This window comes from Stegodyphus dumicola, chromosome X1 (genome assembly GCF_044657685.1).
Source record: "Stegodyphus dumicola isolate Sdum_Otavi_A_Nest chromosome X1, ASM4465768v1".
In the NCBI taxonomy this organism is placed as follows: Eukaryota; Metazoa; Arthropoda; class Arachnida; order Araneae; family Eresidae; genus Stegodyphus; species Stegodyphus dumicola.
Window position 1 is genome coordinate 209378250 of NC_140780.1, and position 144179 is coordinate 209522428.

Below are 144179 nucleotides of genomic sequence, written 5' to 3' on the forward strand. Positions count from 1 at the left end.
TTTCGTTTTAATCTATGATCAAACAATTTATGTGAGTGTTCAAAAAGAGTTCCTTAGGATGTGGAACATTTGATTTTCTCGTGCCCTACATTTGATGGCCCTAGATTATGCTTACAGAACGATTTGAAAATGTTCGGAGTGACTTGGCCAGTGAACTTATCTGTTTTCGTTAAGTCCAGACTGCTGTTCTCTGCTTTTGTTCGCTTTATTTATGCATGTAATTTTTAATGTTTATTTATACATGTAACCTTTAATATTTTAGTTAACTTACTTCTGTAAGCCCCGTGTTGTACGTATGTGGTGCACGAGGAGTCTGTATGTTCTCAAAGGGAAAAAAAATGTGATACAGTCTTATTTCGATGTTTTTAGTTCACTGATCTCTTGTAGTTTTCAAAACTACCTCTTGAATTGCATTATAATTAAACTAGTATATTGAAACATTCCTCTGCCTTATTAATTAAACGGGAATGCGAGTATTAATAAAATGAATATATTCACTAAACAAATAAGAAAATCAATTATGCCGAAAAGATAGAATTTCAAGGAGAGAAATCGATTTTTACCTATACGACTTCACAACTAAAAGAAATTGAAATTTAAACGTAAAAAATCTTGCTCACCTATTGGCCTCTGAAATATAATGAGCTTTATCTGCTTAAATGAGAAAAAGAGAAGAAGTAAAGATATCGCAATTAAATTTTTAAAAGGCAAAAAATAACATTGTCTTTTTTTAATATTATAAGAAATTCAGAATTTAACATTCTAAATCAAAACATTATTTACAAGAATGTGTGTGATAAGCCAGTTGATGTTCTTTCTTCTCATGCAACAAATTCATCATTTTTTTCTTCATCTTGCAGATATTAAATCTAATAAAAATAAATGAAAGGTACACAATTTCAACATTTTCCTTTTCAAGGGTCTTCAGATTAAGAAAATCTTTGTTTTTGTAATTAATTTGAAACATATATTCAAAAGCAATTCGAGGTCTTCATTTATAGGGCTTCCTAAAATGATTTAAGCAAGCGAAGGTTTTATAATTTTAAAGAAAAAGGAAAAAAAAATGAAATAAAGCTTATATATATATATATATATATATATACTGCAATAACTATCTCAGTCTTGATTACGTTGAAAATTTCTTTTTTAATTCAAGCTAAGAAATGTTTTCGAAATTTATTCCGGGATCTTCCAATGTACTTTTTCCTCCTCAACTTTAATACAATTCTTTCCTTCAGTTAAAATTGCATACATTTAAATCAAATATGATGTTCACTGTGATATTCAAACTTTCTTTCCTACTTATACATTAATATTTCCGACCAGAAAGGGGCCGTAAATTACCATAAATTATAATTTATTTACTTGAAGCAAATTATGATAAACCAACCAGAAGCGAATTCAAGAGGGGTGGAAGTGAATTTAGGACAATAAATCCTGTATAATGAGCTCTGAAGCTTTAGAAGCGTTTTATTCTCTCTTTTCACGATTGACTTCATGCATTATCTGGATAACGATCTAATTTACAGGAGAAATTTTTGCTGCCAGAAACCGATTATCATGCCACAAGATTAACTACTAAACGCGTCGCTTTCATGTCTCGTGTCGTTTAATGATAAGGACGCATTTTTTATTGTTAAAATTATTACTCTAGTCTTGCCTCGATCTTAATTCTTGGCAATAAATTTTTAGTGGAATAAGTGACATGGTTTCTATTGTTTGCTTCCAATTTCGGGAAATACAGAAGCCTTGGAAAAAATCTATTCTATTCTACGAAATCAGGTTTGTTTACTTCAAAACACTCAAAGTATAAAGATATTGTCAACATAAGCCTTGGTGATTTACTTGGAAAGAATCGTATACAAAGTAAAGAAATTACTTTGTAAAATATCTCAAGATATTAAAATAAACATTAATATCTTTGTACCCATTGCTGAAACTGCATCATGTTATTTTATTCCCTAATTCATTTTATGAAGTTATATTCATCTTAAACTGTTAAAAATGGAATAACGTATGGTCCATAAATATTAATAAAATGTATCTATATTTCTGAGTAACGTATTCTGATGAGTAACTCATTTTCAGTAACACACTGTCATAATTATTTCCTTTAAATAAATGAGTTTAAAAAGTGCATTAATATTCAAAACTATAAATTACTCTAATGCTTTATAGGGAAGTTTTTGTTAATTAAACAGTTATTTAAATTTTCATCTTTTACTATAACTTCTCCTTTCCATATTCGTCACTAGAATTCAAATGGGTATTTAAACTGCGGTTTTTGGATTTTAAGACAGAACGTATTTCTGGCATCGTGTGCACGCTACATGTTAGTTTTCTGTCTGCTCTGATAGTTGCAATTTTTCGGCTTTGCGTTTTCGCTCTGCCGACATTTTAATTCTGTCACTCTGGTAGAGCAGTGGCAGAGTTTCTAGTATAGTAGCTAATATTGTATCTTTTGACTACTGATCCACGTTTACCTCAAAATTGACTGTTCTGTTTAGTTGCATAGCCACGAGTTGTGGTTATATGATAGCACAAGAGAGTGCCTTTGTATTCTAAATTACGGGCAAATAAAGATGTTATTTTTAACCTTCTAACGAGTTTATCGTTGTAATATAACTCGCTTCATGTCTGTTAATGTTATTAGACTAAATCCCAATACGAGAACAAGTGTAATCCTCTTAAGTTCCCTTAATACATTAGTTCAAATTTGAACTAATAGCAAACCTAGAAGAGCAAAACCTAGAAGAGCCTAGATAAACCTAGAAGAGCAAATAAGTTCTAATTTTAATGAAGTTATATATATATATATATATATATATATATATATATATATAAGAAGTTTTCTGTTTAGTATCAAGCGTGAATGTACATGAATAATGTATATGTGTATGTTTGCGAGTGTGATTATTTCGACATTTGGACGCCATCCTGTATTATCCTCCAAACTGCGTCTGGCGATGAAATCTCTATAACTGGGAAGTTAAACGTAAACATCACGTTCCGAAGTGCCACCTACCATCACACGGCATATGTGGCGTATAATGCAGATCCATGCATACTTCGGATTGGACGTTTTAAGGAAATACGATTTTTCCTTAGACTTCAAAAACAACAAACTGCTTTCAGCATCTGAGGACATGAATATCCATCCTCAAAAAGGATTCTCACCTGGAAACGCCGACATCTGATGTGAAAGACCCTACTCTGAAACAGCCGAAATCATACCAGGGTCGAAGACAAACACCAGACAACCGGCTGTTTTCCTTTCCAGATGCTCTTCGGTCGAGACCTTCGTTTGCCTTGTGACCGCCTGTTTGGTCGCCCTAGGAATGCCTTAGGAATACGTCCAAAAATGCCCAGGCTCGGTTTGAGATGATGCACTGTTCTACACGAAAGCGAGTCAACTTAGCGACGGAGAAGGTGAAGACCAGATACTACACAAGAGCTACTGGACATAGATTCAAAGAAGGAGACAAGGTGTGACTGTGGATCACGATTCGACGAAAAGGACTCAGTCCTAAATTGCAATCACCTTGGGATGGCCCTTATACAGTCCTAAATTGACTAAACGACGTCTTGGTTCAGATCCGTAAGTTATCGAACTCTAAACCTAAAGTCGTTCATTATGACAGGTTAGCTCATTATTATGGCCATAGTACGTAGTGTAAATAACTGTAAATAGTGTAAAACAATGGTCCTTTTTGGTTTCTAAATGTGTATTTGATTTGATTTGTATTTAGTGTTTGATAGCATTTAAATTGTTTAAGTTAGTTATTGCATTTATTGTTTATGTTGTTTGTTATTGTAATGTAATGATTATTATTGCATTTATGCCTTAGTTGTAAGCTTCGATTCGTGTCTAGGGATTGTACTGCCTGGTACGTGCAGTCCTTGGGAAAGGAGCAGTATTACGGATTTCGTATTTAAATTGCTAATGTTAGTAGAATTACAAATTAAATTGTTTTTTTCTCCGTGCAGTGCAGCGCATGATGAATATTAACAGAAAGCTAAGCCGGAAAATTAAAAATACAAGAACACGTGCATATAACATTTTATAAATAAATATCTCTTTTTTATTTCGAGAAATTGTTAGAAAAATCTCTTGCTTGATTTAAAAAAGCTTATAAAAAGGAGAAAAACCTCTAAATTCAGTTAGTTGTTTTTTGAGTTTTGTTTAGGAAACTGCTGTGGTTGACTGTAGCAAATTCGCGGATTAGCTTTCTCTAGCTGTTTTGAATTTTGTTGAACGTTTAAGTAGTTAAAAGATAACTACTGTGAGATATTGTACTATTGTACGAATATCTGAGGAAATTAAACTACTTTATTTATTTATTTGTGATAATAATAAATCTTATTCATTTTTCATCGGACTTGTGCATTCATAACGAACCCGTACGCACGCAACAATATTTTTTCTTTCCCTGTAACGAGAATCTCACCATTGTTGTCTCTATTATTCCTTAGGCTTCAAATCACTCCTAAATAATTAGGGAATGTGAACGTACAGCTGAACCAGCGAAATCGTAATCTAAACGCCAGTGTTTGCTTAGCTGTGATTGGTAGGGTTCCTATGTTAGGCTGGCAATAATTTTAACATTTGGGGAAAAAAGTATTGAGTGATCTTTCCAAGTTGTTTTCGAGGCTTTGTCTTCGTTGGTTGGTTGGTAAGGAGGACGGGGACGCCTGATGTCTAACAGAGATAAACAGGCATGTGTCCCGCGCTCTCCACTAACCAGGAACCACTCCCTGGGGCCTCAAGAGGCCGCCTCGGGAGCTTTTTAGGATGTTAACAAGAGCAATTACATGGCCATACAACTGCAGATTGCATTCGTTTTACCGTTTTGACATTTGTTGTTGTAATTTGCTATGGTAATTTTGCACATTCACAATAAAATTCAAATAAAAATACAGATTAAATATACAGATGCAAAAATACAGTTACAAAATAATAGGATTAAAATACAGGCTCATAGGGGAAAAAAAATAAAAAATAAAATAAAATAAATAAATAAATAAAAATAAAAAATTAAGTATTATGTATATACAGAAGAGGAAATGTTAAATATATTTGATTGTACATTATTTGAAAGGTGTCTGTAATAGGGACTTATGTAAGTTTTAGGAGTAGACTTATGTGTCTGAGAATGTGGAAATGCATGCTGACTTAGTTAGTGTATCATGCCTTGAGAGTTTTGGTTAATGAGGAGAGCACAAATCTTGGCCCATTCTCTTGAGCTTGTTAACAACTTTGCAAATTGTATTTACTGCGGGTTTGTGCTTTATAAGGAAGCGGTGATAAGCTTCACTATTGTTGATGGGAAGATGGAGGTGATTTCCTGCTGTCAGATGGCATTCAAAAACATAGTGGTCTGGGGAGCCTTCCGCTCCGCAGGCGCATATGTCCGTGGTTGTTATGCCATGTCTATTGAAGTAGGTCGGGAATGGGCCGTGTCCCGTAATACAAGCCGTAAGAGGAGCTATTGCAATGTTGCGTTCAGTGCTGACTTTCGGGAGGTAGCTGTATGTACGTCTTCCAGTTGTGCAGTGCGTCCAGTCTTCCTGCCAAAGATTTAGGCCTTGACCCCGTAATAGCCCTTTGAGGTAGGAAGGAGGGGCTGGGATTGTGATTTTTTCAGCTTCTGGATCAGTGGCTGCTTGCTTGGCCAGGCTATCAGCTGCTTCATTCCCCTCATTTTCTGCATGTGCCTTGATCCATGTTAAGGAGAGATGTTTCTGCGGGTTACGATGTAAAAGTTGTTGTAATTTGATGATCAAGGGCGAGGTGTGGTTGTGATTATCTAGTGCTAGAAGCGTTGACATACTGTCAGTGAAAATTTTCGCCCCTTCTATATTATTATTGAAAATGTAATCTACCGCGGTTATGACTGCCTACACCTCCGCCTGGAACTTACTGTTGTTTAAGTCAAGGCGTCCTTTCCATACATGGATGATTCTTCCTGTGTCATAGTGTGCAAAGGCGCAGCCTACTCCGTCTTCCTGCTTAGAGCCGTTGGTGTATATTTGCGTATCCCTTGAAACTCGCGTCATTGACAGTGGCTGTATCCGTGAAGACGAAGACAACCACCATATGGACGAAAGTATTCTAAAATTTAGGTAAACGCGTTCTTTGAAAGCACGCGAAAGAACGTGGCGCTAAAACACTGCGGTGAAAAATTACACGAAGAAATAAGGTAAATATATATAAGAGAGAGATAGTCCTCATAGTAGAGGAAATGGTTGACATTACAGGTTTAACAAAACTTCGTCTGTAAACTTTGAATACAGATAACTTTGAATTTAGATAAAGTACGGAATCTAACTTCAGTTAGAAACTAATAGAATATTGTGTATTTTTACATATGAATGTCATCATAACATGTTTAAAACATTAATTTTATTCTGAAATAATAAACAAGAAATTTTATAGTTGATAATAAACTCTTTGATTTTACTCGATCCTGATGATTAACTTTTTTTTACTTCAGTATTTGTCAAGATATGTGACAACATAAAATGCATTTAAAATGTTATTTCTCACAATTAAAATTTGAGCTATTTTTCCCCTCCTTTCCGCATGCATGTAATTGGCATGTAATTTCGTGATGTAATTGGAAGCATAATCGACGCGTATTTGGGAGGTCCAGTTTTCGAGTCTCGGGGAAGGCACTGCACATTTTTACATATCCTGCTTCCAAAAAAAAAAAAAAAAAAAAAAAAAAAAAAACGAAATAGATAAATAATGACTCTGCACTGGCGCCCCAACTAAAAACCTGTTAGCTAATAATTTGCATCACCAGAATTTGGCGATTGGGTCCCCTCATCGACAGTCGCACGTTAAAAGAGGGTTCCTGCTTCCTTCCAGCATGGCTTCGTGGTGTTACGGTAGTACACTCGACACGTATTCGAGAGATCCAGGTTCGAGTCTCGACAAGGGCAATGCGAATTTTTCACATCATCTGCTTCACAATAATCTAATATCAATACAAAAGTACTTCGTCAAATGAGAGATGCGTGTTCCTATTTTTCACATTTGGCAAATCAGTTGTCCAAGTATTAAAATGTTATGTTCAAATACATTTCATTATGTAAATTTAAAGCTAAGGTTATAATTGCAAGTATTGAAACAGATTTTGAGCATATTTATTGCTTCTGAATGCCATATTTAAAACAGTTACAGTTTTCAATAGCATTTTTACTTGCATCTGAAGAGAGTTATTTTTATTGTGCAATTATTACATGGTATATGTGATGCGCAGTAAAACAAATATCGCAAAGTATCAAATAACATGGCACTGCTTAGATGAAGTAAGCATAATAATTTCCATAGTTTTATGTTGTAGTTTAAATTACATTCGATCATCGCTCAGCTTCAGATTAGTGTACAAATGAAACGTTATTTGTAATTTTTTTCTTTCCCCCCCCCCCTTTTTTTTTTTTTTTTTTTTTTGATGATTTTATTTTCCGCAAAGAAAAATCTCACGTAAATGGCATCAACTTACTGCAGTTCCAAAGGGAAAACCAACAAACAGTGTTTGAAAATACATATATAGATTTATTGAATAGTTAATCTCTTTGGGCATAAATACTGTGCCTTTTCATTAAAACGGGAGTGTCAAATGTATATCACAATGAATGAGGTAAAAAGTAAAAGAAAGGGAGATAAGAAAATGAAAAATAGCAACCTAATAAAGACGCAAAATAGAACGTTCTGACCGAATAAGCATTTAATGACCCTAGAAAACAAACGCGAGAAACAGCTGACTTTGCTGGTGGAAACTTTTCAGCTCCTTCAATAGGATAGCTGCCTGTTAGACAGCCATCCCGCCTCATTTTAATGAGAGATAGAGGCGGAGTGCACAGAAAATGATTCGCTTTATCGATCTTTTTGTGTTCTCAAAAGATCTAAACCTTGCACGTCGGTGTTGTCATGGCGATATTGCAGCCAAGAAAAGGATAACATGTTATTCCAAGTTTCGGAAGTATGAAGTATCACTACAGTAAACTGACCAAGAAAGAATAATTAGTTGTATTGCAGACATTTACTGAAAACTATTTTCTCTGGGCTTTAAATAAAATAGAATGGGCAAAACAAAGGACATATTTTTCTCTAAATGCATCGCATGTAAGAGGCAAGTCTTTAAATAATAATTAAATTCTGTTCCAATATTAAATATGTATTTCATTCAATAATACTATACAGCGACTTGTTTCATAATTTAACCAAGAAATTTCGCATTATCCATAGTCATTATCATCAGCAACAGTGCTAATAATAGAAATAAATCATTGAGGAATTTTAACCTATATTTTTTTTTTTTTTTTGTTGCTGAAATATACCATACATGTCCGATACCTCAAGAATAAGCACAAAAGAAAATTAAAAATTGGCCTCAGTTAATATAAATAGTATATTTATGCCACCGTAATGGAGCGTATTCATTCCATATTTGAAAAACTATGGTTTAAAGAAATGTACGAAATCTTTAAACTCCTAACAAAACGCTGGATTAGTTTTGAAAGTCCTTTATTCAGGAAATGAAATAGGTGCAAATTAAGTAAATAAATGATAAACAACAAGAGCAACCCCCCGAAAAAAAAAAGTAATGATCTGCTGTTGAAAGATCTGGAGGGTACAAATAGTGCAGCTGAGACTCGTATTGTGCATTGCCTCGGGAGGAGCAGAAAAGCCGAGGAGTAAGAAAAGCGAAATATGAGGTAATCGGTACTCATATTAGGTAAACACAGTGCAGCCGAGACTTAACATAAAATTGTTGATCTATTTGTTTGCTTGACCCGCATAACCTTGAGGCCACAGAGCACTCTCTTTATTGATTTACACAATTTAACTGATGAACTAGCACGAGTGATTCTTATCATCATACTGTAGTTTATCTACAAAAGTGTAAGCATATCTCTGGCAGTAATCAAAATTTATATCTACAGGAGTGCATGGTACAATAGTTACCACATTCATGGAGTACACGGCTGGTAGTGAAAAGTTATTTAAAATTAAAGAATACATTTTTTATGATTTGGATCTATAATACTACTTCTCCTTTCCGTCAGCCCTCATGTGATGAAAATTCAAGGCAATTTAAGGCGAGGGCTTTGAAGATTTTTATACATGTAACTTTCGGCAACCTTTACTTTCTCTCAAGGTACTCTGTCAGTTAGTATTCCGGCATTCGCCTTTTCGCTAGCCAAAGTTAGAGAAGTTTTAAGCCAATGCTAAGATAGGCCAATTTGTGTAGTTCCAAGCTGCTTAATCCATTTTACATTGTACTTTCACTTTTTTGTTAAATATCCTTGAGTGGCGGGTATTGACTGTAAGAAAAATTAAACTAAAAGGCGGTGTTGTGAATCAAAGAGTTCAATCAGCCCAGAATGAAGAAAAGTCTCTCAGATTAAATTTAATGCAGTCTTGTTTAAAAATGTACAGTTCCCACATATCCAAGTGGTTTGAACGGAATCATATGTGTGAAGGTTCTAGAAACAAGGGCGCAGAATAAGTTTTTGCTGAAAATGTTTTTGAGAACTTTTGAAAATACACATTGTTTGAGGTTAGAGAGACAAGGGAGTTAACAGCTAAAGAAAATAATGTGAATCCGTATGACGTGAGACATTAAGTATTCGAATTAAAAGCGAATAGTGTTAAGGTAGTATATCCTGTAGTTCGAAATTTGCAGGCAGCGCGAGTTTACGAATGGACTTTTTGAAAGCAGTTGGTAGGCAACATGAGTAAGGTAAGTGAAAAAACGTAAAACCATCAGCTTTGAAAGTTAAACAATTGCCTCGGGTGGAGCAGAAATAATTGTAAAAATTCGCAAGATATTTTCAGAATTATTTGATGGGACTAGAGTGTTAAATCATGTGGTGAGTAACAATAATGAAACGGCAGAGCAAAAACCTACCATCACAATAAAGTCAAAGAATATATTATTGAAAATTATATTTCGGAAATGTTTAAGAATGATATAGTCTCTAAGCTAGTCCTGTAGTTTTATGAAGAAAACTTCCTCCCACGATCATAAGGTCCAGGCGATCCTCTGTTAGCTACAGGAAATCAAATAGTACGTCAAAATATCCAGTTTATATTAATTTTGAATTGAATAAATTGAAGAAATAACTGGAAAATTTTATTCACAAGTTAATGACCACGCTAAATGTCACGTCTGGGTATTTGCATAAATGTGTAAAACCTGAGAACATGCCGATAACCTGCCGGCATTTCTTACTAAATCAGGGGTATAGCAGAATAAAAAATTTTAGAGATTATTAAAAATTACCTGTCAATATACGTTGCGAAAAAATTAGCATCACTTTTGGGTTTATGTACCTATTATAGATCATTCATTTAATATTTTGCTCACATAGCAGAATCCTTATTTAACTTAAAAGTAAAAAAAGATGGTTTAAATGCGAATAACATGATATTTAACAAATCAAGATAACCCACAAAACGTTAAAAAACGCAATCCCTTTGGATGCAATTTAAAATCTTAAACCTTTCAGAACTTTTTTAGTTGTTAAAATAATTAACTAATTAAAATTAAAATTAAATAAAACGTAAAGAGATAAATTAAAATTTAATAAGAATTTTTAATATAATTTTATGGCTAAAATTAAGATTTTAGAGATGAAATTTCTACTAAAATTGTTGTTTAGTTACATAAAAAGAAGTGCCGGAACTGTTTTATTTATGGCTCCGGTGCACTCCCGCTGGAATTATAACTTATCCCCATACTAAGAAGTACAGAACCCGGGCTCCGGCGCAGTTTAAATATTATAACATATTATAACAACACACATGATTTGGTGCAATAAAACTCCTTTTTATATGCTAAAAACAAGGCACACATGTAAGGAGTAAGAAATTGATAAGGTTATAAAGTAATTCTCGGGTTCCTCCTTTTGAAGCTTTCTTTTGAATAAACAAGTCATGTGAGGTAGACAGCTGTTATTTATTAGAAACAAAATATTCATCGATTATTTCTACATAATGACATCATAAGATAGTTTTTTTTTGGGGGGAGGGAGGGAGGAGGGAACACATACTATCTTCCCGTGCACCACAGATGTACAACACGATCATAAGATGTTTAAAAATAAAATCTTAGTTTTGGAGTGCAAGTTGGAGTTCTAGTTTTAGAGTGCTAAGTTTTATGAGACTTAACGTTTCTCGTATTAACCTAGTTGCTCCGTCCGTCCGCTCCATCAAACTGTTTCAGCGTAAATATGACAGTTGTAACTCAGAGGTTGACTTCTATGTGCTTTGTTTCCCTATCAAATATTATCATAAATATTATAAATATCTATTAATAATAAAGATTAGGTATTCCCATGATGCTGCTTGTGAGCGAAGTCCAGGGGAAAGTTTCCCATATTAAACTGGGGAGGCAATCTAAAATGGAACAGTCTCAATTTTGCCGTACTTTACGTGTGAAGTAGTTAAAAAAAATAAAAAAAACAAAGGTGTATTTATGCCGAAATTGGAGCTTTGTTCTGTCTAAGAATTAAAATTTAAATTAAATTAATGGTTGACTTATCTGGGAAAATTTATATGCACTTAAGAGAAAATCGAATTATTAGGCAGTAGAAGGAATCTGTAAAATCATCACATGATGGTAGGATTATTTTCTTCAGCTAGTTAGGTGTCGACTAACTGTCTGAACCACTCAGACTTCCATCTGAAGAGCGTACTCATAGCTTTAATTAGGAATTTGTCATTTAAAACAGTATTAGTTGTAAATTAAAAAAATAATTATTTTTTTAATTTATTAATTGCGCATTAGGTCCTTTATATATGTATGTAAAGAAGCTTTTTCTTTCATCACACTCAAAAAAAGCTTTCAATAAAAAATTCTTTATTTAGAAGAAAAAATTCTGAAATTTTTGCTTTTAATTCTTTTATTTAGAAACTTTTAATTAATAAATAATTTGCGATAATTAGTAGCCGTGTAAATATTTTTATACCAAAAACATTCTTCATAAAGATGGATATTTCATCATTTGAAATTGTCTTCCCTGGACGTCGTTGTCGTTAACCCTTCCTGAAATTCAAGGAACAACAAATCCACATCGGTCTGCAAATTGTTCATTGAAGTAAAAAAGTTATATTATCTTAAAGCATTGTTTATAGATTTTAAAGCATTTAATTCTGCACTCTCTTTCCCCTGATACGTAGTTAAAGCAACACCACAGTGAAAGGAATAAAAAAGCTGTTTCTTCGCGTCTTTGAAAAGCAATTGCATGCTATGGTTGATGTGTCGCGAGTCTTATTCAGCACGAAAGAAGCGGGCTTTTACTTTCGCTCGACAAGGCCCCAAAGGCCCTAGTTGTATGTTGAAGTACTTGACGTTGATAGATGACTTGGAGTGTCGAGTAATTACCAAAACTCGTCCATTCGTAGTACTTGCCTTTCCCGAAAACTGGATAAAAGGCCGTACAGATTACAAAGCTTGATAAAACGGAAAATTTCCGACCAGAGAAAACCCGTTCCTGCATTGGTGGGAAAATGTTGGAATAAATTTAAAGTCGTTATTCGTGCACTATTTTGCACCATCATTTATAACATAGTGATAGTTCTTTTCTAATCTCTTCGTGATGATTTTTTTCTTTCCTTCTTAGTTTTCCCCTTATAAGAACTATTTTGAAAGCTTCACTGAACTAACGAGAACGGAGGCTTTCTTTATAGTTATACGTTTTTCTTTTTTTAAGAAGCGTGTGAGGAGAAATCACGCGATAGCTACATTTAAAAAAAAATGAATGTGATAATTGATAAATAAAACGAATTTAAGAGCTAAAAAGAAAGTAGTGAATAAAAAAGTTTTTAAATGTGATATTATTAAGCTGAAACTTTTACTACGTACAGCAGTGACTACATTAAAAAGAAAACACTGGTTGACGTAGATGCAGTCTATTCCAATCAACGCTGTTTTCTTACATTCTGTTTTACTCCACGTGTCATTCTTTCCCATTAGATATAGTAATATTTACACACTTTAAATTATGTTGTTATATATATATATATTTCGCTGAAGATATATATATATAATTTTTCGCTGTATATATATATATCTTCAGCGAAAAATTTAATCTAGATTCGCTATCTAGGTACGGCTATTGATATGAAATTGCTAGAAAATTGCATCAAAATTTGAAATCTACGTATTAACTAAAGTTCCTTTCCTTTCAAAATTATTTATGATTAAATTTTTAACAATACTGAAGTTACGAGAATAATTCAATATTAAAAGTGCAAATTAAGCAGCAAAAACAAATTGAGTATTAAATAAATTAAACATCCATATATGCATTCAGAGAGAAAAAGGTTTCAACAATGATTTGGTTTGGTTTGGTAGATTATTTGAAAGCACATTTGAGCTATCTACCTAAGGTGAGGGATGTCTTCGTGGAGAACGTTCTAAGGAAAACTTGTTCGTAGACCCATTCGTAGACACATGGGGAAAAACACGAAAACGTCTGTGCAGAGAGTCCGTCTGCCTAGAGGTCAGAACCCAGATCAGAACTACCAGTGTTCAGGATTTTACCGCTCTTTTCAATAATAGAAATAAACCGTGATTCGTTCATAAAGTAATTAAACGGATACTTTTTATGTGACATACCAGTGCACAGTTCTTGCTCAATGAATGCTTATTTGGTGTATTCGAGCAGAATATCCTTTGATCTCTATTTTCCTATGCAAACTATTATCATTTATTGGTGAATATAAGCTTAGTGATCCTTTCAAACTTACCGTGCGTCACGCTGTTGTTATGTATTATACACTGCAGCCGAATTTATCGAATGCATAAAAACTGTCAATATTTTTAATTCTTAGAATCATTACAAGTAACTCTTCGGTTTAGAAATGAAGAATATTTTACAGAATAATTGTTTGTCTAAGCTATACGCAATTTTTCCGAATAATAAATTAAAATGAAATACGTTAAACGTTTAAGGTATACAATTCAAATGCAAAATAGTTAATTTATTATACATTTATTTCTCCATGCGGATGCAAGCGTTTAAATTTTTAATGGATTTCTGATACTAAGTAAAATACTTTCTTCTTAATAATAATGACAGCTAATATATGTGCATTAATAATTTAGTAATGGAAACGGAATATTTTAAAAATTGATATTCAGCAGTAGTTTAACTGATCGCTTATTGTATAATGGAAAAAGTTCAAATACGTTGTGCTTTCGATGTAAATTTAAATTTGATGAATTTTTGACTTATTCATGTACAATATTCTGATGTTTTTGCAAAATTCAAATTTTAAACGAGCACTATTTGGGGCTGAAATACTGAAAAAAATTCTGAATTCACGTTCCTTTGCTGTATCTTGCGCAATCCAAGTTTAAACTGTTATAGACAAACTTGTATTTTTAAGACGTTTGTAATTTACTTATTTCTAAAGAATGTTGCACATCTACTAATTTTGATTATCGAATTTCTTTTACTTACTAATATAAATTTCACATTTTTAAAATTTGAAGTCCGGTAAATTTGAGCTCGGAAATCGCAATACATTTTAAACACTTGTAAACGAAAGAAAGGACATTTTATTCCGGCTAATATCTTAACTGAAAACAGATTTTGCGAACACAATTGTGTTTTCAATTTAGGATAGAAAATAAAATTGATTTGTGATTTCATGAGAATAAAAGATTTGTGGTTTATCTCTATTAATCCTTGTGTAATAAAGTATATATTGAATGTTAGCGAAACATTCAATTGTTTGAGAGCAATAATATCTGTCATAAGTTTTTCATACGAAAACGTTTCGCGAAAGGAATGTTACGTTTGATATTTTAACTTTTATTATGTAGTCAAGCATCTTCCAATTGATATAATACTTAAAATTGTATTTCAAGACCATCCACAATTTAGCTAAAAAGAATAGAATAAAGTCTATTTAGTTAGATATTGAACTTCTAGGAAAGTAGTATTATAAGTAATATTTATCTCACCTATGATTAAATATCCATTTCCTAAGAGCACTTGAAGCTTAAAACTATTATGCTTATTCTTCTTAATATCCATTGGGTAAATTATTCTAAAGAGCATTAAAGTCCTATTAAAAGGACAGCATCATGTTGTTGTAAAGCACAATAAAACTTATTGGAACATAAAGCAAAGAAGCTGCAAAATATTATTATCTTTTAATAATGAAAGGCACTGTGCCTAATTTCTTCTTTCAATAACACATTTTTTTAATAACAACGATACTTTTTTTTCGTTTTTTGAATAAGATATAAACCAAGCATAAACATTGTACTTGTATGCGGCTAAAGGAAATTAATTGCGAAAAAATGCGCGTATGAAAAAGTTTTTTTTTTCTCACTCTCTCCACATTTTTTAACTTAATGGAATATCCTCATCCAAACTCTTAGGTAATTAATGAATTACTCTAGAGTTCCGATGCTTTAACGCGTTCATCTGAAAATAGTCGCTGTTATACAAGGGTTTTCTTTCTGACGTTGTTTCTTTTCATAAATTTGGATTTACTATATTCAACTGACGATATGCTAAAATTGAAACAGTAGCCTGCATTTATTTTTTAAAAGCATGAATTTCGTGTTATAATAAAAATTTGACTTTGCGTAATACAAATATCAGATTTTAAGTAGTCTTTTAACATATAGCATTTCCAAAATGACGCGTCATTCTTTGAAACCCATTACTTTCCAAAAACTGCATTTGTTTGAATAATTTGCTAAGTGTTAAAAGAAATAATATTCCCGGTAAGAAAAGCAGATGGGACTTACATGATAAAAGCCGCCATTATTAATCATTTGCTGCATAGAATGGAAGCTTGAAATCTAAACAACATAAAAAATGCCTTTTTATCTTAGATTTCAACTGTGTATTCATAGCAGTTCAATGGCTGCGAAAACAGATTTCTTGCTTACTAATTCTTAATCATCAAGGTCACTGCCGATGCGTAAAAAAGGTGACGGCTTATAGGATCTTTTATTTCTTCTTTTGAGAATTACGAGTATAATCTCTGCAAACTGCTTGTCTTTATGACAAGAGCTCTGTTGTAACATAATTTTGATGAAGTTACGAATAAATATATTGTTAATAAGCACTTTTAAGCAAATAAATATTAAGTTATCATGGTATATTTTGTACATACTTATAAGATAATTTTATCTCATTATTAATTCTGCAATCATGTGCTTTGTATAAAAAATAAGACATTTTTCAGCCGCTGTTTGTTTATGTTGTCATATATGTGAATATAATATAAGAATATAGATTTTCTTTCAGCTATGAGGGCCATGATTGGCATCCAAATTAACTGATTTCTTTAAAATTTTTACATTTTCTTTTTTACATTATACATTTTAATTTCGCTTCATGTTAAATATATGAACAATTTTGTTTTACAAGTTAAATAGTTTTTTCGATGAAAAGTTTCACATAATGCATTTATTTTGCATATTATGTTTTAAAAATAGTGTTTACTCAGGAACTGAATTCTGTAGGTAAATTCAAATTACATTTAATGTTATTTCAAATTATTAGTAACGCAATTATATTTAATAAAATTCATTAATATGCTATAAATATTCAAGATAAAATATTTTAGTAATAAAAAATGTTTTAACCATATTTGATGCACTAGCACTCTTGATTTTGATTGCTGTTCGCCTCTAATTTGTTCACGTTAACCCTGATTCAGGTAAAAACTATAAGCTGGACTTGAAAGAGCAATTGGTAGATATATGCATGACTACCAAAAGTCCAAGTTACTTGCAACACTCCGGTAGAAAGCAACAAAAATACGAGTAAAATTGATTTTATAACATAATGTGCATTTTTCTTTGGACCGTTTGGCAGACTGCATCTGCGATGGCTTTGCTGGAGATTTGTAATAATCTTCCAAGTGTATTTCCGATCTAATTACTTTTTCAGACGATTATTCGTGATGAATTAAAAAAAAAAAACAATGAGAAGTTGTACTTACCTGTAAAATTATTGATCATTATGTTACTGATAGTGTTAAGAAGAGGCATGTACTTGCAGAACTAGCCCAGTAAGCCAACTAGACAGCAAGAGTTACAGAAATCAATTGGATTGATAATATTCAGCATCAGCATAAATAAAATAGTTAAAATACCTATCAAACGAAGGAAAAAAGTACCAAAATAATGTTTTCACAGCTTTGTCTTGCCATTACAAATGAGTCTTTGGTATAAATAAATTACATAAACAAACTTTTTTTTTAATCGACTTACTTCAAGTGGCTGTCGAAAACCGATTTGCTATCTATGTAGCTTTCAAGTTAAAAATAAAGTCATATTAATCGTTACACATTAAAATTTAGGCCATATACTTTTCGGTTTCGTGGTCGAATGATTCATTAGTAGTTGTGAGCTTTAACCGCTGAGTACTGTCAATTCATGGATTGGGTATTCCCAGGCTAAACGGACTGGCTAGATTCGATTTTCTGTACGTGGTTTTCAGCGAATTCTGTACGTGTAACATAAGTGCAAACCGGATTTTCTTAGAAGGTCATCCATGATGATACATTTGTGCTTTTATTTGTCTTTTTTCCATTCAAAATTCTTACGCTCAAATATTTGTCTTAAATACTCCCAGTTACGAAATACTGTTATATTAACAAGTACATTGATTTAACTCTGAATGTAGATAATACAATATGTAATATGATTTTTAAACATATGTAGAAATGCCTGAGATTTATTAGCTATAGTGTTCTTGCAGTTTTACGCACCATTTAATATTTAAAATATTCTTAGATATGCACTGCACATTATTGTGGAAAAACTTAAGCTACATTTTGATAGGGTAATTATTAAATTTAAGAAGAATTTACTTCTATTCCTACCTCCTACAATAACTGTATTATATTTTTAATATTACTGTTCATAATCCGAAATCATTTCCTTTTCTGTTTTGGTAACGCTACGTTTGTGTTACCTTATTAATCGGACTACTGAAAATCAGTGTAAAATAATTAAAAAAAAAAAAAGAAATCTGAATTTTGAAAGCATTCAATATTTCTTTAGAATTAAGCTATGCAATGTTTATTATGTATTCTCTTTGGCATTTTATGCCGAAGAGATGCTCAATTTCAGTTGTCAGCCTCAACAGAGAAAGCACAAGTATGTGATCCAATTTTAATTAATCACCATAGTTCCGCCCTTAATATGTCGCTTGTACCGAGTATATGCCGATCTAGCACATATGTTGCTGGCAGGTTATAAGAGACGAAAGTACATTTGCAATGTTCCTATTTCTCTGCTTTGCGCAGTCATTGCTTGTAAATAGAGGAATGCGGTAGAGGTAAGGGGAAATTTATGTAGATTTATCTATTTGTATGCATCGCATCTGTCTGCCAAATGCAGATATGGTTCGCAAACTTGGCGATAAACGGACTTAGCTGCATATTCCTACTGATGAGCAGTTTACCTTGATGACAACCGCATAGTCTTTTATTCAATCTCTATTCCCCCACTCAGAATTTTTGGCTTATTATTTTTTTTGAGAAATTTTATATTTATTATCAAAACTGGAGGGAAGTGTATTACAACAATTCGTTTTATTAATAATAGTTGTTTAGAAGCTTATGAAATATGCATATCTATTAGTGATTCTTTCAACGTTTCTTCGTTCATCTAATGACTTTATGATTTCATGATTCTTTTATATTTAAATAAAATTAGTTGAGTTTTAACAGGTAATTTTATTAATTTATAAATAGAAACTAAAAGCAAACATTATTGTAAAAAACAACACCTTTTAAATAATAAATTAATAACAGCCCTTTAATTCCCGTCTTCATTCTAAAAAATAGGTAATTTTTGGAAGCAGAAGAGATGAAAAATTAGCAACGCCTTTGCCGGGAATCGAACCACGGACCTCTGAAATACCGACTCAGTGTGCTGACTACTACGCCATGAAGGCACGCTAGGAAGGCAGGCGAAATACCTTACATTACTAGTCATCATAAATGGAATTTTTTATTTTAAGAAAAAAATGGATATTTAAATCTTGTAAAATTTCAGTAGAAATTTTGAAAAAAAAAAAGGGGGGGAATATTGTACTGGGATTTAATGCAGTTATGAAGAAAAGAAAAATAAATTACTAATATTATTCAGATTAACATATATGGTGTGTTAATTAGCCAGTTATTATGATTTAAGTTTTTATTATGTCTTCTCCTTTCCATGTGCTTTACCAGAATGCAAATTAAGTTGGTGTGTATTTAATCTTGGGGTTCTGAATCTTTCGATTAGAGCTTCTGTAAACCGCCTCTTGCAGTTAGTATTCACGACAGCTCTGCTTAAAAGTTATGAGCCTTAGAATCTAGCTAGCCGATGTTTTAAATATGCGCCAGTAAAATATCGAAGCCAGCTTAAGTTAGTATATTTTACGTGTAATTTTAGAATAAGTTTCTACGTTGGAATTTGTTATATTAAATATCCAAAAATATTTGAAGTTTCTTCCGTTGCGCAAGTTATGTCTGTTCTGTTGCATTAAGTTTAAATAAAAAAGTTACTTTAATATCCTTTTGCATTTTGTGAACTAAGATGTAGTGCTTTTCTAATAGTTTATGCAGGAGTTTAGCTTCCAGTTACAGCAGAAATCCGACAAACATATAATAATCTGGTGAATGGTCTATACTTTAATAGACATATTTCTCATACTTCTAAAAGCAATATAAAGTAATATTTTTAGTTTCTGGGATCTAACACTTTTTCTTATTACTTTCGTGTGCTTTCTCATAAAACTACTTTTCTCAAAAAAGCCACCGGTGTGAACTATAATGTTAACCAATAAAAATAATTGCGTACATTAAAGTTTATTTCTCAATCTTAAACAAAATCAGTAATTTAACTTAAAGCAATGCGGTTCTAGTATTTCGATTTTTTTTATAAATGCACTGATTTTTTAATTGCTCCAGCTGATTTCGTTTCAATGTTTGTATCTGAAATGCATTCAGTGCTATTACATAGTTTCATGATCGATAGAGAAATCGTTTCACTGTCTGTTTAAGATATATATACCGACTGCATTCAAATGGGTTTATCAGAGTCTGATCAAGCAAAACGCGGAAATACTAGTCACAGTGTCATCAGTACTTTGTAGTGGTGTTCTCTAAATAAATCTACGTCTTATGAAGAGCAGTTCCAAGCTGCACAAGTGCTAAATTTCCTTATGGTGCAACTTGCCACCCTTTTAATACAAACGATTAAAGAAACACACTGTCACAGAGGTTCATCTGACGATGTCATACTTACACTATACTAATTACATAAACTCATCCGCGAACGAAACTGAGATTCCTTATTGTTCGTTTGGTGATATTCTGATCTCACTTCTCCAAATAAGTTAATACTATCTTGTTTAAAATATGGTATGGAATACCAACAGTAGCTTCCCTTGCAAGACGAAATAGACGTCAGCTTTTATCCTTGTAAGAAAAAAAACAGATATTCATCTTTATTTAGCTACAGTATGTTTCGTATTAAGCCGTGACAGTGTGTTTCTTTAATCGTTTGTACTAAAAGGGTGGCAAGTTGCACCATAAAGAAATTTAACACTTGTGCAGTTCCAAGCTGCAAAATCTGAGTCCTTAATTAGATTCTAATATTATGTTGAAGAAAATGCAGGTAATTTCTAAATTATTTTGTTTTATACAAATTATGAAGCTTCGTTATTATAACCTTTCAAAGCCAAAGTCAATCAAAAATGAAATTTACTGTGTTGTTTAATAAATTAATTTTTATTGGCTGGAACTCAGTCTAAAAATTTGCACAAGACATCAAGTTTCTTCAGTGCAACAACTGTATCTCTTTCCTCCTTTTTTTACCTATTTTTAAATTAATCTTTCAATGAAGAATGAAAACCGCTAGTTTGGAGCGGAAAAGAATATTATTTCATTCAACCTGATAACTGACTATTACGCATACCGTATTCATCTAAAGCAACGTTTTCCTGTACGAATTAAAATAAAGAAAATTAAGCAATGAGAACTAAATTCTAAACAGTGAAAACCCACTTAATTTTCTTTCAGAGCATCCGTAAATAGTTAGTCTTCAGTTTTAATCAGAACGAAAGACATGAAAACAAATAAGCCATGCACGAATAATTGAGAAAATCCATCTCGTGTAAGCACTGCGTCTGCCGATTTGAGAGAAGGTTAATGGAATGATAAACCTCAAAAAAATTTCTTTCACTGCATATAAATAGATACATATGTCGACAGTATAAACAAAGGAGAATAAGGTCTGTTTCTTTAAGAAAAGGACACTTTGCTAGGCAGATTAACCCTGATTATTTCATCCACATGGAAGTTTGAAAAAAATGTGTTCCTTATTTGCTGCAGATCATGTTTGCAGAATAAAGAATAAGAATTCAAATAATGTTTTATTAAAAAACATTATGTTCTGTAAATATTTTCTGCTCTAAAGAGAACATTTTGGAAGCGGCGCATTTACAATAAATTTTAAATGAATGTATTTACTTCGGATTATTATATCTATATAGAATAAAATGTTAATTTTAAGAAATTTTCAGATGTTTAAAAAACATCTTCGTGTTTATGGAGTTTTCATAAAATTGTCTCATAGTAATGACTATAATTTTTTCCTTTCATTGCATACGTTTATAAAAGAAAGTAAAGATATTTTTAAGTTGTTCGGAAGAAAATACAGAATTTCTGAATTTTGTTACATGATTCTGATTATAACCGATTCTAAGAATTCTCAGCTTGGTATCCATTGGCGTTAATATTCCCATAGTCTCGTGAATTCTGTATTTTATATCTAAAATATTTTCAAGTTTCATATTTTCTTTATTTCCGTAATTACTTTCACATTGATTTGAATTTTAATGGAATTTTTTAGGTATATTATTTACAGTTTCTTTTAAAATTATTTTTACATTTAATTTAATCTTTCATGTACCGACATTGTTATCATTACTATTTGTTTTCATTGCAATTACTACTCAGATAATCAGAGTACTTAATATACTCGTGTGCAAAATTCAGAAAATTTGCAAAGGATGTCTATTTTTACAAAAAGTATTGAACCAAAGACACTAATCATGCTGCGAAGAATTATGCAGTTATTCAAACTCGAATACGTAAGTATACACGTGCGTGTCTGCGAAACTGTAATCGTTGAGGTAATATAAGCCCCCGAGCGGTTACCGACGACTTGTGTACTCTTACTCCTTCTGGACATTCGCAATGTCTCTCTCAAGAGCTTGGTGAATAACCACGAATGTATGGATGACAGAATGAGATGGAGGACAGTGGACTGGAGGAAGGAGATTCACAACAGCAGGCGGCTATGGAGCTCAATGTAACGCCCAGTGTCGTCTGAAGATTGTGGAAACATTTTCAGGACATTAAATCCATATCGGAAAGGACACTGTGCTGGATAAGACGGACCGAGGTCCACAACCACGAATGAGGATTAATATTTGGGACTTTCCAGAGTAGCGACACTGAAGTACTACAACTTCACAGCTCTCACTTAAGCTGTATGCTGTCACAGGAACCTGAGTTTCATGGTCTGCAGCTGCGCCGAAGAGTTCATTAGATAGAGCTGTATGCCAGAAGACCGTCTGTTTTCGTCCCGTTTACACGTCCGAAGCACACAAGACAGCGTGCTTGGCGGACAACATGCGCCTTGGACCAGACTTCTTTGAAACGCAATGATTTATAGATGAGTCTAGATTGCGCGTAGACTCTAATTCTCGGGGTACCTGTGTCTGGAGAAAGCCTGAAACACGATACCATCCTCCCTCATCTAGAAAAAAATATCAGTGCAGTGGTAAAGGTGTAATGGTTTGGGGAATGGTTTTGATTATGCTGGACGGTCTCATATCCCTGCATATGTTTGATAAAGGCTTTCTGTCTGTTATGGTGTACTGAGAAGAGGTCTTAGAGTCCTGTGTTCGATGGCGCAATTGGTTTGGTTTAATGGACGACAACCCCATCCACATAGGGCTCAGCTGATCTAAGATTACCTGCAAAATGAATATTCCCAACATGTGTTTTCCAGCTATATTTCCTGACCTTATTCCTACATAGAATGCTTGAGTCGCTCTTGGAAAGGCACTTTCATTTGACCATACCCCTTCGAAAACCATCCCGAAGTTTAAAACTGTCCTGCTGCAGGAGAGGGATCGACTGCCACAGGGGCTCTTCAGCTGCCTTCTGTTCAGTATGCCTTCAAGCTGTGTGACCTGTCTGGCTGTGAAAGTTGTCTGTATCCCATATTAAACACAGTTTCAATTCTAGAATATATTACAACATGGATTTTGGACATCTCTACACTGTGAGCTTTACTGATAAGCGTGCGCTCATAAAAGGACTTTTGAATGCTACTTCGTTTTCTCTGTTATAAATGTATGCTCATACCATTGAAATTTACCCATTTGTTTAGCAGAAATTCGACAGAATATGCAGATCTCTTAAATTTGCACACAAGTATATTACTCATACAAATATTTGTATATTTATTAACTTTACCACTATTTAGGTGTAACAATATTTCAAATGACAAATTGCTATACCGACAATTCAAACATCATTTCCATCTAGTGTCTAAAAGTTACTCTTTCTTACATGCACCATAATCCCAAAGACAGAAGAATGGATGTTAAACTTTTCGCTTTCGATACTGGCTTTTTTGGGTAATCTCTTTGTATTCTGCGTGAAGAAACAACTTGGTTATCGTAGATATTATTTTTTTACCTAAAACATTTGCAATTATTACATACTACCACCTTTTTTCCATTGAAACTGAGTAAGAGATAACTACCATAAAGAGAAAGAGAGGTCAACAAACTTTCGATTCGAGAACTTACTTAAAAAACGAAAAGAAACCACCACCACCAGAAACAACAAGAAAACTAAAAAAAAAAAAAAAAAAAAAAAAAAAAAAAAAAAAAAAAAAAAACTAAATTAAAACTTAGTGACGTAACAGCCCTAATGGGCCAAGGCCTGCAGTGCCCGAAAATTTGCTTTCTTGATTTCTTGACCGTCGGCCCCGGGGTGCGTAAGCATATGCCCTGAACAACTGGTCAGCTTGTCGCAGGACCCCCAGTGTTTAGTCCCCAAGCGAACTTCGTACTCATCAATAAAACAAGCAAAAACAGAAACCCAAACAAATAACATTTAGAAAGATGAAAAATTGAATCGGATCAAATACTGGACTTTAGATAGGTGGTGAAAGCAGGTTAGAATTTGCTTTTGACTAATGTGCAGTGATTTTTAAGAGTATGAAGTATCTCAACAATATCTAATTACCAATCTGAAGAAATGTTTGAGATGACTGTGAAAAGAAAAAATCTGAATCTGTGGTTAGCAAATCAACAAATCTAAAGAACAGATGATTTATTTGTGTCCTTTTATAGAATATAAAATTCTGCGAATTTATAGTTCTTATCATTTGTCCAATTTAAATCAATCGATGTTTCCAAGGAATGCGATATATTCATGAAACATTCGTATCAGGGATAGAGTCTTTAGAAGTAGAATTGGACATTTTACTGACAGGAGGATAAATGAATCGAAAACTGAACTTTTGTAAAATACGCGAAAAATAAAAAAGTAACAATTAAATTATTATTATTGAATTCAGGAGAAGAATGTATTTCTTGTTAGATGTTGAATAATTTTTAACTGCTATGTCAATAACCTGAAATGAAAATGTATGGCGATTGCAACTGAACTCAAATAGCTCAATAGAACGGATAACTCTGGGAAGTAATTTTAAGCGCACAAGAAACAAAAGGGTAAAAATAGGTAACTTTTATTTAGTAGAAAATATGCTGTGGTATCAAAACTAGAACTTCTTCAAGTTCTTTAAATGTTAAGAAAAGAAAACATTAGCTTATTTGAATATGACAAGGCTCTCGAAAGCTAACTGTCTAAGGATGGAATGATTCCATAGAGAACATTCTGAGGGAAACTGAGCTTGTATTCACGTTACGCACGGCGAAAACTACAAAAACAAATTTGCTGCCAACGCGTTTGCTTCGTTTTGAACCTAGGTTTATGTATCAGCAGCCCAAACCCGTCATAACGAATCGGGGTTTGGTGGGGAGAAAGGAAAAAGAATTTGAGGCTTCTAGTTCAGAAATGAACTGTATGGCAGGAGCTGTAGAACTGACAGGACTTGAGGTAAATCATCCTAATTTCCATTAAAAAGGCCGAATATATTATAGCCGTAACAATTCCAAAAGACAAAATAAAAGTTTAAAAATTGTTCATTCAAAACAGAGCATATAAATGCTCACAAAACTAGGGGACTTGCTCTATGAGGTACTCGCCTAACCTTTACTAGCAGCTTAAGAGGTCCCAACGGCGACATAATTTAATCGATAAAAGTGTTTCTGCTAAAACAGAATCCACGTAAATTAAAACTGTTTTTCTTATACTCAGTTTTACTTAGCTTGTAAAACTTTGTTTCCCTTCTTTACTGTATTTTTTGTTTACCTGGATTCTTTCCTTTTATATATCTGAAAATCGACAGAAAGTTGTGAAATAATTGTAAATATCTAATAAAAATAAGCTCTATAAATATATAATTAATGTGCTTTTCATTTTGTATTACATCAGATTTCCTGTCGATAGTAATACTTATGTTTACCACCTGTCGATAGATAAGATGCGCTATGTTATGTCATGTTATATACTAGCATTTGCAGCACTTATGAGAATTATGTATTAATATATATTAACGGAATTGCGATCCTCATAGTACATTTTAGGAAGTCTCATTTACTCATATATTATACGGGCGCGCATGTCCAAAGCTAAGCGTGAACGACGTTTTACATGTGTAGTGAAAACCATGCTTGAGGGGGAATATATATGACAAGCTATTTATTTCTGATAGCTAACGCGAGATAATAATCACCTTGAGAGCCTGTGAGAAATAATAAATCAAAGTAATGGTTATGTTAGGTTAGGTTATTCAAACATGAAAAAACACACAAGGACTATTTGCCTAAGTGGAGGACTTTCTAAGGAAAACTGGCTCATATTCACATTACACATGGGCAAAAACACTAAAACCAATTCGAATTTCTACTATTCAGCGCTCTTAACCACTCAACCACTTGTAGAGCTCAAATCAATGGTAGCAAGAGTTTAGCAGAAAAGTTATGCATAGGAGTTAGGCATAAGTAAAGGGGAACAAGGATTTAGCAATAACAATACCGTAGAGAGTTCATTGCCAAATTCCTGAGAAAAATCGTCCTTTTCGTATGGAATAGGATTTCGTCATTTTTCGTCAAACGTCTATGAGCTGCAAATAGCTTTTCCATGCTGCCTCATACCGACTGATTACAATTTAGGTCTGGAGAGGAAGCAGATTTAGTAGACTGAACCATTATCTTAATACTCCACGAGATTCTCTACTGACCTGCCTCCATAAGGTATGGCACGATCATACAAAAAAGAAATGCTTGACGACTGTTACAGCAAAATAAGCGAAAGTTGCTCGATATAAAATTCTTTACATTAGAGATCATCCCCAAGTAGCACAACAACGTCGTAACGACGTTGCAAACTCATCGCGGATGTCGTTGCAAAAACGTTATATTATGCCGTCTTTAAGACGCCCAGATATCCGCGAACATCCACTGTTTTGCAACCGTTGCAAAGACGTCTTTATTACGTCTTTGCAGATGAGGGTTTTTTCGCATAGACGTCGTTATTGCGTCTTTCGCAGGTGATATTTTGGTTGTGAAAGCATCGTATCAGGACGTCTTAAAGACGCCTAAATGTTCGCCAAATTCCACCTTTTTGCAACAGTTGTGAAAATGTCGTTATTATGTCCTTGCGTTACGTATTGATTTATGCAGAAAAATAAGCTTAATAATTAATACATTGTTCTTCTTTTTTGAAATTTTGTATTCCTTGTATTTATCTAAAGTTTAAATATTTTATGATTTTTTTCTCTTTCGAATAAATATGCATAATTAATAATAGACTTAATTATTTTCAGTACTTTAAAAATATTTTTTAAATAACTTAAATTCCAAGTCACGATTATTTAAGATATCCTAATTTTTTCCATAATCCCCTAGTATATGGGTGAGAATAATTATAAAAGTGGTTATTATAAATATATAACATTAATAGTAGGTGTTAAGTAAATAAAACTCAATCAGACATAAATAAAAGTAAAGATATATATATGTGGGTGAAAAAAGAGCGTTTCTGATTATAACAGCATTATCACATTTAATTCTGTTGAATCTCAGAGACATTGAAAATTGCCCCCGTCATGACAAATTAGGAAGCGGTTCTTAAGGTAGGATAAGCAGTATTTTACCTGAATTCAAGTATAAATTTATTCGCGTTTTATAGTAAAAAATATAACCATTAACTTGTATATCTCCAAGATATCCAAATGAGACACTGTATAAAGTAGTTAATAAATGTGATCAAAAGCATTTCATACAAAAATATATCTAAATTTAAAAACCAAAAAGAAACTTCCCATATTCATAGCTAAAATAAAATAAGAACCTAACAAGCAACATACATGACAGCACTATTTAAAGAAAAACATGAACTAGTAGTGATTGAAAGTATAAATAAGCAGAAGGAAGATACTTTTAGCTTCTACATTTTAGAATAGTGGTAGATAACAATGATTACTTCATGCACATTATATAATCAATAACTTTTCCTTTTGTTACTGCACAGAAATAATTAAAATAATATAGTATATAGTAAGCTAAGTTCGTTAAAGTAAGCTCTTCGTTAAATTGTACAAGATGAAATTTTTTGTTTCTATTTATTATGAATTTCTTTGTTATCATAGCACATAATAAATAATTCAAGAAAATAGAATATACTTAAATTTAATAAGAAATAAAACCTAATTTCCAACATTAATTTGTTGATGTAATCGAATAAACATACATAACAATATTTAAAAGAACGCGAATTACACAGTGTTTGGAAGAATAGATACCATATAAAAAGTAATAAAACTGCAATTTGCAATCAATAAAAAATATTTAGTGTTCTTTAATATTACACAATTAAATATTACATAATTATAAATTACAATATTTCATAGTAATGCTAATGTTTTCTTAACACTATTTTTTTCCATCATACATTTCATGCACTTTAAAGTCATTAATCTTTTCTGCATACTATACAAAAGACAACATAATATAGAATGTGCATTATTATTAATTTTAATGTATTCCTTGTATTTTTCTACTATGTTATTAAATATATCTAATTCATCTTCAGCAGTCATATTAAATACCAGTCCGATATTTTTTTTTTCTATTTTGAAACTCATGAACATATCATAACAGCTTGAATTGTTGTTGCTTCAGCATGGATTGCATTTTCAGCAAAATAAGAAAATGCCGTAACGTTGTATGTTGTTTTTGGTTTTTTTATGAATTAATTCTGAGCAGCAACACAATAATCGATTAATATAAATGATATACGATATAGCACTTACGACGTTATAACCTAATCACTACTTTGTGTATCCCAATATTGCACCGCTGGGGGTCACTGAAGATTGGAAAAAAAACCACCATATAATTTTAATCACTGGTAACACATAAAACAACAGTGCAGAACACTATTTCACTGTATATGGGCGATTTTAGCTAGCTGCGTCCGATATTTTCTTTAAACGATGCCTCGAAAATTCAAAATTTTGGTGTGGTCTTGTAAAGCAGATATTCACAAACAAAATAAGCAGAAATTCGGCATTACTGCGAAGATTTCTCCTCAATTAAAAATAAACTGCCATCACTATATTCGTGTGCATCGTTCTCTTTCTGTATTTAAGTTCTCCAGTATTTAATTCCGACGGTGAATTGCAAAACCATGAAGAAAACATTCCTGAAAATAAGATGGAGTCTGAACTTATTGCGACGTTAACTGACATGTTCGAATTTGGCAGCTAGCCAAAGCGCGCAAGCCTCGACCTCACATGTTCGGTTATATAATCATCCAGTAAATTATATGCATGGAAGGTTGAACAGCGTTCCAGTGTAACTTTTCAATGAGTTATACGATTACATTAAACCTTTCGACGGTTCTTCTGATAATTTAATAGAATAATTTTTAAGGGGTATCAGAAAACCTTATACCGACAATTTTAAATTGGCCATTTTCGATGTATCTTTTCTCAAAATGTGCTGTAGAGAGAAGCTTGAAATTTTTTCTGTAATTAAAGTATACCTATCTGATTATACTGAAATGAGCTTTTGAAACATTTTGAGTATTAGAGTAAATTACAGAAATTTGTTGGGCATGTATTTTTTTAGGCATAGTAAAATTTAGCACTTTTCTCACACAAAAAAATTAATTTCTTTTTCTAAGTTTATTACAAAAAGCTCATTTCAGTAAATATATGAGGAACCTAATAAATAAGCTATAAAATGTTTAGATACCTGTGAGCAGTAGTTCCTGAGAAAAGGTACATCGAGTATAAAAAAATCACATTTGGAGAAAAACGCGTTTTTATGTAAAAATCCTCATTGATCAAAGCAGTAGATGACAAATTAAAACTAGATTTTTTTACAGTTCTAATTTTCATAGAGATTAAATAATGGTATTTTTAGAAAAATAAAAGTGTAGAGAATTTGAAAATGAAAAAATCCGAAATCACAATTTTTTGAAGATTTTGGGGTTCCAACACCCCTTAAATGGCTTAAAAGAATTATTTCAACTGAATAGAATTACGAGCAATGTTCACAAGATTATATTCACAAAAAACATATGTAATGTCAACATCGGGCTAGCTAAAACATTTGTAATGTCAACATCGCCAAATTCCGAGTGTACCGTATACTAGGATTAAACCAAGCATTTTTAAATGCATGGAGATGGACAAAAACGTAACAAACAGTTCATCAGAACTTTTATAGGTAATGAATTTCATATATTTGTTCACAGTTTCTCTAATTTTGATGTCAACATTTATTAGTAATTTATCAAAGCCATTAATTTTGCCGTTTTCTATTAAAAGTGTTAATATTTCTTTCTCCTTTTCCATTAATTTTCCGTCCGATATGTTGGACAGCCGTTAAATATGCATGGATATGCAACATCTTTTAACATTGGACGTTTTCCCGGAATTCTTAAAATCGCTCCATTTATAATAGTGAATACATGTTCACGCACCATTATATCTTCGCGAAATTTGTACTTTTTGCTCTGTATGCGGTAAAAATGTTTCATATTATGCCAGCATATTAATACAAATAAATTCGTCCTTACTTCAGAAAATAATAAAGTCATATTTCAGCAGTAAAAGCTAACATGTGATTTGCACTGATTTCGGAGATATGATTTTTTAAAATATATAAATTGTATAACTTAATAACTTACTTTATAGATTTGTTTCATTTTAAAATATTTTGCCATAATATTTATAAAAAGATATTTTAAGTATTAATTATTTTAACAATAATTTAGCACATATTTTTAGTACTAATTAAATATAATAATTCAAGTATTTATATTCAATTTATATTTCATTAGATGAATCTACCCTAAATTAATATATTTAGATGAAATAAAGTAATGAAACATTGCAAAATAAATCTTATGCGGACTTCAGATTCTTGAAAGGGCAGACTTAATCTTTTTTTTTAATTCTAAATTCTGATGAACTATGAAAAAGATGCTAAAACGACCACGTCTAAAAGCGGTCATATCATGACGTTTCAGCAACTTCGGCAAGTTGCCAAGACGCAACGGCAAATATTTTGCGTCTTTGCAACGTTGTAAGGACGTCGTAAAAGTTACCACGATCACTTTGCAACCTCTCGGACCAGTTTGCAACGTCGTTACGACGTTGCCGTGCTACTTGGGTCCATCATGATGCGATTTTCCAGCACCTGCAGCTCAATATGTCCCTCATTCATGATAATGCCTCACGAGATCGTTCAAACACCATATTTTTTGTATACTTTTCTGCTGATTCGGTTTCCACTTTGATGCCAGATGAAATGACGTCTGGAATCTGACTACAGACTGAATCTGCTACCATTATAAAACAAAACATTGTTCGATTGCTGCATCAAAGATTTGGGTAGATCTCACACCACTGCGAAATCCTTCCCTGTTTTCGTCTGGATAATTTCATACATACTATCGATTTTCCGGCATATAATCTTATGTAATTTAGATGTCGAGCTACAGTTTAGTGTGATATCATCATTTCCGTGCAAGCATAGACAAAATGCATGGTCATGTAAATTCGATTACCTTGGCAGTTACCGCTAAATCGGAGTAGTCGCAAAAAATGCATCTAATCCAGATGCACTTTTTGTGACTTCCAGTATTCATTCCAGTATTTCATTTATTTAAAATGCTACTCAAAGCTTAGAGCAACATTTTGCGTGAATTCCAACTCCTGTAATCATCCCACTTCTAAAATCAGCGAGATATAAGACATTAAGAAAATTTCACATTTTAAATTTATCGCATTAGAACATTGACAAGCACAATTTCCATTAATGATCACATCCTTTTCCCCTTTCGAATATCTACATGACACATAATTACAAGAATCATTGTAAATTTTCATTTTCAACCTCTTTTTTACTGCTCATGTTTTAACTATGCGAAGTGCAATAAACTGAATTTATACGGATTCTACGGCTATAACCTTGCATAATAACGCTCATGCTTAAATTTTGAACACATGCCTATAAACGCTTGCGCTCAAGAATGGAGTCAACTATCGTCAAACCTGCAAATATATTCGACTTTTTAATATGGTATGGTTCACTTATTATAATGTAATTTTTCAGCAAATAACAATGGTCCTATTCCCATCGCTATTTCTGCACTATCAGGAATAACTCGGCTCTTCGAAATCGCTGAGATTTAAGTATTCATTCTATAAACTGTTCTCACTGAATCAAACAAGATTTACTGCTAATTTGTTTTAAATGACAACTGAAAAAACCTTATACGATACATGTAAGCCATTATAATGTATTGCACGACATACTTAGCATAAATTAAATAATATAAAGAAGATAGTCCCCATGGAAATAATTCCTTCATGGAGAACTTTCTAATATGAACTGCAGCCGGAAACCATGCACACAGACATTCCAGTGCTAATATTAATAAAGTACAGTAAGACCCCGCTTAACGCGGGGGATACGTTCCATCAAAGTAGAGCGTAATGCGAAACAGCGCTAAACGAGGCTATCTTTACATGTAAATATTGCGGTTAGGGGAAGATGGCTAGGAAATTGGTTAGGTATTAAATTTAAAAAGTATGTTTTTTTAATAAAAATAAAACCAAACATTTATTTCTTAAAGCCCAAATTAATACCACATTATTATTTCTTGCAAAAATAAAAACAAAATATAAATAACAAAACGAATATTCTTAAAAAAAACAAATAAAATTCTAAGTCAGTCATATTTAGTTAGCCTTCCGCGTTTTCAGTGTTCTGCCTTTTTGTGACAAAAGCATCTAATGTTGTTTGCCTTTTTCTTCTGCGTTGTTCTCTTAAAAGTTCTTCATAAACGGATAGAGCATCTCTAACACCACGCCTTACTTTTGAGCTCCTGTCAAAATTCGGATCATTTTCAATGAATTGATCCATTATTTCAGTTATGATAGACAAACTCCTTTTTACAAACGCCATCGAAAGTTCTTTTTGCTCTTCTTCTGAATCACTGCTGTCAACATTTTTGTTTTCTTCTTGTTCAGTTATTTTCCTTGAGCTCATCATTAGAAAGACTAGCCGCTGCTTCTTGAATTATTTCTTCGACATCTTCCACATTTACCCCTTCAAAATATGTCTGTACAATACTGCACCAAACAAGAAATACAAGTACACTCTTTCGGATATGTATTTGAAACCTATCGCTGCATAATATTTCGGGGAATCCCTGTATGCTGCGAGCGATTTCGTGGAATCCCCGGGTTGAAATAAAAGAGCGCTAAACCGAAACAGCGCTAAACGAAACAGCGTTAAGCGGGGTCTTGCTGTATATACATTAATCACGATGAGTTATTAGTTTCGACGTAAATCAGTACTATCTGAAGAGGCCAAAGGGACTGGATAGGACTGGACTACGACAAAGCATTCAAAACCTATTCGCCTCAGAACAGGGATGCAACCGTAGGCATTTGGCTCGCATTCATATAACAAATAAGAAAAACACGAAAACTCTAATTCAGCAGCCATTTCACTGGAATTTGAACCCGGACCAATCCAACAGTGATCGAAGTTAATGTTTGTCACCCAGTGGGCTGAGTGGAAAAATATATGATATATTATCAATATGCTTTGATATTGTTTTTCCTTAAGTGGATCTATTTAATGAATGCAAAATTATGTCCTCAGTATCGTGTCAAAAGTCACAAATTAGTAAAGTATGCGGACAAATTTTGTTATAAATAAAAATAAGGAGTGAGAAAAGAATGAATGAAATCCTCTTATAATTCATGATAAGTAACTGCAAAGGACATTTTAAATCGTTTACATTTTTATCACAGGCTAATAAATGACATTTTCAAAATAATTGCGAATGATGTGTAAAATTTCGAATGAATTATTTACAGATGAATTTCCCTGTGATTACAATTAAGCAATTCAATTAAACAGAAAATTTTTAAGCACAAACTACAGTGCTCAAAGCAATTAAAGGATATTGCGGTTTTAGGTGGATCTTGTGGCTGGGAAACTTTTTAGCTGATTGATGCATGGTCGACAGACGTAGTAGGTTATATGAGAATAAATTACACATGTTTGGCAGAAAAAAATGCATTTTATTGCGCATTTGTGGACAAAAGGAAAAAAGCACAATTTGTGCATATGAGAAAAAAAGAATAAGAGAAGGTGTTTTTTTCAAAGGAAATCATTTTCAGTAAGGGGTATGGTTTCCACGGACCGCCAGCAACGTTGAACACCTTTGAAGCATGGAGTCAATGAGGCTATTAATCACGAGTTGGGGTATTCTGTCCCACTCTTTCAGAAGAGCTCTTTCCAGTTCTTGGAGAGTTTGTGGGGGTGGTTGGCGGACAGCAACTCGTCTTCCTAGAGCGTCCCAAACGTGCTCTATAGGATTCATGTCTGGAGAATACGCTGGCCATTCCATGCGTACGATTCCTTCCTCGACAAGGAAATCCTCCACCAGGTTAGTACGATGTGACCTGCAGTTATCGTCCATTAAAATGAAGTCATCTCCCATCGCTTCAGCGTAAGGGACTACAATAGGTCTGAGGATGTCATCCCTATATCGGCGACCAGTCAGAGGTCCATCTCGAATGATATAGAGGTCTGTGCGCCCATCAATGGAGATGCCACCATACACCAACACTCCCCCACCGCCAAATCTGACACTTTCGTGCACGAACGCAGGATTATTCCTACTGCCACGGTCCATCCAGATGAAAATACGCCTACGATGAACAGAAATCACGATGAACAGAAAAACGGGAGTCGTCAAAAAAAAGAACATTGCTCCATTCATTTCTCCTCCAGTTCACATGCTCTGTTTCCCACTCCCTGCGGTCGCCTGACAGTCTGAGTTGAAACCGTGCTGCCTGTAGCCGAGCGAAGGTGTTGTTGGAGAAGAGTAGCATTCATATTTCGGTGTCTCCGAGTCGTTAACACTAAATAACGATCTTCATTGGGGGTTATTGCCCGTCTACGACCTTGCCCTGGTCTTCGGCCTGCACTTCCAGTTTCCAAAAAACGGTTCCAGATCCTGGAAATCCCACTTTTTGACACTCCAATGGCTTGCGCTACTTCGGCTTGAGTTTGGCCCCCTTCTATACTACCAACAACTCTCCAAGCTCCTAAATCGGTTAAATGACTTCGCTGAGACATCGTATTCATCGAAACAAAACAGTCACTGAATGCCGATCATCCTTGTCTTCATTGTCTTTTCTTCAGTTGAAAGTCAAATTTCATTCGCTGCCGCTGAAGCGACGTTTTTGACGTCGAACTCAAAATTAGCATACTCCACAGTTTGAAAATCAGAAAAATTTGCATTTGTGATTCTCTTCTGTCATTTTCGGCAAAAAAAATTTCGCTTATATCTTTATTTTATATAAAACTTACAATATCCTTTAATTGTTTTGAGCAGTGTATATGGATAGTTTCCACATGTTTGTCAAATAGCTACATGATTTCATTAGTTTCTCTTCTTAACTTTTTTTTCCTTTTAACAAGACATCGTTGCAGCTGTATCATTTAATTCAATGTAATATAACAAATATAATTAATCACTAATAACTGATATAATTAAATACAGAAGTTTGAAACGAACAGATTCATTTTTACCTTATTTTGGATTTCACAAATTTAAAATAATCATAGATATAATTAAAATTATATTCTGGCAACAAAATTGATAAATTCGTCGACAACAGTAATAACATAATTGTATCTTGGGGAACGCCTACTTGGCTGTCTTTTTGTCTTTGAAGTAACTAAATCTTAAATCGAATTTATCTTCAGAAGACTTAAGCCCTTTAAGCACTCGAAAGATGTAAAATTTAATTTCTCCCGGCTCACTATGGTCTGCATAATTGGAAGTAATACTGTGCTAAGTTCAGAGTTAAGCTCATTAATCAATCACACATGTGCCGTCACTTAATTCTTTTTATTTCATATTTGATTTGCATAGTTCAAGAGTAAGCTTTTGAAAAGTAACACAGGGAGAAGGGAAAGCAATTTAAAAGGTTACTGGTGGGAATAAACAATAAAAAAAGTGTTTTATATGTTTATTATAAAAGCACGTCAAGCAAAATTAACAAAGTAGTATTTATGAAGAGAATAGGAAAACTGAGTATAAGTTAAATGCAAATATAAAGTGAAGGTTGTATAATGTTGAAGAAAGTTATTGAATAAAACATATTTTTAGATACCTGCAAAGGGCTTTTTATATGAGAAGGGATAAATCTCGAGTTATATGAAGAACTATGTATGAATAGAAATGAGGCAGTTATGATGGGAATAATTTAATAAAATCCTAGTCGGATGATTTACCCTCATAAAAGGGAGGTTTGAGACATTTTAGGAGGAAACTATTACGACCAGAATGAAAGTATAGCAAAGTGATCACGAAACGTATAGCAAAGTGGAATGGGGATCTAGAGCGTACAGCTCCTAATTGAATCTTTATTTTCTTAGCTAGGTTACTAACGGTGACTCCACTCTATCGAAGGTGAAAACATATTTGGAACGAACAAAAACATTTTAAATAGTTTTACTTCGTATGAATATCGTTGACACTTTATTGTCTCGCCAGATTTTCAGAATTTTAACGAGTAAATTCCATTTGATTCAAATATCTGTCTATGAAGGTACCGAAAATGGTAAAATGTTCGAAAATGAAGATTTTACCTATTGAGATGCTAAAAATTGCAGACAGATAATGCCCAATAAGCAAACTGTCTAATTGGCTTTGACAAAGCACGCAAGGGCTATAAGACATAGATGACTTTCCGTATCGTAAGGCTTTCCAAAGGAAGTTGGCTCACATTCAGATTAAACACAGGGAAAGCTATGAAAATTATTATCGCCTAATAGCTTTAACTATCAGAATCTTCGTCCGTAAACGGAATAACTAATAAGAAAAATCACGAGCCGCGAAGTGAAACATATTCAGTTTAAAAGAAGTCCTTATAACTTGTAAATTTGCCAATTGTGGAACTAGTTTCCAAGTTCTGGTTCTATGCAAACTTAGTGTAAACATTTTCATAACATTTTATTGTTTTCATCAAGTAAAAGGGAGAATATTATAACTGTACTTTAAATAATCCACAAAAAATGGAAAATAAGAAAAAAAGGAAATTGCTCCTGAAACAAATGGATATTCATATTATTTAGCACTGTGAAGAATACATGCGAAAGTATTGGTACGCTGTCTGTGATCTGAGGCAGGTAAATATATTTCGTGTCTTATATGACATTCAGGATTCAGAAAAGAAGTAATACCATTTATTTGTCCTTACAAACTCATATTCATTAATTAGAAAGCTTTAATTAACCGACTTTACCTTAATTTGTCACGAAAATACATTACAGAACCGGAATATCGTTTTAATAATACACCGATAAACAATTGCTAAGGACGGATGACAGTAGCAGCGCTAGCAACCACAAAATGGAAGGCAAGAAAATGTGGAGGTTAGCATAAGTGCCGGTTATAAAGGGGATATCATATCTAGCGACGCGCACGGCTAGGCGGGGCATTTCTGAGAAACTAGATTCTAGTAGCATTGGTACAGGAGTTTTCCGTGAAATGTTCCGCCCAGCATATCCCGGGCTATGAGGGACATTTTGAAACTTTTATGAAAATGTTTCGTTCGCAGCTGGGTTCTACCTGGAGATCAACCAATCAGACGAAAGTTCTGCTTCTGAAGGATCACGGGTAATTTTCAATATGGTAATGTCTGCAGCTGTGAGATCATGAATGGCGGAAATAGAAGCCGATTTAATTGAAGAAATAAGGAAAAAACCGTTTTTATATATTGCCGTTTTGTTGTAGTATAACTAAGTCATTTTTAAAATGTTTATATATTCATTAAATTTATAAGCGTGGAAATTTCAGATTAGACATTATTTTATGACTTGCTTTCCTGATGATATCTTTACAAATTATTCGTCGCCAAAAGATCGTCAAATTTGTCATATTTCGTGCTGATCGTGTGAAAAGAAATGTTATTGTTATAGAGTTTTTGTTATTAAATTTAAGGTGACTAATTTCTTAAAAATCTGTTAATATATTCGCGACTTTACTTTTCTGCTAATTACTTTTACTACATTTAAATTGAAATTGCTTAATCAGCGACATATAAGATGCGTAAAAAAAAGAAAACATAGATTATGTAATAATGAAGATACACATTAAATTTGTATGCTATTATCTTTATGTTATTAATGAAATGCTTTTTAGATTATAAATGCATTAAGAACTGTATCTTTATTATAAATGCTACACATTGAAACATTGGAAGTTTATGAATTTATTATTAGGAATGATGAAAAACATTTGCATATATATTCATTAATATAAATCTTATTTATTACATTAATTAACATACATCAAGAACTTCTAAGCCATCGCGTCTCTCTCTCTCTCTCTATGTGTATGTTAATATATGACTTATTACTTGTGTATGTCTATATATGTTTGAACACAAAAATGAACATTGCCAAAAAGTTTATTTGAAGTTACTTCTAATTTATATAACGATCATGTAATTAAATCATTAAAATTAATTCTAGTCATTAAAATTTACCCATTTACACACAACCTTTGCATTGTAATTTAGTTGGGAATTTAAATTAAAAAAAAACTGAGCAAGCAGCTTTTACGAAATATTTAACATTTTGAGGATAAAATAAATATTTTTTACTCATAACAAAACATATATCAATAAATGAAATTATATTGTGTATATAAAAGTTATTAAAATAAATATATGGATACAAAACTATTGTTTACAATAAAATCAGAAATAATGACAAATCACTGAATGTAGGATGTAAAAGTATTTACAAAAATATAAACAACAGATCATTATAACAATCGAAGTAAAAAAAAAAAAAAAAAAAAAAACGTAAAATTTAAAAGTAACAATTAATGTAATAAACACACGTCGTTTTGCCAAAGTATTCAGCCATTAGTATTAAAATGATTACAAAATATATTTTGTATATACACGGAATTTGAAAGCAAATGTCTCTTTCGCCAATCTGCGCGATATCCTGTTTGGCTTTCAAGTTTGTTTACCAAGTGATAATGGTAACCCGGTTTCCTGGAGACGCAGTACCGAGAAATGTTTCTTTCCACGTTGTGTTTCGTCAACTAATAGCATATGTGATGGACGTGTTGTGCGTATGCAAACTTTGGATTGTCAAAATTATTCATCACGTGATAACACTGATAAGAGAAATAAAGGATTTGATGCGTTGTTGTTCCAAAGCAAAATTTAATGAGAATGAATAGGTTTGATATGCTGGAGGAACGCACGGTGGGTATGTTATGATCACACGCGCATTCAAAAGATCCTCTACCATCTCTCGTTTTTCGAAAATGAACAAAACCTTTCGTAGTTGAATTTAAGGTGACATTCTTCAATTGGACTAAGTTGCAGTTAAAAATGATAACGTAACTTCCTTTTCCCCCAGGTGTGAGATACCCGTGCATCTACTCCTTAAACTGTGAAGATGCTATTTTCTCTTGTAGTTTTTAAGTTCTCTGTTCATGAAAATGAAATGGAAAGACTGCCACATTTTCTTGAAACAGGCCCTACAGATCATGAAGAAGCTAGTAAAGAAGAGTAGGAAATTAGAAATTATTGATGATGTAAACGTTAAAAATCTGTCATCGTCAGAAAATGATGAAGAGAGCTCAGAGCAAACCGACTTGACTGATGTGTCTAGTAACTTTTATTACGGAAAAATGGTACTAATCCCGACAAGATTGATTATTTGAAGCATCCAAATATACCATTCGATGCCTGGAATTACAAAAAAAAATTAAAATTATAGAAGATAGAAATTTAAGGCAATTAATGGTTTTGGATTTGGTTTGGTTTATTAGATTACGGCAAAGCACTCGAGGTCTATCTGCCTTATAATGCAATTAATGAATTTCGGCACCAAATTTCGACCCACTTTCAAAGTTAGCAAAAATTTCTGCATTCAGGAATTTGAAAAAGCTCTGGAAACTTTCATCGTATTCTCCAGCTGCAAAACTAACTTACCTACTACGACTTATCTAGAATGGAAAGAAGAAATGTTCAGCGACTTCAAAAGACGTATCAAAGAACACATACTAAATAGCACACATAATAAACAAGATTTAGACAAAAAAAAATTAAAAACATTAAAAGATATTTTCACCATTACGAAAATAGACAAAGCCAGAACTTGTATTAACTACTTTTCCTAAATTTCTCATCTAAAATGATATGGTAATAGTACTTAAACCTTAATCGGAGGTAATAATTGGATGGCTACGATAAGAAACTTAATGTAAATATGTACAAAGATCTTGTTTCTTTTCCCTTTCAATTATTATTTATACTACCTTTCTACATTTGTGTAAGTTTAATAACTGGAAATCTTCTAGCTGTTACTAAGAAAATGGGGCTTCTAGATTCAAAGACGTATTGTACCCCGATTACGTGAAGACTTTTATAGTTTATAACATATATTTTTTCCTTTTCCTCATCTTTGAGCTACTACTGCTTTCGCGTTTTAAGATTTTACAGAAGACATCATCTTTTAGAATATTCTTACTCCGCCATTTTGAAGTTAACGATTACATTACTTGTAGGTATTTTGCAGACCACACCCAACGTTTGGCTTTCCCGCACACAAAGTTTAACAGGATAGGACATTTTGAACACATGTTTAAATACTTAGTTCTGCTATTGGACAGTTTGAACCTTACCGCATACTTTTTCCAGAAACTACAATTTTTTGGTTCTCCAGAACAACTTTGAATTGTACAAGAAAGACAGTTGGTCGTCTGAAAAATTCAGTAAATTTTCGTTTAAAAAGTTGCCTTGAGATTTCAGCAAGTTTGCATTTTTTTCAGTTTTTGTTTCTAATAGGTTTTCAGTTTTTAGTTGATTTAGGCTCAGATTTGATTTCATTATTTAAAGAAATCTCTTTGAAAAGTTTTTCGTTTTCTTGATGTTAAAAGTTTAGTTAGTATAAGAGGGAACCACCCAATTTTTTTTGGGGGGGTATTTAAATGACAATTTGGTTTAAAGTACATTTATATTGCTCTTTGTATTTGCTTTCGAATTTCGGATTTGCATATATTGGGTTTAGAACAATTTGGTTTTTTGAATGGTCATTTTACATAATGTGAAGTTTTATACTTTTTTAATAGTTAATTTGGCACAATGTTGTACATTATTCTTTTTTCCAAGTGTTTCAAAGGCATTTAGAGCAGGTTCTGGTACAGTGGAGATTCGATTGTTCAGTTTTATATGAATTTTAATGACTTAAATGAAACTTTAATTGATTCTTTTTTCGGTTTTTGATCTCAAATAAACCAGGAGAACGATACACGTTTTCCAAACATATTAATCGACTTTTATGAAGTTTTAGTTCATTTTCCCCTAATGATTACTGAATTGGAGTTTCAGAAGAAGGAGATTAAATTTTACATTTTTATTAGCTTGTATAGTTTTCCCTTTTGCAATTTTATTTTTTGAGTTTGTTCTACTATGAATTCTTATTTTAATTTTGATGTGTTTAGACATTGTGTTGAACCTCCTATACACGGTTGCAATTATTAGTATTGTTGAGGAATTACCTTGCTTTGACTCCAATTTACTTTTAACTTTAGATGATTTAAGTTTATATATGCATCGATTTGATTCGAGATAAATTCATTCGGGAGCGAAATGTAAGAAACACTTTCCGTAGCGAAATTACAGAATCTTATACGCTGGTGGTACACTGGTTGTATTTGGTGTATACAAGTCATATTGTGAATGTGAAAGTTTTATGGACAATAGGACTGAAACTGACAAGGAAATAGTTTAGAAAAGAGCCATACAATAGGTTTGTATTTCTAATGAGAAGCTTCCGCTTTGAGGATATTCGTGATAGGCCGAGCAAACGAGAGTCGGCTAAACTAGCTCCTATTTGAGATGTTTTTCAAAGATTTATTCAAAACAGCCCAAAAGTCGATATTGTTGATGAATATGTAACTATTGATGGAAAGTTTGAACCTTTCAGAGGAAGATACACTTTCAGAATGTATTTGCCAAATAAGCTAGCTAAGTTGTGCATAAAAGTATTTCCGTTGGTTTATTTGAGAGTTCTTTATATAATATGAACATTTATGCGGGAAAACAACCAAACAGTCTTCATCAAGTTGAAAATAGCTCAAGTACATTACATTGTAAAGCGTTTGATAGAACCATTATATAATTTTGGACGTAATTTAACGGTGGACAACTGGTACATAGGATAACAGTTGTGTCAAGAACTTTCGAAAAAAAATTCATTGGTCGGTACAGTGAGAAAAATTTTTAAAAAATACTCCACAAATTTCAGACCGCAAAGAATAGATCTGCACTTTCACTATTTTCTGCATTCCAAAAGATACTACTATATTTCCTATGTTCCCCCAAAAAATAAGTGTGTTATACTTCTGTCAACGATGCACAATGAGGATGAAGTTGATAAATCCTCTGAAGAAACATGAAAACCAGAATAAAAAATATTTTAAAACTTAACAAAAGGTGTAGTACATGTAGTTGACGAAAGGAAGTGCAGTCAAATATCAAGCAGCAGCTCGAATATCAAGTAGGTGGCCCATGGTAATTTTCTTTACGATACTAAATGTAGTGTCGTTACATCCAAGAACGCTTCTTGTGCACACCAAAGATCCAGTGTTGGAGTTTAGAACCAGAAGACATTTTCAAAAATCATTAGGAAGAGGACATTGAAGAAAGAGCAAAAGGCCTATACTTCCTAAAATTTTGAAAGAAAAATTATCAACTACCTATTCCAATAAGCCACCCATAAAATACATTTTAAAGGGTGTTTAGACTGCCCCAGCAAAAGAGGGCCCCATCAACGGCTTTTTTCATTTCTTAAGCGAATGCTCTCTCTTGGTTTTGCATTTCTATTAACAACCGTGTGGAGGGATTTGTATTTAATTGCAAAGCCACTCCATAATCAAAACACCTTGGTCCAAAAATTGCAAAGGCACTCCAAGACTGGAAATCTAAATATTGTTGCCCTTTATGTAACAGACACATAGGTATGAAGCATAAGTCTTCAGTTTGTAAAAATATGAAATTCTTCTTGTAATTAAAATTTACTTTAATTAAATGTCATTTTTATTACTTCAAAATGCATGTTACTTCGCACAAACTATCAGCATATTTTACATTTAAGGTATCTAAAACTCGGAAATTATGCTCTGTTCGGTTCGCCTTCCTTTCGTCGGGTTAAATCTAATTTCAGTAATTTTCAGATTCTTCTCACTAACAATGGGAATATCTTTAGTAATACAAAAGAATGGGACAATATTATTGGAGATAACTTGCATATAGTTTTATCAATTCGGAATCAGGCGAAACGTTACCTTATTTATAACTACAATCAATAACTAAAGGCAAATATATATTTATTTTTTTTCTGGATAATCAAAATATTGCCTAAACAGAAACCCATGTGTAACTACAAATTTATACTGAAATTTTTATAACTTTTTATGAAACAGAGCTTCTCCTGTTTAGTACTATACGAAAGCAGAACAGATCAATTACATCTGTAAATATTTTTCTCTGGAACAAACACTATACTTGAGTTCTTTTGTTCTGCATATTCTAATTATTTTCTGTTTCGATTTCACATAAATTAGACTGTATACGTTTAATAAAAGCTTAGAAAATATTTTTTCGAAGGATTTAAAACCCCGCATGTAAGTAGCAATTTTTGAGTTCATTTAAACAAATATTTTTATGCTGTAGCTAAAAGTTCTTTAGTTTATACATTTTTCTATGAAAGCAACTATTTCGTTACAGTTTTATGTGATTTGGTATTTTTAACAAAATTCTTCCTTAACTTTAATTTTCAAATTATATTTTATCTACAACAGTGTTCTTTCTATATGAGAAATGAGCTGAAACATTTTTATACTAAATAACCTGACTAATAAAAACTTCAGCTTTTTTTCTTCCATTTCTTCCTTCCGCTATCTTAACTTAGCTAATTTATGAAGAAGTGACTTGATGTATACAAATAAACGAAGTCTCATAATTGGATTACAAAATTTGGCCTACACCATATCATTATCGGCGTGTTTGTTTAAATATGTATTAGCAATACAAGGTATTTATCAATCTGTTTAGTATGTTGATGTATTTGAAGAGGCTTTGTATTATTAATCCATAGTGTTTAAGTTATAAATTATTTAAAATATTTATCTACAACTTCAATGTTTCCATTCTGAAAATATTCTGGAAGTGAGTTACGTTGCATAAACAGATGAGTAGCCACCCAATTCCTAACATCCATTCTCTCTCCTAGCTTCTAAATGTAATTAAAAATCAATTTTTCAGTTGTCGTGTAGCGCACTCTTATGAGAGGAATCGATGGATCAAAGGATGCGACTGTAGTTTGAAGTGGACAAGCTATCCAATAAAAGGCGATTCCGCGGTGTTGTTAATGGGAAAAGCAGAGCCTTGCTGAAATTCCGGTAATGATGCTTTTCCGGATGTGTCCCTTGCAGCAACATTACCGGAAAATAATTGTTCCCTGCTCACTTCCAACGTTCTAATGAAACTCTTATTGCGACGGAAACTTCTGTTTGCTTTCTGTAGCGTTCCCCATTTATGCGAAAACACAGAGCTTTTCGAGATTTCTCGAATGAATTTACAATGCTTTATACTTATCATTCTAAACAGTTGCACTTTAGCTTACTGTAAACAGAGTTGGTCATACAGAAGAAGCTACAATTTTAATACATTGCATAAAATTTTGAGTATTGTTTTACTGCATATTTTAAGAAATAATTTTTGAAACGGAAAAAAACACGGTAATGCTACAAATATTTTTATTAACAGGTTTGACAAATGAAACGAAAATACGGATGTATTCATAATTCTATAAAAAATATCCCATTTTCATTTATAGGCAGAATTCAAACTTTATTTCCTGATAATTTTATATTAAATTGAATTTTAAACCAACGCATTTTAAACGACTAATGATATGGTCTCTCTTTTTAAGCTATGGTCCATCACTTCAGTTCAAAAAATCCTTTGACGCAAATTAACAATACTTACTTCAGAAAACTCTATGTCATATTTCAGTGTGACATAGAGTTAGATCATAATAACATGTGCTTAGTTTTTACCATGATGCATGGCAATTCTTATGCTTATTAACAAACTGCTTTCATGGAAAGCAAGATTTAAACACTTGCACTTCAACTTGGGAGTAATTTATTCAATTTTTTGCTTTAATTTCCTAATAATTAATTGCTGAATAATGACTTCTCCTTACACAGTTAATTTAAGAAGCCAATAGTCTAGCATTTTTTGTCATATTTAGAGCTTTCGTTTTTTCTCAAATGTACTGCTAACGTATAATTTTATTTTATCTTTTTCAAGTTTCACAGAAACACCTTAAAACTGAATTTACAATTAAAAATTCTACCTTTCTAAAACTCTATTTGAATGAATAGGATTATATCTTCAAAAGGTGCGAAAGTGTTACTAACAACATCTCATTAAATTACTTTAATTGTTTTAATTAAATTAAAATGGCTGTTTTTGGTGTTTTGGTGTTTGGTAATTGTCCCTAACTTAATAATTGCTAACATTAAAAACTTTACCTAGAAGTGAAGAATTAAATCATAAGATTTCAGACTTTATTTTATTTATAAATTCAAATTTTAAGATATTTACTTATTTATGCAATTCAAAATTTTTAAAGAACTCTTGCATTATGTAGCTATTCAAATTTTAATGAAAGGAAATAAAACTAATGATAATTCTTTTGCATCAATCTTCAAATGGATAATAGGAGCAAGTAATGTATTTAAATTAATATAAACAATGAGGTTGCTGTAAAGTATATATTAAACACAGAATATTTTATAAATTGAACATTCTAAAAGTAATGGTTATTGTTAACATTCAGCAATTATCAATTAAAATAATTAATTAATCTGAATGCTTTCATCAAATCAAACTGTAATAAAGACAGTTACTATTGCAATTAATTGAACTGAAACAATGTGTCAACTAAATTAAAATGCTCAAAAATGAGAAAATGCATTAAAACGAAACTACAGGGTGATTATAAATTCATAGTACAAACTTGAAGCGGAGGTACAGAACAAAGATACGAATAAGATTCATATAGGAAACCCAGGTCGCAATCCATTTACTCATAAACACAACTCAAAATGCATTATTAATAGAATTGCTTCATACGAAAACAGCACCCACAAAACCTTTTATCAATCATTTAAAATTGTTTATCAAAATTTTTGCGATTATAAGAAATAATTTTTATTTTATTTTATTACTTATATTTCTGTTCATTATTTGAAATAAATTAATTTATTTCAATTTCTTATTGCAGCTCATTTCAGTGTTTAACGGTCGTCAATTACAGAAATATTACTGTTACATTGCTCTATTCTGAGAAAAATGAGGTCGGCGCAAATAAGCTCAAGTAGATATATTTACAAAATAGAATTAAAAATGCTTCCTTAAAGGCTGCAAAATCTCACTTCTATTCTTTTTAAAATACATACTGGCTTGAATTAAAAATTAACCAACCTCGCAATTTCATACGTATGCGCATCAGGTACCGAATGTGTTATTTCATCCATATGTGTATGGGTAATTAAATCTGCGTGTAGTATAATTGTGTTTTGTTTTAATTTCCAGTTAATAACTTTGCGCTTGCTGCATGTATAAGCTAAAATCTAAACCGGGAAACATCTCTTCAGCCAGCTATGATATTATATATATGCACTACTGACTACAAGGTCAATAGCAGGCAGAACGCGAGATACTATCGTTGAATCTAAAGAAAACATCAATAAAAACTTGATGTAATTAGCCCATATTTATTAACATCTTGATGAAAAATGTTTTGCCTCGAGTTAGCGCTAAAATGCTGTACGTTAAAAATAAATGTTAAAAATACGAGAGATTCTTGTGACCAATCTTTGATACACAAGATAAATCTTTTAACTTCGATGTTGTAGATATGCATTTCATATTTACGTAACAAAGTGAAATATTAAAAAATGTTAACCTATCTATAATTGTTAACCGCAGCTTTCAAAAAATGTTGTTTTCATTCTGAGTGCCGTAAATAAAATGGTTCTTTATCATTATAACATGAAAGAGATTCTCTGGTATTTTATAATACATACTGGATCAACTGTAAACTTTCAAATTCTGCGAATAAAATTTTGTAACAAGATAGAGGTTACAAGTTTTTACTTCTGTGTATGTATGTATCTATATATATTTATAGGTGTGTGGTATGTGTGGTATTTTAGAGATTCGTAGTCGATGTACTTTGACAGAATTTAGTACAGAGCTACCTAAAGAAAAAGAAACCAATTCGCTTTTCAGTCGTGGCCGAGAAAAACAGCTGCTAGATATTACTGTAGGGAAACTTGATGGTTAAAACCTCATTCTTGTTTTGAAAGGAAACATTCTTCAGAGATACGCTTTTTCTTAAATTAGTACAACTTTAGGGATTATAAATGCGTCCCATAATTTCTATATATGCAGTTCACATTTTGGAAGTTTAACGAAGAAAAGTGACATTCGTTGGCACAGCAAAAAGTAATGCGTATTGCTATCGGTAGCGTTATGTCGCGATATTGCGAATTTCGTAATGTGTCCGACTTAACAAAAATATCGCCCTAAAGGCACTTCACGTAAAAATACACCAAGTGAGGTTCCCAGAAGAGAAAATTTAACAAATGTGGAAGAGAGGAGAACATTTTTTCCTACGCTCGAGAGATCAAACTAGAGACGTAATGAATTGGAATATGAGATTAAAGTCATGTTAGAGATAAAAATAGATGCACAAAATACAAACAGAAATTTCAAATAAAGGCAGAAAAATAATTATATGCAATATATAAAATACAGGAGTGCATGGTAGAGTTTACGTTGGAAACTTTAAATCTCATAGGAGATGTACAGCTAAAGAAGGTAATTATTTATCCTCTTGTACGTAGAATTTCATATTAAAAAGTTAAAATTCCTGAGATGTTTACAAGTAGTAGCGTTTTTGTAGAAATTTTTATTGATTTTTGTGGAGAAACTTATCAATAGTTTCAAATTTAAGGTCGTCTTGAAATCTTTGATTGCGCACATAGAAGTGTGCGTTAGTAATGATGCGCAGATATTTGTTTTGCACTTATCAGAGTTTGAGCAGGTCATATTTTGGTAAAGAGCAGTTAAAGCTGGTGAATCATAGATAATGACTGGACGCACAATTGAGATATAAACAGGACGTTTCTTTCTTAAGACTAATTTGGAAAATTTATCAATAATTGGTAAAAGGCAGTTGATGACTTTTGTTGCTTTATTCTTAACATTTTATTTGAATTTTCCAATTACGTTTACCTTTGGAAGTTATGCCAAGATGTTTGGCTTTGCGAACCTTTGGACTTCCGTAAAACATTCATGTGAGTTTTATGAATAATTAACAACTGACATTCATGGGCATTGATGGATATTTTCCACTTTCTGCACCAATCTTCAATTATTGGCATTGACTCTTGGAGCTAGTAATAAGTAGTGAGTGCATTCGTAATTATAAGCTAAGAAAGTTTTTGTTTTAATCTTGAGCAGCGATTGGAATAAAGATTTCGAAGTATAGAGAAATTGCAGGGAGAAAGTGACGTTACATGCTGCCGAGTGACATAAAATAGTTCAAAGCATATATTGAAGCAAACATGTGTTTAATTAAAAATTATGAATTTAAAGATCTGTTGCCAACTGGTTCCAATTAAGTTTAATAATGTTTTTTCATATTTTATATTTTATACGCACACACACATATATACAGTGGCACCTCACATACGAGTTTAATTCGTTCCGTAACCTTGCTCGTATCTCAAAGCAATTTCCCCATTGAAATTAATTGAAATGCCATTAATCCGTTCCGGCTCCCAAAACACCACCTATGTTGTATTTGTTAAGTGTTTTTGAATAAGAAATATGTATTTGCAAGAAGAAACATTTATTTATAAATAACAGATACATATTCTATAAAAACATAATTAAAAGAAAAAGTGAAGTGCTTATGGAAGCGCTTAATTTTCGTCACGCGTTGCTCCTTTTCACCTGCAGATCGTTTAAAAAAATGTCCAAGGAGGTTTGTTTCTTTCTCCCTTTCTGGATATTGCGGAAATGTATTTGGCAAGTTTCGTTGAACAACTCCGATGCATGACCATTTGCAACCTTTTCGGAGTGATATTTATCCACGAATTCTACAACTTTCTCGCACATTCCCAAGATCTCCTATATATGTCTTGTAGGGATAACCTTCTTTATCTCTGGCTCCTCTTCAAAACTAATTTTTCGTTGAACCACCGTATACTGCTGCGAATGTAGATCGTGTAAGTCTTGGGTTGTCAGCTCCTGAGACTGTTCCTCGACGAGTTCGTTCACATCTCTCTCATCCACCTCCAGATCCATGGAAGACTTGCTGGGGTATGTATTCTTTGGCTTTTATCAGTTCTTAAAACGTTTTGATGTAAACCTCAGCTGCCTTGACATCCGAACTTTCTGCCTCATCATACCTGACGACGGAGTGAATGCCGGTCCTTTTCCTAAAGTTGTCAAACCAGCCCCGACTGGCTTTAAACGAGTTTTCCGATTCCTCGTTTGCGGAAGTATGTGGGATCTGCTTCAGTAAATCACTGTAAATCGCTCATGCCTTATCACATATGATGCTTTGTGTTAAGGTTCCTCCTTGAAGCTGCTTCTCTGTCACCCACACCATTAGTAGTTTCTCCATCTTTTCATCGAGAGACGTCCAGAGCTTAGAAATTATTTTAACGCCTTTAGCTGGCGTTATACCCTTTATCAACTCCTTCTGTTTAAGCACAGTACATATCATTGATGTGCTACGCCCGTGCATCCTCGCCAAGTCAATTTCTCAGTGGATCTTATCATTATGAAGCCCTGACAAGCCAGAACTATGAACTTCTGGCTCATGAACAAGAATCCTTTATGCGCTTGCAGTTAACACAGCTGTATGCGTTCTTTGAAGGGAATAATGCTCAATTCTGTCGGTCACACGTTACACAAAAGTAATTCAACTAACATGGCAGTAAAGTCGGAATACTCACCTGGCCTCCAAAGTTTCTAGACATGATTTTTCTTGAGCATGTGTAGGAAGAACTGTAATGGTCTTTTCTTTCTCGAGATCTTTCGCCATACTCTGTAACAGATATGCGACGCAAACTGCAGTACTGCTGGGCGACAATACTATCACATCGCTTTTAGCACCTCATCGAATAACTTTCCAACCATACTGCTGATGTAATCCATGAAAAAGGTGCACCGACACGGTACTGAGTAATGCGTATAACTTGGATTTTATGTTTATATGTATAATTTTGTTTGAACAATAATATGCTTTTTAATATTTTTGAATTGTGTTACATTGGAAATCAGCAGTAGTACTATTTTTAAGGAAAGTGAAAAGAGATATAGAGTCTCGCTCTTTTTGGAAGCATAAAATGTAGACCTACGTAGAAGACGAAGTAGCTATGTATTTGAAGAATAGATACTGAAGAAGAAGGTTGTAGGGTTTATATTTATTTTAACTAACATTTATTTTAAGTTTAAGCTATCTTTCCTGCCAAGACTTTAATTTTCCCTAGAATTGCCAATGCCAGAGTATGTGAATCGTAGTAGAATGCGCAGAGTATTCAAATTTTAGCAGAAGTGATTGAGTTTAAATAGAAGGTAAACGAGATTGTAAGTGTGCTTCTTGAATCACGAGCGTGAAGGTTGCTTGGTAGAAAGTTTAAGAACCGCGCGTTTCGACCTGTGTGCCTATTTCGACAGTTCGTTGAATCTTTCAAATTCTTAATCAGAAGTTTGCTGAATCTCAGCTGTGTCTTAGAACGCGGTTAAGTTAGTTACGATTATAGAGCCTCGTAGGTAGTGACTTCGTTATTTATTCATCCTGTCATTTATTTTTAGTTCCAGTTTTGTTTATTTTGTTCAACTGCCGGGTCGGCGTAGTTTGTGAGCGTCAAGCGAACGCAACTGTGACTTCTAAAGTGAAATAAAAAGGGAGTTAAACCCTTCTTAAGAGTTTGTGTAATTTCCAGTTCATAGCAGTCACTACTACTGTTGCTGACAAGTTGGGGCCTCACAACATCATAAGGTTTAAAATAACCTTTTTATTTTAATTAAATTTAAAAAGATTCACACACTCGGTGGTGAATATTTACCCTACTTGTGGCTAACTTAAATTCAACAGAAAATAAAAATATAACCAATCATTAGTAAATCTGAATGACTAACGACTGGCTCCTTAGCTTATCTAAACCCCTAAATCGGCTGCACGCAGCAAAGCCTAGAATATCAGTATAATCTGATGGGTGTTTAACACCGACTAGAGAGCTAATTTGAAATACGCAGCATAAACATGGAACTAACGCCGCTACTACTCTTTTGGAATTCTTGAAACGCAGCTTAAATACTGCTTCTGAAACACGTTTAGATTTTGCTTACTATGTCATTAAAATTTACATTCCGGCAGGGAAATAAAATTAGAAGGGACATGTCAAGTCGAACTAAGAATAACTGGTTAGAATAAAATAACGTCTTTACAATATTTGTATGCTTTTTCTCATACTTTTTTTCTCACAGTAAACACTTCCATATGATACTGAACTGTGATTTGAACTTTTAAGTCTATAACTTCTTTTAATTTAAATTTCAAGACTAAAGGGTGATTATGTAGAGACATCAGGATTAATTGGAAAAGCCAGAGAAGTGAAAATGAGTTACCGCCTTCGTCGGGAATCGAACAACGGCCCTCTGGAATACCGACCTAGCGTGCTGAACAGCTACAACACGAATGCACGCTAGGAAGGAGGGAGAAATTCCTTATAATTATAAATAAAGTTGCGATTTCAGAACGTTCTAACTCTAAAACTACAGGTCAGAATGGCTTGATATTTTACCAGAACAATCCTGAGGCAGTGGAATTTTGTTTGTCGAAGAAAAAAATAGTTCCAACATTTATGGATAGATGACGCTGTCAGTGTTCACATTGTTGTTGTGGATGTATAGCAGAAAGAGAATAATAGACTCCAAAGACTTACGAAAAAATTTAGCGAAAAGACAAGAATATGTATTTACTGCGAAAACAGCGATAGTGACAAGAGAAACTTCACGAAACAAACACCTTATGGGTGACTAACGCATAAGCTGTTCAATATGCTCTCCTTGTTCAGCTGCTAATTGGAAGCGCAAGACAGCATGTTCCACAACAGGTCGGAGAGTATCTGCGCTGATGCTATGAATGTGGTGCATGTTCAGATATTCTCAAAACCAAAAGTCACATGGGTTTAAGTCAGCAGAGCGCAGCGGCCACGCTGTTGGAAAATGGCGGATAATGATTCATCATCTCCGAAATGAGCGATCAGCAGCTGCTTCACACGAGTAGCAATGTGCAGAGGAGCGCCATCTTGCATATATATTGCACGATCCATACACTGACACTGAAGTGCCGGAAGGACATGGTTACGCAAAACGGTAACGGCGCAGGTAGCGGGACCCGCAGGTGTGATCTTCTGGAAGAAGAACGGACCGACGATCAAACGCTGCCACTATTCCGCAAAACACAGGTGACCTTTTCAAAGTGAAGAGGTAATGGCTGTTGCGGGAATGGTTTCTCGGTCGCCCATATCCTGCAATTTTGTGTATTTACAGAGCAGAATGTTCCAAGGCCATTCATTATCCTCTTCCATTCGGGCAAGATTCACATGTATCCAGCTCAGTAGGTAGCAACTGCTGCACGTGAGTTATTTTATACGGATAAGAAACGCAAGATGTTTCGTAAGACTTTATGTACTGTGCTGAAACGCATATCCAACATTCGGCCGATTCCCCGTGCACTGCATTTACTGTTAGTCTATTCTTGTAACGCTATGGCCACATTTTCCATTGCCGGTGCTGTCTTCTACTTGGTTTCACGTCAAATGAACCGGTCCCTTCGAATTTATCTTACATTTTCCGCATGTGGTGATCCACGGTTTGAAAAGGGTTTCTGAATCAGAAGAGATTCGTGCACTAACCTAGTGCTTCGCATTAGAGAGTAAAGAACATCTATGATATAAAAATATACTTTTATTTACACAGCGAAAACGCGCAGCAACATTATTAACGAAAGCTCATTCTCCTAATAACATACTTCTTTTTACACTCCACTTGCGCATGCGCATTGGCAATTACCAAAGGAGCTTGGCAGATACTGCCATCTGTTGGATAAACTATTCGCTACATATTCCTCCCACCTGAATTTACTGGGAGGTAAATTCACATATCTGTTAAGTATAATATATGCATAATAGTACAGTATACAATATTGAAGTATAAAATTATGCCTACCAAGATGTTCTAATTAAATTGAAATACAAATTTACCTGGAGATGCAGCATTCCATAATTTTCTAGACATATTAACAGATAATACTAAACCTAGAAAAATAAAAATAAATCAAATTATTACAAAGTATTCAAACAAGTACAAAACATTTCACAGACGTATCACTGGTTTCACAGTTCTACCACTGGTGGTAGTCATAGGAATATTTTCAGTCATATCCTTTTGGACTGGGTTATCCAGCTTAAGTCTGTACAGTCTTTGCACTGGTCTCAGAAACTCAGAAGTCTCTGTTTTTATGACAGCAAGTCTTATTTGTCCATCACGACCAGGTAGCCGCTTTATGACACGCGCCAGGTTCCAAAAAGCACGTTTTTTGTGGTTATCTTCAAGTAGAACAATTTCACCCACCTGGAGAGGTTTAGCTATAGAGTTTTTAATGGACTGCTGACGTAACTGTCCTAGATATTCCACACGGAATCTTGCTCTAAGTTGTTCTCTCACCTTTTGTAGATACTTAGCACGTTTACTCAGTTTTTCCTTATCCACTGTATCGATATCAGGTACTCCTGATTTGGAAATCTCCCGCAGGAACATTTCTGGAGTTAATGGGGATGAATCTTCAACGTCTTCCGACACGTAGGTAAGTGCCCTAGTATTGATTACTCTCTCACAGTCGCATAGTACTGTAAGCAACTCCTCGTAATCCAGGGCAGCACGACCTAGAACTTTTCTCAGAATCTGTTTCACCATTTGAACTAAACGTTCCCACCAACCGCCCCACCAAGGTGCGGAAGGAGGAATAAATTTCCACTGAATTCTTTGCTCAGCGGCCTTTGATCGCAGACTCTCCCAATCAATTGTATGCAGAAGGCTCTCCGCTCCTTTAAAATTACTGCCATTGTCTGAGTATATTATAGATGGTCTTCCGCGACGAGAAATGAAACGTCTCAATGACTGGAAAAAAGCTTCAGTTGTCAAGGATGTTACTGACTCCAGATGAATGGCCCTATAGACCGCACATGTGTAAAGAACGATATAAGCTTTTCGACCATCTTTAAGGTAGAGGGGTCCTGCCAGATCGACACCCACTATCTCAAAAACATTTGCATCACGTACTCTATCTTTCGGCAAAATTCCTGGAGTTACATCACAACTTTTGGATTTAAATCTTTGACATTTAACACATTTTCTAATGCAGTTTCGTACTGTCTTACGAGTTTTGAGGATCCAATACTTTTCCCGCAAATGAGACATCACCATAGAAGTACCAGCATGCAGCAGCTCATTATGTGCATTCATTATTAGTAATTTTACTACTGCATGATCAGATGGCAAAATGACAGGAAACTTAAAGTCATCAGTATCGTCGCGATAAGAAATATTGGTTTTAGCTCTGATCAAACCATCACGATCAACTATAGGTCTGAGGTCTTTAATTTTATCATCGTTCACACTCTTAAATGATTCTCTTTGAACCAATAACATAAGAGTTATCTCAGCTCTTTTAATTTCCGAAACTGACAAAATTTTGGAGGTTTCGTTTGTAATTCTTCGTAATTTAAAGTAAAACCTAAGAATCCAACCTAACATGCGTACAATTTTCTTTATGGATGAAAAGTACCTGTAATACCAATTGTCAGGTTTAGAATCTTTGTTAAGAGTTGTCAATACTGATTTACGCCTTTCTGAATTTATGATCTCTTCGTCCGGCAAATCGGTGCCTCTTGACCATGACGATTCTGGTTCTAACAGCCATGATGGGCCCTCCCACCATTTCGACAGCAAAAACTGTTTAACTGAACAGCCTCTAGAAGGGAGATCGGCGGCATTCAGCTCCAAAGGGATGTAATGCCAATCTTCTATTTTTGTAAGTGTTCTGATTTCTTGGACACGATTCCAAACGAAAGTTCCCCACCGTACGTCTCGCTGGATCCAGCACAAAGCGGTTGTTGAGTCAGTCCAGAAGAATGTTCTTAAATTTGGCATGTTCAAATCTGAAAAGACCATACGTCCCAAGCGTGCTCCGATTAAGCAGGATAATAATTCCAAACGAGGAATGGATATACTCTTTAAAGGCTTAACTCTAGTGCGTGCTTGCACAAAATTTAAATAAACCTTATTTTCGGTCTTCACTCTTAAGAAAATACAGGTAGCATAGGCATGCTTGCTGGCATCGCTGAAAACATGAAGACTTACATCTTCGTTAACCGATCTGTCAATATTAAGTCATCTAGGAATTTTGACATCAGACAGCAGTTTCATTTCCTTTACCCATTGTATGGACTTCTTTTCTAAATGTTCTGGCAATTTTTGATCCCAATTTAATCGTAATTTCCAACACTCTTGCAATATCACCTTTGGGAACAGGGTAACGGGAGAAAGGAAGCCTACTGGGTCAAATAACTTATGCGCGCAAGAAAGGAGTGTTCGTTTACTCGCGACAATCTCCTCTTTCTTTAGTGACTCAATTTTACAGGAAAGAGTATCATCCTTCAAATCCCAGTTTAACCCTAAAACGCAAACGAATGTATCTAATTTAGAGTTGGGAATTATTTCGGTTTCACAATTCGACTGCCATCCTCTAAGATTAAACTTTCCCAGTGACAATAACATTCTCGATTCTAGTACAAATCTATTCAATTCTTCAACATTCTTAAAACTAGTCAGGCAATTATCAACATAGAAGGACTCCTTCAAAATGTTGGCTGTAACTGCAAACTGATCTGGGGCACGATTTAAATGATAGTTCAACGTAGCGGTTAACAAAAATGGACTACAGTTAAGCCAAAAAACCACGCGACAATGTCTGTAAATTTTAGTATTCTCTTCTTTTGCACCTTTCCAAAAGAAACGCAAATAATCTCTATCCTTCTCTCTTATACCAATCTGCAAGAAGGCTTTCTCAATGTCTGAAATTACTGCAACAGGATATTTCCGAAAACGATTCAACAATGTTGGAATTATTTCTATTAGGTTGGGACCTTTCTCAAGACAATCATTTAAGGAAAGTTCTCCTTCAGCGTGTGTCGAAGCATCAAAAACTGGCCTTACTCGCGTAGTTTCGCTAGATTCTTTAAAAACCGGCCTATGAGGCAAATAGTGCTCTCTATCTACTTCGCCTTCATTTACCTCTTCAATAATTCGTTCCTTCAACCAAGTATCAAATACTTCCTGATAAACTTTAATTTGATTCGAATCTAATAATTTCCTTCGCGTATTAGTCAGGCGTTTTTCTGCCAACGTTTTATTATTAGACAAGCGAGAGGGGTCCAATACCCAAGGTAATGCAGTTTCATATCTCCCGTCTGAATCCAAATTCAAATTTTCCTCAAAATATTGCATGGTCTCCTCATGAGTTTCAGCTTTCTTTTTAGACTCAACTGGGTCATTTATACCAATAACGTCTAACTTCCACAAGTTTTCTGCTGATCTTTCGTTTAGCAATAAAGAAACACATGCAAGAGAATCATTTATACCCGAAGATTCCTTCGCTGGAATTTTACCCATTAAAATCCATCCCAAACTTGTTTCCATCGCGACCGGACCACTTTGTAAACATTTAATATTTCCGGTGAATAATTTTCCAGCAATATCAGAACCTATCAACAATTTAATGTCACTTTCGTTTTCGAGAGCATTACCCTCTACATCTGACACTTGAATATTTAATTTACGAAGTTCTTTCAACCAAGGACCTTTAGGTATTTTCTTAACATCAGAACAGATAACAGATTCACTTAAACAATGCACACTACATACATATTTATTATCAAGGCTACTCAAATTAACTATATATTTAGAATGCAATTTTTCTTTTGTTTCTACACCTCCGAATAATTTATGAACTAATTTCACTTCACCAACACTGTTACATTTCAAAGAATCTGTAATATCTTTCGTTAAATAACTTCTCTCGCAACCCGTATCTATAATCCCTCTGACTATCCTTTCCCTGTTGCCATTTTTTACCCTTACGATTAATGTTTGTAGTAACACATCGGAGCTCGCGGATCTGCTAGCCAAAACATTGACCTCATTTTTCGCCACAGGCTCTACTTGTTTAGTCTCTTTCAATTGAGAAGGAACTTGTTGACACATTACTGCCAAATGCCTTTTCTGGCAAATTAAACACTTAACCTTGGACTTACAGTTACGAGAAATATGGTTTTTCTTCAAGCATAATAGACATAAACCCTTCTTAAATATTAAATCTTTTTTATCCTGATATGTAAGCGTACTAGCTTTAAAACATTTTTCTGTTAAATGTGGCTTATCACAAAATAAACACGATTCTTCAACTTTCTTAATAGGAGCATTTTCTTTAAATTTGTCTCCTGTATACAAATCATTACAAGTAGGAATATTAGACTCATCATTAATGTAACTTTTAGATTTTCTACTTTTATCAAAAGAAAAACGCGCTAATTTAATTCTCTCTTCAGATATCACTTCATTTTTCAAAAACAGAAGAATAGATTCAAGATCGCTGTTACCTTGTTGTGACGAGCTCTCCCGTTCCCTCTCCCACACGCGTAAGATGTCAGGGGGCAGGCAAGATTCAACTAACGGAAAAATAACACTAGCGTATTTATCTTCAGTCTCACCGAGAGATTCCAGAGCACGCAATTTTGTTTCTAAACTGTCGTACAACGATGATAGCGCAAAGTCCTTTTTGGTTGCATTATTATTTATCAACACAAGATTCAATAAATCCCGAACGTACACTTGTATAAGTATATCTTCACGTCCAAAACGATTCTTTAAATGTTCGATGACTTTCGGATAATTTTCTTTAGTTGTCGGGAAACTCTGCACTATTTCCCGTGCTTTCGATTTGGCAGCAGTAGCCTGGATCAGATATACGAATTTCAAATGATCATCTAGCACTGGATCTTCGTGTATCTTACTAAAGGTATTCCAGAAATTCAACCATTGTCGTGGATCACCTGTAAATTCAATCAAATTTATTTTCGGAAGCTTCAAATTCGTTGCCGTTGTTCTTGAATCAACAGTTCTGGTTTCATTTACCGATGCATGAGTCAGCAAATTTTTCTCTAGTTTCACAGTGATTTGCTTCACTTTCATCCTGGCTGCTATTAATTTCTCCTTGTAAGTCTCACATGACTCAAATTCTTTAGTATATTCTTCTTGCGAGACTTCTTTCGATTTTGATAGGAGATCCAATATTTCTTCATCCAACTGTTGTAGTCGAATTCCTTTATCTTCCAGAATTTCCAGGGACGATAATAGAACATCACTGTTCAATTCTGACTCATTCAAATGTCCATGTAGGCTATTATATGCTTTCGTGAAGGCTGCACGCATTGGTATTCTTCTTACTTTCAAGGCTTCCATTTCTGCTGTTAAACCATCAAAAGTGTCCTTTACCTAACTAATGCGTCCTGTTAGACGGACGCCACTTTTTATTGTGGTGATCCACGGTTTGAAAAGGGTTTCTGAATCAGAAGAGATTCGGGCACTAACCTAGTGCTTCGCATTAGAGAGTAAAGAACATCTATGATATAAAAATATACTTTTATTTACACAGCGAAAACGCGCAGCAACATTATTAACGAAAGCTCATTCTCCTAATAACATACTTCTTTTTACACTCCACTTGCGCATGCGCATTGGCAATTACCAAAGGAGCTTGGCAGATACTGCCATCTGTTGGATAAACTATTCGCTACACCGCAGGCCATATGTGGTCACTGGGCCGGATTTTATGCCTTTTAATGCCCGGAACTTCCTGATAGCTCTTAACGCAGAATCACCATTCTGATAGAAAAGCTTCACAAGAAGAGCACGATCCTTCTTCGTCAGAGTCATGATGAAGCACTTAGACAAAATGTGTGTCGTTAGTGATCTGCATTTTTATCTTAGCTATGTCTGCAACGCGTATGTTATGTCTTAATAATTTGCATACCAATAGAAATGTGAACTCTGAAAGCGCAATCTAGCGTCATATTCTGGAACTATTTTTTTCCTTCTCCAAACGAAATTCCATTCCCTCACGATTGTTCTGGTAAATATTAAGTCATTCTGACAAGTAGTTTTAAAGGTAGAGCGTTTCGAAATGAAATCGGAACTTTAATTATAATCACTCCGTATATTCTTATCTTTGATCACAGTTTTGTAAATTACCAAATTATCTAATAAAATAATGAACACTTCAAAATTGTACCATTTAATTCCATCTATTTAAGAGGTGTTGAATATGATTTGTGTTATAGTGATGAAGTAAGAGCTCTAGATTTGAGGGTTACGAAGTAATCGGTCTCTACCACAGCCCACTACAGACAATAATAACGGCTAGTATATAGTTCAGCATGGAGAAGATAAGACGTTTGAAGGGATTATGAGTATTTCATTTTATGCAGCGTACGAAAGCTGTAGTAAACTGTAGTACTAAGTAACGTTAGCTAGTGTACTACCTTTCTTGAAAACGTGCACATAATACCGGCCTGTAACAGTGACGCTTGAGAGCTAATCAGATATTGCTGAAAGTTGTAAATAGAGCATTGTTCATAAATTTTCCTAAGGGTATACGGAAACTCAGAAACGTTCTGGTGAGGTGATCCTCACTTCAAGTCATGTATTGCTATCTATTCAAAAGCTTCTATGGTAATGAATAGCGGTAATGTACCTTCTCCATGTATGGAGTTATATTATACACGCTACACTGAACTTTTAGAAAGATTTATATAGTAAAAGTTAATAATAGTAAAATCATATAGTTTATTGCGTTCAAACATATTAAAGTAACAATATTTAAGATTACTAACTTTTGACTTCTCTTAAAATGATGCATCAAAATATTAATTTACTGAATCATTATGTTGCACGACGAAAGCGCTTTATGAGGAAAATAACATGTCTTATATATACAAAATTATAATTTGCTTTTAGAATGAAATTCTTTACCATAGTTATAAAAGGCAGAGTTTTCCTTAGCATCTGAAAAGGTATTAGGTTGATATGATATATTTTGCTTTGTGTGTTTGGAGTACCAATATTTGTTTGTAAACAAATAACAAACTACATCAGCTTACTCATTCTTTTAAATATCACTTATCTATCATATAATTCCAAAACAGCAATCATTACTTTCGTGCATTATTACATTAATTATATTGATTATTTGAACATAATACATACTTCTAAGAAATTAAAGCTTTTCTAACCTTCAGTAGTTTGACGTATGAGAGACACCTAGCAAAAAGTGGACAAATTACGGAAGTTATTGTTTTGTTTGAAATGTATCGCGATTTGCTTCATGATAAAAGAATTTAACCCAAAGTAGCTTTATATCACATCTAAAGAAATTTGAGTCGAATGAAACGTAATCCTTAAATCATTGTAAACGTAACAGGTTTTGTATTTCTAGTTCGTACTCTAGATTTTTTGCACTTAGACTTCAATGGAAACGCATACACATATTTACTTAAATTTATAAATTCTAGTCGACAGTAAAGACCGAAAGCTTGATAAAAGCTTTCAGTGTTCGGAATGGCGTTATTTTTCTTTTGCCTGAACTTTCTGCGGCACTACTTCCTTTGAGTGTCCTTACGTGAGCGAAATTATAAATGAACTTGAAGAGAGCTTTCAAGAGAGCGCGCTCCTCCTCTGCCATCTAAAAGTTCGCAATGATTCCTTTACACTTATAATCCCGAGCATATGATTTTTACTTTGAAGCCGAATGGAAGCAAAATAAGTTTCCGGATGTCTGAACACATAGATATAATTGAATTTTCTTAATTTCCTTTTTAGAGCAACTGTTTTGCATACTATGTGGACCCTTACATGCATTTTTCGATTATAAGTGTGAAGTAATGCATGTAAATTTGTTCTTTGAGTTGTTCTTTGAAATAAACCGACATACATGGGACAATACTGATATAAAATGTAATAGCTGGTAAAATGACAATTGTTTAAGCTCTAAAAAGCATTTGAAAATTATTAGCCTATGGTTCCAAGGAAATCGTATGAAACAAATTTAGGAGAAAGGCTGTTTCATTGAAATTCTCCTGAGAAATCTTTAAGTAGATCGACATATTGTGATCTCTACGACATCTTTCTGCCAATGTGAAACCATTACAGATTATTTTTAATATATATATATTGCAAATGATGTAAATATATCAGAATTTCAGCTCTATCCCTGTGCTGTTTCGTTGAGCAAACACTTAATGCAGCCAACGCCTTCTTAATTCAGCTACATGCCCCTATTTGACACACACTTAAAACAAATTGTCGATAATCGTTTTCAACCAAAAATACAAAATGACATTTGAAATCCAGTAGTATTGATACTTTTTGAAGATTTAATCTGTGAAAAAAGCACAAGATTATCTGTGCCTGTATACATTTAAGTTCACAATGCAATAAAGCAGAATCAGAAGAGGTTTTTTCTATTATTATGAGGGTTTAATTTACTTTAAACAATGTCTGTAGTATAACGAACTCTCTTTCTCAAGCAAAACTGTGGGCATACGAGAAAATCTCCTCCGTAATTAGATCAACCTAAACAGAATTTTCTTTCCAACGGCTGGTCGTAAATTTGCGTGTTTGAGGACAAAATTGCGCCAAACCATAAACTGGTCAGAGACCTCTCCCCACCCTCTGGAGAAAGGGACAGACATTCCTCCTTTGTGAGTATCGGACAGAGAGATTGGAATTCAAAGGTAAGTAACGGACAGTTAGTATTCCTGCTCCGTTGTGGGAGAAAGATGTATTTAATTTTCTTTAATGTAACTTATCTGTAAATAATTTTGTGTAAAAGCTGAATTATCTTAGAAATGACATACATTTTATTTAGTTGGCGGCGTTACAGCAGGCGATATATGTCTGTGAGGGAAAATCCAAAACATATACAGATTCTTATCTTTTAAACATTTAATTATTGCAAAAGAATGCAGCTTGCAGACGAGAGATTTATAATTTGCTTAGTGATGCGTCTTTATTGGCATATGTATATTTTATTACCAAGCACACATATGAAAAGATTTCTCATTCGCAGTCAAGCACAGTACCTCCAAATGTCTCGGGCCCATCAGCGGCCGAGCGGTAAAGACGTTGAACACTGGTAGTTCGGTCCGAGGTCCGAATCCCGCGAACGGGCTGGCTGCATCGGCGTTTTCGTGGTTTTCCCAATGTGTAACGTGTATACGAGCCAGTTTCCCTTAGAAAGTCCTCCGCGAAGGCATCCCTCCCTTTAGGCAAATAGCCCTCGTGAGCTTTGCCATAACTGAATAATCCAATCCAATCCAAATGTCTCGCTCAGTGAGCGAAACGATCCAGCGCGAAAACGATGAAAAAATACTTTTAATTCCTTAATACTAAAGTCTTAAATATTGTAGTGCAGCAGTTCTCAACCTTTTGACTAAGTTGTATCGTTTAAACAAAATTTGAAAAACTTTAGTACCGCCATTACATTTTACAAAGATAATTTTCCAATTTTCAATAGAAATATTAAAAAAAATATATTTTGCCATTTGCACAAACTATTAGCTGTTTGTATTAAATATGCACACATAAAAAATATCAGATTAAAAGTTGGTTACCATTTTAATTATCAAATTTTCAGTTATAAAATATTTGAATTCTAAACTTTAAAGTGAAATTTGTGCCTGTTTAAGACAAATTAGTTTCTTTTTGCATGGTCTTATTTCACTTAGTTTTAACCATAAATTAGGATGCACTTTTAATATTGTTCTGAATTTATCTTTCAAATATAACATGAAAGAAAATCCTTGTTGACACAAGTAGGTTGAGCAAACAGGCAATAAAAAATTAATAGCTTTATTTGAAATGCCTTTGATTTTTTTGGTTCAGCCAAAACTTAACAAAGGTGTTATTTTTGAAATCTTTAGTCAGATTTCGTTCACAGGAAATTTCTACCAATTGTTGTTTTTCTTCACGAGAGAAAATATCAGGTAGATTTGAAAAAATTATTTTCTAATCCCATCTCTTCATAAACCTCGGGAAAATATATGTTGAAATTCTTTAACAATGAGAAACAATGATTTTTAACGTCCGATGCTAATTCTTCTTTTATTTTCAAATTATTTTTGGTTCGAAAACTTTCTAAAAGTGGAAAAAGTTAAAAATATTATTATCAATTTCTTTGATTATTAGAGTCAGCTTTTTTTATCATTGGATTTATTTTCTCTCTAACATTTCGTCCTTGAAATCCTAAATTTTCATTATTTAATTTTCCAAAAATATCACCTACGTATGCTAAGATCGCCAACATTAATTCACTAAATAATAAATTTTGCAATTAAAATTTTGAATCACAGAGGAACATTTGAATGTCTGTTCGGAATTCAAAAAAGCGATTTAAAAATTTTCCTCTGGTTAACCACCTTACTTCGGAATGTGAGAAAAGCGTTTCATGCTGACTGCTCATCGCTTGGAAAAAATCGTATGTATTCTTGAATTTAAAGTTCGGCTTTTAATAAAGTTAACAATTATCATAGCTTGATTAAAAAAATTTTGAGGTTTTTGGGGATGATTTTTGCTGCTAAAGCTTCACGGCGAATAGAGCAGTGATTAAATTTAGTTTTAGGTGCGACTTTCTTTATTTGAGAAATGACACAGGGAAGTTTTTTGTTATAGCTCAAGCTCCGTCACTCCGTACGTTAATGTACTTATTCCAAGGAATGTAGTTCTCAGACATAAAATTGTCAATTACACTGCTGGCCATCAAAATTGCAACACCAGGAAGGAATGATATGGCGATGTCAAAATCTCATGAAAGGAAGAAAAGGTTGGGATATGCAAATGATTAGTATTTCAGCCCATTTAGACGCAAAACGCTTTGTAAGGTCGGAGTTTGCTCAGAATATTGTGTTATGTCTCGAATAATAGGAAGAAATGCTCACCAGCAAGTATCAGAAAGCGATAGAGGCAGATTGTTACCTATCGAGAGTGTGGATTATTGTTCAGTGATATCGCCTGTCGCACTGGTCAGCATCCAACCACTGTCATGCGAATGTGGAATCAGTGGATTGCTGAGGGTCATATTGAACGTCATGCAGGATCTCAAAGCCCTCCCATGACCAACGCCGGAGAGTACAGATATATTGTGAGGTTAGCCCTGCAAAGCCATGCAACCACATCACGAACCATTAGTCAAGAATGGGCATGTTTGCAGCACGCTCTGCATCAGCTCGTAAGGTGCGTCGACGTTTTCAGCAGCAGGATGACCATTACTTTGGCTTCAATGCAGCATAGAGAGAGATGGCGACACTGGTGCGCCGAACGACAAAGCAGGGTACAGGAGTGGCATAATGTCGTCTTTTCAAACACGTCCCGGTTCTTCGCGTGGTATTCTGGCCGTATACGTATCTGGAGGCTCCCAAGAGACTGCACGTCGCCTGCTTGCATTTGATATCAGCATAGGGGCCCTGCACCTGGTGTAATGGTTTGGACAGTACATTTGTACATTTTTATCGGTATATTTTCAATATCTTAAGTCCAGTGATGGTGTCCTATCTTCGAGGACTTCCACACGCCATCTTCCAACAAGATAATGCAAGACCGCATGTTGCACGTCGTGTTCTGACCTTCCTCGATACACAGGGTATTTGATTGATGTCCTGGCTTGCAAAGTCTTGTACTTTGTAATTTGTATTCTCATATTGTATTTCGTAATCTATTAGCATTTCAAATTATGGATTTAATTTAAGTACTATGCTTATTTACATAACCAATTCCCAGTACCCTGTCAAATTACCTTTATGTGCACAAGTACCATGAGACCAAAAATGAAATTTAACCTCATTAACTAATGTCCTATTATGCAAAATGCAGCCTTTTAATAGTATCCAACAAAAACCCAAAGCTTGGCACTGATGTGCCCATGGGGGTGCAGTTCTCTAGTTAGTTAATATATGCGGGCTATACCATTTTTGCCAATGACGATGTCTTGGTGTCCCATATACTTCTTTCTGTAACTGTAACTGGCTTGCACAGTCTTCATATCTATCGCCCACTGAAAACAACTGGTCATGGGTTGCTGAGAGATTGGCCTGTCACACTTCTCCAGCTAATACGGTTGATGAAGTGTGGCACAGATTTGAAGCAGCATGGAATGAGTTGCCCGTTTCCGTCATCCAAGCCCAGTCCGACTCCATGCCTAACCATGTAAGGCAAATTTAGATGCCAAGGGTGGGAGAAGTTTCTACTAATTTGGCAACCTTGTAATCCCCGCCCAAACAGCTTACAGATTTAATCATTTTATCTTTATGCCATGCTGTTTACGTACAATAAATATCTTTTTTATATTTGCTTTCCTTCATGATGTTCCAATTTTTATGTCCAGAAGTGTACTTTGAAAATATAATTTTAGGTTATCTTGAAGAGATTCACAAAATATATTCTCTTCAGCAATTCGTTTATCTTAATCGAAACGTATGTAAACTAATAATTGAATAAAGTTCGTTATATCAGTACCTTCATCTAATTGCAATGCGTAATGCTTACTGCGTTTTATTTTTTGAATGAGTGTGTCTTTTATAGAATTCGCCATTTCATGAATTCGCCGACTTACTGTATCATTTGATAACGGAATATTATTAAGTTCATTAGCTGCTGGTAATATAAGTTTTTCTCCAATAGTGGGAGCCTGCGCAGTCTTGGCAATTCTTAGGCTTACTAGATAACTAGTTTCCAAAGTATTTTCACTTGAAGTAACAAAACGTTCCATATCTTGTTTACTATTTTTGAACTCACAATTTCCCCCTAAAATATTCTTAGGATTTAACCTTTAAAGTGTCATGCTTATTTAAAGATGTCTTCTTTTAAGAAACGATGGTTTCATATTTTGATTGGATAACAGCTCACCGCAGACAACACATTGAGGTTGAGGGTCCATTTCATCTGCATTCCAAGTAAACTGAAATGACAAAGAGCATTCATTACATTTTCTATAAACAATTTTTCTTTTCTTTTCAATATTCTTAGAGCTAGTAGCTTATCCTAAATCCATCACATGTGAATCATGACTTTTCCCACTTAGTCAATTTGAGCCATTTTTTCATTTTGAAAAATCCAGGTTTGTCTTATTATTTTCTCTCAACTATTTAAATACACAATATATTACGAGTTCTTCAAAAAAAACAAACGACGATATTCTCAAATCGCGTAGAAAAGTAAAGAATACAAATCTACGATAAGACAAGATACCTGTCGCTAGATAGCAAATCAACGTAAAAACTTCTAATTGAAAATAGAGTAATATGACATCCATTTCTGTTAGTCCTTTTAAAACATCATTTATGACAAATTTTGTTAGGTCTAAACGAATATTTGTGAAAATAAAATCGCATTATTTTGCTAAAAATCTATGAGCGGCTATTGCCCTTAAGATCAGATCGCAAATATTTAGGAATGCTAGAGAAAAAAACTTGAACGGGATGGAGGGGGATTTAAGTTTTGAAATTAATAGTTAAAAATACCGTTTGTTTCTTTGCGTACCAACAATTTTTCAATTGCGTACTACTAGTGGTACGCGTACCACTGGTTGAGAATAGCTGCTATAGTGTGTATTGTTTTATAATTAAAGATTAATACCTTTTGCAGACGAAATTGCACATTTTAGTTGAACTGCGGCTAGCTGAAACTAGGAATGTAGGTCTCAAATAAGTAAAACACGCACTTTCAAATTTAGCTGCACACTGACAGTCACCGAAGATGATTATGATTAAATACGCATTTCGTCAGTAATTGAAAGTTCGGAGAGAAACATTTTATCAGAGACTTTGTAGAGTTTCTCACTTTTATTCTGCTAAATTAAATGTCGAGGAACCTAGTGAACTGTTAAGCGAATTATCGCTTAGTTTAAAGAACAGAAATCGTAAACTCAAGAAGGGCTGCTTATTCTTTATTTGACTTAAAATAAGATGAACAGTCGGCCCCTTTCTTCGGGCTTACAAGAAAGCCTCCACTTGGGCTTGAAGTCAAAAATAAGAAATAAGAATTAACTATATCTAACTAAGAGATTTAACCGAAGCTAACATAATTCTAAAGTAATTGACACGTAATATAAACTAGCCGGCGAACTTTCAAAAGACACATAATATATAGCCGACCGTAACAGCAGTTAGAGCTGTTATGCTCAAAAGCAAACTCCCGTAACTCAGGATTCCTAGCTTTCTCTCACGATGTAAGTTAAACTTTCCTTTAATACTAATTCTTACTCATTTGCAATCAACGCGATTTTAAAATCTCATTCTGGTAGGGAGTTGTAAGTTGAAACGAGGGGCGATCAGAAAGGTTAACTAAATTAAAATAACTGTTATAAAATTAAATTATACCTTATAGTTTCATTTTCTTCAATTTCTTGGATTACTTTAGATGCTAAAAATGGTGAGAAAAAAATCACAAATGGAATTTAAATTCATGCTCCAGCTTATTCGAGAACATATTTGTTATTTCTAACAAAACTTTCCGTATACCATTCTTATTATGAAACACATATAGGTCCACAATTTTAGAAGGAGTCATTACGTTACAATTTCAAGTCATTGGTTTTTCCTATTTTAAGATAGTTGACTGTTGTAACATCTAAATGAGTCAGCTTAACTACTTGCTATATAAGTAGCATGAAAATGACAGTTCTGCATCAGGAGGGTCAGAGGGCGTGGTCAATGACGTCACACAGAGGGCGGGGCCAAAGGCAACGTCATCACACTAGGAGGCGGGGTCACGAGTAGAGTTGAGGTGTTGGTAGATTGCTGGTTGAGTTGTAGACCTCCTGCTTTTCATTTAAAGTTAGTTTTTTTTATATTGGCAACAGGAAATATTTTCTGCATCTTAATTTTGATGAAATGGCGATGCTACCCTCTCTTGACGAAAAAGTGAATTATATGTTTTAGATATATATTTTTTAAGTCTGGTGTTAAAATTATTCAATGCGCGACTCTGAAAACAATGTAAAAGAAACAAATATAAAAAAGACTTTCCTTTAATGATAGTTCATCATGTTATGAAAATGTAACTACAAGATAATTTGTTTTTATTACTCAGTTTTATTCTGATACTTTTATCCTTTCTAGTTTTCCATGAAACTTTAACTTATTTTTCAGGTTTTCTGTTCATAATAACATATTCATTTACTGTCATATATTTTTTAATACTTAACGTTTCTAATTTGTAATATTTTATTTAATTTCCAAATACTATTTTTTTTCATACCTTTCATAAATTTCAGCATACCCTGATTTTTAACTTATATGTTATATTTCACAAACGTTCCCGCACATGCTGTTTATTTGTTACATTACTTAATTTTAGATGAAATTTCACACTTTTTTTAACGTTATAATGTTCAATATATTCTGAATTTTAACTTCATTTACTTTTTTTAAACCATTCTAGTATTCTATACACACTTTAACTTAGTGGTTTGAAATTCTATTTAAAAAGAAACGTTTATTTTTCGTGATCTTAGTTCTTTTACTCAATTTTCTACATAATTTCTAATTTCTTTTACATGTTTAACAATATCTTCCTTACATTACCGAATATTTTTTTTAAAAACTTAAGTCTATAACTGTTAATTGCTTTTTTTACGTTCTTGATTTCCCTTCTGTGTTTATATTTCTTAATTCTAGCTTAACTTATTTATTATAATGTTTTTATTTCTGTCTCATCACTCGTAATTCCAACATTTTATCCGTATTTTATTCATTTTAACGATATGAATTGTTTTCATTTACTCCATATTCAAACATTTCCTTACAATTTTTATAAAACTTGTTTTATTCCTCGATCATAATAGATCATCTACAGGTTTTACTCAGAAATTTCCATTCACAACTTTACAGTTTAATACCATTTATATCTAAATGTATTTCTTTCTCATATAGTTTTATGGTCTTCAAAGTTTCTAACATCATGTTTAGTTTTAAATCCCGATTACCTTTAAGTGTGTTGATAATTTTCATTTCTAATTTTACAACCACGTTCAGTGTTTCATCCACACATACCAAAATATTTCTTACATTTTCTGATATTTAGTCTATGTCATATTTCAGTACTTCAAATGAATTTACACTGCTCACACTATTATTTTTTCATGTTTTAGAGACACTAACTATACTAATTTTACTATTTTTCCTGCACTAATTGCATTTATGTCAGCACTCATGATAAACTAGCAATTGTTTTGCATCACATGCATAAAGAAATTCTTAAAACCAACTTTTTCAATATCGTACTCAAATTACTGTTTTCCAGATGGGAATTACCAGTATTCTTTGGTTTTACTCTGTTACATCTTTTTAAATTTTAACATCTTACTTTTAATTCTAACATACATCTTTTAAACAGTTTTTTCTTTTAATCCCTTACCTTATTTGTTCATATCATTTACCGAAGTCAAAAAGAGAAAAAGAAAAGCACGAACTGCGCAACTTAACAAACAGTTATCAGACCACGTCCTCCTATTAAAAGCAAAAGAAACAGATAGAACTCCAGAACAAGTCAGAACACAACTGACTACTGAACTTAGTGCCAGGGAACTGGGCATTACTGTTGAAGAAGTGCGGCCCACACGCTCTAACGAACTTTTAATTAGGTGCAGCCACAGACAAAATATAGAAACACTCAGGAAAGCGATTGAGGAAAAGCCCTCACTCTCAGCAGCAGTCACGCTCAGAGAGCCCTCTTTCAGAAAGTCCACAATAATCGTCTTTGGTACCCCCACATCCGCAACAGCAGACGACATACGTGAAGCTTTTGCGAGCTTGGTGCCCTCAGCAAGTGAAGAACAAATACATCCAAGAAATCCTATTCGCACAACTATCGGCCACACCTGGATCGTCGACCTACAGCAGAATCTGTACGAGGATATTAAGGACCTTAGAAGAATTCTTATAGGATTCAGCTCTTGTGCTTTCAGAAAATACTTTCAAGTTGCAAGGTGTTTTAATTGTCAGCGGCTAGGACACTTGAGTCATTCTTGTAAAGCAGCGTTGGCCTGTGTAAACTGTGGACAAGCTCATAGCCAGGATAACTGCAAAGCAAAGACTCCACACTGCGTCAATTGCGCAACTCACAATAAATCCAAAGGCACTAGCTTCGACACCACACACCCGTCTAGTGCAAGACAATGTCAAACCTACAAGGCAGAACCGTTCAGAATGAAATCAACGGCGCAGTGGTAGCTGAACAGCAGGCTATTGCATATCCAAGTACAGTACATGGTTTTGCAATTCTTCAAAGCAACTTGCAACGCAGCCAAGCCGCAACTGTCCATGCAGCCCAGGTTATTCTAGAAAACAAGATCTAGCCGCACTACAAGAGTTTCATTCCATTAACAACAGGATCACAGGATTCAGCAACTTCAAAACTTACCATTCAGTAGGCAATCAAGCAGCCATCGCCTACAATGGTCCACTCACGCCCCTGCTAATGCATAAAGGAGATTACACAGTTACTGTACAACTGGAAGGGCCTTATGGTCAAATTGCCATCACCAGCGTGTATTTTCCTCCTTCGCACGACATTGTCACTGCACTCCAGGAGCTGGAACAAGTCATGATGATTCCGACTAGGAATAAGATAATCGCTGGGGACTTTAACGCTGCTAGCCCTCTATGGGGTGCGCCAGAGGAAAACAGGCGTGCTTGCCCTGTCCTTGACTTCATCACTTCTCATAACCTTGCAGTCGTCAACCCCACCGACAGCCCTCCTACATACTGGACTACCAGGGCTCAGGGGTGGCCTGATATCACTTTAGCCACCACTGGTATTCTTAATAATATTCACAATTGGAAGGTTAGCGAAACTCCCTCGTTCAGTGACCATCGCTACATTGAGTTCAGAATAGATTCGGAGCACCAATTTATAACAAAGAACAGATGGAAAACGAAGTATATAAACCTGAACAAATTTAAAGATGCACTTTCAACCCATATTGAAAGTCTCGTGGCACAATGTAACAATTGCAACAGTAGTAAAGACATCGACGCCATGCATGAAGATCTTATGCAAACACTGCTCTCAGTGTGCGAAAAAGTCTTGAAAAGGAAACATTACGCAGCCCCGAAATGCACTCCTTGGTGGAGCACCACGCTGACTGCTGAACGCAGCAAAGTCCGTGCCCTAAGGCGCAAAATGCAAGCATGCAAGGATCCCTTAGAAAGAGAGACACACTCGCTAATTTTTCGAAAGCACAGAGCTGCTTACAAAAGACAGATTGCAAAAGCGAAGTTTTCATCCTGGAAAGAGTACTGTACCAACACTGCGAATAAGTTCGGAACTGTCTTCCGTATTGCACATGACAAGATGTTTACACCTACTAATCTTACTGCCACAATAAGCCACGGAGCAGCAACTAGCACAGAAGTAGTTGCGCACATTCTGGACAATATCTTTAGACCTGATAACGCAGACACAGATAATCCCGCACAAAGAAATATCAGAGCCAGCGTTGAGCAATATTACAATACCAAGAAAACAGATTTTGAACCACTGCCTAACGCCAAAGAAATAAGCGACATTGTTAAAGCGTTAAACACCAATAAAGCACCAGGTCCTGATGGGATAGATAATGGCATTCTGCAAGCCATTAACAGTATGCATCCGGAGTTACTGCATGCCTACATCACTGCATGTTGGCGCAACAGATATTTCCCAGCCGGCACGAAACTTGGTGAGGTGGTGCTCTTCCTCAAAGCGAAAAAAGACCCTAATGTACCAACGTCTTACCGGCCTATTTGCCTTCTTCCTGCCTTGGGTAAAGTACTAGAAAGAGTCGTCCTTCAAAGACTTAAACACTATATCCTGTCTGGACAAAGCATAAATGACAAACAATACGGCTTCATTCCTGGCAGATCGGTGGATCACGCGCTGCAGCACCTACGAAAATTAATAGCAAATAACAGAATAAATAACCAACATAGTCTCATTATCTCTGTGGATATACAGGGCGCTTTCGACTCGTTGTGGTGGCCCGATGTACTGAAGAGATTACAGGACATGGGTAGCCCTAAGATTCTCTTTGACCTTATTTACAGCTACCTAAGTGATCGCCGCTTACAAGTCACTACGGACGCAGGAGTACACTCACGTTCCATCAATAGAGGCTGTCCTCAAGGATCCTGTCTGGGTCCACTGCTCTGGAATCTTGTAGCGGACACAGCGCTGACCCTCTTTAACACAGATCCTCACACGGAAATACTGGCTTATGCCGATGACTTTTTGCTGGTAACCAAAGGGCACAGCCGTAACGCATATGAGACTAGGGCACAACAAGCAATGGACAAGATGGCCAAATGGGCCAATGACCATAAGTTAACTATTACCAACTCAAAAACCCAAGGTATGCTTATCTGTCCAGGTAAGCGCCATCGAAGAACCCCGTGCATCAACCTTCATGGGAAAAATATTAAAATAGTCAGAAACTTGAGGTACCTTGGAGTTATAATTGACGACACATTGACTTGGATGCCACATTTAAAGGAGGTCAAGGCACGACTTCACAGGATATTTCATTCCATGCTCAGAACAGCAGCACCAACATGGGGAGTTTCTTCGAGGATGCTTAAGACGTGGTACTCTGTAGTTGCTGAACGTATTGCACTACATGGAGCCTCCATGTGGGGCATAACGATCACTACTAAAATGGAGAATCTGCTACGCTCAGCACAAAGACCATTCCTCCTGAGCATTACCCGAGGATATAAAACCTCGCCCACTAATGCTCTAAACGTGATTTCAGGACTACCGCCTCTGCATCTCTTAGCTCAGCGCGAGAGTGCAATAGTGCGAGTGCTCCGACTCAAAGAGACAATAAGTTTATGGGATAGGACTTATGTTTATACTGACTATGAGCAAAGCATTCCCGAGCCACCTTGCCACCCGGCCGAATTCAATATCTCGATTAACTGCAGGTCACCAACGTGGTTCAACGCCACTGCAATCTACACCGATGGTTCCAAAGGAGAATGTGGCACCGGTAGCGGATACTGTGTTCTACTTGGGAACCAGATCTTAAAGACCTGGGAAAGAAAGCTTAAGCACCACAACTCAGTTTTTCAGGCTGAACTGATTGCATTAAAAGCTGCACTTGTCTACGCACTGGAAAATAACTATTCCAGTATATATTCAGACTCAGCCTCTAGCCTCCAGGCAATCCAAGGCAAATGTAGTAAAAATCCACTCGTCAGGGCCATACAAAAACTCTTACTAAGAACACCTAAATACTATAGGCCTGAACTCCAGTGGGTACCTGCCCACACTGGAATACTGGGTAATGAAATTGCAGATGCAATAGCCAAAAGAGCAGCAACTGACCCCCACGTTCGCACACTTGACGTGCCTCTCCCGGGTTCGTTCTTAAAAGCTGAGCTCGAGAGAGAATTACTCAAACGTTGGCAACATCTGTGGGAGACAGAAACCACCGGCAGAAGAGTTTACAGATTTTTTCCAAAAGTCTGCCGGCTTCTAAAATCTGTCTCGTCTCACTTCACTCAGTATCTAACAGGACATGGTCCCTTCATGACTTACCTGCATCGCTTCAGACGACGCGAAAACGAGCATTGCTCATGCGGGATGGTAGGAGATCCGGACCACTATCTGTTCGCTTGCAGAGAGACCGCTAAATATCATCTTAGGCAACCAGTAGCAAACCACATCCATGCATGGGCCGAAGCTACTTCAAAAAATCGCAATGCATTGAAACGCATATGCGATTGCATAAACATTGCACGCATAATCTCAGACAGGCTGGAGTAATTCTCAGCCACCATTCTCGTCACCAGCACAGCCCCTGTATGCTCTGTACCTGTAGCGAACTAATTTTATCTTAAGTTAGCTTATTCGGCTTTTCTTATTCCCTGCATATATTTATCTTCTTGAACTGTAAACCTTGAATTATGAACCTTGAACTATGTATTTTGCCTTATTTTATGTATTGTTTCCACTGTTTTCCTTTTTTTTTATTTTATGCACTGTTTTACTTTCTAGTATTTTACTTCTTATTACTTTTAGTATTTGTAACCACCTATCCATTACTCTGTAAATATGTAACTGGAATTGTTCTTCACGCCCGCAATGCACCCTTCTTCCATCATGCGCTATCGTCTTCGTCCAGCATTTGTTTGCACTGCCCCCAGCAGTCGTCTTGAGCACAATATGTATTTATAAGTGTGTCTTTTGTTCAAGTTATTTCCGTCAGCGGGGCTACCTGGCCGATATGCTAACTACCCAGTGGACCGGCTGCCTCGCTGTCGGTGGAAAGAAAGAAAGTATATCTTATGCTTGCAGTCTTTGAGCTGCCATTTCTTGTTTTTGAACTTTCAGTTTATTTAATTTGTAAGCCCACTGTCCCTCCTCATTCCGCTATACCAAGTCATTCCGCTATCCTTGAAAATTAGTATTGTCCTGGAAATGTTTTCTCCCTACCACGTTTTTACATTTTATGTATTACATCAAATTCAATTCTATTGCTTCACAGTCAATATCCTTGCTCCTGATATGTTATCTCATCAAATATTGGTTGTTCCTCCCCGCACACCGTAGCAGAGCACTTTGTAATGCGCCAGCTACTTTTAACAGAAATCTAGTACCCTACTGAAGTTCTGTAACTTTATATACCTCCCATTCGCACGATCCGCATCATGCTAGTTACAATAGAGATAATATTTTACTCATTGTATATTATTGGGCTGCCCAACATCAGACTGTACTTTAGCTTATGTATATTCTATATTTGTGTGTATTACACCTTTGTAAAATTTTTGCTTATTGTCAAAACTCGCCCTTTTTGGCCCTGCATGCTTTTGTTATTTTATTTAATAAATGTGGGGCCTGGGCGGTTGTTAAGACTGTCTTTCGTGGGCATTTGGTCTGTTGGACTGCCCCCGGGTTGAATTTGGCTCTGGGTTTGGGCGCCCGGTGCTTGGCGTCTTGTGATTCCTCTTTAGGCTCTAGATATAGGTGGACGTGGTGCTATACCGATTAACCTTTTGGTAAAGGGACAGTGCCCACGTCCTCCGTTGCTTATCGCTTACAATAGAGATATGGTTCCGTATTTGATGTAGTTATACATGAAATATCGCTTTTCTGGCCTGGCGCCTGACTTTGTGGCCTCACTCAACAAGGGCCATTGTGATCAAGAAAGCCTGGTCGTTGAATACAAGTACCACATTTGCCCTATACGCACTGACAGCAGACTCGACAATAACCACTTGTTACATCTGTAAAGTCTGGCATCATGTTGTCATACCTTGCCTTTGAGGCTTGCTGGCGGTCAGGTTTAATAGGACAATATGCGCGTGTTCATAATACGCATGTTCAACAATTCTTCGTGGGCCACAAGGCTGCATTGCTGCTTTGAATCCAGATTCTGTGATCAAGCCGCCCATCAAACAAGTCAGGTCGATGATAGGCAACCGTGTGGGCAAGCTTATACCAACCCCGGCAATGTCAGATGAATTTTGCCAACGCTTGGAAACAGCATAGACTGTCATTTTCCAAGCACAACTCCAGAGCCTGTTTCTTTCAGTAGCGAGGGTATCGCAGTAGTTATAACCAGTCATTGCAACTTCACAAAACATTAATTTCTTCGTGTTTCGCAAGTCCAATTGGTTGTAATTTTAATCAAATGACCCTCGTGACTTTTATTATTTGTCTAGCAGACCTGTTTTAATAACTCTCATTCTTCATAATGCTGCAGTTTGGAGCGCCAACAATGTCGAAAACCTTTTATTAATCTGCTCCCTTAATTTACAAAGAATTGATTTTTACTTTTCATTACCTCGTTTTAAATAATATGAAACATTTTAAAGCCATTTTTCAGAAAAGCATTATTTCAACTAATTTATTTTATTCTTTTGAAAACATTATTTCAACTTAACAGTTAAGTAAAAATAACGTGTATGCTGTTTTCAAGAGACAGAGTGCATATATTATACAAGGTTCTGCAAAATAGTACATTAATTAGACAAAAATTCTACAAGAGAATTTCATTAAACAAAGAGTCTCTAAGAGATATTGATTAGGGCAAATTATACAAAGAGTCCGCAAAAGACAGAGACCATTAGTAAAAAATTAAAAAATATATTTTTTCCTTTATTTATTCAAAATAATGTATTAATGGATTTACGTTTTTCGAAATTAAATTTATTGTTTAATTTTGTGAAAGAAATTATTAATGCAACATTTATCTGTGAATAGAACAAAAGTCAAAATGGCTAAGAAAATATGACTAAGAACATTTATTATCATTGGACTTTGTATCGATTTAGTGCAAAACGTACTACAATTCAAATGACTTTGTTCACTTTCTTTGAGTATTTTAGAAAGATGAAATAACTTTTAATAAAAGTTTTAATTTTGAAATATTTAGATAACTTAAGGGAAGTAGTAGCATTGTAATAGTTAAAAACTTTATACTGTGTATAAAACTGTTTTTCAAAATTTCATTTTACGATGAGTACCAACTAGTAATCGAGTGTTTAAGATCGCTAAACACTAGTAGTTCGCTTCGGATTCAAATCCAAGTAAATGAGTTTCTTCATGAATAATTTCATGGTTTTATCCATTTTTAACATATTTAAGAACCAGTTGTAGAGACATTAGGATATTTTGGAAGCAGGCAAGATGAAAAATTAGCAAATGCCTTCGCCGGGACTCGAAGCACGGACCTCTCGAATACCGACCCAGTGTGCAAAACCACTACACCCCGAAGGCACGCTAGGAAAGCGGGAGATATACCTTATATACTCCCCTTTTTAAAGGCGACTGGGGTTTTTAGGGGACCCAGTCGCCAAATCCTGGGTGTGTAGAGTCATCATCCACAACCCTTTTAGTTCGGGTGCCACTTGTAGAGTCATTAGGTTAATTGGAAGCAGAAAAGATGAAAAATATGCAACCGCTTTCGCTGGAAATCGAGTCACAGACCTCTGGAATACCGGCCCAGCGTGCTGAACCACTACCACACGAAGGCACGCTAGGAAAGCGGGAGATATACCTTATACAGTCTTCCTTAGAAATTCTTCCATCAAGATATCCTTCACCTTTAGGCAGATAACCATAATGCATTTCACCGTATTCAAATAAACATAAACTTTATAGTGAATCCGAAATATAGTAATATAAAAAGTATACTGACTTTTTAGCCATAACAGAAGAATTTTGCCATGAGATACTGTTTCGTGGATAGTGTTTAAAATAATAAAAATTAGCATAGTTATGCTAAACTTGTGACCGTGTAAATCATGCTCTTTTACACTGAATACATTGAGCGCATTTCTCAGTTGGTTTTATCCAGCTAGCTTGTATGAAATAGCTAGGGTGAAATATAACTCGAGCTTCATAAATAGTTATTAAGTTCATTTTACGATGCACGAATTACGAACGTCTGAGCTCAAATCCCTGCCATCATTACTCTGCGCCTTAGCAATCGCGGCTCTCCGTGCTGATTGCTCTACCGTGGGGATGCAGACGTTTGCTGCAATCCTGATTAGTACCATGGTAAGAGTACAGGTCATAGGGCCAGAAGTGAGTGTTTAATATCTGTGCTTAATGTAAATTTTGCGCTGCTTTGGGAATGTATAATATGCTCTCCAAGTGCATCAATCGGTGGTCTAAATGCTATGTCACTGAGGTGAAGGGGTGGCATATAGAGGAATGGGGCACTTAGAGCTTCGCTCCTGCTTAGGAAACCGGGGACGTTACCCACTAAATGTTTTGTGCTGCATAGCCAGATGGAACCGCTTAATTGCTCGAAGTTTACATTACCTCAGAACCTGGTTTGTTTACTTTATCCTCTATCTCTCTGCATGACTAGAATTCTAATAGTGAGTTATCGAATGCGATAATGAGAAAAGTACCAAATATATATGAGATCGATTCAAAATATTAGACGTATCTGAAGAAATTTACAAGCTGGCAATATACATAAAAATGTTCATTACAAATACGACAAAAATATTGAATATCAAGGACAGAATTTATCAGAATTCGTTGCATTGCTTAACTTAGATCAATTTTTATTTCTCTTTAACTCTTAATGAATACTTTTGAAATTTAACTTAATTATGAAGTTTTTCACTTTATATTTCAGTATTTTAACTTTATGAAAACTTAAAACTTTAGTATTTTTCTTACTTTGTACAAAGATATAAAATAGAATTAAAAAGAGCGATAATCTCAACTATGGCTGTATCAATATCTTGCATAAATGGAAGTTATTAACTTAATGTAATTTCCGTACATTAAGAAATAACAGTATTGTGCTTAAAACGTATCCAAAAATTAGGCAGATGTAAAATTATCCTGCTTACGACTTTGGAATCACAAAACCTGATACGGAGGGTAAGGGAAGTAACGATTCTGTGATTGAATCTCTGAAGCTCAGAAAGCCCAAAAATATTAAATTAGAATATATATTATAACATTATTTAATTAAATCTTTCTCATGCAACTACTAGCGACCGTTTGCTTGAAAACTTCACGAATCAGAATAAATGAGTTTATATTTTAAAATTTGAAAAATGGAATTCGTGAAGCCTCTGTCTGAAGTACTCAGGAATTCCCAATGTAGGAATATGGGTTCCAAGTAGATTCATGTCGAAACAAAAAAATCATTTCACAAGAAATTCAGTGTGCGGGTGGTTTGGTATTAGTGCAGTGTCCATTTGCCCTTTTGAAATGATAAATTCCTGGTGAACCCAGTTTTGCTTTTGCAGAATAACCCCAAATACAATAAAAATCAGGATAATTTAATACATATGTTATGTAATCAGAAAATACAAAACATTTACCACAGCACTATATTGTTGCTAAAATGTCTTCGCTTTCGATTGTCAACTTCAAAATCATTTGTCGCATTTCAAAATTATTTGTTTGTCCCTTTCTAGATTTCTTAGAATCTTCCGAAATTTTTCTCCATAGTAACATCTCGCATACTCGGACCTATCAAAAGTCTGTTAAAAATTCGTAATGAGCCCCATATCTATTCTTTGAATCCAATGCTCCAATGCGTGGTTGAAAGAATAAATGTACCCTTTATAATACTCTATAGCTCTCTCACACAGCTTTATCATTCAAGCAAAAAAATAACGTTGGAGTGCATTTCAACAAAACTGCAGTCAACAATATATTTTATTTAGTTATCCTAATTTTTACACTACGTTTCTTTGCTTCTCTCATAATAATCATACTAAATGTCATTAATAAGAAATTTACTTTTTGAGTCATTAATAAGAAATTTACCTTTTGAAAATCTTCTTTAAATGTTTAACTTATGAAATTCCTCAATAAACTTCATTGCATGACATATGTCCAACTCATTTGATATATAATTACTCTGGTATGTGTTCAGTAGTGCTTTATATCAAATTTCATGTCTTTAGGCAAAACTACATTTCACAACTTGAATTCATCTCATCTTTTGTAATAGTTTTATTTTTAAAGTTTCTTCCAAATTTAGTGGTAGTGTACTTTTCTTATATTTTCTCAATTTTGCACTCAATTTATATATTTTATTCTAATTTTTAATATCAGAAGGTGATATTGTTTTCATGGAGCATCACTTAGCTTATTTAGTCCGTAAAATATGAAACTTGAACTATACTTGGAAATCCTAAGAAAAATTCGATTAGTCTGCAGAAGTCATGAAGAAACATTTATGTTTCTGTAGAAGAAAACAAAATATAATACTGGCTATTTTGTTACTAGAAACTACCTTTTAAATTATAGAGAAAACAAACTATTACAGACATATCATTTTACTTTTTGAAATCGATTTGGGAAACATTCAAAGACAGGCGGATCAAACACTTTTCGAGGAAAATGGCAGCTACATGCTATATGTTATTTAAATGGTAGCTTTTGAATTGAAACACTGTAGTGTGGCATATGTTTTACATGATTTTGCCAGTTTATGAAGTTATTTCCCTTGTTAGGGTAGGAGATTTTATGCTTTTAAAATGAAAAAAAAAGCTCTTTTTCTTTTAATAATATGTATGCTGAACAGAGAATCTGCAATTAATTAAGGAGTCCTACGGTTCCAATCATTTCCTGAATGCTGCAGTTTTTTACGACGAAAAATGTTAAATTCGCAAAACATCTTGCGTTTTATGTATATAAGAAGAAAGATAGCATTAAGAAAATGTTTCTTTCTTTTAGTCTGAGTTCTAATATCTAAATGTTACCTCCTCCTTCAAATAGTGTTATGGATATGACATAAATTAATGCTATAAAACATGTTCATTTTGAACTTAAAGGAACAAGAGCCGAACTACAAATGTGCCCATCAATATGGAAAGAATTTCATATATTTTTAAAACGATTTCAGGGCCGTTTATTTAATGTTTAAAACGCAAAGCCTATTTTGTAAACATTCGATGTGATATCCCTTCTCTGTATTGTACAACTCCACGTGATTTCCTTTATAGACGGACCTTTTCTAAAATTTCCGGGGGTATTGATTTCCATTCCTCTTACACTACTTTTCACAGTCCAGCAATCGTGTGGGGTTTGCGCTTAGAAAGAGCAAACACAGAATAGTAAAAGCCAGGGAACTTCGTAAGGATATGTTTAAGAGGAATATACACAATACCTGTATCGGTCTTCAATTTGTTTCAAGGAATGTAGTGGTACATTTCCAAGCATGACTTGTTGCTTTGTTTTCGTGAAGTTTCAGTGTTTAAAAGTCATTAGGATAAAGAAATGGAAGTTTCATCTGTAAGTACCGAGTTGACTTTAACATATTTCCCCTTTCTTTTTTTTCTTATTCCCCACTGTATGAGAATCCTACGACAATCCTCAGCCCCTTACTGAAACTTTTCTTAACTTGACGGAAACAGGTTGTCACGTTTATACGCTTATAATAATTTTGGTCTTGCAGTCATTTAGGTAAACCTATGTCTCATCAAGGGCCACAATGTATTTCCATTTACTTTCTACTGAATATTTTTCATACAGAGTTCTACAAATTGTTCTGCATTGAACCACAACCCTTAACAAAAGGTGGCGATCATTATGTCTTTCATTTTTTTTAGTTTAATTTTGGTTTTTTTTTTTTTATTTATTGCTGCTACAGACATACTTAAAGATCTGTAATTGGTTTCTGCTTCGGCAGATTGTCTCTTGCTACCAACGAAACAGTACGTCCCTCTTTCGGGTATTCATTTGGAATCTGCTTCCCATATAGAAGTAATGATTGACGGCTTTTCTCTTTCCGATTAATAATGTTTCTTATTTTGCATTTAGAAATTTTAATACCATGCATTTCATACCGTTTTTGAATTCAATTGAAAGCTGTAAAATGTCAATGTGACAAAAGTCAAATTTTATAGGAGCAACAGCAAACTATCGAGTTCCTCACAAGAATGATGGAAGTCAACAATAGAAAATTTTGAGATCGATGCAACTAGGATCCATGTAAATTGAGGTTTTTTTAAACGTCTTAGGACATTTTTGTAAGTAATCGGATTGTTTTTAATGCTCTTGTAAAAACGTTTTTTGTCGCATAATCCTTTTTCATATCTTCCAATTTAACTTGTGGAAGAAATATTTCACTTATAAAAGCATAAAAACATATCATTCAACTCACAGCTCTTCTATATGCTACATTTTGAAAGACGAATAAACTGAAAATTAGTAGATGATATTTCTCATTTCAAATAATATGCTATTGTCAGAAATGTTTATTACAGAGCAATTGTTTTTTAAAATTATTTATTGAAATTTTCTAAAAATGTGTAAACCCCCCGAAATATATCTGAAATACTGTATTATTCATACTTATTTACAATTTAATTTTAACATGGTAAAATAACGTTTCAGTTTATTTTAATACGCAACTCAATAATTTCACAAGAGACGGTAAACATTATCTGCAATCGAAATTATTAAAAACCATTTTATGCATTTAAAGGAATTTAAATGTGTTTTTCTAGACTTCATTGGAAGCTTCTAACTAGATACATTTAGATTTTTCTATGCTGTTTGCCAGTTTGACAAACAGCCTAGCATAGTTGATGATTAAGTAAATTTCTTTAGGAAAGTACTTATTCAGTAGGCGCAAAAATATTTTGATCTGCTGCCTCAAAATTTATTCTACGTGTTTTGCAACTAAGTTCTCGCCGTTTTTCTTGAATTGTAAAAATCTGTATCACATTAAATATTTTTGGCACGAAGTTGTACATCAAACGAAAGAGAGTATATTGTTCTACCTAAATATATGTTTCATTGTTACTAAGATACATTTTTTGTTATTTACAGATCATCAACATGGAATGTCAATTTGAGAAGAATGAGCATTTTCGACACCTCCTTCTTTTTGCCTTTATTAAAGGTTCTAATGCCACAGGAGCTGCTCGCAACATTTGTGCTGTGCATGGAGTGGGTGCTATAGCTGAAAGAACCGCCCGTGATTGGTATGCAAAGTTCAAAAAAGGAAATTTTAACCTCAAAGACGCACCTCGTTCTGGACGTCCAGTTGAGTTCGATAAAAAGCGATTGAACCACATTTTGCATGAAAATCCGCGTCAAACAACAAGGGAACTGGCAGAGACAATGGTTAGGTTAGGTTATTTAATTACGGCAAAGCCTCGAGGGCTATCTGCCTAAGGGAAGGGATGCCTTCGTGGAGGACTTTCTAAGGGAAACTGGCTCGTATACACGTTACACATGGAAAAAACCACGAAAACACCCATTCAGCCAGCCCGTTCGCGGGATTCGAACCTCGGACCGAACTACCAGTGTTCAGCGATCTTACCGCTCGGCCGCTGGTGGGCCCCAGAGACAATGGATTGCTCCCATGCTACTGTAGAGAAGCACTTTTACTCGATGGGCAAAGTTCAGAAATGTGGAGCATGGGTGCCTCACACTTTAAGTGTCACCAACAAAAATCAACGAGCCACAATCTCCGCTGGTTTACTTGCTCGTCACCGTGCAACCCATGAACACAAGGAACGATTTCTTTACCGAATCGTTACTGGCGATGAAAAATGGTGCCTATACATGAATGTGAAACAGCCTATACATGAATGGAATGGCTTAGCCCCGGTAAACAATCGAGCCCACGCGCAAAACAGGACGCTCATCCGCGTAAAACGACGTTGTGCGTTTGGTAGGACTGGGAAGGGATTCTCCATTTCATATTGTGTGAAAGGAACCAAACGTTCAACGCGGCTCGCTATGTGCAACAAATTGAACGACTCAACCCTACTATTGAAGCGGAAAGACCTAATCGGCAGCAAGGTGTTCTTTTGCTGCACGACAACGCCCACCCTCATATCGCCAATACAACCAAGAAAGCCATTCAAACTCATGGTTGGGAAGTGCTGCCACATCCACCATACTCTTCCGATTTGGCACCAACGGATTTTTACCTCTTTCGAATGCTATGTGGGGGGTTTCTTTCAATACTAATGCAGAAATGAGAGCTTGGTTGGATGAATTTTTTGAGTCTCAAACAGGTGATTTCTACCAACGAGGTATTGAAAAACTTGTTAAAAGTTAGGAAAACGTTGTAAACAACAAAGAGAATACATTCTTAATTAAATACTTGTATATGTTTATTGAAAAATAACCTTCTAACAAACATTATTTAAGACGGCGGGGACTTAGTTGCCAACCCAATATTTCAGATTGAAGAAAAGAACCTGTAATATGAATTCCTCGTAAAGTCTTGATTACTTTCAAGTAAATGTTACCAGTAATTAAAACAAATTTATGACTCATACGAACTCGTGTTACTGACGGCTCATGTGGATATAAGTAAGCTAGGTTTGAAGAGGAGGGAAACTTCAGTATTTACTACAAATCTAAGCAAAGTTATGACAAACGGAAAAATCATATAAAGATAACATTAAGAGAATCGACAAATACCACTTTTTAACACATAATAAATATCTTACGCTTGATCCCAATAAAAGAGCACTCACTGTCAATAAGTAAATTTTCCCTTTATTTCACGTGTATTGAATCTTAGTTCCTGTGGCTGTTCAACTTTGTTCTTGTATACTGTTTTATGTTGTTTTCTAGTGAGCTTCTACATATATCTTGATACTAGGTAAATACCTATAGCAAGCATGATAATGTTCTACTTAAAAATATGCGTAATGGTATGAATCGGTATTGTTCATGTCGACAATTGAAATTAATGATATTTATAAGGATTATTATGTTCCATTTGTAATACTGTTGCTGTGAAATACTGCAAAATCTATCCATGTAATTTTTTGTGTTCTTTTATGTATCTATTTTATTATTTTTCTTCTTATGTTTATAACTATCTCTATTTTTCTCCAGAAAAACTTCTCACTGGAGTGACATTCAATTCTGCATCGTTCCATCAAGGACGATTGTAATCTTGGCGGTGTTGTGTCGATACGATAAGTCATACGTTTAGTCGGAATCGCACTACAAACTCATTCACCGGGCGGAGTTAGCAAACATTAATTATTGGAAGTCTACTGAACTCCGGATTGACTCAAATAAACTGTTTCAGTGTTCTCTGATTCTTCTTGTTTTACATTTCAGCTAAGGCGATTATGAAAAATGGGGACTACCGGGAATGTTTTAGAAAAGCCTTGCCATATGGGTTAGAAACCTACAAAGAAGTATTTTTTCAGCGTTCCAAATTGCCACCGACTTTGACAGAAAATCCCCGTCAGTCACCAGCTTGGCGACGCAGTTTGTTACGCACGCCTCATAAACTTTATAATATCTCTTATCATGCACCACTCATACTAAATAGTGGTCGGCGACTCTGACTGCTGTGCTGATAGGCCCGGGATCGTATCCCGGGAAATCATGGATATTTGTAAATGTATAGTGTCTTTGGCACAAATACTCAATATGGCACAACACTCAATATGTATGGCTAGCCGAATTTCAACCTCTTTGAGGCTCTGACAACTATTCTTCTATTAAATATGGAATCGAAAATAAGAACAACAACAACATCTTTTTTTCTATTCACTAAAAATACTAAATATCAATGAATATTTGCTCATAGTTACATATATATGACACAATAAACTAATAAAATTCATAAGAATAAATGTGACACTCCCAGTTTAAAAAAGAAGGGTGAAATGGACAAGATATATCCCCAGAGCTGTAATAAATTAGAACACAAAAACTAACAAAGATTAAAAAATTAATAAAAACAAAGCATTGTGATACAAAGTATTGTTAGATTAAAAATACATTCAATAAAATATGCATACGCACATAACTACCTACATAAATTTACGCAAACATGCAAAACATCCCCTTTTTATTAATAGACGTAACCACAGTCTTCGTATTATCTATAATAAAAAACAATAGCTATATTTATTACAGTGCCATTAATTTTACTGGATAAAATTTCTTTGTGCGTCATTCGGGACAGACTGCACATGAAATTGACTCGTAAATCTGAGAAAGTTTCCATCAAGTATGATTACTGTTTTACGAAATAAATATAACGAATGAGATATTAACATAACTTATGAGATATTAAGATAATATTTCAGATGAAATAAAATGTTCAGTGTAATAAAATGTTCAGTCATTTTATGCCGTTCAAAAAAGCAAACAGACTTCGAATACCTGCCACTCAACTTAAATTTAGAGAATCACTTCACCGTTACAATTAAAAATCTAGATTGGACTTTTGTAACTCTAAATAATAATTTACCTAGGGTTTTTGGAAATTAATAATCAATCCATAGCTATTCGAAATACCTTAAAATTTTCCGTGAACGAAATTTTGTGCATTATTAACTTCTAACACAGTATTGGCATTCAAGATTACAATTAAGTTAGCAATCTTCCAAAACTTCTGAATTGTAAAATTTTGCTCTAGGCAAAAGAAACGAATAGATTTTGAAATCAGAGACTGTTACATTTAGGTAACCAGGGGCAGTAATTTTTAGTTGCTTCATTACCTATGATAAGTGTGTAGTAGGGTGTGCCTAACATTATATTGATGGATTGCTTAACAAGGCTGGTGACGATCGTACATGTGACTAATTATTTCATGAGTAATTACTGTCAATTACGACCGCAAGCAAAATCACGAACGAGGAAAATAAAAGACGCTGTTCTTGGGAAACACTGCAAACAATCTATTGACTTCTTTCTTGGAGCTTATTACATGGATGTCAAACGTTAATGCTCTTTGTCTAACATTTCCAGAGTACTTCTCGCGTCCCACAAATGCGCTTAATAAATAGTGTCGTTAAATTTTAAATTACCTTGCGTTGTTCTTATTGGCCTATTGATGGAAGCATATTCTCTTCAAGGATAGAACAAAAAGGATTTAGAAGCAAAGTTAAATTCAGGGACCATCTTCTGAAAACTAAAATAGTACATAATATGTAGTTGTGTTTAGATTAAGAATGATGAGCGAAACTTTTGTAAAAGTTTGCATGATTTCTTGCGGGTTTAGAAAGGATTCAGTCTTTAAATAAAAGTAAAGGCTTATGTAAAATTCACACTGGCCATTTCTCCAAATGTCATGGTCCTAATTTCTTCAGTAGGTTTTCTATTGTACCTCTATTACAAAATTGACCTAAATTCACGCAAATTAGCGAAGTTCTAAAACATTGCTTACAATCACATCTAAAAAAGTTACAATGCTGATATGGTTATCAGGTTCAGTGTTTCTCCTTACTTTCTTTGGGAACATGCAAGGACCTGACTCGGAACAGGGAGCTTACTAAAGCTGTGTCCAATAAATGTGGGAAGTAGACAAGATACACAGGAAGGGTATACGAAACCCTTTATTTTTCACTCTTTACAATAATTTCCGTACTTCGGAATACAGAGACCAACTACTTGTGGTCTGAACGTAAGAATATAAAAATATTTAACTAAACTCTAACTTAACTTTGGAATAATAAACAAGGGCCTACGTGAAAGATTGGCCGTATATTAACAGGAAGCCGTATGTAGTACAGAGAACTGTTAACGCTACAATACGTTTAAAATTATCACGAGGATTAAACCTCTGGCCTGGAAGGCAACCAGCAACCGAGTAAAACTGCTAAGGTAAGCGGCCTGCTTCGACTAACTCCTTCCTCTCTCTCGCTTGGCAAAAAGCCACAACTTAAGTACTTGGCGTTCGCCAGACAAAATTTGCATAAATAAGTTAAAGCTTTTAATTCTGGCCGGAAGTAGAAAATAAGAAGTGATATTAAAGATTTAAAATAAAAATAAACGTTAGTAAAACTTAAGATCCTTACATGGTAGGCTGTGAAATACTACGTTAGTCAAGATAAGGCGTGAAATAAATGGAAACAAGATAAGAATGACATTTTTTTCTCTCTCTAAAACTCGATTATTATCAATAATTGCTTTAAATCCTCGCAATCATTGTTATGTAATTCTTTTGTGTTATTAATGGCATTTTACATTTTAACTGCTTAATAAATATATTAGAGTAATTGAAATTTTGGACCGTTTTGGAATTCGGCAAAGCACGCAGGACTATTTGTCTAAAGCAGTGTTTCCGAACCCTGTTTTTGGGCTAGGTCCCACCTAATTCTCTTTAAAATTCTTATGCTCTCCTAGCATATCCAAACTTTTTAATATTCAAGATTTGAAATGTTCACGAAAGAAACTTGAATGATAGGTTTTAGGAAGAAATCTCTAAGCATTTAAATGTCCATGTCTACAGCGAAAATTCTTTATATATTTAAAAATGCACCGTAATTTAATAACTTTTTTGCGTACTCACTTACATTATTCTCCATTTTGGGGAATAAAAAGTGAAATTTTGAAAAATTTCGTGGATATGGGAGGGGCAAAGTAAATGCAGATGCGCAGTCAGCTAATACTTTTAGATTATGTTAGCGTTAGAAAAATAAATTCTTCACATATGTTGAATTTGCAAAAGGGAGGCATTATGAAAATTGTTATTTTATAATATAAGTAGAATATTCCTTAATGCAAAACTTAAACTTAGTCTTTTATTCTCCTCTTTGTCCAATATTCGTGTTCCATACTGACACATAAAAACTTTGTCCTACTTAAATACATTAACGAAAGTTTTTATCGGGATCATGCGTTTCAAAAGATTGCGAATAATTTTATTTATTAAATTGGTTGATAAAACTCAAACACACTTAGTATTTGAGAAAAGTTTTTAAATCATGGTCGAGAAAAATGGAAACATGGAATTTTTTAATTATAATTTCTGAGAAGAATGGAAATATTGTACTTTTATCATTATTTTGTATTTTTGAATTTTCTGAACATTGTTTGTTAATACCTAAATTTTATTAATTGCAATATAGATACTTAAAAATAGTAACATTTATGCCCATAACAGTAGCTGTTAAATACTAATCTTTCCTGCATTTTTCTGTCTGTTATGAAAAGAGAATCAGTCTGCCACTTCGGTTTTTTAAAGCCGCCATACTAAAATAAAAAGCCTTTCTTATAAAAGCGGTGGTAAAAGGATAAAAACTATTCATTTCTGAAATCAAGAGAACATTTCAAAAGAAAAGTATTATAAAAAATTAATAAGCCGAATTGTTAATACGCTGATCACTGAGCATTCAGTATATGTCTAAACAATTAGTTCGATTAATATTAAAATTAAAATTTCAGTTAACTCTCTATTTTTTACGTGGGAAAATTCTTTTTTTCAGTACAAATTTTCAAGCATAAATTATGATTTCCGGTGAAGTAATAAGATTGTTGTTTCATTTACAAGTTTTTAAATACAGCGAAAAGTTTTCTACAATGTTTATTACTAGACCAGCTACTTGTGCAGATTAAAACGTAGTAGACTGCCATTTATAGAACTCTGCGAAATTTTTATAGTAATTGTATATCTTTTGAAATAAATGTTTTAATGTTACTCGTGTGCAAGCATGAAGCATGCGTTACTTGTACTTTGAAAGATTGTCTTCAACCACTTATATTATAAGGTATTTCTCCCGCCTTCTTAGCATGCCTTCGTGGTGTAATGGCAAGCGCACTCGGCGCGCATTTCGAGAGGTCCGTGTGTCGAGTCCCGGCGAGGGTATCGCACATTTTTCATTTCTCCTGCTTTCAAAAAAAAAAAAAAAAAAAAAAAAAAAAAAAAAGTCTCTACAATATAAAGTACATTGGTTGAAGCAGAGGAAATGCTTATAGGATCTCTTAACTCATCTTGCAGCGTCGTACAATATCCTAGCTGAGTTTAACTCTGACATTCTCGCCACTGGGACATGCCATGCACAAAACACGAACCGGGTTTCTACTTCCCTGCTCTGGCGGGTTGCACTCAGAACCAGTCTCTTTTAAAGGTGGTTTGTATAACTCCACCCTGTATGTTTTCTGTAGAGAGTACAGTGGGCCATCTGTTTTCCTCCGAAAGAAATTGAGGTTTCGAGTGCAGGTTCCCAGGACATGGCTCACTCCCTGCCTTAAACGACGATGCTGCACACTACATTTCATTAGATACAAGGGAATGAGAATAGTAAGTTATGGGGTCTCTTGCAACTCTAGTTCAGTAAAAATTAAAGTCTAAAAAAAATCTTCGCCTTTTTCCTTTTTCACTTCAGCATTTGACCCACATAGATCCATTTGTCACGGAAACGCCACAATTACGAAATAGACTTACAGCTTGTATTGATCACTGACTTGCTCGTTATCAAAGTACATTTCAGGTTCAGGTTATTTAGGAATTCGCTCGGGAAGACTAATTTTTGCCTTTGAAAACTTTACTAGTGTCTACGATATGCTTATAGTCTAAGAAAGAACTATTGAAACATTAAGGAATATTTCAAAATTTGAAATTGTTGCTCATTCATCATTTGAGGAAGACGGAGGAACACCACATGTCAGATAACTAAGAGAATTGAAATTCATCAAATAAAACAGGCTACAAATGATACAGCAAACACTGCAAAAAAAAATAGTTATATTACGTATAATAGTAAGCAACTTTAAATTAAATGCCACCTTGCACGACGTCATTTTATATCCTTGACGAACTAAAGGGAAAGTAGGATGAGTTAAAAATTATGAGCTGAGAAGCATTTTCTTTCCCAATGCTACTGTAGGAAGAGTTTTAAAGTGTAAGAATTCACTCAGATATAATTCAATAACGTGGCTTTGCTGGGCTGCTTATTAACAAATATCAAAGAATTATTAAGTTTTTCTATTTTTTTTTTTTTTTTTTTTTTTTTTTTAAGTTTACGTTCCTTTTAAAGATTTGATTTCCAAGTTTATGCTTCATGCTTTATGATTTGTGCTTTTTTCATGTTAGGTGGTTGTTACTTGTAGTAGATATCTGCTCTATTTTATTATATTCTATTATATTCACATTCATTCTGCAACTTCTATCTAATTTTTAATTTTTTTTTTTTTTTTTAATGATTGACCTCTCACTCTCTCAGTACATATAGATAGATATATTTAATAGCCTTAATATGCAGTTGGAATAGATTGGTAATTATAAATACTGGAAATCAGATTTAATTGTGCGTTTAAATTGTTTATGATTAATAAAAACTCATAGAATATGTTATTCTAAAACAATTTTGACAATTTTAAGAAAGAATAACTACCCATTCTAATAAAATAGTTTTTAAGAGTTTATTAAAATGTTTACGAGCTTTTGAATCTTCATTATAAAACTAGATTTCGCATTATAAAACATATTACACATTTAACATTGTAATTCATTAGAAAAACATATTTAAAAAAAATAAAGCAAGGTTAAATATATCTTTTCCTCGTACTTCTCTTACTATTGTTATTTCGGACTGATTCAGTTCAAATTTATTTTTACCTCTATTGTATATTATAAATTCTATGCGAATAATTTATTTAATAGATAAAATATTCAAGAAAGAATTATTTTAAATTTCTTTAAAATATTCCTTGTCTCTCTTTATTTTTTCCGTTTATATTAATATTATTTATTAACAATGCAAGTTCCCATTTATTTGTGCGCATTTGGCCTTTTGAGCTTCTTTGAGCCTAACTACGCGACCTCTCTCAAATTCTGACATCTGCGCATATCGTTCGCGCACCTGTATGCGAGACATAGTTACTGTCTACTAGAGTACACGGAATGAAATTCGTGAAGAATTAATGACCTGGAATCGTAATTTCTCCTCTTAAATATCCTGCCACTTGCGCAGATCAGATGCGCTGTAGCGACAACCGTTCATTCATTGGCAGCCAAAATGTAAAATTTTGCATTTCCGTTGAAACCTGTATGCATATCAATTTGTGTCCAATTTGCTTTATATCTTCTCGGTGCATCGTGATGCGTCGTCGTTTTTTTTTTTTTTTTTTCTTTTTTTTTTTTTTTTTTTTTTTTCTTTTCTTCTTGACTTGATTAAATGAGATAGATATTCGGCAAGTAGATGACTTAAAATATACCCCGAAATAAACTACATATAAGTATAAATTTGTTTGTTTAATTTTGATGAAATAAAAATAAAACCTTATTTTAATTGAAATCGAAATGGATTTTATACTTAAACAAACTTGTCTTTTAATTTTGCCGAAAAACGTATGTTATGTATTACTTCTTTTTACAAAGGAAATACTGTAATCGTACCGAAAAATTCCGGGTACGATATTTCACCGAAAATATACATTTCGATAGCTTTCGTATGCAGTTTTACGAGTTTTTGCTTGGCGTCTGTATGTAAGGACAAAATAAAAGTTCCCTTTCCCAAAACGGATTGCAAAATGGATTTAAAATGGAATCAGAAGAGATTTTTTTTGTGACATCTGTACGTATGTATATGTATCTCGTGTAACTCAAAAACGAGTAGTATCAGAACGTTGAAATTTTGTACATAGGACGGTTATAACATGTAGTTCTGCACCTCCCTTTTTGGTTGCAATAAACCACATCCAAAGTATATATATTCTCTGTTACACGACTCGGTGAGTTCAGTTTTTTATGTTGGTAAATTGTGCATTTTTTACTTTAAAAACGACTGAATTATGTCATTTTTGTGTTCCGGCTAAGTTTTTTATGCCTTTAACTAATCTTCATGCAATAGTTTTAAAATTATCAATAACTTAAATGTTGTTCAGGTGCGGCTAAGCCTAACTTAGAAGCCATATTGGTTTACATTTGAAACTTAGCAGGACAGTGAATTAAATCACTTTTTACTCCTTCAGCGTCTTTTTGCCAAGTGGGACCAAAAGTAAACTTTCAGTTTTGCGCACTGAAAAATCTGTTTTCTTGCCCACTGGTCGCATTGCTTGTTTTTGCGTAGCAGCTCTAATTTTAATTGCAATTTTTTTTTCAATTGTTTTAACTGTATTTAGTGTTTTATGTTTTTCTCTATTTTTCAATTTTTAATGAAGCTATTTATTCCCTTGCGGCGAAGTGAGAGCTGATTAATTGAATGCGAAACATATCTCTAAAAAAATTCGAAGAAAAAAGTCGGATTCAAGGAAATAAGTAAGTGAAATGCAGCAAAAAAAATGCGTATAATTTAATAGGCCGTATAAGGAAGTCACGTGGTGTCCGCATCAGAATTTTTGTTGGTTTTATTATAACAAAATATTTAACTTCATTATCCACGTAGTTTAAATAGGCTCATTATAAATGATAAAAAAAATACATTCACTAAAGTAAACATATATCTGTCACACAATTATATGGATTCTTCTAGCATCTGAAAGAGATACGGTCCAGTTATCCTTTAGATTTAAAGCTGTACAGTACTAATTAGCAAGAATATTCTACTCACTATCAACTCAATGCGTAATTATTTGTTTAATGTTTAACTCTTCGACGAAGAAATCTTCTCCGGTGCCTCGGAAGGCTAGCTACTTTGAATATAGTAAAGAGAATTTTGTACATAGATCATTTTGTACATAGTACATTAGATCTAAGCAACACACCTTTGATTCACGAATATTAAACAATAAAACTTCCACCGAAGAAATGGATTACAAAAATTCTCGTTTTTAGATTAGAGCTGGTAAATCTGTTAATCTGCAAATCTAGTTTCATGAATGAGAATGTATATCAAAAGGCTTGTATTCAAAAGTTAAGAGATGTATTATGAACATTATATAAAGCAGACTGCACAGTAATTTTTAAAAGCTTTACGATTATGAATATTTAATATAATAATAACTTTTAGCTCTAAATTAGAAATGAGACATTTATCGTGTAACGTTAAAGGCAGTAAAAGGAATAAATAATTCAAACCAATGTATCTAGTATTTGTTGTAATCGAAAGGAACGTTCTACTACATTATATGATTATTTAAGTCAAGTTTACATGTTATGCACACACAAAGAAAAGGAATAACTGATCTCATATAAGTATATTTCGTTAAATTTTATCATCCGGAAATGTCATCGTTTCTACAATAGTTTGTCCTTTATAAAACTCTGACAGTTGTTGAATATTTACTTCATTGTTAAATAGAATTTATATTCATTTACTACTTCAAAAACTGAAAAAATATCTCAAACTTTAAATATGTTCTACTATCTACTAGATTAGCTTTTGCGAGTGGAGAACATTGAAAAGAAGTAGAGATCGAATCTAAGAATAACTTGCGCCTTTATATATATGTCTCTAGAGGATTTCATTAAATTTAAATGTCCCATAAATAAATGAACATAATTTCATCATAATCTGATTTCTTTATAAGTAGGTAGAAAAGAAATAAATACCATTCCTAAGAAACGGATCTGAACATTTGTGCTTCAGGAATCAATCCCGTCTTTTCCCTATGGCAGAATATTCATATGCTTTTAGAGAGAAATTGGATGAAAATTTATTTATTTTCCAACGTTTTTCTGAGCTGAAATTCAATTTTGCAAAATCTTTAATGAATAAATACCAGGTGGAAAGGAATATCTTAAATATGAATGCAATATTTTTTCTTTTGATTACTTGCTGTTAAACTGCTAGTGTCTGAATTTATGATCTTGTTTATGACATCAGACATATTTTTCAATAATTTATTAGAAAGCCGAATGTGTTTACGAATGAATCAAATTTAACGAATTAATGCAAGTTATCACAAAATAATTTATCATGATTTGATGATTGTAATTTAAAAATAAAAACTGATAAATCGTATTGTACGTGATATAAGGTGAAACTATTTTAGAATCCTTGGAAATGTTTGTATTTTAAGCTCTTTCAAAACAAACTCTTTCTTAGATTGTATGTAGCCAACAATTCTAACTTAACATTTAAATCGGCAAGCAAAGAAGAAGAACATGCGTGAACATTATTATTTACGTGGACTATAAAGAACAGATCAACGATATTTTCTCATACAATGAAATAGATATTTTTGTTTTCTTACCTTCAGCTTACAGTACTCGATTTGTGACTAATTGCTCTTGAATTGCGCTTACATGATTGTTAAATTACTAATTAATATCGGAATAAATTCTTTCTCTTTCAAATACTAACTGCATACATGTTTTGCCCGGTTTTAATACGTTTTTGCACAGATATTACGCTGTAATGCTACATAATCGTTACTGTTCATTTACTCTGATATTGCCCTATCATGGTTTTAAATTTCCAATGTTCATTTGATTGCAATTCATCAAGGTTCAGTACATTCGCTTCCCTTTGATAAACGAAAAAAATGATCTGATGATAGGTAAGGTTTCGCTGCCCGGAGCGGTTCGGATTTTGCCGTCTGGTTTGGTCCCTGAATTTGACGCCCCTCTTGATCGCAAACAGATAACTAAAAAAAAATAAAAAAATGACATGTAGAGAAATAAATTTAAGCTGTACGCTTATATGTGAAGAAAATTTTTAATTTCAACAATTTAAAATTTTATTAAAAGTGTGCTTATTTTTTGTTCCCATAAGCCTCTATGGCATCGCAAAGGACTGCTTGATTGCTCCAGTTGACTCAATGAAGACGGGATAGAAAGGTTATCGTAAATCCCAACATAAACATTTAAGGTTCTAAAATACCTTTTAAATGATTTTACTTTTAAAAATCTCTTCTCATAATCAGCAGCGCTTGAATAATACGCTCGTGGACAAAATTTGGCAGTAGAATAAAGTAATTGGCTAGAGACTGCATTTTAGAATAAACTGCAAAAATTCAAAATTTCTGCTCTTCCAAGTTTTTGTTTTGTTTTTCCAGGCAGTAACATAAATAAAACTATTTAAATATTTTACAAGGAATTTTTCGTTTTTAATATCACCGAGATCCTAAATTAGCTGATATTTGTAATTTTCATTGAAAAGTTTCGACGGCATAAAATAAAGGTGCAAAGCTATGCTGCTGTTGGAAGTCTTGTGGTGATTTCTTTGAATACTTTACCCTAAGTAAAAGCTAATATTTTTCCTCAGTTTCATTCGGAATGCAATTCAGAATCTGATTATCTTTTACGTGTCTTGACGATCCATGCGAAGAAAACCGCCCACAAAATTTTATTTCTAATCTGCAGAAAATTTAAACTTGAAAATTTAAAATCCACGTTGTTTCTCTACGGTATTCAATGAAAATGTGAAAAACCCTGCAGGTATGCTTAAGAAACGAAAAAATAATCGAAAAAGGAATTAAGGCTGAGACATGAAAAGATTAAACTTGAAAATTTAAAATCCACGTTGTTTCTCTACGGTATTCAATGAAAATGTGAAAAACCCTGCAGGTATGCTTAAGAAACGAAAAAATAATCGAAAAAGGAATTAAGGCTGAGACATGAAAAGATTAAATATTACGAGGCTTGTTATCAAAGAATTAAGTTAAATAGATCTTAATCAAAATTGAAATTAAGAATTCCTATATATAGATATCAGCAAAGAAAAATTATTCTTTGTAATTAACAAATTAAAATTTGACCGAAATACATTTCCTAATACCCCATTTTACTTAAAAATGATTTAATTAACTCTTTAAACTTTTCTACAAGAAAATAAGAAATAAAAATGCTTGAATAGAATTTTCATGGTATTAAAGCTTTAAAAGTGCGCTTTCCTTAATCACCGAAAATTTAGGAAATTGGGTGGCATTTCAAAATTTTGAGAATAAATAAATAATGGTTATTAAAATTTTTGCCAGCAGTCCTTCACCTTTGGAAGGAGATTTTTCGACAGCGGCATCATTAAACGGAAGCTATTTATTTTTAAATTTACTTTTTTCTCGTTGCTTGCTTTATAGATAATTACCTAATATGTAGATAAGCTATGAAATACAAAGAACACGTTTTTGACGATTGAGATATTTAATCTTTGATGGATATTGTCATTAATAAGTATGTGCCATAGATTTAAATTAGTACTAAACGATGGGTAACCAGTTATGCTTATTTAATTGCAAAAAAATCAATTTTAGAATGGCTTTAGATTTAGAGAAGTTTTAAATAAAATTTAAGCCAACCTGAATATTCTAACGTTGCGTTTTGCATCATTTGGAAATAAAATTTCGTTTTTATTTTTCTTACTCATAGCAATGCATACCTTGGCTAACTGCTTAAGAATTATCTCAATTTTGATTGAGAGAATTGCACAGAATTTTGTGAATAAATTACTGTTTTTAATAAATTATGGGCCACAGATGACTGAAAAGTTAAAGCTGAGAAGCGCTGGTAACTTCACTTAAAGTTTACGTTTTGATAAAATGGTGTGGTTGCGGAGAAAGTTTAGTAATTTACCCTATTGATAATTAGAACTACCATATCGAAAGCTCAAAGAAAATTCGAAAAAACGAAATACTGAAAATAAAAATAAATAATACCATATTTCTAAAATAGAAATATGAAAGATTCATAGGATGATTTAAATATTTTAAAACTGATTCTTTTATTCATATTAAAATGATTTATAGACCTTGGTTGTTGTTGATGCTATATTTTGGTACTGCCACCACTCTAATAGATATATGAAGATACGCATTTTTTTTCTGATGTAAGAAATGTTCTTCCTCGTGTTTCACGCAATTTACTATTTTTTGTGCTCATTTAACATTCGCCATTCCCTGTATGTGTACTGGTTGAAAATATTGACATACTTACCTGGAATTATGCTCTGTCAGAATATACGTTTTCTGTCACTCGCGTGTGTTCATGCATTCGACATTCCAAATTTTCCATCACTGAAATATTGATGAATGACTAAGTGCTTCAGCACCTCAGATTTTCATAATGATGATTAACACAGTATCAGAATGACTTGCAAGTCGATGACAACAGTAAAAATGAAAATAATACGATCATTGGAATGTTAAAAGAAAAGTTCAGAAAGGAATTTATTACCTTAGTTGTATAGAGAGAGATTTTAGATATTAAAATATGAGTTAAAAAACCAGGTTATTTTTATTTATAGAAATACATGCTGATATTGGGAATACATGTTATAATTTCTGTTAATAAAATGAAATAAAAGTAATTGGAGATGTCAATCTTCCAAACTGCTAAGCCAATCCAAATTGCTGAAGGAAGATTGTCCTTGACCAAATTGCTAAGCCTAATACCGCATTTTCCCCTAGCGATTTAGCTCCAGGTTCTGAAATGTTTTAAAATATTTGCATAATTTCTTCTTCCTCAGTGCGTTCAGAGATAAGCTTCCGTAAATGTTAGAATGGATTCCTCCACGTAGTAACTGTTTTCACCCTACTAACAAAGAAAATCCCTAGCAAACTGCTTTCAAAGGTCATGCCCACCATTACCCTTCTAACTGTTGATCTTTATGCAAACCTAATACAAGAAACGACGCATAACAGCGAAGCAATCACGAACTGATAATCATCACGATTTCGCACAGTCGGATTCACGTTCTTTAGTTATTCATGGATGATTTGAGGCCTAATGAGTAGCAGAGGAAACAATAAAATAGACAAGATTCAAATTACGGGGAATTATAAAGGAAGATACCTTCTTAGGTATTGTAATATCAATAGTACTATTCATTCTTATTGGAATGTAGGTTTCATTTAAATAAATGTTATTGTGATAGTTATCTGTACATTACAGTTACACCTGTACATTAGGTACATTACAGTCGTTTGGTACATTACTGTTTTAGAAAGAGGAAGCCTCACTTAAGTTCCAATCAGCTGTCGAATAGCACCTGTGACGGAAATAAAAAGAAAACTCAAATAAACACTTTCATAAGATTATGAAATCAACAACACCGCATTATATCTTATAGCAAGTTAAAACTTATAATTATTATAAAGAAGCAATTTAATCATTAGCACAGACAGCCCCATTACTGAGTACTACTAAACCACGAAAACGCCCATACAGCCAGCCCGTTCGCGGGATTGCGAGGTGATGGCTGTGTCATATGTCATCTTATACGGAATTCCTGTAAGTGCTTGAAATTCAAGATTTAAGGGCCAAACCAGTGTCTAAAAATCACAAACTTCTAAAAGAGAAGATGTGGTTGCGAAGCTGCCATTGGCTATCGAAGTGACAGTAAATCTTTCCTCTTCGTTCCATAAAATAGAACAGTTAATGCGAGCTTGCATTACAGACTATGTGAATTTAACTGGGGTTTATTAACTGTCCTATGAAAAAGGATTAACCTGTAAAATCAGCTGTTATCGTGGGAGAAAATTCTAAATCTGTACTTTATTATATAGGTATGCAAGGTATTTTGTTCTTTCTTCTTATTCATCAGGAGAAAAGCATATTTCTCAATATAAGTTCTGTGGATATCGATCTTCTATATAACACTAAGAAGAGTAATATGAATTCTTAAAAAATAATAATAAGTTCTTTTCTAATTCTGAGAAAGAGAATCAGACAAGTACAATTGTACTTTGCCATAGCAATGCCCGTATGATATATTAAAAAATATCTTTTTGGCCCCTAGTTCAAAATACTTACCTCAACTTCAGTTTAGCGTGTTTCGCTTTGTAAAATGCCCTCGAATGACGGCTGGCTTCCGCTGGAGTCTCAAACAAGTGTTGTGAGACGATGCCTACACGCTTTTCGATAGTTAATGAAGGAGAATCGTTAAGACGTTGAGTACTATGGAGAAGGTGGCCAAATATTATAGCAAAAGTTAATTTTAACTTACAAGATATCGTCTCCACGAATAATTACTTAAAGTGTATGGGATGTGCCCAATGAGCAAATGTATTCCAAATCGAAATAAATAGTAAATGCGTTGTGAAGGCAATAACCTAATTGTTAAAATACCAGAATTATGGATTATAGCATTCAGTAATATTAAAGCATGTTACCTTAGCTGTATGGTGTTATTTCTTTGCTTAAGAATGCACAAGAATCATACTTTTGCACATTTTGTCAATTTTATTTGTAAGTAGCTACTTTTTCAATTTACTAATTTCTTGATTATCATAGGTATCATTTTATCATTACACAGAAATTATCGCTTGTCAACGAAAGAATACACTCATAAAGCTTAGTTTTGCAACGTCGATGATAAATATACATACACTTTCACAATCTATTTGTTAACCGTCCTTGCCAGAACTTCTTGAGCAGGAATACCCACATAATTAACGCAAAATTAATAGAAACTTCATGTGACTTCATTCTTTCAATCTCTCTGGAAGATTGTGAGTGTAAATATTACAACTATAGTGAGTACAGCGCTTTTTAGGCGTGAGCACGTAAATTGAAGAAGATTTCTTTCAAAACAAAAATAATTTGGATTAAGCACTCATTCTCTAATAGTATGCATTCTCTATGTAAAGCTATCACAGACTTCATAGCCGGTATATGCTTACTAAACGTTGTCAACCACCTAACAAGAATCTAATCAGTTTAAGCAGAAAGTCTCATAAAACTTCACTTAGTAAGATGATAACAGCTGGGACAACCTTGTTGACAGTGGAAAGATTTGTTACATATTAATACTCTCTTAAATATTCTGCAGGCAAAAGTATTCTAGTGTTAAATTTTTTTCTATTAGAAATAGCATTAAATTTAAACTCAGAAACAGTATAATACCTATTTTCTTTGCAATTAGTAGCACTTTTAAGGAGAAGGGGCAAAACAGAAAATTAACATAAAAATATATGCTATTAAAAAACAAAAACTGACCTTTATTTTCATAACTTACTAAATACATGTACAGCTGATATATGTATTTAAATTATTTAAATACAGTTTGAAAAATTATATTTAATAAAAATAAGAGCAAGAAGATTAAGTGAAAAAAATTAAAATTTCATAAATAAATCTGAGCGTTTGTTTAAAGTATTAAATTTCGAATTATTAAGTTAATTTTTAGCAGAAGTTAGAAAGGTCGAGTTATTTGATAATTATTTTTAAGTATTCTTATTATAATCGTTTTAAAATTTTCAGCCATAATGGTCATGCGGTATTAAAAACTCTGTGAAACTTTTGATTTAATTTAATTTCACCGGTTTAAAAAAGAGGCCAAAATCGATTAAAATCTGATTAAAGACATCGATCTAAGTTTGTATTAAAACTAAATATAACACTTGGAATTTAGCGTTTTTACAAAGACAGTTTGAAACCAGTACTTCTAAATTAATACTTCTAAAAATGTGAAATCTAATATCACTACAAAAGCATTATATCGCTAAGAATTTTTGTATTCGAAAACTTTACACGTTTATTTTCAGAAATGTTCTGTTTGAAAACGTAATAGATGTACCTCTAGAAAGTTTTGCATAATACAAGTACAAATTTTCAATTAATGATAACTCGAGTAATTTTGGGCCGGGTCGTGGGACGTGTTCGGACGCATAATTTTTTTTTAAGTTTCGTATAATTTTGCTAAAATTCGTGAATCTACTGAAACTGTCATAATTTCGTTTTTCAAACAGTTGCCTATCCTATTTCAAACAGTTCATTAAACTGGAACCAAGATCCTGCGATCAGCCATTCAAAAGTTATTTAATCAGACTGTAAGGAATATGTTAATTTTATTAACAGTTAAATCTTAAGTTCCTTTCCCGTCGATTCTTAACTTCAACTTACTGCTTGCGGCCAGAACTTAGTTTTAGAATCACGTCTGAATACATAATGAGGAAGAGTAGTATTTAACCGCAAAGTTCTTCGGTGTTAGCGAGAGAGTTACCAGGTATCCTGTCTGCACGCGTCCGCCTTTTTAGACTACTCTCTCATAAGCTATTATTACGCTCGGCCGTACTTTAGGTCCTTGATAGCTTCGCAGTCAATTAGCGTTAAGGGGCCAACTCGGTTAGAATCTTGATAGCTTCGGCTATATCTCTTTAGTTTAGATTAGTTTTAGTTTAATTCTTAGCCTCTTAAGTTCAAGCCCAAGTGTCGGCTTTGATTGTACACTTCAAGACGGAGTTCGGTTAAATCTTATTTGAATAATAAAGATATATTAACCCCTTCATCTTGTTGTTTCCTGTCACACGAACTCAAGCAATTATTTGTCCCACCAGCGGGCGAGCGGTAAAAGCGCTGAACACTGGTACTTCGGTCCGAGATTTTGTTTTGTTTAAATTGCTGAAAAACAGGTAATTGCATAATGAGTGATAACAGGAAAGACATGTTTGAAAACTGCCCTTTCCATTTTTGCACGATTATTAGGAACCATGTGGTTCAATGGTGTTCATGTCCTAGAAATTTGTTGCGTTTACAACAAAAAAAAAATAATAATAATAATAATAATAATTAATTCCAAGTGCTAGATGTTAGGATAAAAGTGATATTTAGCTGTAGAATTCACATATGGCTGCTTAGGCCAATACTGAATTAAAGTAAGCTTTCATTACCTGAAGTCTTTCTGGTCCTGACGGCCTCAAAGTAACGCCCGCCTCCTCTACTATTTTTCTGTCATAAGGATTTGAGGTGATAATCTCGATAAATAGTTTCTCTTTGAACACAAATTTACGTACTGGCGAAATGATGTAAATGGAATCACTGTTTCTGAGGTCGATACATGCATAGCTCGCATATTCTTTGATTCGTGAAAGACAGAAATTTCACAGGTATTCGAGTTAAAATCTGACTTTCAAGACTCAAATGCTGAGTTTTTACTAACTACGTTTATGGAGGTCATTGTATTGCTGAAAACGAAAACTAAACTCACTGACAAAGTCGTACAGTAAATCGCAAAATTTTGGTAAGTTTCCTGCCCAGTATCGGCTCTAAGTCTTTACGTACTAGAAATATATTAGAAAAGTTGTCAAATGAGTCAGCATCCCCCCCCCACTGCTCGAGAAAAAAAAAGAGTTTGACTGATACGAAATAACAGTACGTAACAAGACCGTAGCTAAACTAGATCGTAGCAACAGCATTACACGAGTTACTTCAAAAAATAAATAAATAAATAAATAAAAGACTTCAAGGCTGAAATTTCTTTTGAACGATTGCTTGCAAGTTCTAGTTTCAGAAGTGAATCAAATAAGGAAATGTTTCAGATTGCAGCAGCTCTGGGCATATGAACGAAACCATAATAAAGAAACTGCTATAAAAACTGATTTTTGTAGCCAAAGTAATTAAGGGAGCCACCATTCATATGATCACAACTACCTAATATATTCTTAAATAATATTTTTGAGGTTAATTTTTGGAATTTTTGTTAACGATGGATATCTAAGTTTAGATTTTGAAAGAAAACATCTAAAAGATGTGTTTTATGTCGTAAAAATCAACACATATGACGGGTTCTGAATTTTCATTCATTGAAATTTTCTTTTCTTTTGAAATTATTATCTTAAATGCACCTTAAAATCTGAAGTTCCGGGTCAAGTAAAGCGGTTTAGTAGCATTATTTTGGCAAATTTTTCTCTGGCGGTATTTTTTTGTTTTGTTACAAAAGCACATTTTTTTTAAATCGTTGCTTGAAATTGTTACTTACATTTGGCAGAACTTGGATTTGCGAACCACTTTCCCAATGAGTTTATAGATCATTATACTTTTCTAGAATATAAAGTATAGAAAATCAAATGCTCTCTCTCCGGGAACTTAAAAGTGGATCTTCCAGTTTCTAGCTAGGTCTGCTAACCACGACATGACAAGTAATCTGAGACTACAATGAAAATTTAGTAGCTAAATATAGGTGTAAGCCCAACTTTACACAATAATTATAAGGATTAGTCAGAAGCATAAGTTGCGATAGATCTTATTATTTATCTGTGGATTTATTTGATTATGATAATTTCGAAGTAAAATTTTTCTTACTAACTACCGTTATAACTAAGATCCTATTTCTTAGACTGATTATAAATCTTGAACTCGTGATACCTTTGTTTGAAACAAAAGTCAAACTCATACAATTTATAATTAAAATATTTCAGTTGCTTAGTTTTTCATGGATATCAGTATGTGATTATTAAAACACTTCATGTAATAATATTTTTTCTCGTGGAGAACTCAAAAGCATTGGCTGATGTACCGTCCAATATATTCTTTTACGTTTAATTGTATCCCTTCTTCCCCACCGCAAGAATAATCTAGAGAGAATGTGTAATATCCCATAAAAATAAAATCTGAAATTTTAAGACTTTATATTACGCCCAAGGGGGCTTTTTTTAACGTTTCGTGTGTTACTTTTACTTATTAACTATCATGTTTTTTGCACTTAAACATAAATTTCAATTCAACAGCAATATCACAAAATAATTTTAAAAGATCATATCTTTAGGACAGACTCGCGCGTTGGAGATAAAAATGTTTTTTCTTATAGTGTTTCCATTTCTTGCTTTGAAACTTTTCAGTTTATTAAAGTTTACAAAATATGAAATAGGTAGCAAAACAAATTCCAAATTAGGGCTTTCAGACGCCCATATTCGGATGGAGGATTACGTTAATCAAAATTTGATGGCTCTAGGTACCGTTGTTTTATCACAATGAGAGAAACATTCATAAATTTATGCAAATTCTTCATTATTTAAATATAATTCGTGGCTCCAACATTTGGTGGCAACAATTTGAAATGTGATACGCCGTTTATAGTGATTCGACGCAAAATGCCAAAACGAAATTAATAGCCGTTCTGAGCTAACGCCCTTTGGGCTAATAACTTGAAGATAACTGATGAAATGTTTTTCATTATTTTAAATTGTAATTTAAAACTAATTATTTAACGAACAGTATCGGAACGTAAAATCATCGAATAAAAGGAAGATAATTTTTTATTATATATTATTGGACACTGTGTAAATAAGGGAATATAAAGCATAAAGTTGAAAAATGCACTGCATTAAATTTTGTTTGAGTTGATATCTTTTAAAATAAAGTTGAAAAATGAGCTGCATTAAATTTTGTTGGAGTTGATATCTTTTATTACTGCACTATCATACTTTAATTCAAAACGAAGAATATAACAAACAGCAATGCTTTCCAAACAAACAGCACATTCCAAATAAATAATGTTCTTCAAAGTAAATATATGTTGCTTTAAAATTAATTTTGGGCAAGTCATCCACAATCAAGTGAATAATTTATGTTTTTTTTTTTTTTTTTTTTTTTTTTTTTCTTGATTCGATTTTAAACGAAGTAGTCTGATGTGCATGCTCTCTTTTGGTTTTCTTAATAGGAAGAATGTTAGCGATTTTTTTAAAAGATTTCAATAAAGCTGTGTAAAAGATTTCACTGGGTTGTAATTTATTGATTTTGAAAATTGAATTCTGTCAAGTCTAAGCGTTTTGCATGTAAATTTTTAATGTTAACTAGAAAAGCAGTACATTTTGATCAATGCATGTTTAAACTAATTGCCTTAAATTGTAGAACATAGCTGTTTTGAGAAATGAGAGGACTGGAAAAGCAGAAATCTTTACTACTAGAGGACACCTGTGGAACAACTATAACATCTTCAAGCTATTTTACGCGAAAACTATTAATACTGGCTCCGAATTAATTTAAGGACTAATCACTGAGAGAGCAAATGTATTAAATACTGGATTTTTGAGCAGTTTTTATTGGATATTTTCATTTTAATGACTAGATTTTATTTGAGTATCTGTCAAACCGTGTAAGGTTACAATAGCTTTGGAAACTGAATCTAAGTCTTACAAACTTACTAGACAAATCAGCGAGTTATCACTACGTCTGAAATAATATAACAAAGAGTTCCCAAGATTTTAAATAATCTTTCAGTTAATTTGAACTTTTAACATAAAAAGTAAGAACCACTCCCTGTTGCAAAGTAAATTAAAAAATTACAGTCAAATAAATTTAAACGTTGATAAAGTAGTAAAGGATTATTTACTCAAATCGGCGTGTAAGTTTAAATTATTGGCTGCGAGAGAATGCAAAAGCTGAAATAATCATTTTCAAATAAAGTTGACGAAATGCTAATAGCGAGGAACGAGTACCACAGGTCTTTTTCTCTCTCTGTAAGCTTCAAAATGCTTAGCTTATATACCATCAAAAGCTAATTTGCATTCTGATGAGCAATGCTAATAATACATATAAGAGTTACAATACATAGAGTTACAATACAAAAGCATAATCACTAGTTAACATAAGAACCTTACATCGGCTATTAATGGTTTCTACAGAAGATGCTGATCAACATTTGGTATTACTATCCCCAAAGAGAACTTTTGTATTATTTCATTAATAGAAAAAACTGGTATCGAATATTTCAAAATTAATTTTTCCCTTTGAAGTGTGTGTTTCGGAAATTATCATCACTAGTAAAGATATAAGAATGCTCATGCATATGACAGGACTTCTAAGAGTCTCAGCTTTATAGACCCAGTATTACATACGAATTTGAGGCTGACCTAAAACAATATTCAATTTATTGATTTAAGAACCTGTCTCCATGATATTATATAAAATGCTGCTAAACAAAAATGAATTAAATATGTCATTGTTTTTAACAGTTTTATATTTCATTAAATCAATACAGAAGTGATCTTTGAGAAAAGGAGACTCTTTTGAGAAACAGTCGACAGACGCAGATGCAATTTTAAATATTGATTGGAATACAAATGGTAATAATTTTCAAGAAGCTACATACATATGTGAACGTATTAACTCGTGACCTTAGTTACTACTTTCATAAAATGTATCCCTCTAAAAAATACTATCCATCTAAGACATGGTCTACGTATACTGATTTCAACATCTAAGAAATACATCCAAAAAAGGATTGAGAATTATTATTTCAGTATATAACTAGCCATCTGAAACAATGTTTGATAAATCTATATTTAATTTTACAGTGACACTCTCCTCAGAACCTTCTTTTTATGCTTCTGCCTTTTATAAAATCATTCATTCTTCTCTTTAGCTCATTTAAAATTTAGATCCGATGAAATATTTTTAATTTTGTTTTTCTCACACCGAGAGAGATTTTTCTCATTATTCTAGGGAAGTTTGCAAGTCTTTACCTTCAGGCGTTTCAGATATCCTCTTCGATCATCTGTAGAAATAAACGAAAGCAAAGATTATTATTTCTAGACAAAGACATGTGAAAACGAGAGAAAGAAGCGCATTTTTGACTTTAAATATTTTATTTTTCCCTGAACAACTGGGAAATTACTACTCCTTTTGTCTGATGAGTCCTGGTTATTTAAAATGTGTAAACCATGAAATATACTTTGGCTTTGTTTTTAACACTTTTGTACAACATTTACAAAAATCATTCGACTTGAAAGGCCAGATGCAGCCTAGATGAAAATCAAGGTTTTGAAGCCAAAATGAAATTCACAATTTTACACACTAACGGAACATGACGAATGATTCAATGAAAAATGTCTATTATATAAGGTGGGGAAAATATTAAAGTTTGAAAATTTAACCTTTTAAAAAATTAAATATCATTTTCCTTAGTTTATGGCTCAGTAAAATACTGAAAGAAAAAAATAGGAAGAAGAAAGGTGAAGCGGAATGATTTTCCACTATTGCATTCATTGAGTTTGCAGCCATATTTTGCATTATCTTGAGATCTAGCCGCAACGTATTTCCCAAATTTTACTTACATATTCCAAACAAAGGTTTGCTCTCAATGGTCTTTCAGATGCTTTCTGAAACACCCGCCTATTAATAGAGCTTTCAGCCTTACTAATGTAAGGCAGTGTAATGTATATCTGTTGTTTACGAGATTTCTTCTGGTTTAAAAACACTGAGTTGATGGGTTTTTTTTAACATTATTGTTTGGAAAGAGTTCGGGACTGCACTAATTTTAAATACCATTTCTTTCATGTGTCTTTAGAATTGGTTCAGAATTTATTACGTTTTTATACACACGTATTACTAATACTATTAAACTAAATTAAATACCAATTAACTTATATATATATATATATATATATATATATATATACATAACATGATACATACATAAACAAAAGGAAAGTAGGACTATTTTAGAATCCCGTGTCTTGGCTGGAAAGCTTTAATAAATAAACAAATTAATGAAATGGAAATAATTTTATCAAAGGTGGAAATTTACCCAAAACTAGAAATTTCAATTTGAAACAATCAAGTTCCAATCAACTAAGTAATTTAAGTACCAATTACAAAAAGCACAAAAATAAGTAGAAAAGAAATTAGAAAAATATTGTAAAAGGAAAATAAACATGAAACGAAGATTGGGAGCAAAAATTAAAAATGTCTCTCATACATTAGCTAATAACAGTGGCAAAGCAAATTCTTGAAATGAAAAGTAAATGAAATGCAAATATGCGTATATATATATATATATATATATATATTGTTTCATAAGAATAAATTGAATTTAATTAAATAAATTTAATTTAAATACAAATTTAATTAAATATAATTAAATATTCTTTGCGCCATTGCTGCAAGGAATGAATTTAAATTTGTTTAAATTTAAATTTTAACAAACACGTATAAAAGTAAAAAAGCAAATTTAAAGCCAATATAAAAACTTTTGAGTTTGACTTAATCACACATATGTATTACAAATATGCATATATATATATATATATATATAAATTTAAACAAATTTAAATTTAAATTTTATCAAACACGTATAAAACTAAAAAAGCAAATTTAAAGCCAAAATAAAGAAAAAAGCCAAAATAATTAAAAAAAAAAATTAAAAAATTTAAAAAAAAATATATATATTTTCATGGATTTATTTTCATGGATTGTTTTTGCACTTGATTTGCTTATGCTTCTGAATTTAAATGATATTGTAGATTAGTTTGAGAATTAAATCTTTTATATGTCTGCACTTTTGAAATTTTTTTTTTTTTTTTTTTAATTATTTTGGTTTTTTTTCTTTATTTTGGCTTTAAATTTGCTTTTTTAGTTTTATACGTGTTTGTTAAAATTTAAATTTAAATTTGTTTAAATTTATATATATATATATGCATATTTGTGATACATATGTGTGCTTAAGTCAAACTCAAAAGTAATGACCAGCGGGAATTTTGATGTCGTAGAAGTGTTGATCCATAATGAATAGAAAATTGGAGGAAGGCAGATTAAATCTTCATTTTTTTTATTTCAGCAAACATGTTGCAGCCACAAACAAGTTGGCACATTAATTGTGCCTTTTCCAAAAAGCTTACATATTTGATAGATTTGCATTAAAAAAGAAGGAGCAGACAGACTGTAGTCCAGCTACTCCAAAACATAGAAAGCAGGTGCGTTTGTTCATGGTGAAAACTTAATTCAGAATAAGTTAGTTTTTGTTCTCGAAGTACTTTGATTGGATAGTTAATGCAGCTGTAAAATTACTATTGGCTCTTTGAGTTTTAGTTCCATTTACATCATCAGAATGAAGTAAGAATTATACGACATAGATCAGTCACGAAATGACGCTGTGCAAATACAGGTTATTACTTTTAGAACATAGAAGGGAATTTACATAATCTTGATAAATTCTACTAAACGTATATTAGGAGATAATATAATAAATATTTCTTTAGTAAATAAATTATTATATATATTAATCGTTTACATAATCTTTATTTTTCTTACATATATAAGAAACTTAAAGCTTATAAATTAGTAGTAGTAGTTTATACTATCCAGAGAAAATTATAAAAATTGAATTAAAAGTGCCCTCCTTAAATTTTATAACAAAGTATGGTGCAAATTGCTAAGAAGAAATATAAAAAAAAATACTGATGAAAAGGGAAGTTAGTTGCGATGCGTATTAGGCAGACGGAAGCAAAACCGAAAAAAAAGCTACGCTGAAAATTTTTGTTTCTTGGTTTAAATCTTATCGTAGAAAGATATCTGCACTGCTAAGTTACTTATGATAATACGATGCGGATTAATTCTAAAATGATGCAGTTAAGATTACTCTGTTGTAAATAGTTACAAGTCTTAGGACAGAAAGAGGAAATATGGAAATTAAAATAAAAAATACAAGAGGACTATTGCCAATTAAAATTAGACGTTTGCTTTCAGATTATTTTATCTTTAGTATATATATATATATATATATATATAGAGAGAGAGAGAGAGAGATAATAATTTATTTACTAAAGAAATATTGATTATATTATCTCTTCATATGAATTTAGTAGAATGTATCAAAATGAGGGAATCCAAAAGTAAGAAGTTCCGAAATTCCGAAAATTGTTTTTAAAAAGGAACTTGAATGTAAACCATGAAAAAAAGTTTTAATTGGACTTGAATTTAAATCATGAATAACAAAAATTAAAACTTTGAAAAAGAAATTTAATAAACTAAATAATTATCGTCATTGATCCGAAATTAGTTAACTTTTCAAGGGGAACAAACCAACTCCCGTTCAATGAATAATAAATAATAAATGCGAAGGTGCTTCGTCTATTACTCAAGTAAGAATGATGATGCTAAACTGGCAAATTACGTTAGGCCAAAATTGTAGTTCTGTTAAGTGAATGGATTTTTAGAAAATTTGAGACACTAAATCCAATTTAGAGTACCAAAGAAATCATCTGAATGAAGCATTTTCGCTAATTTGGAAGCTTATTTGGAAGTAGCTGTAAGGAATACTGCGTAGTCTGAATGCTGCATAACGATGAAGAAAAACTAGCAGATGTGGTCGAAGATACATCACATAATTTATTCATGTACACTTAATTCTTGCGAAACATGTTCTTTACACATCATCCTTATAAGTGCTATATGCACCCTCAGTTTGGTATAGCTATTAGCTCTTTAGACAATAGGAGATAGATATAAGAGGCTAAGTTAAAAATCTAAGCAGTAGGCAAAAAAAAAAAAATCTAAGACAATAGGAGATAGATATCAGAGGCTAAGTTAAAATTCTAAGCAGAGAAAATTAAATGCTCATTCGGAAGCGCAAGATAGTCAAATGTTCCTTTAATATGTTTGGAAAATAGCTATCAGCATTGCTGAATTACAAAAGCAAGCATGAAACGGATTAATTTTTAATGACACAATCCATAAAAATAATTATAAACAATGATATAAACAATATCTACTTTAAGGACGGAAGGAAAACTTATCCAAATTAAAATGAGAAATTAAAAGGATTTCTAATAAATTAAAGTTTTTAGATTTCTTACATATTTTATGCAGTACACACACACATATATATATAATGGACTATAAAGGTAAATAAGGGTAGTTACTTTTTAAGAATCTAAGATTTAAAAAAAAAAAAAACTGCGTTTTTTATCAGAATTTAGGAATTCTAAGCTGCCTGTAATAAAACTCAGGAAACACTAACTGTCCCTGAATATATCAGTGAAACTAAATTAAATATTCATTCATGGTAATTGAAAAGTCTGTGAATATTCATGCGGATTACGAGTCGTTCGGGCAACATATATATATACTGACACTCTCATGCAATGAAAAGACAGTTTTGATTGTTCAGAACATCTAACATAATTACTAAGATTCCTGCAAAGTCTGAAATTTGTTCCTACATAAACTTGGCATGGTAATGATTGCCTTTTGCTGTATATGCTAGTAAAAGTTTGGATGAGTTATTCTAAATGTGGGTGTTAAAGGATGAAACCTTACTAACGCTAAGGGAAAGCCCAATCACTTTCTCTCTGCATAAGCAAGTTGCTGATAATATGAGTATATTTACTTAATACTCTTTGGTTTAAAATGATGCTTATTCAGTTTCTGGTGCATTAGCACTGGCACAACACTTCATTAACGTAAAGTCTTTTGCCTAACAAATGATTTTGCAAGTGACCAGTTTCTTCAAATTGACCTGGCAAGTTTCAATTGACCTGCGCTTGTAATAAACCATTTTACCTTCGTATACATTTCTGAGTTTGAAGATTTTTTAAAAGATTCTAATTCTGTTTATTTGATTGTAAAATGTCTGGCAATTGTAGCATTGCCATAAAAAGTTTTTCATATCAATTTTAATAATGAAACATCTGCACAGATTTCAAACTTTTTGCTGTTTCATGAGATGCTTCTTAGATCTTGCGAGGTGTCGTTTTAAAACGTTTTAGTCGTAAGATGTAGTAAAAATAATTTAAGGTGTTTCAAAGACGATATTCTGCTTTCCAAATATTAAACTGACCTAATTAAATCATTCGAATAATTTAATAGAATTCAAAATAAATGAAGCAAGAAGTGTGGAAAAATATTTATCACCATTCCGCGGTGTGCATTAAATATAGAACTTATTCAAAATAACCATCTTAATTGTCTGGAAGTCCTGTAGCTAGATATTTTTTTCTTTTTCTCAGAAAACATTAGCTTACAATATCTGCAGCCCAATGCGGTGATCTAACATTCTTTAAAAAACATCCATCTTTTAAAATTAAAATTGAGATGTTTTTAGTGAGAAGGACAAAGGCACATAATGCTGTCTGAAAGTATATGCATAAAATACTATCAAATTCAGAAAATTAAGGCAGCTTGGTTTTTATGACTGTAATATTTTTGTAATTAAAAGCAAAGAATTCTGCTAATATATTCATTATCCTTTATAACTGTCATCACAAACAAGAAAAAAGAGAAGAAAAGGAAATGAAACGATTAGATTGAAAATATTCTCACTGACAATCTTTTCACAAATTCTAACAGATGTTTTGATAAATATCTGTAAAACTAGACAGATATCTTTGGTTTAATAGGTGGTTGATTTATTACAAAACTTCATAAGCTGTATAGCAATTTGAAATTGTAATCAGTTAAAGCATACAATTATTTAGATAGTTATCTACAAAAATATTAATACGGAAATATTGTTTGTAAGGTAGCCTTTTTGTGGTAAGAAGTTAGACTTCAGCTCTTTGTTTAAAAAAGCAAAGAAGACTTAAAATATATATATATTATTACTCCAATAATGATTGTGATACACGTGGTTAGATTTTCCGTATAACTAGCTTAGGCTTAATTTATTAGTTTGCATTTTGAAAATTTGTCTTTTATTTCGAAGTATATGCATCACAATCAATGGATAAAGCGAAATTCACTAGTAGAAGAAATTATAATATTATACCTATTTGTCCAATCAAAATGATTCACGTACAATCAAACATTGATGTTATAAAATATTTAGATGTAGATCAAGTTTCTAGAAACGAAAATGTGTCAATTTTTTCTTCCGTATGAAATGGAAATACATATCTTTAGAATTAAAAAAACATTTTCCCTGATTTCTGTTGAGTTTGTTTTATCATAAGTATTTTGTTACATTTTATTATCTACAGTTGAAAATTCTTCTCAAACATAAAGAGCTAGTGTCTAAATAGAAGAAAATATAACTGTGGCATCATTTTCCAAAGTTTACTCTGAAATCACGCATTAAGAAAATAGTAAGGAGCAGAAAAAATATAGAAACTGTTAAAAAAATGGAAAAATGAGAAAGAACAAACCAAGAAAACTTCAGTTTGAAGCAGAAAACAGTCAGTCTGAATTCGGTTAAAAAAACGGAAATATTTGAGTTGAGTTCTGCAGGGACGTGCAGAAGTGATCAAAGCCAGATTTCACCTGCAGGATACATTCTTTAAAGCGGTTCGTTGGAGCGTGAAGAGTAAGAGTAAATCCATGTTCTTGTTAGTGTCACGACTCAGATATATTGTCTGTCTCCACTTTCCCCGGCAATCTCTCTCGCTTGGTTTCCAATCTTTGGAGGTACTCCACTACATTATAGTTCTTCTGCAGTTCTCTGCTCAAAGGCTTTGGACACATTCGTGTACATTTGCCTGAAAGGGCATTTTATTATGAATTTACCAAGCATTACTTATTTATCTTCTGCCCGGCAAAGAAAGAAAAAAGCATCTTGCTTATTATTTGGCAAAAACGTCGAAAGTGACTCACACTTGATGAAGTTGGTAAAAAGATTTTGATTTAATAAGAAATGTTCTACTTGTGGAAAAAAGGAACATATAAAACGTACAAGAAATTCATTCATGAGTAATAGTTTACCCCTAATTCATATTTTTTCCGTAAGATCTTACAGATGTGACCCACGCAAACAAAAATTGACATAATTTCTAGTTTGTAATGCAACCCTCAGCTGAATAGTTCACTGAGATATTTTAGAATATGTACTTCTTTTTATGTGAAAGAATTTATTCTAAAGTACTTGAAAAGTGATAAAAGACCAAGTTTATTTACTTTAAAATTAATGAAGCATCGAAATTTTAATAACAGTATTTTATCAAACATGACAGTTGGTCTAAACTAAGAATCGTTAAATTTTATAAATTTAAATATCCTTTTTCATAGTTTTCTACTTATTAGGCGCTTTTGCTACTTTTCTACAATGCTTGTTTATGCACACCAAGAAAATTAAATAATTAACGCATTTATTTATTTACATTTAAGGGGGAAAATTAATAGATATGTTAATATGTATTATGCATAAAGATACTAATTTTTAATGCAGGGATATCTGTCTAAAGCCAAATATTACATTTTAATTTTCATTTGGCTTAGTTGCTTAAACATTTGCTTTCCTTATTAGTTTCTTTTGCTTAATTAATTGCTTAAAAAGCAGCATAGATGTATAGCTAGTTTTATGTTAAGATGAATCTTAAGATGTTATTTCGAAGTGCTGCATTTTTAAACTACTTTACGCTTCTCACGCCCCTACCTAACAGCCTAATACTTACAATAGAATATCTAGTCTAAAAACGAAAAGAAAAATTACTTCGTCTTCCTAAAAGTGTCGAATAAGAAGGCAGCGGTCATTTATCTAAAACGAAAGCCGCTTTAACGTGCCATTTTAACAGAAAAATGGCTCCAATTTGGGGATCGTTTCAACGACTTAAGAAAGTTTTTGCAGACAGCAATTTGTTATATAAACTATTCCTTCAGTTCCAGTAATTAAATTATTATGAATCCATAATGTAGCATTTGTGAATCACACTTAGCCGTTAATGATGCATTTCGTTTATCAATTATCAGAATAGTTTAATGTTTAACTATTTCATACATGGTTATTAAAATTATCACTTTTAGATCGTTGCGGATTTCTGTCAGGTACAAAGTTTCATAAGCGGACGTTTATAACTCTGCACTTTATTTAAATTACTCATTTAGTTGCTAATTTATTTCATTTAAACTCTCAAATAAATTTCTTGCTTAGTTTATAAAGTTTTACTACACTATAAATATATTATAAAATTTTAGTTATTGTAGTTAAATGTAACAAAATATACTATAAATGTTCTATATGTTTCAATATGTTATAAAATTTTAATATTTTGTCATAAACTAATTGCTACCATATAGGTGTGATTCACATATCATATAGATCAAAAGTTATAAAATGCTTTATACAAATAAATTTTTTGTTTTGGTAGAGAATAATTACATATTTAAAAACAAAATACTACTGATCGTTCTCAGTTTGTATATTTCTTTGTAAAACTTCTGATCTTGGAAAAGATGAAAGGTGATTCAAATCATCATCTTGTTTCTAATTTTTGTGTGAATTATTAAAGATGATACATTTTGTAACTCAGTTCGAAATAACTTTTTTCTGTTGTCATTAAGTATTGCATACTGCCTAGATTGCATTAGCAGATAGAAAAGTTTCTGTAACTGCATCTTCTGCAGGTGTTTTTTAAAATTTATTTATTTATTTAATTTTTTTGGCATTACGAGGTAAAAGGGAAAAACAAACATGAAGTGTAGCTTGGTTTTTAAAAAAACTGTTTCTAGCTGTTTTTTTTTCAAATAAAAGTAATGAAGATGATAATTCATTGAATTATTTATGCAACCCAAATAAATGCTTGTCAGATTAAGATATTTCAAAACATGATACTATATACTTCATTTATATTAACCGTACTGAATGATAACTTTCTTATGGCGAAATTTAATAACGCTTTAGTCTCTTTTTCTGACTCCTGATGTGTTAAATGTGACATAAGAGTGAAGTTTCACGTAATTCTCACTGTACTTCATAAGAAATGTTTTATTTTATTTAGGAACGGAATGAGTCACATAGTGAATTATTTAAATTTTTACAACAATTGTTGTAATATACGCACATCATTTAAAGACATTCTTAAGTTTACTTCATTAATGTATATATTTAATTTTAAAAGATAAATGCTATTTTATTTATATAACATACTCTACCCCATTTTTGATTATTAAAATACTTTTGGGCACAATGTAGCATTCATTTCTGTAATACAGCATTCTTATTTCAGCAAAAGAGGGAAGTGTTTTTATTCAAAATAAGTTTATTTATGTCTCTTTCGTAGTATTTTAGTATCTGCTGTACAAATCAGAGCTGCTGCTTACAATGTATCGCTTACAGTGCTTACAATGCATAAGTAAGTATATTTATAAACATATTAACTTATAATATATTTATAAGTATATTTACACAGGAAATGAAACAAAAATGTGAATGAATTTTTATTTAAGCAAATTAACAATTACTGGTGCAAATCAAATACAAATTAGGCATGAAACAAAGGTAAATGATTACCTTTCATATCGGTTAAGATAAATATGTAGTAATGAAAAATAAGCACATTTGTTATCCCTAAAGCCTTTTATTATCAGTGTCTTTTCCACCGTACAATCTATATTCATAGTTCATGATTTCTCATTTATTTACTTTTGGTTTTCTCTTTAGGTTTCCCTTTACAGATACATTGAATTAAACGAAAGGCGGAGAATAGGTATTTCTATCATTTTTGCCTGCCTCACCCCTTTCTCGTCAATTTGAAATTTATATGATGAGGCCTCATTTAAGTGTATTGTAACATGTTTAAATAAACCTTTAATTATTTGCACACTATACATGAATATTTCAATATATTAAAGAGGCATTTATTTGATTTTTGAACATATTTGCAGAATAAAAGCTTTGAAGCTTACAATAATATGAATATTTTTATGTATCCAAGGAAAGCATCTAAAGAATTCCTGAAACATGGAATACTCAACAGAGCATTGAAAGTGCATGAATAAAAAAGGAAATATGATCACTGTATAAGGCAAGGAAAAAATTTAAATGAAAAGTAAAACTTTTCTCTTTCGTATTCAAGCTTCCTATTCTTTCTCTCATTTCCCATTCTGCGGCTCAAGAAGCCAAGAGAAGAGGGCGAAGAAACCCTTGAAAAAGGCAGGTTATGGTTTCTCTCGCGTTGCATAATATTTGGAAATAAAGTTCCTTGATTGAGTGCCACTTCGAAGAAGAGATTCGTTTGTGACTGTGATGGATCACCTTTTACGGCGGAGACGAAATGCGAAAACAAATCGATGGTTCACAAGTGCGGAACTCGTTGTTACTTCCCTTCTCTTTATAGATCCGCTTTGTCCTTGCTTCTTCTTAGATATTTTTTCTTTCTATTATTTATTTTTGGTTCTGTTCAATAGAGATTTCATTGCACGCCAAACCCTTTGGGCCATTTTCTCTGCTTTTCAGAAATTTCCCTTGCTTCACGATGTCGTAACGAGGTTTTACATGGAAGGGTGGTATCATGTTACTCAAGATATTTCACGCACATTGGTGTTTCGAGTTTCCATCATCCCTTATCAACAAAACAGTTTTATTCAAACATTTTCTTCTGGTAAATTGTACTGTATACTTGAATGACATTTTAATTTCAAGGGATAGAATGAACACAACTCATAATAAGAAATTAAAGTAATCCTCTAATTAAATTAACATTTTTACCGTGTATATTCATTTGTGTTATGCAAGAGAATAATTTTTACAAAGTTTAGTTAAAGAAACACATTGCAGATTTTAACAGAGCTAGTTAAAACTAATGCTATTTCTTAACTGATCAAAGGCAATAACGCTTTATTCGCTAATTATTTTTATACAAGTAATGCATGCACATCCTAATATAATGCTGCTTAAAACAAACACTATATGCGCAACAGCTGCTTCAAACTGCTTCGATATTTGAGGTGTAAAGTTTCTGTTAACTCTTTTTTTTCTTTTTTTTTTTCCTGTTGTATGTTTCTTTTTTTCCTGTTGTTGTTTTTCCAGCTTCCAAAATTTTGCATTTTTTAGAGCCATCTTTATCTCGAATGTAATGGTGTATCAAAGAATACTTGAATTAATCTAAAAATTGTCTCTAGTTTGGATAGTTCTCAAAACAGTATTTCATAGTTTCTTGAAAGGAAGATGAACTAAGCCAAATCTGGTTGTATTATGCATGTATTTCGGATAGTATTGTTTTGTATTAGCGCCTAGATAGATTGCATGAGTTTTCTCTTGCATTTTATTGATAAAGCTAACATTTTAATTTCTTGGTATTTTTTTAAAATTCATTATCTGGATGTAACGATATTTAAAGAAACCTAATTACACGAAAAGTTATCATTACTTGAAGAATAGTTTGTGTAACACGTTTCCAATAAAATAAATGTTGTTTGTATTTCAGCAGGAGTATTAAACAAAACACTTCTAGTAATGTTACAATAAAAATATTTGTACAGAAATTTCTGTAACGCATTTTTGGTGTTAAATATGAGTGTTATTTAAAACTGGACTTACGACAGCGCTAAATTTACCTGACAACTTACGTTACAATTGTTAAAATTTGCATCATTTTATCTCCCAATGCATTTTCAGCTTTGGTTGTAAAATTATATTACCTTTCCTAAAATTACGAATTCAGGCAGTAAAATTTTAAATAGAAACATTTTTTAGGTTCTAGCTCAGGGACTCTGTACCCACAACCATGATAGCTTTATCAGTATACTGCTAAGAAACAACACTCGTGTAAAAAATTATGAGAATTTCCGAATTATGTCTATTTTTATTTCCTTGTACGAAGTAAAGGAAGTACTGTAAACACGAAAAATTCCAGGTACCATATTTCAACGAAAATGCCCATTTTGACAGCTATCGAATGCAATTTAACGATGTTTCTGCGTGACATTTGTACGTAAGGACAAAATAAAGCCCTCTTTTTCCTCAAGCAAATTATAAATGTGATTTGAAATGGATTCAGAAGAGATTTTTCCGTGCGTCTGTATGTCCGTACGTCCGTACGTATGTATGCATCTCGAATAACTCAAAAATGCGTAGCCTCAGAATGGCCGCATCAAAAATATATGTATAAATATCCACTCTGTTACTCGACTCAGTGATCTCAGTTTCTTTATTCTTATATGTTTGTAAATTGCGTATATTTTGCTTTATTAATGAATTGAGGTGTTCTTATCGTCCGGTTAAGGTTTTTATGCCTTTAGTTATCTTGTATGTTATAATTGTGAAATTAAAAGTAATTTAAAAGTTGTTTAAGTGCGGCTAAGTCTACTTTTTTCCATGGCATTAATATTTTTTTTACATTTGAAACTTAGCAGAATAGTGAATTTGTTGCCAATCTAGAGAAACTGAGCTTCGCAACAACAAAGTAACGTTTTCTTTTATTATTGTAAATTAAATTACTCTTAATCCATTCTGGAATTATCATTAAGTTATTAAATTATCCTATATATTGACTCAGCATAGCCTCCACAACAAATTAAATCAGTTTTTACGCCTTCAGTGTCTTCTTGCCGAGTGAGACCAAAAGTTAACTTTGAGTTTTGTGCACTGAAAAATCTGTCTTCCTGCCAGCTGGCCGAATTGCTTGTTTTTGCGTAGAAACTGTAATTTGAATTATATAAAAATTTTTTAATGGTTTTAATTGTATTTGCTGTTTTATATTTTTCTATACCTTTCAATTTTCAGTATAGATATTTTAAATTTTTATGTATTTTTGCCTTGCCGGGAAGTGAGAACTGAATTAATTGAATGAGAAATGCATCTATAATAAAATTCGAGGAAATAATTATTTCATATTAGCAGAAAATACATTTTGCTAGTCTGTTTCGGACAGACAAGAATGTTTACGAGTCGCGCATGCACATTATGTAAGCAACGCTGAATCGTCTGTGAAAACCTGTTTACTTTTTTAGTTGTTTAATTTCTTTCATGCATCTTTTTAATTTTATTTTAGTATTTAAATAGACCATGTGGCAATGATTAGATAATTTTTTGCATTCTGAGTTATAAAATGAATGAGCTGTAACGCTGTTAAGTGAACCTAGCGCCATAGTAGTGCTATGGTAAATAAATACAGTGAATTTTAAAAAGCGCATTTATTTTATTGTGGTTCATGCGCTAAGTAGATTTAATTCAATTCAATGAGTTTAAATGAAATGCAAGAAAAGTGCGCGTAATTTAATATTCCTTACAAGGAAATCATGTGGTGTACATATAAAATTTTTAAAGAAATGTATTGAACCAAAGATTCTAATTATGCCGAAGGAGAACTATACAGGTATTCAAAGTGGAGTATGTAAGCCTACACGTGCGTGTCTGCGAAGGTGTAGTTATGGATAGAAAGTAAGCTGATGGGAGGATTTCGGCGATTTGTGTGCTCGTTTACCTTCACGATATACGCCGTGTTTCTTGCAAGAGTTGGAAGAGTAGCCACGAGTATATGGATGACGAAAAGAGATGGATAATTGTCGGTATATTGGAAATCAGTCCAATCACAGCACAGGTGGCTGTAGAGCTTAATGTAACACCCACTTTTGTCTGTAGTTTCTGGAAACAATTTAAGGACACGAGAAGACCTTGAAAAGGTCGACAAAGTTCTATATGAACGAATGAGGATCGTTACTTGGCTCTTTCAGCATTGCTAAAGAGGACTGTTACAGCTTCACAGCTCTCATTTGAACTGTATGTTGCCGCTCGAACCCATGTTCCACGATCTACAGTTGACTGAAGACTTTGTGAGATAGAGCTACATGCCAGAAGACTTACTGTTTGCACCCCGCTCACTTCAGCGCTTAAGAAAGCGCGTTTAGCATGGTCCAGAGAACACACGCCTTGGACCACATTTGAGTGGGACACCGTGTTCTGTGTTCTTTGCAGATGAATCGAGATTCAGTTTCGACATTGATCATTAGCATACCTGTCTATGGAAAATGCCTAGAACAGCATACCACTCATACCGCATCAGAAACAAAATCATTATTGTGATGGAGGTGTAATGGTTTGGGCAGACACTATGTTGGACGGCCGCACCCCCTTGCAAAGGCTGCCTGACAAAGGCTGACAAAGGTGTGACAAAGGCTTCCTGACTGCTGTAAGGTGAAGGGAGGCGTTCTTAAAGCCATATTTCCGATTTTTCAGAGAAGCAGTTGGTTTTATTTTAATGGCTGACAACTCTCGTCCACATAAGGTTCAGCTGATCACTATTTACCTTGTCAGTGAAGATATTAGCTGCATGGACTGACCAGCCAGGCCTCCTGACCTTACACCTCATGTCTGGAACACTTTTGAGAGAGCAATTTCATCTCATCCTTCCCCTCCGAGAACTATCGCGGAGTCTAAAAGTGCTTTGCTGCAGTAGTAAGATCGACTGCCACAGGGACTCATCAACTGCTTCCTGTTCAGTTTGACGTCACTCTGCGCGACCTGAATGAGACCTCAAATTAGACTTATTTTCATTTCGATATCCCAACACTGATTATGGACATCCCTGCACAAAGGGGTTTACTCTTAATCATATTTATATAAAATGTCTTTTCAATATCACATCTCTTTCTCTGTTAGAAATGTACATTCCTACCAAATTTCATTAAAATATGATCATTAGGTTTTGAGAAACTCGACATAATGTACAAATTCTCTTAATTTTGCGCACTAGTTTATTGATAAAACTAATTTAGCTATCGTAAATAATTTTAGGGAAAGTAATACATATCAGTGAAAACAGAAATTGATGTATAAGTATATATATATATTCTGTTAATGTTAAAGTTCATTTTTGATTTCAGATTGCATTGGTGGTTTCGTGTAGTGTTGTAATATTGTTCGTTGTTTTATTTAGTTATTTACACATGTGTTGCTTTTAGGGGGTAAATGTGCGGTTGATTTGAAGAGCAATTTAATTAATAGTCGTCCGAGATTTTATTCCTGCGCCAAAATAGAGTTTGGTAGAATAAATTGATATGCAAACTCTTAACAGACTTGGAACGAATTATCTCTCGTTTGAAGACAATTGAAGATAATTACAAAGACTTGAGAAGTTTAAAAATATTCTTTTCATTAAGTCAGAAACTTGAACATAAAATACACGTCTCGTGCTTAATAAAGTCAGCCAACCACTTGCTGCGAGGTAGCATAAAATTAACAGCACAATTCACATTGGAACTAAATCTTGCAGTCAAAGTCTACACAATTTATTGAACGCGAAGTTTGCTCAAACTTCTCACCCAAGTGATAACTTAAATGTCGGCAATTATCATGCAAAGTCGAAGATTACAATCTTCTCGAAGCTAACGAAGCCTAGACGTAGCTGAAGTACTTATCTACGCGTATAAAAAAAAGAGTTATGAAATCTTTACGAAGTGCGCCATGTAGAACAAAAAAGAAGCAGTTAAGTAATGTGCGTTCGAGTTTCAAATGGACAGTCAAGCAATGTGTGCTGGAGTTTCATATGGTTCACTTAATATTTCTTGGAGCAATCATTTACAGACGGGAAACGATTTCAAGAATCGTTCAAACTGTCCAAGTGTCTGCGTTAGCTATCTTCCCAGAATTAAAAATTTTCAAACAGGAAATACTCCATTGCCCTAGTCGCGCGAAAGAAACAAAATAATTCTATCCAATATAATAGGACGGTTTATAAGCTTAGGATTATTGTGATATCGTATTTTGTATTAAAACTCTTTACTGATTTAGTGTCCGTAAAGTTAACAATTTACTAAATTTAACAAAATGATCTAAAGAAAATAAAGGGGATTGTGTCGCTAAAACTCTTAAGTGCACTTATGCGCTTGTTTAAACTGAAAATATCTACATTGGAAAGAAAAAGACCATAACAACCAAAACCTACCATTTCATTTATGAACCTTCTCGATTTTTTTTCCAGAAGTTACTTTCGTCGCTTTCATTCTTGTCCTAACCATTTCGTCACAGAACACGAACTATAGAGCAACAATCGAGGAATTATTTTGTAGTATTGTGTGGCCCCAACTTGTCAGCAACTGTGGTAGTGACTGCCAGAACTGTAAATTTACACAAACACGTAAGAAGGGTTTGAAGCCCTTTTTATTCTGCTTTAAAAATAACAGCTGCGTTCACTTGACGCTCACAAGCTACGCCGACCCGGCGGTTTAACAAAAACAGAAATGTGAAACTAAAAACTAATGACTGGATGAAATAAATAACTAGATCACTACCTACGAGGCTCTGAAATATTAACTAACTTAACCGCGTTCTAAAATACAGCTGAGATTCAGCGAGCTTACTAATTAAGCAGTTGAAGGATTCAGCAAAAACTGCCGAGATAGGCACACAGGCCGAAACGCGCGGTTCTTAAATTTCTATCTAGCAACCTTCACGTTCGCGATTCAAGAAGCATACTTAAATCTCGTTTCCCTTCTATTTAAACTGAACTTACTTCTGCTAAATTTGAATAAACTACGCACTCTACTACAATTTACATACTCTAGCATTGGCAATTCTAGGGGAAAGTAAAGGCTTGATAGGAAAGATAGCTTAAACTTAAAATAAATGTTAGTTAAAAACAAATATAAACCCTACAATTTATTATGAAATATGTGTCATGATTTACATGTTTCTGACGAAATTTGAAAAGGAAACAAAAAATATATATAATTAGCGAACAATTCACTGCGCTTCAAATATAAATATTCTTGGAAATGAAATATTTTTTTTTACATTCGTGTTTCCGTATTGATTTTCAGTATATATGAATACTACTTTTTCGAATTTTGGGATCAAACTAGAGAACGAAACATATGGCAAATTCCAACATTCATTCAACTGTTCGTTTCATCATTTAGACATGACTCGTTCTGACTGCATGTGTCACTAAGTGCCTCAACGTATCTGGCTATATTGTGAGTACTGTTTGAGGATTTCCAGAGTATTCAGTAAAATGGTGGGCTTCTACAGCTAAATTAAAACATCTGAGTTATGCTTTGAGATAAAGACTATTCCTTACACACTCTTATTCAAAATTTGAGTCATGCACATAAAAGAGATAAAAATCATTCTTTATTTCTTTTCTTTACATATAAATAAGTAAAATATAGATATTATATATAAGATTAAAGATCGCACTTTTAGGGTGGGATGCGGTCAAACTTTTATTTAGCTTAAGTATTTTAACTTATGAATATAAAAAAATTCTTTATCCAAGTTTTTTGGTATTTAGCAATATTTTACATAAATTATTTTCTGTCGCTGAATTATTAAATTTATTATTTCGCTTGAATTATTTAATTTCTAAAGATATATTAAAATATAATCAGAATCAAAATAAATTTATATGTATTTTTGGAAAGCATGTAGCAAAATGTTGAGAACCGCTATGTTGAAGAGCTTGCATAGTGACTGAATCGCTCAGGTTGGTCATTTATTTTGCTTACCTGTAACTTCAGTTAAACAAAAGTATTGACTTTTTGTTTACCTGTAACTTTAGTTTCTTCTGTGACTCCGGGGAGTTGTTGCTTCTAAATAGGGGAGGACGCGGGACACATGCCTGCTTACCTATGTTAGACACCAGGCGTTCCCGTCCTCCGTCACCTGTCACCTTCAGTTGACTTCGGGAAACATCAACCTAATTTTTTTTAATTTAAAGTTAAATGTTTGGTAGTATACTATTAGCTATAGGAAATCTAAGAAAAATATAATGGTTATATTGAAATGTTTATGTTTATTTATGCATTAACCCTTTGATAATTAGAAAACACTCAGTCCACAGCAGGAATTGAGAGCTTTGTTGCTGCTGAAGCTTAAAATTTTGCTGTTATCATATAAGTGTAAAAATATATATAATCACTTAGCTTTTGATTACTTTCCCTCTTTGCAAAACTGCATTAGAATCTAATCTAATATGTATGCACAATCAGTGAAGCAACAATGGTCAGGTATATTGTGTGCTAAGTAGGTATTTACTAACAGACTATTTAACCAGTTAACTGTGGCGCCCTCGTTTAAGAGTGCGCACCGTTTTGTATCGCCAGAATCGAGCCATGAAGAGTATATTCGTCAATCACAGAGCAAGTTGCGCTGTTGAGCACAACACTGTATAACAGAGAGTTGGATGAAAAGGATGGGTTTATTTTATAAAATTGAAACTTTTATTACTAATATTTACTTATTTGGTTAACATAAGCATATATTACATGCATATTAAACTAAAACGCAATAAATTAAATTAAATATTATACATATAAAAGTAAGAATTTAAATTTCTCCTGTGGAGTGATATTCAGCGAAACAGGGTACTATACACAATGGGACATTGCAAATCGAACACCAGTAACGCGATTCCTCCCTGATCTTACGTTTGTAGCAATGCGAACACCTTCGCTTACGGTTATTTTTTTTTCGATGTTACGGTAATCCGGAACATGATTCCCGTCTAATTGGCTTATATTAGGTCTAAATGGCCGAGTTTGTGTCGATTTATTTCTTTCAACTGGATACGTCGCAAAAGTGTCTTCAATAAATTTGAGCAAAAAATTGATACACGATAATGCTCCATTATTCTTTTATATAATATGAATGCATTCAGACACATAATGTCTAAGGAATGGAGAAATATCTTTTTGTAGTACTTTTTGAGTCGTTTATTTGCTGTGGAGTACGTTATGATAATTCCATCGCTCATATCCACTCCACCCATTTTTTATTATAATCAATCACTAGCTCAGGTTTTTTTGTTATTATTTTTTTCTCTGTTTCTATTACGTTGCTTTATACGCGTGTTGCTTACACAGCTTTGTACGCATGACGAGTATACTCGTCTATACACAAAATCGTCCGCTTCTCCATGACGAGTATACTCGTCAATCACAGCTAATTGGTTAAGATAACAGTTGAAAAATCTTCTCAGCGTCTTGAAGCATTTACAAAATTTCATAAATTTCAAAACTTTCATTATTATTTTAATTTGTTTTTAATTTCTAATGAGATCTACACTTAACTGCAAATTTTGATCAGGGGTGTGTGCATAGTTATTTGTTAGTGCTTACTAATTACATTGGCTTAGAATTACCATGCTTAATTTTTGCTTAAATTATGAAGTTCTCATCTTTAAGCTGTAATTTTTGAATATGTATCTGGAATATAAATTTAATATCATATGTAACTTTCGTTAAGTACGCAATATTCAGATTTATTTCTGAGTAAAGACTTACTACCACGCCTAAATTTTGCTTAAAGTGTAACCACAGGCTATATTTCTAGACCATATATTTTATTCTCATGCTCAACTTCAGTTTCAAATCTAATTTCTAGAATAGACATATTGTAATATACAGGTAAATATTTTGTTTTTCTTTCTTCTTGATGCTACCAGTTTATTTTAGTTTTTCGTAAAATCACCAAATTAATCATTCTAACATATACAGAGAAACTATTTCTTAAAGTATTATTCGGAGTTTAATTAAAAGTTTAAGAAAGATTAATGTAAATTTTATTTTGATATGATAACTTTTCAGACTCTTCGTTATACTTTTAATTTTATTCAGATACTTCAAAAGCATATGATATCCCACCATAAGCTTTCACATTTCATTTTTTCAAATGGAGGAACATATACATATTAAAGATATTTAATTCATATTTTGTTAGGAGTCATGTATATTTATAATTCTATTGGAGTGGTTTTCACTGTTAAAATGAAACTTTTGCAATGATTAGCAGAAGAGTAAACTGATTCTAGCTCACAGATATTTCGAATCGTAAATTAAAAAGTTTAATTACTTGATATGATCTTAGACTTCAGTTATTTATTTAGATACAGAAATTTAGATATCCAGTTTTATATACCCAGTGCTTGTTTACTTTCGGAATAGATCTCCTCTTTTAAATTATAATTATTATTTTCTGTAGTATTTATTTTTGAAACTGCTAAGCTCCTGTCGTGCAAATTTTATTCTTAACCTTTTAATTCATATGCAAATCAGTCGAACAATTAAGCAGAGTATTTCTGGAAAACAAATAATTTATTTACGTAAAATTGTAAAACATATTAGTCAGAAAATCAATGCAATAGCTTAGAAATACTATGCTGAATAAATGGAAATTAGGAGACATGTGGATCGTACGAATGAGAATTTATTACCTTGGTTATACATTTAACTGTTGAATGTATATATATATATATTTCTTAACATCGGGTAGAAGTTGAAATATTGTGTCTATGAAAGAAAAGACATACGTAAGCTCTTTTTACATTAGAATGCATTTTAGGTATTTCTTATTCTTCCAGATGTAGAATATGTAAAATTGTTATGGTTGTCCGGGACTATAAATGACAAGCAGATTGGAGCAGAAATTTAATGTCTCCATGGTATGTGCGTGTTAGTATATGCGAAGATTAAGACTCTCGAATGAACATGGGAAGGCTTAGGTTTGTATTCTCTAGTGAGACAATACTTCAAAATGCATTTATGTAATATTATATACAATTTATACAGATGGGAAATAAATAATTTTCTTATATTTTGCGTATTGATATATTCACTTTGTGTTTAGCTATGATTTGTTTCAATACATCCCGATCCGTTGCGATTTAGTTGTAGATATTATAAATAATTCATAGCAGATTCCAAAAAGAATATTTTATTCAAGAATTTTAAAAAAGAAAATGTTTGAAAGTATTTTCAAGAATCTGGATTCTGAAGTAATATCGTCTCTGCATAAATCTGCTTTATCTAATTTAATCTAATCACACTTTGAAAAGGTAACACACTTTAAATAACAAAACCACGTGATTCAGAGCGCATGTGTAATTAAATAATAATCGACAAAATAAAATGCGTTTAAAGAAAAAGAGATAAAAGGAAGAAAAATAAATTTTAAATTGTGTTAAGGCATTACACGATTACACGTTAAGAATTCGGAAAGAGATTATCAATCTCTTGGAAATATCTAATGATAAGAAAATCACAGCTTTTTGAATAATATTTGCAGTTTTTCAGATAAGAGTCGAGGTAAAGAAAATCGAACCTCATTCGAAATCCAATTCAGGCGTGACACGTAGTTTCTTTCTTGAGCACATTATTCCAGAAATCAAAACATATTCGCATTCATTTCTTAAGGAAATGGATCCATGGACGCAGATATTATGCAAATGAAATTCAAGAATAACTAAATTGCCAGAAGGGATAAATGCGTAGTTAAAACTGAGTTTTTCATGTCTTTACCACTGTGTCAACCGATCGATTGGAATAATAAACGCACCGAGAGGAACATAAAATATTAGAAAACGAAAATCCATTATGAGTATTTCCTTAGGCTAACAGTTCGTTTTCAAAAGGCCAGGGGGGTCTAAAGTCTTTGCAAATATTCTGCCGACAACATTCTAATCATTGTAAGCAAATAAGCTACTCGCAAATGTTTGGTCTCAACAATATATTCCTACTCTGTTGACCTAAGTAAGGAATTCTAATGATGAGACCGCATATTATGCAGAAGATTAACACCAAAAAGTGCTAGATAAGGCTCTAATATTTAACGGTCAATGTCCTCAGTTCTTCCGAAGCGAGCTTCTCTCGCTGCAGTTATCAAAGAGATTTCCTGCTCCCATTTGCGCTTCCATTGTTCGAGTGAACCAATATTTACCAATGATAACGTCTTCATTGCCCCACTGTAATTAGCGGTCTTTGAAAATGGAGACCTTGAAGCCATCGTAGGTTAAGAAAACCCACAGGAGTTTCAAATTATTCACTTCTACGATAGTCTTCCCTTTAATAGGTAAAGTAATGCTTTCTCAAGATGAAGGCGACTGAATTGCAAATTACAAATCTTCGAGAATGTGGCACTGGGCCTTGGGTTCGGAAGACACTGTTAAATTCTGAACTCCGCAATGGTATGAGAGGAGTGTTGAGTAAATAGGAACGATGACATGTTTAGACCTTTATAAAATTTAAATAATTCCATTGATTTCTTCTCCCTTAAGATTTAATCCTTTCAGAGCCAGCAAACACATTGATTACTTTATTTAAGTACCCAATTAGTGTCTGCATAATCAAGAGTTCAAGCACCGTAGCTTGAAAGCTAGAGATATCGTTCGAAAGCTACATTGTTTACCATTAGACATACTAAATAAAACAAACTGCATTCTGCTTAAAAGCATTTACCCAGAGACTTGTCTCTTTCTTCAAGATAAATAAAACTTTGTGAAAACAAAAGTGAGCTGAATATATACAGATCTGCGTTAAAATAAGAATATTGCTTTTAAATTAAAATAGCAGGCACGTAAGTTTTCTGAAATTAAAATTACGTTACACAGAAACTTTAAAAAGATTTTCTTTGTCGTAATTACTATTCTAAGAGTAAGTTAGGAAGCAAAATGAGCTTTATTTTGTCTTGAAACCTGAATTTTCATACACAGCTGTATTTAATTTCAGTTGTTAATTTCAAATGTTTGCCAGAACTTGACAAATTAATTGAGGAATTTATGATAAAGAATTTTGGATACCATAATACTGAAAATTTTAATTTGTAAGCAGAAGGAATTTAATTTAATTAATGCAAACTTATAATAAATATTTCAGGATGAAAATTATATTAACGCTCATTTTCTCTTACAGCTGACTGATTATCCTCATATTATATAAAGCTATGCTGTTCATTATATTTAAAATTTGGTTAGTGAATCTTTGAAGGTCAGTCAAACATGAGTATTCTAATATCTTCAGAAATATTTTAAATGTTTGAAAATTTGAATTAAATGGATCTTAAGTGCACAAACACCTGCAATTTGAAAATTCAGTTTTTAGTTGATACCGAAATATATCTAGTGACTTTCAAGAATCCTGCCCGTATTTGCCTTACAAGTTAATTTCTTCGATTCCCTTTTATTCTTGTAATAAAATATGTGAAGCTTTACCAATTTTATCTACTTTTAATAAAAAACCTTAGCTATCTAAATTCATTTGCTTAACCCATCTTGCCTTACCGACTTCACAAGTAAATATAAGTCTAACTAAACTTCATAGAAAAGAGGTAACAACTTATCAAAAAGGCTTCTTAAACTGCTTATCACAACTTACAACTTAAAAAATTAACAAACGGTAGCTAGAATTTAAAGCAGTAAAATACACTAACTTTCATCTAAATAACTTAACAACATTACGCCCTAACAAGTACAAAATTTTCTTATTAATCCACAGGACAGCTACTTGGGCGACTAATATTAAATCTAACAAGTTGCTTCAGTATCTTCCGCACTCTTAATAAAAGTTTCGCTCACTATTTGAAATCAAACTAATCTGCTTCAGTTTCTTATTCTTAGCTGATGTAAGAAATAGAAAGTGTAGAAAAGAATTAAAATAAAAGTAACATGTTAACTAAAATAAATATTCTGAGTAAAGGCTGAATTTGTTTGAGCAGGCGAAACAGCTAAATTAATTCGGTATTTTATAGGAAACTGCAGCTTTTATGAATATCACGATAAAAGCTTTAAGCGTATGGTTGTTTGTAATTTATAGACGCGTAGGCCTTGGAGATAATCGTTATCTCCACAATTACATGTAGATTGTGTAACAAGTATGGAGCTATTCATTTTCTGCTTTACTAATTCCGTTATTTTTACGGCTAATAGCACGGACTACTGAAATATAATTTAAAGTTCAGTTGATAATCTAATAAAAAGACAAATTACTAACATATCATATGTATTCATTTTAGTTTCAGAATAATTTAATTTAAATTGGCCAACCTTTTTTATGCAAAGCTCGTTGATTGTATTATTCATATCTAGTTAACAGAAAACAATAAGAATTTGAGTCCTGTAATAATTTTACTTCGAGGGAAGACTGTTCCCGTAATTTATCTATTTTTGTTTCGAATTCATTTAATTATTCAGAAAGGTGTTAATACATTGACGACTATAATTAGCTGCTGTTCTGCGTCTGCTTTCTTTCACTTATACAGTGTGTCTCAAAAGGTCGTTGCAGAAGTTAACATACTGGTCTTTCATACTGTGATAAACAAGATTTACATAGGAACTTGTGTCCGTGTGTGTGTGTGTGTGTGATTATGGCAAAGCCCCAAGGGCCATCTGCCTAAAGGGAGGGATGCCGTCGTGGAGAAATTTCTAAGGGAAACTGGCTCGTATACACGTCACACATGGGGAAAACCACAAAAACGTCGATGCAGCCAGCCCGTTCGCGTGATTCGAACCTCGGACCAAACTACCAGTGTTCAGTGACTTTACTGCTCGGCCGCTAGTGGGCTCCGAACTTGTGTCCGAAAATACTAGCTTTGATCAACATTTTGTCCCATCGTAAATGATATTTTTATTTTCCTAAAATTAAATACATGTTTGAGGAACTAACTATGGATGAATAAGCAATTAAAATATTACATTAGACGTATTCAAAATGAACTTTATTATTTAACTTTTATAAAGTAACAAAGAATGCTGTTTAATGTTTTTTTTTTTTTATTTAAAGAGTGGCTTTCAAAATGATCTCAAAGGTCTTCCCTTAAGAAAAGATTCTAAACAAATTTTGAATTTCTTGAAGAGAAACCAAAATATTTTTTATTTATTTTTGTGAGACCTAATGCGATTCTCTCGCGTTTTTCAAGGGTTATTAGGATCATAAGACTTGTAGATACTCATGAACGAAATAATTTAAAGTAAGAAACGTATAGGGCCAACATTGTACGAATTTGTACGAGATTTTAAAGGATATGCGCATTCTCAGAAAAACTCCTTCAGCCTCCCTGATCTTCAATATAGAAAAGTGTCTAAAAAATGAGTAACTAGGTAATTACCTTATAATACTTATTCGTATAATTCCTTTTATACTTGCATTTATATTTATTTAATTATACTCATATTTCCTTCTACTTCCTTATACTTACATTAAATGCCCCTTTAAATGTCGCAAAAAAGGTAAACAAGCGAAATCAAATGCTCATAACATCTTTAAAAATAATTTTACACACAAGCGGCTCTTTGTAGACGATAGACTTAACACCGTAGAATATTACGAGTATCATATGAAATTTTTATTTTCCCAATTTTTTGGTCGATTTTTGCTAAAACCATCGTCCATTGTTCCCTTAAGACGATAAGTGCTATCTTTACAAAATTTTACTTGTGTACTCCTCTAGGCCTAATTAAACTACCTGCCTTTTTTTAACCGAAATTCCAACTTTAAAAGGTAGCGTGCCGGAAAGGGTTAAGGTAATTTTCTTTACGAATAGGCTTATTAACCATCAATTAATTTGTCACTATTATAGAGCTGTAGGTGGATTAAAAATGAATAATTTTCTAACCCCAAACCTTAATTTACCCAATTTGTTTTAATGCTTAAGAGATAACTATACCTAAGGAAATGTTAGAAGAAATTTAATTATTTAGTTAAAGTTATTTGCTTGTTAAGTTATAGAAAATTGAGACTACTTTCTAGTACCATTGGTAAGGTAATATTTACTTAAAATTAAATTCGTGCAATAGTATGATCCTTCTAGGAATTTTGTTAACTGGTATATTTGAATTTATAATTTTGTACAATATGCTGGAAAACAATTTGTTCTACTAACGTGAAAATTGTTAATCTAAATACAGTGAAAGGTTGCAAACACATATTTTATACATATCCTCCTTTTTTTTTTTTTTTTTTTTTTTTTTTTGATTTCGCCCGGGTGGAAAATGTTTATATTTATATACACTGATGATTTAAATAGGTTAATATGAATTTTGAAGTGCTCTCCCCATTGATTAATAAATATAAAGTTTTTTTTAAATAACAATTGTATGTTTTGTGTAATTATTACTCATGTTGCTCACCAATCACCTACACGGAGTTGTAGCAGTTCTTCTTTCTTTAAAACAGAACGCAATATTTCAGTTTAGTTAGGTTAGGATTTTTGAAAATTTAATTTGGTGTTGTGGTGTTTTTCCTAAAAGGCACCATAACAATTCTAAGCGCAATTGGCTAATGCTTAATGTCTAATGAAAAGAAGTAATATCAGACTAAATTCAGTGAAAAGGTTGTGCAGATATCATTATAGGTATTTTAACGAAAATGGAAATCACTTTGTTAACAATGTTGCTTTTCAATGCGAGCCCCATCTGTGGTTTAAGTTAATAGTAGAGAAGAAGGGGTGTATGAAAAACGAAAGTAAAAAGTAAAATGTAGCTACAGTTCAGAAAAAAAAATAATCCATTTATCCAAATTTAAACTTCAGTGCATCTATATGCAGTTTAATTTAGAACACCTACATATAGTTTTAATTTACCAAACTCTAAGTCCACCTACATATAATATAATTTAAACATCAATTCGCCCTCACATTATCACGAAACGCTTAAGCGTTTATAACACTAGCAACCATATAACACTAGCAAATGTTTTATTATAACATGTGAATTTTAGGTGATAGGAAGAATCTGTAGTACGCGATCACATAAAAAGTATCGCTTGTTCTTTGAGAAAAATAGTTCCGTAATTCATTGATACAAATGACACTATGTATAATAAATCATATGAGTTATTCAACAGGAAACGATGTATTACAAATAATGCAATAAGGATTTATTTATTCATTCATTTTTTGCGCGTTTTTCTTTTTCATTTAAATTTTCCTGAGTTCTCATTTTTTTTTTCAAGTGGAGGGAAAAAATAAAATTTGTTTGATTCAATTAAAATTCTGCCTAAAGTCTGTAAATAAGAATCAGTAAGAATTTCATGCTACCTTTGACATGTTACACGAAGCAGCCTATTCTATGAAAGACTGCGATTTAAAATGAAAGGAACAGAAGAAAGTTCTCAGTGTAACAGGTTTACTTCAAAGCATTTTGGTGCCCATCAGTGGCCGAGTTGATAAAACCTCTGAATACGAGTATTTCTCTTCAGGCGCAAATCGTGGTGAATGCGTTTGTGGCATATGGCGGTTTCTTAGGATACTTCATGTGTAAAATAAATAAGTGTCATTTTCTCTTCCACGAAAGTCTCCACGAAAGCATTCCTTTTCTTAGACTAGATATTCTAGTGCGTTTCGCTATATTGACTTAAACAATCACATAAACAAAAAAGCAAACTATAGTCTTGTGTTTAAACAGGAATATTATTAATAGCCACAATTACTTTCGCATACGCTTTCTGAGTAATAATGCACAAAAATGATGTCTTATTAAAACAATGATTGTTGGAAATGCTAGGGCAACAATAATCAGCAAAATTTTCCTTAATTTGCTTCATATTATAAAATTTATAGTTATCTATTTTTACCTACAGATAATTTGCTGTAGATCATTGCACTACTACACGTTTATGAAACGTTCTTGTTGTTGTCTTAGCATTTTCAGTAATTGTTCTTCGACGTGTTATTTTAACTCGAATGAAACAAAGATGTAATTCAAACATAAATCTCTATTCAATGCAGTCTCCAACAGCAAACTATATTTATTCTTTTTTATAACTAAAAGCCCTATATTACAGAATTGATTTTATCAGGAAAGAAGAGGAAATTAAGATTAAAAGCAAAAGGAACCCAAGGCAAAGAAAACGTGTTTATCAATCAACAAAGAAGCAAAACATTAAATAATATATAGCGTCTCTTCGTACTTAATCAAATGCTTAAGAATGGCAAAAACACAGCCTTGTAATATTTTAAAATGTGCCGCTTTGCTTTTATAGTATTTTTTTTCTTTAAGGTACGTATTTAGCATAGTCTTCTTTTCTGCTCGAGCCCCCAGCGATATGGTATTCGAAGGAAAATACGTTATCTACTACTTTCGCAATAAATATGATGGGGAGGAACAAAAGCTGAAAGCAAACAAACAACCCTAGAGATGACAAATTTGGCCCTGCATTCCTAAACTTATTTTATTTGTAGAGATCTTCAACGTTAAAGCGTGTGACGTTAGCAGAATAAAGCGAGTTATACGAAGTTTACGCTGGATCCGAGAGTTCTGTTGTATAAGCGAGATAAGGTAAGCAAATATATGCGACCTAAAAAAGAAAGTGCATTCAAAAAAAGAAATATAGCTGCGTACTTGTTTATTTTTAAGATGACAAATCTGGGGAAATATTATTCTGACGTATTTTCTCGGAGAAGGCTCATATTTTCGTGGCATTTGTTTCTATCTTATCTTCACTATGTATTTAAATAAGCGATCCCAAAGAAGCGTATTGAACAACAGAGTAGTTTCATTCATGTGTTTGAATATTTCAAATAATCTCTGATGCAGTTCCTAGGATGAAATCTTGAAGTCTTCCTGCAATTTGTTTCGACCCCGAATACTTACATTTTCTTTTCCCGTCGTCCGCAGATAACAGTTCCGTTAAAACGTTCCTCGGTTATCTAAGATACCCAATGTTCAATATTTGGGTTCGATTCAAGAAATATAGTTACATTTGGAGTATTTCAGGTAAAGTACACGAAAATCAAGTTTGAAAATATATTGTTCTTCTGAAAATGCATTTCTCTGATGCTTATCTCCTAAACGGAATGCTTTTTATTTCTCAGAAAGCTATTCAATCACAAACTTTATAAAATTGCTCAGGGTAACTTTTACAATTATTATTTCAAATCTAGAGCGTAAATTTTTATGACTAAGTATTATGAGAAAGAATGTCAGCATGAAATAAAACATATATAATATTGAAACCTGTTTTTTTATACGGGTATATGTACTTAAAATTAAGTAATTTAGATTCTCAGATTCACGGTCTTTAAAAATTCCCAGGCAGACAATTTTTTCAAATAAGATTTAAATGCCCAATTAAGCATTTTTATCAGCAGATATTGTAGTTATTTTTAATTTTTGCAGTATTAACAATCATAAAACCTGTTCTCATTCACCCTTTAAAAGGGGGGTATATAAGGTATTTTCTCCCTCTTTCCAGCACGCCTTCGTGGAGTAACGGTAACGCACTCCACATATAATCAAGAGGTCCAGGTTCGAGTCTCGGCGATGGCATTGGATATTTTTCATGTCCCCTGCTTCACCAAAAAAAAAAAAAAAAAAAAAAACTGGTGACTCTACAACCTTATCTAATAAAGAAGCTGTGCTTTCTTTCATTGTTCGATGAACTCGCTCTATAGTACCATTAGACTGTGGATAATAAATGGAACTTCTTCTATACTCAATATTTAGGTCTTTTTAGAAAATTCTCAAATTCTGCCAGGCAAAATTTGATCCTTTGTCAGATAATATTATTTAACTAATTTTGAAAAATACAGATACATGTATCTTATGATAGTTGCTGAAGTGATGTTGCTTAAAGGAATGGCTGCTAAATATCTCGAATAATGATCAATGATTTTTAAAATAAAAAATTAGCATGCAAGTGAATGATTTTATCATGAATGATGGAAATACGTTAACAGTTTTCCAGCTTTAAAATTTAAACAATGAAAGAATAAACGCTTTGGGTTAAATGTTGAATGATGTATTCTCCTTTTCATAAAAGTCAGCTCATAACAGAATTTCGAGGTTCACTACAACAGCATGCCAAACATTACACCTCCAGGGGAAATTGTTTGCACATTTTTCACTTCATATGGGTAAGCCATTTCTTTTGTGCAAGTATTAACAGACATCTACTATATAATTCTAATGTTCACAGTTCTTTCTTTTGTCAGAAACGACAAGGAATGGAGCTGTATTAGATTCAAATGTATTGCTTCTTTTTAAGACACTGATTAAAAACTGTCCGGTTGCCTTCTATGAGTAATTTATAAATGATATAATAAAAGCAAGGAAAGGAAATGCCGAAACGCTGTCGATGCGTACTTAGATCCATATTGAAGAGTACTTTCGTGCAAAAACTAAGGACGAGACGGTTTTTTCAATATAACTTTGTACAAAAGCTTTCCAAATCAACACATTTAATACCGTAAGATCCCCAATACGTAAGGACATGAGTAATGTAAGCAACACTTACTAAAAGAGAAATCAGAGGGATAAAAAGAAGCTTTTATTGAAAAAGTAGCATGAAGCGCAATGCGACTGAAGGCCGAAACATCCCTGTAATGGGTGTCCAGCAAGAAACATCCGGTCTTTAATAGGGGATATGATCTCCCCTGACTGCTAGGCAGGTTTCACAGCGTCTGCCCATGCTGAGAATAAGGGTGTCAATGAGTTGTTGAGGCATTGCTGCCCTTTCGTCTTGCAGCGCCAATCGAAGCTCCGGAATCGTTACTGGTGGTAAGGTACGAGCTGCCAAGCGTCTGCCTAGAAAATCCCATACATGCTCGATGGGATTGAGATTCGGAGATCGTGCAGGCCAGTCCATACGTTCAATATCCTCACTCTCTAAGAGCTGTTCGGCAGCTACTGTGCGATGACATGGTGCATTGTCGTCCATGAAAAGGAACTGCGGACCCATAGCGCCTCTAAAAAGACGCACATATGGAAGAAGAATCTCGTTACAATAACGGGTCCCGTTGACTGAACCTGCGTCGAAAAGGTGAAGGTCTGTTCGACTACCAAGCATGATGCCTCCCCAAACGAGAACACCGCCACCTCATTCCTGTCCCTTTCAATGATGTTCGAGGAATGATTGCGGCTTCCCCGCTCTCTCCAGATGAGTATGCGATTAGAATCGCTACTCAGACTGAATCTGCTCTCATCTGTAAAGAGTACTCGTCCCTATTCATTGTCTCCCCAATTCCGGTGTTCCCGGCACCACAGAGAACGCCTTCTCCGTTGGGCAGGCGTTAGAGGTACACACCGTACAGGGCGTGCAAACAGACCACCACCGTGCAGTCTTCTGGCCACGGTAAAACGCGATATCGGTCGTCCAGTCGCCTGTGTCGTGTGTCTAGCGATTTTTCCCGCTGTCTGCCGCCTGTTTCTTCTGGCCTGTAAGGCAATATACCGGTCATCTGCGGGTGTGGTTCCTCGTGGATGACCACTACTAAACCCCCGGATAGCTGTTTCTGTAGTATGAAATTGTCTCCAAAGTCGTGGAACGATGCTGTGAGCAATTTCGAACTCTGCAGCCACACTTGTCACATAGCGGCCTTCCTCCAACTTCCCAATGATTCGACCTCGGGTAAAAGCATCCAGATGTCATCTAACAGATTGATTATTCGCTATTTCTCGCTGAGGCAGCAACTCGGTGTGATTTTAACTGCTATACGGCGTGCAATCTCTTTGCCAGAAATACTGATCTTACACCGATAACATGATTTATACTACTCAGACACTCCCCCATTACGTCTACCTGCATATCTGCGCATGTGCTACCGTACATCACCTTACTTAATCTCATGATTGGTCTTTCTGTCCGCTCTGCCTCTTCGTTCAGCTGATATGCTAATTTTTCGACTTCGTCCTTAATTTTTGCACACCAGTGTATGTACACTACTTACTATACATATGAAATCAATATTATTCTTTAAAGTCAGAATTTTTTTATGTAAAAAACTTCGTCTATACTACTCGCAGTTTTATTCATTGATTTTTATTATAACCTAAAGAAGCACGAGATCAGTTTTTGTTTATTGAAATATTAAGGAACTTATAAATGCGGAATGGCAAAATATATGTATTGACTGGAGTACTTTACCTTGTGAAAGTTTATCATATTTTTCACTGAAACAGTTAAGGCAGTTTTGTATGAGTGCTATTGGATTTACACGTTTTAAACAAATAAGAATATGAGGAATTATCGCATTTTCCTGTATGTGCTGTCGTGGTAAGTAAAGAGTACGTATAGCTAGCAGTTGGAGGATTTATGATTCTGATTCCGATGAAAGTATTGTTTAGCGGTTTTCTAACTTCAAGCACCTTATGAATCCTGCTTATTATTTTTTATTAATTCCATATTTTTCAGGAATAATAAACAAGAGATATACTTGTGAAATTGAATTTTTTAAATGCAATTTTTTTTCTCATACTGAAGTTAAATTAGTAGTTATAATGCATTATAAAATCTATATTATATAAACTTTCTGCAGCATTTATGATTTAATTTTAAATAACGTCTCAGAAATTTATCCAAAAGTACACTAACGACATATATTTTTCGTGGATATTTTTTTCGAGTACCAAGTAAAAATAATTTTTTACATAATTTATTCTAAATTAAAAATAGTCATTCATCTGTTTCGACTGCGGGATGGTAATTGCAAGAAATAATATTTCTTTTATAAATCTAAATTTGAGTTTGACTTAGTGTGGGACATGAAAGGTATCAAGATGAAGTAATTTTGATGAATGATATAGGAATAAACTCGCAGTTTGATACTGATTAATCGTTCAAATTATGTTATTTTTAATTATTTTGCTCTCAGCGGATCATATGTTAAAAATACACGATAATGAGCGATTTATTTACAAGTATCAGGTGATTTTATGTTCTACAAGCGTAAGGAACTAAAAGGGAAGTTTAATCTGAGTGTTAAATGCAGGAAGCTTTTTTATAAATATGAATTAAAATATTTTTTCTACATTACTAGATATTGATTTTTGGAAGGCTACATATAGAAATTTATATTTTTAAATAAGTCATTTACACATATTACATGCTAAAATAGGAGATATATATATATATATATATACAGTGGATGGACAAAAATATGGAAACACCTTGTGAAATGCATGTTTGAAAAGAAAGATTGATTTTAATGAAATATGTAGGTGGCGCTGGCGTTTTTGACTACTGACGCCACGTATACAACTTCGTAAATGTGCTAAACAGTTCACTTGTTGTAGGAGTACTGTTATATGAGGTTGTCATTGCATTATGTCAGAGTTAACAAACTTCGAACGTGGGCAAATTGTTAGAGCACGTATGGTAGGTGCTTCCGTAAGCAAGGTAGCCGAGGTGCTTAGTGTTTCAAGAGGTACTGTATCGAAGATTTATTCCGCATATTTGAAAAGCGGAAAAACATCATCTGCTAAATCACAGCGCGGACGAAAGTGTGTCCCGAGTGATCGTGACAGACGATCATTAAGGGCAATTGTGACGAAAAATAAGAAGACCACAGCTGCAAAAGTTACTGCTGAAATGAATGTTGTGTTACCGAACCCTGTAAGTACCAAAACAATTAGAAGGGAGCTTCATAAACAGGGAATTGCTGGCCGTGCTGCAATTGAGAAGTCACTCATCAGTGATGCTAATGCCCGTAACAGGAAAAGGTGGTGTTTAAGTCATAAAGCCTGGACTATAGAGCAGTGGAAGCGAGTAATATGGTCTGGCGAGTCTTCTTTCACATTGTTTCCCACTTCTGGCGGAGTTTACGTCTGGAGAACGCCATCTCAAGCCTATAATAGACTGCTTGTTGCCAAGAGTGAAAAATGGCGGGGGTTCTGTTATGGTTTGGGCAGCCATATCGTGGTTCTCTGCTAGCCCCATGATAACTCTGTCAGGGCACATGACTGCCAAGACTTATGTGAAACTTTTGGCCGATCAAGTTCATCCCATGCTACAAACTTTGTTCCCCGATGGTGATGGTGTCTTCCAAGACGACAAAGCCCCTGTTCACACAGATCACATTGTCCAGGACTGGTTTTCTGAGCTCGAGGATGAGTTGTCCCATCTCCCCTGGCCACCACAGTCACCAGACCTGAATATTATCGAACCTTTGTGGTCTACATTGGAACGGAAAGTGCGTTCTCGTTATCCACCGCCAACATCGTTATCTGAACTTGCCACCGTTTTGCAGGAAGAATGGTATAATATTCCCTTGGCAAACATACAGGAACTGTATTTATCCATTTCGAGAAGACTGCAAGCTGTTTTGTATGCCAACGGGTTTCCTACACCATATTAAGCAAAGAAACATGTTTTTTTAAAGGTGTTTCCATATTTTTGTCCACCCCCTGTATATATTAATTTTACGAGGTTATTTATGAAATTTAATCAGAAATAATTATATTATATTTTATGAGCTTAGATAAAGTTTTGATCTTCCAATATTTATCAAAAATGAAACACTTCATGAATACATATCCATTTCAAGCAGCTGTATCTATCTATATGTATGTGTTCGTGCGTCGAGTGTACATTTGTTTGTGTGCTGTATTCTTCATACATATATCTGTTTCGCAATAAATTTGTTTTATCACTACCCATTTTTTATCAGATAGCATCAGAATAAGTATTTCATGAAATATCATCATTTTCTAATCATATTTAATTTGAACAACAAAAATATCGGAATTTCTATTAATGTTTTGAAAAGTACTTTGGCGGAATTTGAGTATCACATTTTTTTTCATATTCGTATAAATCAATAAATATAACGTAGTATACTTAACTGTCTATATTGTTATTGAAAATCCTTTAAGTACATATTATAAAAAAGGAAATAGTTTTTGTTCCTTAAATTCCTTTATGCATTATATCAACAACGTAGCAATATCTGCGTTATACAACAGGATAAGTGCTGTCACAGGTAAACGCCGATTTATTGCCTTCTCACGTAACAGCTGCAATTACAACTAATATATGAAAACAAACAACAAAAAAAAAAAAAAAAAAAAAAAAGAAATTTTCAAAACATTCACTTTTTCTATTGAATATGCTGTAAAATAAGCTTTAAAATATCGTTTCTATCTGGAGGAAACTTACCTCTTTTATACGAATTTGTTTCAGAGAGCCAAAACTGCAATTTGCCTCTTTTTCTCGTTATTCAAAATAAGTGCAGAATTAGGAGTCTCCGAGCGTGTAATTACACTTTTGGGACAAATCTGTACTGCTGCATTTTTTCTGAAACGTGAACAGAATGTAGCTATGGTAACATTACGGAATGACCTCAACTTTATCATCGGCTGCTGTGTGTCTATTTTCCTGTAGAAATACACAAATTCAGATTCTCTTTTGTACATCTACAACTATATTAAGTATAGAGTTCATTTTCCTTCGTAGGACGACTGCATTGCGGAACACTTGAGTGATGCAGAATTTGTTATCTTTTTACAAAAATAATAAATATTCAATCTTGAAATGCAAACAAATTTGTCTTTTAGTAATACTACTAACTATAATAAGGGTATGCGATTTGCGGTGATAAACTTTGCAATGACGGTATAGTGGTTAGGGGAGCCTGACTGCGATACCAAAGGGCCCGGGTTCGAATCCCGGAGAAGGCATGGATGTAAAATTCTCTGTTCCTTCTAACGGTGGCCGCCTATTAGGTGCCTCCACAATAAAATGGTCACCGTCTCTGGCCTTAGTAGTGGCCAATGCTGTTATAGGTAAGTGTCGGCCATTTAGAAAAAAAAAAGAAAAAAATAACACCTTTGCAATGGCGATGCCGAAAATAAGCAAGAAGATTGTATTTGTCGGTCTGAATTTCCAATGTTTAGAACTATTTCTAATGTAAAAATGCTTCTTTTGTTTTAGAGTCTAATATTCAAAATAGGTTTGCAAAATTCGAGAACCTTTCTCTAATTAATCACATGCGACGTAAATTGCATTGAATCAATGCAAAATCATTCAATATTTACTTATTCTTTCGCATTTCAATTCATCTCTGTAGGATTGAAGCAACTATGTGTATTTCTTTGATTGGCACTAGTGAAGAAGGTCAGAACAGGACGTGCATTGTCTTCTTCTAACATGGCATTTGGGAGGTCTCGAAGATAGGGCACAACCACTGAACGTAAGATGTCAGAAATAACTCATCTGCGTTCAAATTGCCGTCGATCCGAACTAGAGATGTGCGTGTCGTGTACCCAATGGCTGTCCAAAACTATCACACCAGGTACAGAGCCTCTATACCAATATCGAATGCAAGCAAGCGACGTGCGGTCTCCTCGGATACTCCAGACACGTATACGGCAATCAGAATACTGTAAGTAGAACCGGGAAGCATATTTCACAAATGCACATCTGCGTAGCCACCGAGGGAGCGGCTACTAGGATGGACCAATGGGTAATACTTTTGTCCTGATACATGATCTTTCGCGTGCTTTAAGATTTAAACAAGATGGTTAATATTCTGCCTGCAATTTTCTGTACAAAATAATTAGAGCATCGTCGATTTTTATCTGAAAATTTTCATTGCGATGTTAGATCAAATATAAGCAATTGTGAACATTTCACTACCTGGCTGAAATAAATACAAACACATGTTGGATACTTCGCAAAACTATCAATCTGAAATATTACTTAATAAGGGGTAAATGAGATAAAGAAAGAAATATGTGATAATTATCTGAGCCCAAATGCTATCTTGACATATATCTATGAATATGAGAAAAATATTTACGCCAATTATATACGTAAATAGAAGTCAGCCCTTTTTTGGTACTACTCTTTTGAGGACCGTGAAACAATTTCAGCGAAAATAAATGCGCAAAAGCGCCAAATCTAGCAAACGCGCCCATTTAACAGCCCGCCAAATCTCGCGTACTCGCTGATTTCATCCTGCTGACAGTCTGAAGTAATGGTCACCCTGCTGACAGTCCACACTGCTGCAAACGACAAAGCACCTTACGAGCTCACCTCACAATATATCTGTCTATTCTGGCGTTATTCATAGGAGGGCGTTCAGATCCTGCATGCCGTTCAGTATGACCCTCAACAATCTTTTGTTTCCATATTCGTATGACAGTGGTAGGATGCGACCAGTGCGAACGGCCGTATCACGGTAAGATAATTTACACTTTCGACAGACAACGATCCTGCCTCTATCGAATTTCAAAATTTGCTGGTAAGTATTTCCTCTTCTTACTCGAGGCATAACACGATATTCTGGGCAAACTCCAATCTTACAAAGTACCGAATGAGAAATTCAATGCACAACTTTTCTTTTATGCAGTGTTTCAGATGTCGTTTCTTCCTCCTGCATCGTCTAAATGCTCAGAAATACTGATCATTTGCGTATCCAAACTTCTTCCTTTCATGTGATTATGAGTTCGTCAGATCATTCTTTCCTGGTGTTGCAGTTTTAATGGCCAGAAGTGTACTTGATCAAGAATACTAAACTTATAATGCCAAACCTGTTTATAGTTTGACCACGTTAAACGCAACCTTGACTGGCACTCTGCAAAAGCAATTGGGTCGTCCAGAAGGGGAGTTAATTACGTGCCTCAAGGTGAGGAAGTCCTTCGGAGAGAGTGAATTTACTATCGAAGGAGAGAAAATCCATATTTCATTTAGTCATCTTGTGATCAGCTGTCTCTCGCCCCTTTATTTCACATTCTCAGAAATAAACTCGAAGATTTGCATTCACGTGCAAGGCTGAAAACCGACAAAGTGGAAATTATTTTTATTACCTTAAATTTTTCTGTCTCCATTAATCCGTGTTTCTGCCTCTGTAAAATTCTTTGAACGTAGTGAAAATAAACAGGAAAAGAATCAGAGTAGAGAAATCAGAATGCAAAATATCCCTACTACTTGATTTATGCTCCATCCGCCCTATTTTGTCAATAAATCAGTCCGAATAGCGCAGAACGTATTTGTGCTCATCATCGCGACCGTTGCCTATAAACTATTAGCTATTGAATCTCATTTATTTACTTTTTCGTCTTCCCCTAATTATCTATGTTCTTACAACTAAACATAAGTTTATTTAAGCTAGCACAGACAAAAGATAAAAGATCATTCAAGAGCTTATTCGACTATTCCTGTTAGTTTACAAAATAAAACTGGAAAATAATAGACAGCGCTATTTGCGAGGTTTTTCAAGAACTCAAGTAAATAAAATAGTAAAACACACAATTTAACTTTTATTTGAGTTACTTAGCTATAGCAACAGATATTCTAAACTAGTAAGGTATTTTCTCCCTCTGTACAGCATGATGTAATTAGGGGCACCTCCGACGGACAATCGGGGAGTCCGTAATTCTAAAGCCAAGGAGTGAACTGCTAATTTTTCATATTTCCTACTTCGAAAAACTTAAAAA